A 144,179-nucleotide genomic window follows, 5' to 3' on the forward strand; every position below is an offset into this window, starting at 1 on the left:
CTCTGGGAGTATGGACCCAAGGTCCTTGTGGGATGCAGAAGGTGGAAGGTCTGGCTTCTGTAATTGCTTCCCTGCTGAACATGGGCATTGACAGGTTGATCCATACTCCCAGCCTGTCTCTCTCTTTCCCTAATGGGGAACGATCTGGGGAAGTGGAGCTCCAGGACATATTGGTGGGGTTGTCTGTCCAGGGAAATCTGGTCAGCATCCTGCTAGCATCTGGAACCTGGTGGTTGAAAAGAGAGTTAACATACAAAGCCAAACAAATTGCTGACCAACCATAGACCTAAAGGCTGGAATAATGCAGATGAAGATTTGGGGTGGGGGTCCTCCATTTCATAGATAGCTAGTAGGCATATTTTAGTTATATTCCAAAGGACCTGTGGCTATACTAGTTTTGTTGGTTTGTTTGTTTTTCCCTGAGCGTGAAATCTGATATGCCGATGGATCCTAATTATGGTCTAGGGAGATGATGTAATGGCTGGCAAAAGGACCAGAAAGCTGGATCTGGGAAGAGAGTAGCTCTGAAATATGGGAGAGGGGTATAAATTTTGTTGAATATAAACCCCATAGATTTGATATGATCTGGGGCCCATAATCAGCTTAGGAGCCTTTGTGACCTCTGCATCCCTGTAGATCTGAGCTCACTTTCTGTGGTCATGAGTAGGAACTTTCCAAGCTGCCCCAGTATCAGGATCCATCTTCCTCAGGTGTAGCATAGAGTATGTTGCCCAGCCTCCCTTCGGAGGATGGAACATTCTCTACCGTTATTGGTCCAAGTTAAAGACAAGGCCCTTTGGGGTCCACAAAGGGGTCTGTTTTGTTTTTCCTGATATAAATGACCGGTAACAATGGAGAGAGGGATTTATTCGAGGTCTAGGCCCATCATGTCTGTTCAGGAATCTCAGGACTTCCCAACTAGGGCCCCAGCTGATGGGGTGGCCTGACAGTGACTAAAGAGTCATCATTAAAGTATGCCAGTCTCTTACCCTTATTCAGCTTTTGCAGTCCTTGCTTTGATATGGTTAGCTTTGGAGCCACTAAGAGAACTGTAATAGGAAGTAGGTGATGAGGGTGTCTAAGTTTAAGTAGACACAATTTCATTATGAACCTGATACGGACTCACTACAGACTTTTGTGTGTTTTTGCTTTCAGGTATATATTTGCCCTAATTTATGGATACATGTGAACATATGCTCTATCTTATGGGACCTGGTCTATATCTAGGTTTTTGGGACTTTGTTGGGAAGTGAACCACCTGGAATGGAATTAGAGAATACTATGAAAGGAAAGGTCTCACCCGAGTAATGAGGGTGAAGGGTTGACATTCTATGCCTGATGTCTCTGGACACAGTCTGAAGTGAAGCATGCTGAGGTGGTACTCATTGCATTGATTAGGTTGGGGTCAGCAGATGCAATATCATTTGGTATGAATTGATAGAAGCATCAGGAAAGTGAGCTCCACCCTAGAGGTTCCAGGACTGGGGGAAATATAGGGTTTATATAGGAAGCAGGAGGTTCCTGTTGTCTTATGGTTTAAGAAGACAATAGATAGTTGTTGCTATAATCACATTATTTGGTAGTTGGGTTAAGTTTGAAATATCCCTTTTTTAGGATTTGCTTTATCATACACAACATCATCGTAATTTATGTCCTTTGACATTATTTGTATATAGCTGTGCCAACGGTTGCTTCTGTTATCCCTGGTCTGAGCTTTTAAGAGAGTCAACATATCGAAGACTCAGCCTATGTATTAAAAAGACTCAGTCTGTGATTTAAAAAGTTTGAGATATTCAATTTTTTCCCTCTCATATTAATTAAATAGTGATTTATATGACTACAAATTAATAGGAGTGTATATAAACACCATTCCCAGCACCAAAAGACTGTGTCCCATCCCACCACCACCCCCCCACGCCCTGTGAAGCTGACCATCCACCCTCTCCCTCAACCCAGGGTTTTTATTTGGTGCCTTACTCCAAGCTAATAGGTGTTTAAAACATATTTGCTTATTTATTTTAACAAAAGACAGTATGCTTTCTACTATGCAAGGCAGAGTTCTTAGATACTTGATTTTTTTAAATTTGTTTTATTTATTTATTTATTTATTTTACCTTTTGTTGCCCTTTTTTTGTTTTTAATTGTTGTTGTAGCTATTATTGCTGTTATTGATGTTGTCATTGCTAGGATAGAGAGAAATGGATAGAGGACGGGAAGACAAAGAGGAGGAGAGAAAGATAGACACCTGCAGACCTGCTCCACAGCTTATGAAGTGACTCCCCTGCAGGTGTGGATCCGGGGGCTTGACGGGGATCTTTAAGCTGCTCCTTGCGCTTCTCACCATGTGCACTTAACCCACTGTGCTACCGCCAGACTCCTGATACCTTATGTTTCCATCATTCTTTTCCTCTAGATTTACAGCTTCTAGGTTTGGTTTGCATGACTTTGTAAAAGGAATACAGGAGCATACAGTGCAACAGCAAATGTTAGACTTTTTTCTTGGGTTCTAGTTCCATATTTGTCTGGCAACAGTTGCAAGGCTTTGTGTCCCTTTTCATTTCTCTGCCTTTAATGTGCTTTTACATCTCTTTCCTCCTGGTAATTTAACTCAGAAAAGCTGTCTCCTGCTCAAGATTTGAGGAGGCCCCCTGGGGACCTGGCAAAGGAAGTGCCTAACTTTCTATGTGATGACTACCTGTTAGACGAGAGTGCCTGATGCTTACATAAGCAGAGTCTGGTAAGGCAACGACTTAGCATGGTTCCGTTTTGCAGGGATGTTTCGGGATCCAGCTTCATGTTTACTTGAGGGCCTAATGACTCCCTTGGGAAAAGTAATAAGGAAATACTTCGATCTGAAAGGCAAGATATGGGAACATTTGCTTTCTTTCTGACTTTTTTTTTTTATAAATAGCCCTCCTTGTTCCAAAATAGACTTACTATTTGACCTTGAAAAAAAAACTGGTTGAAATAAGAAATGAAGGACAGCTACGCAATGGTTTCTAGAGAACTGATATACATGAACTTGCCAAAAAAAAAAAAAAGAACAGAAAAAAGTAAAGTGTTTCTAAGACATGAAAACGATGGTAGTTCTCTTTGGGAGGTGGAAGAGTGGGGATACAGAATTTTGGTAGTAGATGTGGTATGGAATTATACCCTGCAAAAATAATAATAATAACAATAATCGACTTACTATTAGGGGAGATCACTAAATCTAGTAGTAGTTGATGTCTTTATTCAGCTGCCACTTCATTAAAAACAGAAAAATATTCTGTAGGGCCAGGAGGGAGATATCTCACCCAGTAGAGTGCAGGCCTTTCCATGCAGGAGCATCCAGGTTGGAGGCCTCCAGAGCTACAGGAATGTACCATGCATGACACCAAGGGAAGTTTCCTGAGTAGTGGAGTGCTGCTGTGATGTCTCTCCTCTCTCTGTCTCTCTCTCTTCGTCTGTCCCATTCTAGTTGAGATTGAAAGGGGGGAATATTGCTCTGGGAGCAATGGAGTCATGTAAGGCCAACAACACCCCAATGGCAAAAGTAAAAAAAAAAAATCAGCCTAAAAACTTGATTTGCTGAAGCAAACATTTTGTTCAAGGGGAAAAAGAAGTGTCTGAAAAATGGTTTCAGCCAGTATAATTTCCATCCTGTCTAAGTGATAATATATTTTCCTGGCAAACCCTCTTTTTTACCACTTGATCACCTGCTGTCTTTGCATTATCACAGAATTCTTTTCAGGTTTTTATCCCTTTACTCCAGGCAAGAAGGTGTAATTTATTCTCTTTGAATATCCTTCAGTGCTTAACGCATTACTTTGCAGTTAATATATATGCAACGGGCATAAGCAAAATGAATGAATGCGTTGATGAATTGAACTGCTAAAAGCTTAACAATTTTGAGGCTGTCTGCAGACCCTGTGTTTGATTTAATATAGATTACATGATTGATTTTATTGGAATGCAGTCTCTGAGCAGGCATCTTTCATCTAAAGACATTTACATCGTGAAAATATTAATTTCAAGAAAAGACAGTACAAATTTTTTGGAGCAGAGAAAGGTGCCCCCCTAGTAAAGTATATGCGACTGTGAACAGGCGTTGAAAATAAGAAGAGAAAAAAAAAATCAAGCTTTTTTTAGTGAAGTTGGTAATCCAACAGCTTTGATACTTAATGGGGGGGGCATGCTTGCTAGGATGATGCACTGTCCTACTGAGTGCCACAAATTCCAGGAGACCCCACTTGGGAGCCTGAGCACAGAAGTGTCTTTATCTGACATTAGCAGGTAGTACTGGGCATGTACAGAGCTCCTTCATAGCACCAGGGTTATAGCACTTTCCAGCCCTAAGTTTATTCACCTCGATCTTCCTTCTTACACCTTGGGATTTCACTAGAATTAATTATTGCATCTCCAGACCTCTCTGCTCATCCTAATGGAGATTAAGAGAGGGAGAGGGAGGATAGGGTAGAGGAGAGGACAGGGAAGAGGAAAAGGACAAAGAAACCTTTTTTAAAAAAATTATCTTTATTTGTTAATTGGATAAAGACAGCCATAAATCAAGAAGGAAGGAGGTGATAGAGAGGAAGAGAGAAAGAGAGACAGTACTACTTCACCACTTGCAAAGCTTTCCCCCTACAGGTGGTGAACGGGGGCTCAAACCCAGGTCCTTGTACACAACCCTTTTTTTTTCAAGGGGGTGTATTTGCATTTATTTGATAATAAGCGACTTCTAACATTTTTATGTCTCAGTAGCTGTTTGGATCTCCTTTGGTGAATACTCTGGATATATCTTTTCCTTACTTTTATGGTTTGTTTTTTTTTTACTTGGAGGATAAATGGTTTATAGTCAACAATAAAATATAATAGTTTGTACATGCATGACATTTCCCAGTTTTCCACATAATAATTCAACCCCCACTAGGCCCTCCTCTGCCATCATGTTCCTGGACCTGAACCTACCCACCCCCACCCCCAGAGTCTTTTACTTTAGTGTAATACACCAACTCCAGTCCAAATTCTGCTTAGTGTTTTCCCTACTGATCTTGTTTTTCAACTTCTGCCTGTGAGTGAGATCGGCCCATGTTCATACTTTTGATTCTTACTTATTTAACTTAACATGATTCCTTCAGGCTCCATCCAAGATGGGGTGAAGAAGGTGAAACCACCATTTTTAATAGCTGAGTAGTATTCCATTGTGTATATAGACCACAACTTGCTCAGCCACTCATCTGTTATTGGACACCTGGGTTGCTTCCAGGTTTTGGCTATTACAAATTGTGCTGCTATGAACATAGGTATACACAAATCTATTTGGATGGGTATATTTGGTTCCTTAGGATATATCCACAGGTGGGGAATTGCAGGATTATAGGGTAGGTCCACTTCTAGCCTTCTGAAAGTTTTCCAGACTGCTCTCTACAGGGGTTGGAAGTCCTTTGCTTTGGTGCAATACACCAGCCCAAGTTTCACCTTATGTTTTCCCTTACTGCCCTTGCTTCCTAAGTTCCACCTATGAGTGAGATCATTTGGTATTTGTGCTCCTCTTTTTGGCTTATCTCACTAAACAGGATGCCAGATGGCTTCATCTCAGAGGACCTTTGTTTTTTTCCCTCTTTTTCTCAGTCACAGAACAAGAAGAAGAAACAGTACTGCTTTATTGCTTATGAGCACTTCTCACCATTTTCTCATGGTGCTACGTTCACAAATCTGAGACCTCACTCATGTTGAAGTGTGCACTGTATCTTGTGTGCTATCTCCTGGCCCCTTACATGTTCTAATTACATGGTAAAGGAATAAACTGCAAAAGTAGGAAGTGTGGGCTGGGCAGTGGCGCACAAGGTTAAGTGCACATAGGACCCATGCAAGGTTCGAGCTCCCAGCTCCCCACCTGCAAGGGGGCCACTTCACAAGTGGTAAAACAGTTCTGCATATCTATCCTTCTCTTTCTCTCACCCTATCTACCCCTCCTTTCTCTCTGTCCTACCCAAAAAGTTGAAAAAAATGGCTGTAGAAGCAGCAGATTCGTAATGCAGGCACTGAGCCCCAGCAATAACCCTGGAGGGGGGAAAAGTAGAAAACAACATAGCTTTCTTGTCTAATTTTCTAGTATCATTAAAGCTTAGAGGCTGACGAGACTTCAGAGAGCAGTATAGTCAAATCGTCCAATCAACAGGGAGAAAGCTAAGGCATATTTAGGTGAGATGACTGTCTTCAAATAGCCCAGATAGCATCCAACTTCAATCTATACTAAACTAAGTGTTTCAGCACTTGGTTCAGAACCTTCTTTTCTCCAGTGGTTCTGGGATGGGAAACTAGACAACACTGGAGGACACTAGCTAAAATTCATATACCTTGCTCCAGCACTCAACTTACTGAATTTGAATTTCCAGATATGCCCTCTGGGAATCTTAATACTGAGCAGGTATCTCATTTCATTCTAATGGAAAGGTTGAATTGAGACCTATTTATAGCTTGCTAAATTCCTCCCAGCAGAATTTCAGTCCTGAGATTTCTTCTGTGTGCTTGTGAGTTTTCTCCAATCTTTTCTGGACAGTCTTCAGGGCCCAGCATTTGATGTGGAAGAGAATGAAAGCAAGCAGAGGCCTGTAAAAGCTAATGTCTCTAAGGTGTGATCCAAAGACTAGGCGACTCTTGTTGTTTGGTGAGTGGCAGCAGACTTTTATCACATCAGATACTAAAAAATATTCCATTCTGGGTTGATTATACCTATTTTATGAAGACCTGCACTCAGGCACTAGTGACTACAGTTCTTAATCATCTATTTATCTCTGAGAGAGAAAGAGAGAGAGAGAGAGAGTCAATAGTACAACTCATCCCTGATGTGTGGCAGTGCCAGGGATGGAACCTGGGCCTTCAGACATTTAAGTTCTGTGCTCTACCATGTGAAGCTATCTCCTCAACTTTGGATCATTTCATTTCATAAAATGAAATGAGACAGACCACCTTATGTATGGGATATATAAGATGATGAACAGGAATTCAGCTTCCTAATCTCCATTCTTATAAAAGTTTGAGGCCATCCCTCTGCCCCAGGGACTGTAATGTGTACATCTCCAAATTTCAGTATGAGTTGTTTGTTTTTCCTCCTATCATTTATTCTCCTTTATTACTTTCCATGTAGATTGGTACTAGCAGGTGTCAACATTGCTTTGAGGCCTGGTACTTACAGGATAATTGGAAGAATTTGCATTTTGAGAGAAAACTCTGTTACTTTAATTAAGAAATTAAACTAATGGACTTTTATCTCATTTGCCTGGTGCAGTGGAGCTTGAAGCTGGCTGATGATCAAAATACCCTGAGAAACTTTTAGTACTTTTCACTGTTGATTAATTAATTTCAATTACAAAAGTAGCCTGTGTTTTTTGATTAAAATAAATCAAGAAAGGGTAAAATGTGAAAAGTAAATCCACCCCCTTTTTTTCTACTTTTCACTTCTCAGAACAACTCCACTTCTAATATATATTATTGCACTGCCTTCCAAAAACTTCTGTACACAATACAATTATATACATTTTTTTCCTCTCACAAATGTGACTTTCCTATATCTACCCTTCTGAAACTTACTTTTCCAGGCCACTGTCAATTAGAGACATTTTAGGTAGCATATGTTGCTCCACTTCAGTCTTTCAAATGGACATGATTTTCATTCAAATAATTCTGATTCATTAGATCAGAGGAGGCCCAGGGATTTCTGCTTTTTTCTTTATTTTTAAAAAATATTTATTTATTTATTCCCTTTTGTTGCCCTTGTTGTTTTATTGTTGTTGTTATTGATGTCATTGTTGTTGAATAGGACAGAGAGAAATCGAGAGAGGAAAGGAAGATGGGGAGAGAAAGATAGACACCTGCACACCTGCTTCACCGCTGGTGAAGCGACCCCCCGGGCAGGTGGGGAGCCGGGGGCTCCAACCGACATGTTTAAGCTGGTCCAGGGGCTCAAACCGGGATTCTTACGCCCGGTGCTTGCACTTCTCGCCACGTGTGCTTAAACCACTGCGCTACCGCCCGACTCCCTGTATTTCTGCTTTTTCAAAGAAGCTCCTCCATTTTTTATGTTGTAAGACTAGCCCATGTCTCAGCTCACGTAGCAAAACATGCATTAGGCTAAACCGCTTCCAAGTTGGACTGAAATTTCCTTCTTATTGGAATTACAAACAGTTTTCCTTTTCATTGTTGTATATGAATGAGTGATGCAATACACTCTTGCCCCTCTCCCCACAGCCCCGAAAGAGGTTTTCAAAAAAAGAAAATTAAATTCACTTATACATACAAGGAAGAAAAGTTTCCTTGGCAACTAGTGGCAAGTATGAAAGATAATAGATGGAGTTTATCCTAAGACAACTGAGAAACAGAGTCAGTGCGAAGTCATCTAAACATGGTACACAGTTATCTTCACATGGAACTCAGAATAAAAACCTGATGCTCATAGGTAAAGAAATGGGCAAGGGCAAAGTAGTTACAATCAAATGCCCTCTTTAACCCCCTTTAAAGCTAGAAGGATTCATTTTAATCTATCAAAATCATCTTTACCTTGAGCAAAGGTTCTGGTGAATTGTCTTAACTTTTTTTTTCCCTGTCAAGGGATAATCACTTAGCTTTTGAAAATGCTCACCAAAGCCACGTGGGTGGAGGGTTTTCTTTTTTTTCTTCTTCTTTTTTTCCTGCTTCAAAGCTCAGAAAGCTTTCTCTCTGCAGGTGGGAGCTGAGGGCTCAAATCTGGGTCCTTACAAATTGTAACATATTTATTTTATTTTATATTTTTAAACTTCTTTATTGGGGAATTAGTGCTTTACATTTGACAATAAATACAATAGTTTGTACATCCATAACATTTCCCAGTTTTCCATATAAAAATACAACCCCCACTAGGTCCTCTGCCATCCTTTTTGGACCAGTATTCTCACCCCCACTGGGTGGAGGTTTTGAATAGTCTTCTAGGAAACAATTAAAAGTCAATCAGCCTGCCAAAGAAACTTCTCTGGGGCTCCCCCTGTACTCGCAGCTTGTCATCTACAAACTTCCAAATGTCTTTTTTTTTTTTTTTTTTTATGCCAGATGAATCTTGCCCAGTCAAATTGAGACTCACCAAGAACACTAATTAAGGCAATGGAAGTTGGAGTCCATTTTTCTCCCTTAGGAAAGATTGTGCCTGCTGTGACAGAGGGGATTTGAAAACACTGGGCCCATTATTACCTTTCATTTGAAGAAGGGACCTGTCCCTACTGCCCCCCCCCCCCCCCCCCCGCCAACGTCACCCTAGCTTGTGACAAATGATGAACTCCCAAGGCAGGAAGATCAAACCTTACTTTAACTGCAATCTATTTTCCCAAATGAAGAGAAAAATCAAACAAAAACTCAACAGATCTTTTAAGCATTTTTTCTGTACTGATATAGGAGCAACTAGAATAGAAGCTTTCCAAAGAACATTCTCAAAGAATCCAATTTGAGGGTGGCAGGCTGTAGCGCAACATATTAAGTGCACATGGTCATAAAGTGCAAGGACCAGCACAAGGAACCCGGTTGGAGGCCCCCAGCTCACCACCTGCAGGGGGTCGCTTCACAAGCTGTGAAGCAAGTCTGTGGGTGTCTCTCCCCCTGTCTTTCCCTCCTCTTTCGATTCCTCTCTGTCCTATGCAATACCAATGACAGCCATAACAACAAGGGCAACGAAATGGGAAAAATGGCCTCCAGGAGCAGTGAATACGTAGTGCAGGCACCAAGCCCCAATGATAATCCTGGAGGCAAAAAAAAAAAAAAAAAAAAGATTCCAATTTAAATTTTATCAGCCAACGGACTTACCCATTGTGGAAGTGATCACATTAAGAAGTCAAAAATGGCCATCTGGGAGATGGCACCATGGATAAAATATTGGATTCTGAAGCAGAAGGACCTGATTTTGATCCCCAGCAGCACATGTACCAGAGTGATGTCCGGTTCTTTCTGTCTCACTCTTCCTATCTTTCTCATCAATCAATAAATAAAATCTTAAAAAAAAAAGAAGTAAAATATACATGAGAATGAATATTATGGCTATGATAGCTATGGAAGAGCGGCATATTTGAGTCTGTACTTCTAGATTCTGAAGCATTATTCATTAATATTTATTATTCATTATACCAGTTATATTTCTTTGGTTATATACAGTTAGAAACCAAATCAACTTAAAAATGTGGGGTATATTGAAAGAAAAGTTATACCTTTACAGAAACCAAAGAGGAATTTGTCATATATAAACTGATAACAAATGACAAAATAGTAAAAAAATTAAATAAACTTTTTTTTTTTGGGTGATGATTTCTTTTGCTGTGCAGAAGCTTTTCAATTTGATGAAGTCCCATCATTTTTTTTTTTTTTTTGCCTCCAGGGTTATCACTGGGGCTCGGTGCCTACACTACAAATCCACTGCTCCTGGAGGCCATTTTTCCAAATTTGTTGCCCTTGTTCTTGTGCTTGTTGTAGTTGTTATTATTACTGTTGTTGTAGCTGTTGTTAGATAGGACAGAGAGAAATCGAGAGAGGAGGGGGAGACAGAGAGGAGGAGAGAAAGATAGACACCTGCAAACCTGCTTCACCTCTTGCAAAGTGACCTCCTGCAGGTGGAGAGCTGGGGGCTCGAACCCAGATCCTTACGTTGGCCCTTGCACTTTGCACCATGTGTGCTTTACCCGCTGTGCTACTGACCAGCTCCCCCCAAATTAAACTTTTTAAAAGCAAAAAGCATTCTCTTTCCATCAGAATCACATTTATCTTGAACTTGGGTCTTGCTGAATCACCTTAATTATTTGCATGAGTAGGAGTTTTCAGAGAAAAAGGAACCAAGAAAGCTGTGGGAATTCCACTTCTAGACATTACCATAAGAATGACTCAGCTTGTAGTGTATGCTTGAGCTACTCTGCTCAAGATTAAGGTTTCTGGGGAAGAGTAGGACTGGCCCAGCTTGGACCCCAGCCCATTCCTTGATCAATTCTGTTGGTGAGCTATCAAGTCTCATAGTTTCATCAGGACCACTCTCAATGGGAAATAGAGAGTTATGAAAAGAAAAAGAAGAGGAGGAAATTGCTGAGCAGACAAAAACTAGAGCATTCCACTATTCTGTATACCCTGCAATATTCATTAGGGTGGGCTTAATACCTGATGGATGGTACTGTGAACAGTAGAGATTTTTACTTCTCTCATTAACAAATTACAAGTCCTGGTGGGTGGGGGTGGTCCAGGAAGATATTCAACAAATACTCATAAGGGAATAATGGACAGGGCAGTTGGCTATAGAATAATAGGAGGTGGATATGAACTGGGAAGGTGATAGCAGCTGTGATAGGAAGGAAAGGGGAGCAGGGATAGATAGTATAATGGTTATGCAAAGAGACTCTCATGCCTGAGGCTTCAAAGTCCCAGGTTCAATTCCTCCCCATCACTATAAGTCAGAGCTGAGCAGTGCTCTGGTAAACTATATATATATATATATATATATATGTGTGTGTGTGTGTGTGTGTGTGTGTGTGTGTGTGTATGTATGTATGTATGTATATAAAGGATAGTGGGCAATAATCAGACAGTATAATTAGTTCATTACAAGTACACGTTAATAACATTAAATCATAATTAATTTTACATTCTTGAACCAGAAAAACAGGTGGAAGTTGATGCTTCTTTGGGGGAGAGGAACGTGGTAATAGCAAAATATTGATTTTTAGTGGTGGGGGGGTGGAATCTAAGGCATATGGAGATGGTAAGCCATTTATGGAAAAGGTTTACATAGGTATTCTCTGGTGGGGTACAGGGGTGTTCATACTCATCTCAACTTTGATGGACATGGCCGTATTCTGTGCTGTGATCACCCCAGTAGCCTAACGTATAGACACAAGAAATACTTGAGAAGATATTGCTGATTTTATGTTACTTTTTTTTTTTTTGCCTCCAGGGTTATTGCTGGGGCTCAGTAGGAACTGCACCATGAGTCCACTGCTCCTGGAGGCCATTTTTCTCCCCTTTTGTTGCCCTTGTTGTTGTAGCCTTGTGGTCATTATTGTTGTTGTTGATGTTGTACCTTGTTGGATAGGACAGAGAGAAATAGAGAGAGTAGGGGAAGACAGAGAGGGGAAAGATAGACACATGCAGATCTGCTTCATCGTCTGTGAAGGGACTCCCCTGCATGTGGGGAGCCAGGGTCTGGAACCTGGATCCCTATGCCTGTCCTTATGCTTTGCGCCATGTACACTCAACCTGCTGTGCCACCCCCTATTTTTTTTTTTAAATGTAGTTTGGGAAGTAAGTAAACTCAGGAAATTGTGAATAGGTGATATTGCTGAACAATCTCCTTGATCCATTTTTAAATTATTATTTATTATTTTTTTCTTTTGTTATTTTATAAAACTGTAAAATGATAGTGGTATAATTCCATACAGTTCCCACCACTTGAATTCTGTGTCCCATCCCCTCCATTGGAAACTTCTCTATTGTTTAACCACTTGGGAGTATGGACCACAATTCTTTTTGGGGTGCAGAAGGTGGGATTTCTGACTTCTGTAACTGCTTCTCTACCTAACATGGGTGTTGGCAGATCAATCCATAACCACAGCCTGTTTCTATCTATTCCTAGTAGAGTAGGGTTCTGGAGAGGTTCTAGGTAGCACTGGTGAGGTCACCTGCCCAGAGAAGGCAGGATGGAAATCATAGTAGCATCTAGAACTTGGTGGCTAAAATGCAGTAAGATAGAAAGCACGACAAAATGTTTAACAGGAATCATAAAGCAGGAATGCAGTAGATGAAAGTAGGGGCCTTAGGGTTGAAGGAAGCTACAAAGTCTATTTTAGGAATATTCCTAGGAGCCTATGTCTTAATAATCTTTTCTTGCTTGAGCTTGCATGCGAACATGGGGGTGGACTAGAAATATTGTCTGGGAAGATGGTGTCAGAATTGAGAGTAAAACTAGAAAGCAGGATTAGGGCAGAGAGTTGTTCAGAAACTTGAAGGAAATATATAAATGCAATTAACTATCACAATGATCTAATCCAGGGCCCATATCTATTCAGTATATATATTTATATTTATATCTGTATTTGGTATAGGAGCCTGTAAACCTCCTAGTCACTGTCAGACTGAGCTCACGGTTCATAGTAACTGCTGGGAACATTCTAGGTTGCACAAGTGGCTGAGTAGGATGATCCAGCCTCCCTTTGGAGAGTAGGGCAGTCCCTACTGTTGCTAGTTCACAGTGAGGGTATGGTCCTGAAGAAGCCTACAAAAGGTTATAATGATGCCCCTAATGGGTGTGACCAGTGGTGGTAGAAAGAGGGATGTACTAGAGGTTTGGGCCCATATTATCTATGGCTTCTCTGTTTAGGACCCTGGGTGATGGGGTGGTTTCCTGATCCATTTTTTAAAAAATATTTTCTTAGAGAAATAGACAGAAGGGGGGACATGTATGTATGTGTGTGTGTGTGCTGGGAGGGACAAAGAGAAGGAGAGACAACATAGCACTGCTCTGCTATCCATGGAGTTTCTGTTGGTGGTTCTACCCTTCTCCCCCTCCTTTCTCCTCCTCCTTTTCCCCCTACCTCCACTCTCTTTCCCCTACCTCCCCCCTCTTTCCCCTACCTCCCTCTCTTTTCCCTACCTTCCCCCTCCTCCTCCTATCTTTCCCCTCCTCCCCCTATCTTCCCCTCCTTAGCCCTCCTTTTACCAGAGCATTCCCTCCTCCCCCCTCTCCACCCTCGAATTTCTCTCCCCTCCCTCTCCCCCTTCCTCCTTTTACCAGAGCATTGCCCAGCTCTGGTTTTGTGGTGGTCCTGGGGATTGAACCTGGGACATAGGAGCCTCAGGCATGAAAGTTATTTGCATAACCATTGTACAAGCTCCCTGCCCCAAGGCAACCTTCTGATGCCTCACTTTTCTCTTTACAAACAATGAAACCATGAAAAAGTGACTAAGTATAACTTGCTAGTAAGTGGCAAATCAGGACTTGGACTCAGACAAGCTGGCTTTAGAGTCTGTTTTCTGTTATTAGATCGAGTCCACACCATAGATTTAAAGAGCTTAGTGAGTTTTCAGTTTATTCAGTTATAAATGTCAGAGTAGAGAACTGACCTCTTGACTGTCTGGCTTCAGAGCCCTAAGCCTTCAGCATCTAGCTCTGTTCTGACACAGAACAGGAGCTCTTCTGGGCATTCAGAAAACTGAATTTCTACAGAATTAAGCAAAGTGTTGTCGGGAGAAGTCTGACTCATGGTGGGGCTCGAAGCAGCCAGTTGTGGGGGAGGCTGGAGAAACTCAAGGTGGGTGGACTGAGAGTGGAAGAAATTAGAATTCAGAATGCAGCTTCAACCTAGGGAGTTTCAGGCCCAAGACCCTCTATCAAAAACCACATTTTAAAGATCTTCAGACTAGGAAGCAATGTAGTAGTTTCATATATATATATATGTATGTATTCTGTTAAGGCATTTAAAACAGAAAATGATGTCCTCATTATATCTCTGCAATCTGGCAGATTTTTCTCTACTGAAAAAGCCTGAGTGTGGAAGTCCTTTCTTTTAGAAATCCCTTTGAATCTAAAGCCCAAATCCTGTGTACTTTAGCTAATGATTAAATGTCTCCTCCCCACCTCCCAATGTTCACTCCCTTTTTTCCAAGCAAATTTATCTTGACCATTCACGTGTGCTATTTAGTTAGTCATGGCAACCAGGCCATTTGATAGACCAATTTACAGCTAAACTTAGACACTATATTAATAGTTTGGCTATGTTTATCATTTTTTTTTTTTTTTTAGATTCTAGCATCAAGGTTGGATTGATGTCCATAGATTGCTAGTGTGCTAGGAAATGATGGTGCTGTAACTATGGAAAAAAAATTTTCTCAGCTTCTTTGAATCTGTTGTCTTGGTTTTCAAATATGTTTGTAAAGCACTCACGAAGAGTGAGAATGCTGTTCCTCTGGTTTCATTTAAAGTTGTCTATGGGGAACCAGGTGGTGGCACACCCACTTAAGCACACATATTACCATGTACAAGGAGTCAAGTGGGTCCGAGCCCCCCCCCCCCCCACACACACACACACTTGCAAGGGAGATGCTTCGTGAGTGGTGAGGCAGGTCTGCAGATGCCTCTCTTTCTCCCTCTCTATTTTCTGTCCCCTCTTAATTTCTCTCTGTCCTATCAAGTATAATAGAAGGTGGAGGTGGGGGGAATGGCAGCTAGGCGCTGTAGAGTCACAGTGCCAATATCAAGCCCCAGCGATAACTCTAGTGTCAATTAAAAAAAAGTTTATGAAAAACTATGTTCCAAGGTCAGGGGAATTCTAGTGGAAGAAAAGAACTTTTCAGGAAAAATGTGAATTTCAGAATTTTAATGTCAAGTTTCCACTTATTTTCCTGTTTGGCAAAAACAAAAATGTAATAGTCTAAATGCTACTTAAAAAAATGAACTTATAAAATGACAGCCAGTTTTAGTGAAGTCTTCACATACATACATTTAAATGGTTAATCTCAGTTTTCCCTGAGTGGTATTGCATTTTATTCTTGAAAATATGTGACCTGAAAAATAACCCAGATGAAAGAACTAGGATCAGTTAATAGTTGTGGCTAAATGTTAAATTTGTACACAAATACTCAACAGTCTTTCTGTGTGCTTTTTTTTTTAAGCTATCAATGAGCATTTATCCACGTTTAAATTTTTTTAAATTTTTTATTACTATTATTTATTCCCTTTTGTTGCCCTGTTGTTTTATTGTTGTAGTTATTATAGTTGTTGTTACTTATGTTGTTGTTGGATAGGACAGAGAGAACTGGAGAGAGGAGGGGGAGACAGAGAGGGGGAGAGAAAGATAGACACCAGCAGACCTGCTTCACCACCTGTGAAGGGACTCCCTTGCAGGTGGGGACCCGGGTGCTCAAACCAGGATCATTAACCCCCTCCCCAGTCATTGCGCTTTGCACCACCTGTGCTTAACCCATTGCACTATCACCCGACTCCCTGTTTAAATCTTTTAAAGGTGTGTGTGTGTGTGTGTGTGTCTTTCAGATCTCAAAGGTTCAGTCTCCCATGGAAACGTTCACAGTCTCCTGAAGGAAATGAGACACTGTCTTCATGGTTTAATTTAGAGAAAAGGATGTGACATTATTGATTTTACATGTGCATGAAACTTTCATCATGGTTCTGATTAGTCTCTGGGCAACGGCTCTGTCAATTTCCCTTGCTAAATCTTCCCCTTGTTTCTCCTCATTATGGGAAAGAACAACTAATTCTGGATGAATCTTGTATTCCAGCTCTCAGTTGGGCTATTTCGTCTAGAAGTCCACTGGAGCACAAAATAATCCACAAGCTTTGATGATCTAAAAGTTTTATGGAAGAACCCCACATTTGAAATTAAGTAGCATTTGCATCCATATGAAATACTCAGAACCGGCAAATCCATAGAGACAGAAAGTGGTTGCCAGGGTCTGGGATTGAGGGTGATGCTGTGAAGTGATTGAATAACAGGTGACAGTTTTCTCCTTGGATGATAAAAAGGTCTTAGAGCCTGATAGTGGTGATGGTTGCACAATGTAAATATGAACCGCCAGTAAGTTGCAAGAGATATAAGTGCAAACGACATAGTGGCTATTTTATAACTTAATACTTTTGCAATGCTATATGATGGTTCACTTTTTGTCACTTTTGCATCTCACAAGTTAAACATGTAATACATCAGTTATCAGGGCTGATAATTATTGGTGAGGAAAACAAGTGCTTTAAGAGGGTTTGAGTCACATGCCTATTTTCCTCCCAGGTTCACGCCCTCATCTTATTTTAAAATTTTTATCATTTTTATATTTTATTGGGGAATGAACATTGGGGCCATGTGCATGCATAATACTGCTAAGCAGCATTCTTGGTCCAATTTTCTACTATTATTACTATTTATTTCATTTTACATAGAGACAGGGAGACATAAAGTGTATGAGACCACAGCACTGTAGCATCCCCCAGTTTGACTGAAGCTAGGCTCAAACTGGGGTCACCAACATAGCAAAACAGCTCACTATCCAAGTTAGCTGTTTTTCTGGACCTTTTATATTATTTTAAAAATCGTTTTATTAGGGAAATGATGATTAATAGGACAATTTCTGTCTCATGAGAACAATTTCATTTTTTAAATAATTTTATGTATTTATTATTTATTGCATAGAGACAGAGAGAAACTGAGAGGGAAGGGACTATGGACAGGTAGAGAGTCAGAGAGACACCTGCAGTGCTGCTTCACCACTTGAGAAGCTTTCCCCTGCAGGTGGGGATACAATTTCTTATCTCCCCATGACTATCTGCATACCACTCCCACCACCAATTTAAGTCCTCCTCTGTCATCTATTTTCTAATCATGATTTAAAATATACATATATATACACTTATATTTAATACAGTTTAAATCAGCATTCCTGGTTCATTTCAGCTCTTTTACTACCAAACCTGGGGGCAGGGACTGCTTCAGTTTCTCTGCCTTCTCTTTGTCTATGATGACCATTGTATAAAGGTACCTGCTGCACCGGACTTTAAACTTCTCATTATCCCTGTTTTTCTTAGTCTTGACAGACTTTGCGTCCTTGCACCTCACCTTCAGTAGGAAATCCTTGATCTTCTCTTTGTGGGGCATGGTGACCAGGTATGTAGGACTGGGGCGGCCGGCACTTACAGACAGAGAGACACTCTCAGAGAGCGATGAGGAGGAACAAGGATGGAGGAAGAGGATCTATTCATGATTTTTAAAATTTATTCTTGATTTTTACTTTTGATTATCTTCTATTTTCTATTCTTGATTTTTTTTTTTTTCCTTGAGACAGGGAGAGGTAGAGAGGAAAGGCACTATGACATTGCTCCATCAGTCATCTAAGGAATTCCCCCAGTGCCATCAGTGATGCTCCCTTGTGGTGTTGGCGTTTGGATCTATTAGCATGATAAGGGACAGACTCTCTTTTTATTTATTTATTGTTTATTGCCACCAGGAATATCACTAGGGCTTGGTGCCTGCATGATGAATCCACTGATCCCAGTGGCTATTTTTTCTATTATATTTTATTTTATAAGACAGAGAGAAATTGAGAGAGAAGAGATGGGGTTTGGGTGGGCGGTAGTGCGTCGGGTTAAGCATACATGGAACAAAGTGCAAGGACCACTGTAGGATCCCGGTTTGAGCCCCCAGCTCCCCACCTGCAAGGGGTTTGCTTCGCAAGCGGTGAAGCAGGTCTGCAGGTGTCTATCTTTCTCTCTCCCTCTGTCTCCCCCTCCTCTCCCGATTTCTCTCTATCCTATCCAACAACAACAACTGTAAGAACAATAACAACCACAACAAGGGCAACAAAAATGGGAAAAATAGCCTCCAGAAGCAGTGGATTCATAGTGCTGGCACTGAGCCTCAGTGATAAGCCTGGAGGAAAAAATAGAATAAAATAATAAAAAAAGGAGAAGAGATAGGGAAGGAGAAAGACAGAGAGAGACACTTGCGGTACTTGCTTTACCAGTTGTGAAACATCCCCCTACAAATGGGGAATGGAGCTCAAACCTTGAACATAGTGATGTGTGCACTCAACCAGGTGCACCACCATCCACCCCCCGGGGCACAGACTCTGGATGAGTTTCTCCCAGCCCCTTTTATTTTCTTGAGGACTCTCCATACTGTTTTCCCTAATGGCTGCACCAGAACACTGACATTATACTTCACTTGTATTTTTAACCTTAACTGTTGGCTGACTAATCAATGTATGTATCTGATTGGTGATTTGGGGCATCTGTTTGTCCACTTCCATCTGTTTCACTATCTAGAAGGTCAGTCCTTGCAAAAGCTGAATAAGGCAAGAGATTGGCATACTTTAATGATGACTCTTTAGTCACTATCAGGCCACCCCATCTAATCGGGGAGCCCTGAGATTCCCAAACAGACATGATGGGCCTAGACCTCGAATAAATCCCTCTCTCCATTGTTATCAGTCATCTATATCAGGAACAACAAAAGAGACCCCTTTGTGGGCCCCCAAAGGGCCTTGTCCTCAACTTGGATTAACAACGGTAGAGAATGTCCCATCCTCTGAAGGGAGGCTGGACAACATACTCTATGCTACACCTGAGGAAGATGGGTCCTGATATTGGGGCAGCTTGGAATGTTCCTACTGATGACCACAGGATGTAAGGTTGGATCTACAGCGATGCAGAGGTCACATAAGCTCCTAAGCTGATTATGGGCCCTAGATCACATCAAATCAATGGGGTTTACAGTCAACAGTATTTATACACCTTTCCCATATTTGGGAGCTACTCTCTTCCCTGATCCAGCTTTCTAAAGGTCCTTCTGCTAACCATGACATCATCTCCCCAGACAATAACTTGGATCCACCTGCATATCAGATTTCAGGCTTGGGTGGGGGTGGGGGGGGGCGAAGAAAAACTAGTATAGCCACAGGCCCCTTTGGGATATAACTAAAATATGCCTACTAGCTATCTACAGAATGGAGACCCCCCAACTCTTCATCTGCACTACTCCAGCCTTTAGGTTCATGATTAGTCAACAACTTGTTTGGCTTTATATGTTAACTCTCTTTTCAGCCACCAGTTTCCAGATGCTACCATGATGCCAACCAGAATTCCTTAGACAGACAACCCCAGCAATGTGTCCTGGAGCTCTACTTCCCCAGATCCCTTCCCCACTAGGAAAAGAAAGAGACAGGCTGGGAGTATGGATCAACCTGTCAATGCCCATGTTCAGTGGGGAAGCCAGACCTTCCACCTTCTGCATCCCACAAGGACCTTGGGTCCATACTCCCAGAGGGTTAAAGAATAGGAAAGCTATCAGGAGAGGGGATGGGATACAGAGTTCTGGTAGTGGGAATTGTGTGGTGTTGTACCCCTGTTATCCTATGGTTTTGTCAGTGATTCCTTTTTATAAATAAATAATATTAAAATAAAAGGTCAGTCCTATGGTAGCACAGATGGATGTTCACATGTAGCCCTGAGTCCCTGTTTTAGTCTTCATAAGGTGCTGAATGACACTAAACTAGGTTTGCTTTCTCCACTAGTCAGCCCACAGTCTAGTGGAGAGATATGCTAAGCTTCAGTTCACAGAGAAACCTAAAAGTGCAATGTGATAACTTTGTGGGGGACCAAGAGGCCCCACAGTAGGTCACTTAACCTCACCAGGGAGGTGAGACAAACTGAAGTGACACTTGAACAGAGTTTGAAAATTAAGCAGCAAATACCACCAAAGGGATCTTCATTGGCCTTAAACTCGAGTACACGTGAGAAGTTGCCGTAGTTGACTTGCCACCGTGATATGAAGACTGATGCTACCAGGGGCTACTAACTCTTATCTGAGATGGAGACTAAGCTGAAAGATCATGCCCTGCTATGTCCCATGACCGAGCAGCTCATCAAAGCAAAGATGAAGTACATTTCAGCTTTGGGTACATTTCAGCCACAAGAACCAGTACTCTCCTGCTTTGCTTTCGTCTCTTTTCAGCTAGAGAATGACATGGTTGGGGACAGCAGGAGAGGATGGAGGTAACCTCCATCTGGGCATGTCTATCTGGTATGTTAGGACAGGGGAGGAGAGGGCATTCCTGTTTCCACTGCTTCTGCTAAACAGAAAGGGCACCAGAGGTGAACAGGAGGGAAGTCATGTGTCTCGCCCTGCCTTATTTTGAGGGAACACTTATTTTGAGGTTGACTATCTAATCTAGTTAGGATAAACTATGCAAATTTACCCTTCTCTATGCTGAAAAAATTGCTGTGTGGGTGCTGTTGTCTCTCGGTTTCCTGGTAAAATTCTTTGGAAGCTTGCCTCCATTCTTTGCTGATTTGGAAGGAGAGGGAAGAGAACAGGTCACAATGCCCTGGGAGCAGGGAAGTGGGGGCATGTCAGGCACAGAGGTCAACTTCAGCTCCAGGGAGAAGTGCCTGTGGCCTGGCCCAGGGCAAAGACACGGTCATGTATTTCCTCCTACTTTTGATGAGTGCTTCTGCTGAGTACCGTCCAACCCCTGCCTCCCCATCAGCTATCTAAGGTCAAAGAGAATGAACTAGCCTCTCCTACAGCTGAAGAGGGGTGGTGAGTGGGCCCTGCCTACTATGATGAATCTTTTTATTGTCATTAACCCATGATTAATCTGATGCAGTACATTTACTTGCCGACTTATACTGCTGCAGACACAGGTGATGACTGTATCTGTGTGCCAACACTTCCTGCAATGATGTGACGCAGCCTTAACATCTCAATGGCTTAAACATGATTTGATGACAAGTGGGTTTTGTTGCTGTTTTTGTTGTTGTTTCTTGCTTCAACCTCAGATTCACTGTGTGGTTGGTTGGTGGGGGTCCTGCCTGACTTGAGGTTCATTGGCTGTGGGAAGCTACAGTATCTGGGCACATGCTTCTGGGTTCCCCACAACTGAAAAGTCCTGCATTTATAGCCAGGACTTACTTTCTATTGGCCAGGTTTAGAGATGCCTCACTCAACTCTCCCTTCAAATGAGAACCCGTTGTGTTCACTGACAGACATTGACAGACAGCCCTTAGCCTCTGGCCCTTTGGAATATGCTGCAGTGTTCAAGCCAAGGTCAGGATCTCTCAGGCAGCTCACAGCCCAGACCACCTTCTAGGCAACCTGCATGTGAAGTTCCCCTTGGCTTTGGCCAATGCTTTCTTCCTCCTCAATCATCCATATACAATTCTTCCTATTTCCCCCGGTGGGTGTCAGACCGGCAATGTAGCCTGAACACTTTACCTTCCTGGGGCCGCAGATGGCTCCCTCAGTAGAATGCACATGTTCTCATGGGTTAGGACCTGGGTTCAAGTCCCCAGGCTGCACCTGTAAAGAAGAAGCTTCACAAGCAGTGGAGTGTTGTATGCTTTACATTGAGTTCTAGTTCTCCCCCACCGAGAGAATTAGATCAGTCCAGTTACTTTCGTGGGCCTGCTTGGCCCCGCCCCAAAGAAACCCGCCAGAGTTTCAGAGTTCGAGAGTAAGAGAGGGTTCCTGAGTTCCAGAGGAAGAGAGAGTGCTTGTGCTGCCGCAAAGAGACAGCAGAGTTCTGTTTGGTGATTAGTTTGTCTTAGTTTATGAATCGTTGTTCCTGAATAAAGAAATACAGCTTCCCTGCCCAGCCTTGTCTCCGCATCTCTGTTACCCGCCCGTGAAGTTAGCCCGGCCAGCTAGAGACTCCGAATTTTTAACAACAAATGGCGCCCACGTGGACCTGACCTGCGCATCTCTCAGATAAGTAAAGACAATTTGGCTACCTATGCACTATGGCCTTCTCTTCTGCTTGTGAAGAGATCTCCAAAGGCCTCTGCTCTTTCTTCACGAGACTGTTTTGCTGTTTCTGGAACATTTATCTCTGGACCACTCTGGTTTCCACTCGCTTGGGCGAACTCAGAACAGCCAGCGGGAATAGCCAGTGGGCGGGAGGCAAGGCGCGGAGCTGCTGTTTCCACCTGGTTAAACAGCCAGCCAGCCAGCTGCACCCAAACAACCCCGCGCACCGTGCCCACAGCCCTGCAGCCCCGCAGCCGCAAGAGCCCGACGCCAGCACGCAAGAGCCCAATGCCTCCACGCAGGAGCCCGATGCCACCACACAAGAGCCCAATGCCAACACGCTAGAGCCCGATGCCAACACGCTGGAGCCCGATGCCAACACGCTGGAGCCCGAGGCCAACACGCTGGAGCCCGAGGCCAACACGCAAGAGCCCGAGGCCAGCCCACAGGAGCCGGCTCTCCACCGCGTGGCGCAGGGCACTGGACGCGTGATCCCTCCACGCTGCTCAGCCACTGCGAACAGGGCAGCAGATATGGCAGGGCCATGGGGCAGGGCCGCGGCGGCCTATCATGGCCGCCACCCCTGGGCACCTGGGCCCACACCTTCTACAAGCCTGGCCTGCCTGCCCTCTTGCTATGAATTCTGGAACGATCCCGGGCTTCCCGGACCCCCGGGCTCCCTGCCGAAACTGGGCACACGAAATCTCCAGCTGCTGGTCCGGTCTGAAGACAGACAAGCTGGAGTACGCAGAGATTTGTACAGAGATTACAACCTGCAATTCCTAGAAGTGAAGCTGCACGGGAAGCCACCTCCGGATGGTGAAACCCCCCCCCCCCCAACAACTAAGACAGTGCAGATTTAAATTTGTGTTTAAAATGACATGTCTTCGTAACAAAGGTTTCTCTCCTTGTGCATTAATGACCATGTTTATGTGTATGTTTAAAGTTTGGTAAACAATAACTTTAAGGCTAAATTCTTACTAGTCAAAGTTAAATAAAAAAGGTTTTCAACGTAATTCTCATAAAGATAAAATTAACTTACATTTAAAGTCTGAAGTAAAAATTAGTTAACAATCAATATATTTTAACTAAGTTGGTCTAAACAAAAGGTTAAATAGACTTGTTGATATGTAAAACTCTCCATTACCTTCTCTATTAGAAATGGTAGATCGCACAATGGCTATGCTAATTATTCTCATGCCTGAGGTTTCCTTTCCTGACTCCATCTTGAATGGGTGTAACAAAAGGTTAAAAAGACGTTGTTGCTATGTAAAAGTCTCAAATTCCTTCTCTATTAGAAATATGCTAATAACAAGTTCTGTTTCATAGTAAGTAAATTGCAGCCAGCTGCCTTTGGGACTCTAGGCCGTTCCCCGCCCCCATGCAAATGCCCGTCGAGGCAAGTAGCCCCCCAGAGGCAAGAAATGTTTTTTTTAAGCTGATAAAGTTTTGCACACTGGTTCTTGTTACTTGCTTACATGTTTCTCCATGTTTGTGCCAGTTTCTTTTTATAAAAATGCCTGTACGATATAGGTTTCTGTTCACCCCACACCCTTGATACTGTAGCCATTTAGTTAAAAAAAAAGGGGGGAATTTTTGTATGCTTTACATTGAGTTCTAGTTCTCCCCCACCGAGAGAATTAGATCAGTCCAGTTAGTTTCGCGGGTCTGCTTGGCCCCGCCCCGAAGAAACCCGCCAGAGTTTCAGAGTTCGAGAGTAAGAGAGGGTTCCTGAGTTCCAGAGGAAGAGAGAGTGCTTGCGCCACCGCAAAGAGACAGCAGAGTTCTGTTTGGTGATTAGTTTGTCTTAGTTTATGAATCGTTGTTCCTGAATAAAGAAATACAGCTTCCCTGCCCAGCCGTTGTCTCCGCGTCTCTGTTACCTGCCCGTGAAGCTAGCCCGGCCAGCTAGAGCCGCCGAAATTTTAACAACAGTGGAGCTGTGCTGCAAGTAGCTCTTCTCTCTCCATCTCGCTTTCTTCCTTTATCAAAAAACAAAACAAACACACCACAATAACTTTTCTCTCCCTATTTTTGATCCCTCTTCCCTGTGTCTTCCAGACATTACCCATAGTTTATCTCTTGCACTCCTACCTTCCCAGCCTCTAAGTCACTTTTAACTTTTGCTCACATTGCCCTGGCCAAAGTCAGTTGTATCCTGATGCCCAAGGAAGCGCAGCCAGTACAGGAGGAAGCCAGATATTGGGTGTGTGTTTGTAATATCTATCACACCTCTGGATCAAGCAACCATTCATTAGCCTGCTTTTCTGGCCTGCAGAACCTCAATTTTGTTCAAGTGTCTCCCCTGCATTCCCTGTCATGACTCAGGGATAAATTGCAACTTGCCAGCACCAATTATAGCCACCCCTGTTTACAACATTGGTCAGGAAGGGAAGTGAGATCCAGACCTGTTCCATGAAACTGGGGGGTTGGTGATAGGGAATGAATGCTCCAGGATGTCTCCTCGGTCCAGGAAGGGATAGGATGGAGGGAACTGAGGTTTTTTTTTTTTTTTCTTTCTTTGCATTGCCGACTGGTGTTGTCTGTGGAACTGAGGCAGCTGCCCTGTATTGTATCAACTGGGAAGAAGAAAACAAAACAAACAAATTAAAAAACCCTCTAAGTTACCCATTTTTTCCTGGGGACACCCCGTCTGGAAGCAAATCCATCATTATCAAGTCTCATTGAGTGGACTCTGTTAGTCTTACTCAGGCTTTCTCTCTCTCTCTCTCTCTCTAGTCAGATCAATTTCAGCTGTACACCTCCTCTCTCTCCCTCACACTATGTCAGTTCTTGCTTGAAGAGTGAAACCTACAGCTAAATGATGTGATTGAACTGGTACAGATAAAAGTGACTAAGTCAAGAAATGAGACAGGCAGTCACAATTTTATTTGGACCTTTAGTTTTTGAAAACATTTATCAGGAAAGATAGTCTAATGGTTATGCAAATAGACTTTGAAGCCTGAGGCTCTAAAGTCCCAGGTTTAGTACCCTGCAACTCTATTAAGTCAGAACTGAGTGGTGCTCTGGAAAAAAAAATGAACAAACAACAACAAAAATATTCAAATGCAAGTAATTGTTGCTTATTTGAAGGGGGAAAAAAGTCCTTTGGAGCCAGGTGGTGATGCAACCAGTTGAGAGTACACATATTATCTTACACAAGGAGCTGGGTTCAAATCCCCAGTCTGCACTTGCAGAGGGGAAGTTTCATGAGAGGTCAAGAAAGGGTGAAGGTGTCTCTTCTTCCCCCCCCTTCTCTTAATTGCCATCAGGGTTATGGATGGGGCTCAGTGCACTTAACTGGGTGTGTTACCGCCCACTTCCCCCACTCTATCTCCCCCTTCCCTCTCAATTTCTCAATGTCTCTGTCTAAAATGAATACATTTAAAAAGATTCATTGTTTAAAAAAAAGTTTTAAAAAGGAGAGCAGAGGTGTGGTATACTCCTTTACACCACATTAAAGGGAGGGCTGAAATTTATTGGGCATGTAAAACATTCTGGATGCTTTATTAGGAACTTTACTTGGCTTGTCTCATCGAGTGACTTCATACCACCCTCGGAGTAACCCCTGAACTCCTCACAAAGCCCATCATACCCACTGGGGCTTGTCTTACTTTTCTGACTTTTTGCCTCCATTCCTTGCCTTGCCTGGCCTAGCTGTCTTGGTCAACTATTATTATAGGAAACACATCCCACATTTTTTCTGCTTTGAGGTCCTTGAACTTGCCACTCCCCCAGCCAACGATTCCTTCTTTGCTTTCCACTTGTCTGATTGCTCCTCCTCAATCTGACCTTGGCTATCATCTCTCCCTGAAAGCCCTTCCTTCACCATCCAGCTTCATGGAGCATCTCTCCTTCTACCCCTAGTCTCCCAGTCAGTGCCCTCCCTGCTCTCCTTTCTCCCATTTCATAAATTCACTAAAATGAGCTCCTGTTTGCTTTTGGCCTATATCCTCACACTAGATTCTTTCCTTTGTCCTTAGTTCATTGCTGGAACTCAAGTGTTTAGAAAATGGACTGACATAGAGGGGCTACTCCATGGTGTCCCTGAAATAACACACACTGATCTTATGAGACAGAGCACTACTTCTCTATTTCTGTTGTTGTTGCTGAAGTCATATATATATATATACACACACACATATATATATGATATTTTGGAAGAGAAAAGAGTCCAGAAAACTGCTCCAGTATTTTTTATGAGTTGCTAAACACAAATGCATTTCATACAGGAGGCATGTACTCTGTCATTGAACCACCTGCCCTGCCCTTGGAGTCTGTTTATTTTTTATTTACTTTTATTTTAAATAAAAGAAAATTTGCTTACTTAATTTGGTGGTTAATGGATTACAGTACAGTTGTTGACATATGGGTATAATCTCTCTCTCTTTTAAAAATATTTTATTTATTTATCAATGAGATGATAGGAAGAGAGAGAGAGATGGAGAGAAAGAACCAGACATCACTCTGGTATATGTGCACCGGGGATCGAACTCAGGACCTCATGCTTGACAGTCCAATGCTTTATCCACTATGCCACCTTCCGGTCTACAATATGGGTATAATTTTTCATATCCCTGTGCTTGAGAAATATTCTCACCCTCAGCTTAGGTCCTTTTCCACTACCATACACCAGGACTCCAAAGCTTTCCACCCCCAATCCTCTCCCTCCCTCTCCTCTCCCAGAGTCCTTCACTTTGTTGCTATATACCACATCCAGTCCAAGTTTTACTTTTGTTTCTCCATTATTTCTTAAGTGCTTATGCTCTCATCTATACAATGTCAACACTCCAGCCAGAGGCAGAGGGAAACATGATGGAACTTGATTAAGTTGGGTTTATTGCTCAATGCAGTGAAACAGAGTGCATGTCAGGGGCTCGGTGGTGGTGCACACGGTTGAGTGCACATGCCACCATGTGCAAAGACTTGGTCTCAAGACCCCAGTCCCCACCTATAAGGGGGAAGCCTCACAAGCAGTGAAGCAGGTCTCTATCTCCTCTTACATTCTCATATTCTCTCTGTTTCTACCTAATAAATAAATAAAATAATTTTAAAATTATATTTATTTATTTATTGGATAGAGACAGTCAGAAATTGAGAGGTAAGGGGGAGAGAGAGAGGGAGAGAGACAGAGAGACACCTGCAGCCCTGCTTCACCACTCACAAAGCTTTCCCCCTGCAGATGGGGACCAGGGGCTTGAACCTGGGCCCTTGTGCACTACAACATGTGTGCTCAACCAGATGCACCATCACTTGGCCCCAAATAAAATAATTTTTGAAAACAATACACATCAGGGAGAACTATGTGCTAACTCCATAACAGAGTGTATTAGAAAAGAACTTGTGGGATTTAGGTGGTTTTAGCTGGAGTTAAGAAAGCAGAGCTGTTTTTTCTTTTCCTTTTGCGTCCAGGGTTATCACAGGGGCTCAGTGCCTGCACTACAAATCCACTGTTTCTGATGGCCTCCCCCCATTGTTTTATTGGGTAGGACAGAGAGAAATTGAGAAGGGTGGGGAAGATAGAGAGGGAGAGAGCAAGAGAAACACTTGCAGACCTGATTCACCACTTGTGAAGTATCCCCACTGCAGGTAGGGAGCCAGGGGCTCAAACTGGGATCCTGGCTAGGGTCCTTGCCCTTCATACTATGTGAGCTTAACTTAGTGTGCCACCACCTGGCCCCCAGACATTGTTTTTTCTGGATTTAATATTGTCAGGAAACAGAAACAAGTCTATAATGAGATATTAAAGTATTTATGTAACTAATTTATTTATTTAAAGAGAGAGACCAGAGCACAGGTCCAGTGTGCGCTATATCAGGGGATCAAACCTGGAGCTTTAGATATTCAATGCATGTGTTCTACCCACAGAGTCACCTCCCTGGCCACTGCTGGGATTTTCTTAACCAATCTCATCTATAAGGCAAGACTGGCATAGGACTAACATTGTTATGGGGGTGGGGTGGATACTATTCTATACTATGGATATTATTCCCATTCACAAGGATTGGGGGAAGTTTGGTGTTATTGTGGTTTGCCAGCACTCTTATATCTGTCACACTGCGACCAGATTACCAAACAGTCTCCCCTATTTTTGGTCTCCCTGCTTCACTTAGTTACAGAGTGATCTTGTCCGAAACTGCTGTTCTGCACAATTATTGAGAATATGGAGACCCAGCTGTGTCAGGCCTTTTCCTGGCTCTATTTTTTTCTCTCTCACAACTGTCCTAGGGCTGGGGTCCAGTGGCAGATGTTGCAAAAGTAAGCAAGAGTATTTCCTCTGACATTTAGACAGTCACCTCCTGGTCTCTGGATCTGAGTAAGGCTAACCACTCAACCAAAGTGGTGGAGGCCAAGGTAGAAGAGTAGTGTTTCCAGACGACAAATAACTCAAAAGTTTCCTCATTTTACTCAGTAATCAGTTACCATCAACACATGCCCAGATCCATTTAAATTTCAAATGAACGATGATATGTCTTTTGTTCCCTAAATGATAGGAATACTCAACCCTTCCCACTGTCTTTCAGGTCATGTTTAACAGTCCATAGCAGCCTTGGTTATGCATGGGTCAAGGTCTTCTCTAAATGCTACTGATTTGTTCTAGGAAAGTTATTATTATTTTTTTAACCAGTTTCTCAGCCTCCTTTAGACTCCCAGAACACCCTGGATTTTTCTATGCCTCTCCCATGCTCTATTATAATTGATTTAACAGTAACCTATTTGCCCAGTGAGACTATCTCCCACAATTTTGTGTCTGGAACCTTTTAACAAAGGACTTGGCACAGGCTAGATTATCTATAAATAGTAAACGGGGATGTAATATCTGGCTTGAGTTCACTGTACAAAACTTTTGTAGAGTCCGTACTATGAGCCAGAAAAACATTATGATACATCAGCTACTCCTTTGGGAATTAGTATTCATCTCTAATAGAAGAAGGAGGGATTGAGTGAGGGAGAGAAAGACAGGGAAAAAAAAAAGAAAAAGAGAAGGAGGAGGTAGCACTGGTGATAACTCAGGATCAGGCACTATTAGGTGCTTTATAGGTCATTACTGCCATTTTACAGGTGAAGCACTGTGCAGTCCACAATTGCACAGAGCAGAAAAGTTAGACATTGTCATTCTATAATATACCGTGTGATATTACTGAGTTCACACAATTAGTAAAAGGCAGGATGCGGATTATAACTGGTAAAATCTAACTCTAGTAACACTTGCCTCTTAGGTTGAAAGGTGCCATGTATATTCACACTTCTGTCCTTTGATCAGAGTGTAAGTTGTAGATCCAGGTTGTCAAAATTGCAGCAGACACCTGTTGCACTGTTAACTTAAACAAAAATTGGGGCTGGATGGTGGCGCACCTGGTTCAATGCACATGTTATAAAGCACAAGAACCCAGGTTTAAGCTCCCAGTTCCCACCTGCAGGGGGAAAGTTCTGCAAGTGGTGAAGCAGAGCTGCAGGTGTCTCTCTTTCTCTCTTTCTATCTCCCCCTTCCCTCTTGATTTCTGACTGCCTCTAGTCAATAGATAAAGATTTAAAAAAAATCAGGATTCTCCACCCCTCAAAGTCCTTTAAAATTAAATGATCTTTCTTATTTTAAGGTAACCTTGGTTTAAAAGACTATATATATTTTAGCAGTACAATTTCACACCCTTTCAAAGTATGTCATCACACCACTCTCACCAGAGTACTGGTATCCCTCTACCAAAGTCACTTAGATTCCCTCCACCCTTGAAAACCAAGCCTTCCTTCCAATTCCTTTTAGTAATTACAGTTATTTACTCCATAGCCTTGTCTTCATTGACTTCACTTGTTCCTTTGCTTTGCTTCTTTACGTACTCCATATGAGAGAGAAAGAGGGGGGGCATTCAGAATTTTCATTTCATATAATTTTCTTTAGCATTATAGTAGGCCTGTGTTCATGATAATAAATTCCTCTGTCGTTTGGTTGAAAAGCTCTTTGTCACTCCTTCAAATATGCATGATAAGCTAGCTGGGTAGAGTAGCCTAGGTTGGAGATCCTTTCCACTCAAAGCTCTAAATATACTCTGCCAGTCCTTTCTGGCCTTTTAAGATTCTGTTGTGAAATCAACTAATTGTCATATTGGAATTTCCTTAGAGGTGGCTCTCCCTTCTGCTGTTTTTAGGGTTTTCTATCTTTGCTCTTTAATTATAATGAGAAGACACTTATTTTAAAATGGAGTGACTAACATGACCAAGCTGGGACAAGATTTTACGGTTTCTTTATTTTGTTAGTACGATGGAGAATCTAAATATCTCCCTCTCCCTCTCCCTCTCCCTCTCCCTCTCCCTCTCCCTCTCCCTCTCCCTCTCCCTCTCCCTCTCCCTCTCCCTCTCCCTCTCCCTCTCTCTCAGTGAGACCTCACACAGGGCAATTTCACTATTCCCTGGCTGGCTGCCTTTTTTCTTTTTTCAAAAAATATTTATTTATTCCCTTTTTATTGCCCTTGTTTTATTGTTGTCGTCATTATTGTTGTCTATATTCGTTGTTGGATAGGCCAGAGAGAAATGGAGAGAGGAGGGGAAGGCAGAGAGGGGAAGATAAAGATAGACACCAGCAGACCTGCTACACCACTTGTAAAGCGACTCCTTTGCATGTGGGGTGCCGGGGGCTCGAACCAGGATTCTTATACTGGTCCTTGCGCTTTGAGGCTGCCTTTTTTCATTCAACAAGGTAGACACACAGAACACAGAGAGACACAGAGAGGGAGATACACCACAGCGCTAGGATTTCCCCGGTGTCTTGGTACTTTCAAATGATGGTGAGGCTCCAACCTGAACCACGCAGAGGCATGGCAACACACTCGCCCTACTTGGTGAGCTAGTTCGTAGACCCCACTTAATTTCTTTTAAAAGAAACAGCTTTCACCAAGCCTTTAGAACTGAACAGCACGCGAACACAGTAACGCGGGCGGGGGGGGGGGGGGGATGTGAGTAAAGCAGATGCTCCCTGCCACTTCCTCTGCTCCCCATATCCTGGAGCCGGGAGGGGCAGTGGGAGGGAGAAAGGGCTCAGAGGGTGTGAAGTCGTGGGCAGGTGGGCACCCCCTGCCCGGCACGCTCCACGCCCCCCAGCCTCGCCCTCGCCCTCAAACCCACTTTAAACTCCCGCCCCCTCCTCCCAACGACCAATGCCGGGCCGGGAAGCCTGCCGGCGACTGTGGATTGGCCGGCGTCGCGGTTGCCGAGGCGACGGGCGGGTCTGCGGGGTCCCGGGCGGGGCGGGGGCCGCAAGGTGGTTTCCGCCCAGCTCGGGTCCGCGCCCTGGGCTGTGGTGGGGTGGCCCCCGCGCGCCCCCCGCCGGCCTCCCGCTCCGGGCGCGCCGCCTCCGCCTGCGTCTCCGCCCCCTGGACCTGGCAGCCAGCTCCCGAGCGCAGCTCCGGGCCGGCTGCACGATGGGCTGCGGGAACTCCACCGCCACCAACGCGGGCGCGGGCCGAGGTGAGCGCGGGGCCGGGGCGCGGGGCGCGGGGTGCGGGGGCCGATCGCCCCGTCCTCGCGCTCTGATTCCCGGGACAGGAGCCGCCCGCCGGCTTCGGGGAGCCGGCGAGCGCCGCTCTTCCCCGCGCGGGGGCGGTCGCGGCTGGAGCGCAGCCTGCGGGGGAGCCTGCGGGGGCGCGGGGAGGACCGGCGGGGGCGCCCCTGCATCCGGCCGCCCGGAGCGCTGCCGGCGGAGAGGGTGCCCCGCCGCGGCCCGGGGTGCTCCCTTTTCTGGCACATTCCCCCTCCAACCTCCAAGGGGTGCCCCCACCCACTCCGTAGGTCCTCAGATCTCAGACGCCGCTGCACCTGGAAAAGTGCAGCAGAGCAACCCCGGACTTTGGCGGCGGTGCTGGGGTGGGTGTGTGAAGGGTTACAACGTGGCGACATGACTGTCGCCCGTGCCCCTTCTTGGTGCAGAGAACCGCCGGGTGTTGGCGGGGTTTCCCTGAGTCGCTGCAGTGTGTGGAGGATGCTTAGGACCTGTGTGGCCGAGCTGCCAATCTAGTGGCGATGGCCCGTGGCTTCCCAGTTAGCAAAAGGCAGAGAGAAACTTAGCGTTCACGCTACTCAGTGCTGCGGATTGACAGGTCTTCTGGGTTCCTTCCTCCAGCCTAGCGTGGCATCCAGTGACTCTACTTTAAAACCCAGCATCTGTCTTCTGCTTTAGGAGTCAGATTCCGTGATGTGTAGTGCCTGCTGACTTTTTTTTTTCTTAGCATACTTCTCGATAAAGAACTCTCTTTCCTCCAATGAAGATCAGTCAGTTCCCACATCCTAGCTCAACCAACAAATGCACACAGTCCTTCTGATGCGGCAACCTGTTTCCCAGCAAGGCGTGGAGGTGACCTTGGGCATGTCACTTCCCTTAACCCAGCCTTTGTTGGAAGATGCAGTATCTGATCGGAACCTTATATATTCATTTCGAGGTTCATATAATGGAATTAGATATATTGATCTGTTCAGTTCTTTGTACAACTTAATTTTTCCTCTTTGGTTGCCAGTGGCCACATATACAGAATATCGTTCTGTTTTATTTTAATAGAGGCAGAGAGAGAGTGAAAGAGAATGCCGCACCAAAACTTCTTTCAGTACCGTGGGGGTTGGGCTTGAACCTGGATTGCACACATGGCAAAGCAGAAAGCAGTACACTATATTACCAGCTTGGGATAATTCATTCTTTTTAAAAATATTTATTTACTTATTTTCCCTTTTGTTGCCCTTGTTTTTTATTGTTGTTATTGATGTCATTGTTGGATAGGACAGAGAAATGGAGAGAAGAGGGGAAGACAGAGAGTGGGAGAGAAAGATAAACACCTGAGACCTGCCTCACCACTTGTGAAGCGACTTCCCTGCAGGTGGGGAGCCGGGGGCTCAAACTGGGATCCTTGCACTGGTTCTTGTGCTTTGCGCCACGTGTGCTTAGCCTGCTGCACTACCGTCAGACTCCCAGAATAATTCATTCTTCAGATGGCACTAAACTGTGTGGGCTTGTAGTCCTGGAGTTATGAATGAGTTGGGTCACTGAAGAGTTTATTTATTTATTTATTTTGATAGAGACAGAAACAAAGAGAGACCATAGCATCAAAACTTCCTTCAGGGACCAGGTGTTAGCGCAGCGGGTTAAGCGTACATAGCGAGAAGCGCAAGGACCGGCTTAAGGAGCCTGAGGCACCCCACTTGCAAGGGGGTCGCTTCACAGGCGGTGAAGCAGGTCTGCAGGTGTCTATCTCTTCCTCCTCTGTCTTCCCCTCCTCTCATGATTTCTCTCTGTCCTATCCAACAACAGTGACAGCAATAATAATAATAATAGTAACAACAAGGGCAACAAAAAATGGGAAAAATGGCCTCCAGAAGCAGTGGATTTGTAGTGCAGGCACTGAGCCCCAAGGATAACTCTGGAGGCAAAACAAAACATAACAAAACAAATAAACAAAAAAAAAAAACCCAGCTTCCTTCAATCCAGTGGGGGTCCGGGCTTGAACCTGGGCCACACATAGGGGGAAGCTGTGCACTCACTGTTCAAATGAGAAAGAGCTGGCCTCTGCAGAAAAATGACCATCTTAAAGTCTAGCCCATGTAATGTGCAGAGAGCTACTGGGGAAAGGGAGGGATGAATCCTTTGATTCATGTAACACTGAGACAGGTGAGTTAGTTTAGTTAGTGCCTGGTGAGAATGAGGCCAAGGACAGCACACTGACCTAAGAGTGGCCAGAGGACTCTGTGTGGAAACCTGGACCAATGTCAAGGCCACATCCTGCATCAACCATTAGTGCATCTGTTGGTGTGACCTGTGCTGTGACCTTAGGCATATGGCAGTGTGAGCTTCCTACCTTGCAACAAAGGTATGGGACAGGTATCCACATTAAAGACAACTGGAGGAAGGTACTGTATCAGGCTTCCTTAAAACTTTAGTCCATTTACATTTTAAATTTGTTCATGGGGGGGGGTTTGTCAGGTTTGGCTGAATAGAGTGAAACTTGGTGAAAATCAGAATGAGGGTAGGATAGTTCGTGTAAGAAAATATAAGAAAAAAGTATGATTCTCTACATAAATATTCAGTTGACCCTTTATCCTACCCCTCACTAGAAATGCAGTCCTCCTTACACAGGTATAGTTATTTTGGAGAAAGAATAATAAAACACTCAGACTGAGTGCTTTCTTGATTAGTAACTTAACTTTTGTTTATGCAGGACTGCTCATGCGAGAACAAATTCTCTGGCTTGCTTTTTGCTTAAAATCACTTTATGTTCAGAGAAAGAACACAAGAGCAAGCACAGGTGATAAACCAGTTAGGAGCAGGCACTAAGAGTAGGAAGCCATTGCCTCATTGCTCCATGGGGTCTGTCGTCATCTCTGAGCAGTCATCCTTCAGACTTTTCACTTGCTGGTGAGGCCAGCTGACTGGCCTGGAGATTTGGTCATTGCTAGTCTGAAATCTTCTGTCAGCTGTTAATAGGACTTCCATCAGGATGAGAGATGGAAGGTTAAGAAGAAACGGGGGGTCGGGCAGTAGCACAGCGGGTTAAGCACACGTGGCACAAAGTGCAGTGACCGGCATAAGGATCCCAGTTCGAGCCCGGGCTCCCCACCTGCAGGGGGGTCGTCTCACAAGCAGTGAAGGTGTTTATCTTTCTCTCCCCCTCACTGTCTTCCCTCCTGTCTCGATTTCTCTCTGTTCTATCCAACAACAACATCAATGGCAACAATAACAGTAACAATTAGGGCAACAACAAGGGCAACAAAATGGGAAAAAATGGCCTCCAGAAGAAGTGGATTTGTAGTGCAGGCACTGAGTCCCAGCAATAACCCTGGAGACAAAAAAAAAAAAAAAAAGAAAGAAACTATAGTGCACAGGTCCTTGGATTTTTTTAGATTGTGGACTTTGACAGCAGTAGTAGCAACAGCAGATATGTCTCTAGCCACAAGCTGTACTCATATGTCACTGAGTCCAGGCAGGATGAAATTCATGTCCTTGTTCACCAGGTTGTTCTGAACTGTCCCAGGTGACAGTTTTCTCTTTTTATTTTTATTTAATTTGACAAGACAGAAATTGAGAGGGAAGAGGAGACAGACAGGGAAAAAGATAGACCTAGCAGATCTGCTTTCGCCATTCATGAAGCTTCCCCCCACCTCTTCCCCCCCCCCCCCCCACGCAAGTGCGAACCAGGGGCTTGAATCTAGGTCCTTGCACATGGTAACGTGTGCTTGACCAGTTGTGCCACCTCCTTCCTCCCAGCCACCAGTGACAATTGCATGGAAACTCCAATTTAGTGATCATACTTAGGCTTTTTATGAAGCAAAGCCCCAAAATCCAGTAACAGGAGAGTGGGTAGAAAGAGTATTATAACTGGAGACTGGAGATTGAAGTTTAAGCTTGTCTTTGACATAGCGCTGTGAGCCATACTGTGAACATTTCATTTAGCAATTTTTTTTAAGTTTCAAACTTGAAATATTCACTATAAAGCCCTCCTCTACTCCCTGAGTAATTCAGGCAAAAGCAGCTAATTGTTCCTCCTTTCCCTAAGCTATCTGGACAGCTGTCTCTCCTGGATTTAGTCTGGCGATACTGGCTAATATGACAAATTGATACATAGTATTGTACTTGAGTTAATTTGATCCTGTATGTCCAGTATGCCAAGAAACCTCTAATTCAGTACAACAGTCAAAGAGTCATCAGGAGTCAGACCCTAGGGGACTGGGCAGTGGCACTCCAGTTGAACACACACATTATTGTGTGCAAGGGCCTGAGTTCTAGCTCCTAGTTCCTAACACCTGAGGGGTGGTGGTGGTGGTGAAGTAGTGCTCTAGGTGTCTTCTCTCTTCCTCTCTACCTCCCCTTCTCAATTTCTCTCTCTCCTATCATATAAATAAATAAACAGTTTGGAAAAAAAAATCAGACCTTCTCCTCTACCCTGTTCCCCTCCTGTAGTAGGGAAACCTCAGGAGATGTGGGTCTGCAGGTCTCTTTCTCTTTCTGTCTCTCTCTCTCTCTCTCTGTTTCACTCCTATCAAAATAGGAAGGAAAAATGGCTGCTGGCAGTGGTGGATTTATTGTGTAGTCATTGAGCCTCAGCAGTAAACGAACAAACAACCTCCCCCTTTTTTCCTTTCTTTTTTTTTTTTTTTTGGACAAGTGAATTTTTATTTATGGGCCACATAAATAGCTTGAACAAGATAGTCATTTCTAGAAAAAAAAAAAGGCTCCCAAAGCACAAAAGAAAATTGACATTAGTTGTAAATCTAATCTGTTTCTCATGAGGTTAAAAATGTCACTTCTAATACCACTGTATTAAAAGATTTACCTCTGGATAAGAAGAAATACATATCTGTTCTCACAATTATGCTTTCCAAATCTTTCACCTGACTTTCTTTTAATAAAATCAGGATGTTTTCCTTTATTTAAATCAATAAATCTCTATCTTTTTAATATTTATTTATATTTATTTTTCCCTTTTTGCTGCCCTTGTTTTTTAACAATTTTTTTATTGTTGTCATAGTTATTATTGTTGTTGATGTCATTGTTAGATAGGGCAGAGAGAAATGGAGAAAGGAGGGGAAGCCAGAAACAGGGAGAGAAAGGTAGAGGAGCGACTCTACTGGGGGCTCGAACGGGGATCCTTCCGCCAGTCCTTGTGCTTTGCTCCACATGCGCTTAAACCGATGCGATACCACTGACTCCCAAATCTATCTTTTAAGTCAAAATATTAAGACACTAAAAATTCTAGATTATCGAAGTACACAAACTTTCCTCTATGATTGCTTCTTCTCTTCTTAATAGTCCATTTCTATAGTCTTGCACTTCATTCAAAGAAAGGGATGGGCTGAGGGAGACAGCATAAGGGCTATGCAAAGACTTTTATACGTGAGGCTTTCAGGTCACAGGTTCAATCCTATCATAAGCAAGAGCTGAGCTGTGTTTCTCTCCCCTTCCCCATATATATTTAAAATAAATTAAAATAGTGTTGCAGCTCTTTTAGAATTTGTCTAGCAAGTCTTCCAGGCTTTACTGGAAGGCTCCTCCCCCCAAAAATAAATAAATGAAAATATCTAAAAAGGGGGGTTGAGTGGTGACACACTTGCTTAAGCACATATGTTACTAAGCTCAAGGACCTGGGTTCAAGCCCCCGGCCCTCACCTGCAGGAGTAAAGCTTTGTGAGTGGTGAAGCAATGCTGCAAGGGTCTCTCTTTGTCTCTCTCCTTCTCTATCACCCCTTCCTCCTTGATTTCTGGCTGTCTCTATCCAACAGATAAAGTTAATTTTAAAAATTACTATTATTATTATTTTTTAAAGATTTTATTTATTTATTAATGAGAAAGATAGGAGAAGAGAGAGAAAGAACCAGACATCACTCTAGTGCATGTGCTTCTGGGGATTGAACTCAGGACCTCATCCTTGAGAGTCTGATGCTTTATCCACCAGACCACAAATACTTATTACTTTTTTAAAAAGGGAAGACTTGCTTTCTCTGTGCTCCATTCCACTTCTCTGTCTCAGTTTCTCCCCCCTCACTCCCCCCCACCAGCTGTCAGACACTTGAGCCTCTTGCTTTTCCCTTGAACACGTTCCTTAACCAATCAGAAAAATGAACAACACTGTATTTGAGCTAATTCTCTAGAACAGGTTGGTCATTCTGCCGGGCTAGCGTTGCGGGTGTTTCTTCTTGAGCATGTGCTTTCTGGGTTGGAGAGAACTCAATTGGAACCAACCTGGACTGCTACTTACTCAGCGATGCGGAAGAGAGACCAGGAACTTGTGGTGGAGCAGGAACGCAATGCAGTGCCTTTACTGATAAGAGACAACGTCTTTATATATATATCTTTAACCAGAAGTGGCAACTGGGAAAAGGAAATGGCTAGGAAAGGGGATGGAGAAAAGGAAAGAGCGGGAAGGTAGTTTTAACCGGTGGGATTAACTAATACCCTGCAGGAAGGGCTGATCTCGAGGTAGAAAGAAGATAGAACAGGCAAAATAATAATTATGTAAATAGACCATACTGTCAGCAATGCAGCATGGAGCAGGGGGAAGCTGGTTTAATGCCCGACATCTCCCCCTTTCTTTTTATCTAAAGGCCATAGTATCAGGAATGCAGGGTGCTTCGTTAGACAGAGAGTCTGATAGGACGAGGCACACCTTTGGGGTTACTACTGTCCCTCCTTGCTCAACCTCTCGGTAGAGAGAGAGACTAAGAGGATAGACACACCCCTCAGGTTCAAGCCCTGCCAAGCTCAACCACATCCTCACAATTTCCCCAACATCTCCCTCTTTCTTAATGGCCATATATAAATGGTTCAATATCTGTAAAAGATGTTTTTTAGATCCTGCTATGTCACATTATAAGTCCCGGAGGGACTTACTACTTCAAAAAGGGCCTCAAAATCCCAGTTAGGCTGGTTCTGACTATTCCTGCGGGATTGCTGCATCCAAAAATGTCTTCTCATAGAAGAAAGAATCAAATCAGGAGGGTAGAACTAACCACATGTCTCCATTCTTGGGGACTGCCAAGGTTCTGGAGAAGGCTCTGCAAGTTAGAGTCACCCTTCTCCGTGGGAGACACGTGAGAGGGAGTCCAGGAAGTCCCAGGGGAAATCTCCGTGCATCTCCAGAGCTCTACGATCATGGTTATGAGGAACCAAGGTGTGGTCCAGAGTAAAATGTCCCAGAGATAGAAAACCTGTGTCATGAAAAAAAAGAGTAGAGGGTTTGGGAACCTCTACATAAGGAGGAAGGTCACCCATGGTGGAGGGGTCTCAGAAAAATAAGAAGGAAAAAAGGAATCACAGTGCCTTTTGTAAAACATGAGGCTGCAGAGAGCCAAGGCTGTATACTTATCTGGGGTGCCTTCGTACATCTGCCACTTATGTGTGAAGCCAGGGGCTAGCTCCAGAGTGCTGGGCTAGCATTGCGGGCGGGAGAGAGGAACTCAGGAACTCATGGCAGAGCAGGAGTGCAATGCAATGCCTATATATATATCTTTAACCAGAAGTTTCAAGTGGGAAGAGGAAATGGCAAGGAGAGGGGATGGAGAAAAGAGCACAAAGGTAGAAAGTTTCCATAGCAGCTGTTGTGAAGATTCTAACCAGTGGGATTAACCAATACCCTGCAGGCAGGGCAGATTTCAGGCAAAACAGTGATTATGTAAATAGACCACAGCATCAGAGCATGGGGGCTTCCCGACAGTCATTCCATTTTATATAGTCATACATCAAAATTGTTAAGCATTCGTAAGACATAGAATTTGTAGGTGAGTTTATTGTTACTCAAGAAAAATTCCTCTGTATTTATTATTTTTGATCAGAGCCCAACCTAGTTATCGGTGGTGCCAGGAATCAACCCAGCTTGAGTGCAAGGACTGTTCGCTGCTGCTATGCTGTTTCTTCTGGCCTACGAAGCCTTTTTGAGATAAACCTGATATTCCTTTAAAAGTTTAGATGGTGGGCTGGCAAGATAACTCACTTGGATAGTGAGTTATCACTGCTTTGCCATGTGTTTGAGCCCAGCCCCCACTGTACTGAAAGGAGCTTTGGTATTGTGGTTTCTTCCATTCTCTCTCTACTTTCTTTATCTCTAGCTAAAAACAAGGAAAAAAAAAACCAAACAAACCCAAAACAAAAGTTCAGATGGTTCCAGATATCTACCATCACCGGTTCAATGCAGTGTAAAACTGTAGGAGTTATTTCTAACAATAGAGCAATTTCAGAAGTGTTCGGCTCCTGCTGGTGGATTGAATGGGTTAGTTGTAGTTTTGTTTTTGTTTTTTTCACTAGCAATTTGTAACTCACAACTAGCTGACTGTGATTTAGTGGGCAGTTATTTTTAGCACGCTTCTGTATTGGTCCTGCTAATTATCTAACAACAGTCCAAGGGTGAGGAGTGTACTAAGTATTCATTGGTTTTATCTGTGTGCCCAGGGAGTTAATGTCACAGTTCTAGCCTTCACCTCATCCCCCCTTAGCTAGGTAATTACATCCTCCCCTTTTCATGTGCTTTGCAGTTCCAGTCTTCATTTACATTGATAAACAGTTTGGTGGTATTTAAATGCTGTCACTGTGCTCAGCATTTGTCTGGGCTGTGTGTGGGGGGAAATAATATAAACTGTTGATACCATCAGTAGCCATTGATGTCTTCTGCTATTTCCCTCACCACCTCAGCAAGGCCTCCAGCTCCACCAGTCTTCTTTTTGTTCTCTGAATAGGCTGAGCTGAAGCCTGCTGTTTTCTCTCTGTTTGAATCCCTCTTTTCTGGATAACTGATATTTTGTGTATTGTCTCACTGTCTCTTTTATTCCCCTCCTTAAGTTGTGGGCTCAGACATCTTTCGCACAGTTGTACCCTGAGTCTCTAGCCCAGTGTCCTTACATCTAGTGGACTTAATGGGCTGCCAGACAAATATATTTGTGGAATGAGTGAGTTGATTTGGGAGTCTAGATATAAAAGGAAATCCCAAGTCATATGGGCAATCTGTGGCTGATTATTGGGCTGTCAGAAAAGTCTTGACGTATTTTTATGTTTCTGGCCATTCAATAGCATGGAGAGGATAAAGAAAACCTCACACAGTCAGGGAAGTCTGCTGGACAGAAGTGGGGCATGATTTGGCTTTGAAGAGAAAGTGAGAACTGGACAAGAAAACCATAGAAAGGAGGGCATGTCTAGGGGGAAGGAGGGTGGAGTAGGGAAGCCCAGGGGCAGAAATGGCCTTGGTGCATTTGAAGGAAGTGTGTATTTAGTGGGTTACACTGATTTCTAGGCTTTGGGAGGAGGAAGTAAAAAATGGTTAGGGGCCAGCAAGAGAGCTTATCTAGGAAGGTGCTTGCTTTGCCGTTGTATGTGTATGTGTATGACCAGGTTCAGGCCCTACATTTTCTGCACTGGGGAAAATTTCAGTGCTGTGGGGTCTTTTTCTCTCTTTCTGTCTCTCAAAAAAAAAAAATCAGCCCAGTGAGGAGAAGATAGGTAAATAAATAATTATAATGGTAAAGATGCACAGGAAACTATGTAGTAGAAAAGCCACAGTTTGGAGGGGCCTCTGGAACTCAAACCCTCCAGTTTTAGTCTTTTTTTTTAAGTTTTAAAATATTTATTTATTTATTTATTTATTTATTTATTTTATTGCCACTAGGATTACCACTGGGCCTTACTGCCTGCATGACAAATTCACCGCTCCTGTTTTCTTTCTTTCTTTTTTTTTTTTTAAGACAGAGATAAATTGAGAATAAAGAAGGAAATAGAGACAGACAGACACACACACACACACACACACACACATGCAGCACTGCTTCACCACTTGTGAAGCTTCCCCCAGTAGGTAGGGACTGGGGTTTTGAACCCATTTCCTAGTGGTGGTAACACGTATGCTCCACTAGCTGTACCACTCCTGGTCCCTCCACTTCTAGTCTTGCTTCTGCCATTTTTCTGCTGTGTGACTTTTTAAAAAAATATTTATTTATTTATTCCCATTTGTTGCCCTTGTTTTATTGTTGTAGTTATTGATGCCGTCGTTGGATAGGACAGAGAGAAATGGAGAGAAGAGGGGAAGACAGAGAGGGGGAAGAGACAGACAGACACCTGCAGACCTGTGAAGTGACTCCCCTGAAGGTGGGGAGCCGGGGGCTTGAACTGGGATCCTACACCGGTCCTTGAGCTTTGCACCATGTGCGCTTAACCCTCTGCGCTACTGCTACAGCCCGACTCCCCACTGTGTGACTCTTTTAAGATGATCTATACCTTGAGTTTTTCAACTGTTGAATGAAGGAGCCATGATGGAAGCTACTCCAGATCTGATGAATTGATGTACACAAAGTGCACAGAACTGTGCTTCCCATATTACACACACTCAGTTTGCCATGTCTTACAGAGAGACACCCAGGACTGTTGTAGGAGAGGACGAGCAGATAGAGAGTGGCTTGAGTTTATTCTGTTTTTATTACTGGAACACTGTTCAGCTCTGCTTTATGATGGTGCTGGAGATTGAGCCTGTGTGTGCTGCCACCCATCCCCCCAAACGACAGTGATTTACATGGACTGGAGCTGCTGTTGTTGTTCTGGCTAAATCAAGACTGACATAGTTTTAGAACTATTATGGATCAGAGTAGGCAACCAGTACTCAGAATTAAAGAGATTCTTGCTTATGTTTTTTATAGTTATGCTTTTACAGTTCTCAGAAGGACTTTCAGAAAAATCAAGACATTCATGCCTGTTGTAACTATATCCTACAGAAGCCATAATCACTTGTGTTTCTGATCATTTATGCTGAACGCAAGAAGAGTGATTTATAGACCTTTTAGGAAGTCTTCATTTACATGTTTTTCCCTTAATTTTAATCCTCTTGATTAGCATTCTATTTTATTTTAATGTATTTTATTTTATTTTTACCAAAGCATTGCTCAGCTCTGGCTTATGGTGCAGCTGGGGATTGAACCAGGGATCTTTGTTGCCTCAGGCATGAAAATCTTTTTGCATAGCCATTATGCTATCTCCTCACCCACATAGTTTTTTTTTTTTTTTGTGGTGTGTATCTAAATTATTACCACTCTATTTGAGCAAAAGGAAAATGATGTAACTATGTAATTTATAGTTGCAGTTCATTTACTTGTGACATTCCCAACATACTGCAACTATGTAAAGTACACAAAGAACTCCATCAAATACATACAGAGGAAAAAAGTATCAGTAGACTTTCTTTTTTTCAAATGTAAAAATATACCTGTCATCTGTTTTATTTAGAATTATTTTGTTTTACCAGGAGAGCATGAGGCAGACAAGGAAACACCACTCTGTTATATGTTGAGATTGACCCTTTGGCCTCATTCATGCAAACATGTTCTCTACCTAGTGAGTCTTCTCCCTGGCCCTGCCACATTTTATTTACCTATTTTTTGCAGAGCTGAGGCCTTGTACTTGCTCTGGGCTCCATTTTTTTTCCTTTCCTTTTTTTTTTTTTTTGCCTCCCGGGTTATTGCTGGGGTTCAGTGACTGCACTATGAATCCACTGCTGCTGGAGGCCATTTTCCCCATTTTGTTGCCCTTGTTGTTATCTCTGTTGTCACTATTATTACTGTTGTCATTGCTGCTGTGGGATAGGACAGAGAGAAATCGAGAGAGGAAGGGAGACAAGAGAGGGAGAGAGAAAGACACCTGCAGACCAGCTTCACCTCCTGTGAAGCGACCCCCTTCCACGTGGGGAGCTGGGGGCTTGAACCGGGATCCTTACGGCGGTCCTTGCACTTTGCGCCATGTGCGCTTAACCCGCTGCGCTACCACAAGACCTCTTGGGCCCCATTTTCTTTCTTTTTTTTTTTTTTTTTAATTTTTTTATTTAAGAAAGGATTAATTAACAAAACCATAGGGTAGGAGGGGTACAACTCCACACAATTCCCACCGCCCAATCTCCATATCCTACCCCCTCCCCCGATAGCTTTCCCATTGTCTATCCCTCTGGGAGCATGGACCCAGGGTCATTGTGGGTTGCAGAAGGTAGAAGGTCTGGCTTCTGTAATTGCTTCCCCGCTGAACATGGGCGTTGACTGGTCGGTCCATACTCCCAGTCTGCCTCTCTCTTTCCCTAGTAGGGTGTGTCTCTGGGGAAGCTGAGCTCCAGGACATATTGGCGGGGTCTTCAATCCAGGGAAGTCTGGCTGGCATCCTGATGACACCTGGAACCTGGTGACTGAAAAGAGAGTTAACATACAAAGCCAAACAAATTGTTGAGCAATCATGGACCCAAAGCTTGGAAAAGTGGAGAGGAAGTATTAGGGAGGTTCTCACTGCAAACTCTAGTATACTTCTGCTTTCTTACTTTGGTGCCATACTCCAAACTCAGTCAATTTCTGCTTTGCGTTTCTACTTCTTTTTTTTTTTTTTTTTTTTACATGCATAACATTCCCCAGATTCCCATTTGACAATACAACCCCCGCTATTTAATTCATCATTTTTCATGGACCTGTATTCTCCCCACCCACCCACCCACCCCAGAGTCTTTTACTTTGGTGTAATACTCCAATTCCATTTCAGGTTCGACTTGTGTTTTCTTTCTGGGCCCCATTTTCATCCAGATAGAGAGACAGAGAAAAGGTGGGGCATCACAACCTTAGAGCTTTCTCCATTGTCATAGTAACTCCCATGTGGTGCCAGGACTTGAATCTGGGATCCTTGTATATCCAAGGTGTGTATCCTACCTGTATCTCTTCAACCCTCCATAGCATTTCTTTTAAAAGAGACTGGAATGAAAAAATCTATAGGCTCCTGGTAGACGCCCACTTCTGAATTCCAGCATCTGAGTGGCGGGCTCTGATGGTAGCCAACCTGCTCTCACCTTTATTGTCAACACTTTGATAGACATTGGTTGCAACCAATCAGCTTGTGCCGCCCAGTTTGAAACTGATAAAAGCTGCCTGCTGTGGAGACTAGCGTTTGCAGGTCTGGTCGGAATCTGGTCTGTAACCCGTTAACATAAAATAAATGTAACTCCCTGCCCTCCATATGGCCTCAGGTCTCGTTCTTTGGTTACTTTTGAGCTATATTATGGAATTTTTTAAATTACAAGATAAATATTTTATTTATGGTAGAATTAGGAATGTGAACAAACTTGCTTCAATAAATGTGTGAATCTGAGTAATACTGAAAATAGGAGTGTGACTCTTCTTGTAAGATTGAGACTAGATTGCATAGACTAGGTGGTGGCACACCAGGTTAAGTGCACATAGTACCAAGTGCAAGGATTTGAGCAAGGATACCAGTTCCAGACCTCAGTTCAAGCCCCTGGCTCACCACCTGTGTGTGTGTGTGTGTGGGGGCACTTCAGAAGCATTGAAGCAAGTCTGCAGGTGTCTGTCTGTCTGTCTATTTCTCTATCTTCCCCTTTCCTCTCAACTTCTTTCTGTCCTGTCTTATCCAAAAATATCGGGGGAAAAAATGGACACAGCGCAGGCACTGAGCTTCAGCAATCGCCCTGGAGAGAAAAAAACAAAAAGGTCAGATTGCAAATGTGTTACATATCACATATATGATAAACATATGTATTTACTGAACAGAGTATCTTGCAGCTGACTTGCTATACCATTGACTAGAAGCAAAATTATGACTGGGATATATGATGTGCTGTATTAGGTCTAATTCCCTCAGAACTAAGGGAAGAAGCATACACACCAAAGTAGAATAAAATGATCTTTGAGCACCAGCAGTATTTAAACAGTTGAAGCTGTAGTTACCTTCAGAAGGAAATGTTCTTTCTTCCAGACCCTTACAATCCGCAATTACTTTTTGTCACTGGAACTGCATCTACTACTTTTCTGAGGGTAAACCTCCCTGTTCCCCCTTCTGTGTTTTTTAGAAGCTGTTTCATTTTGTTTTATTACAGTTTTTATAATAGCCATTAAATCTTTGACCCACAAAAATGGCTAATGGTCTGTGTACTTTGTAGTGCTTTTACTACATAATAATATCACTAACTTCCCTCCCTCTGATGCCATTGTATTAGTACACCAAGGCCATGTTTAAACAGTAAAGAGTCATTCTTGGCAGGAAATGGAGTGGTGCTAACAGGGAGGAACTCTGTATCCTGGGAGGCTCGAGAGAAGTAGGTCCAGCACTTTAAATAAATATTTATTTAATGAGTGTGCATTCTCACAAGCCATAAGCACAATTTAAGAGAAATGAGATTTTGCTTCTACCTGTGTAATATCTAGTCAGTTTTTTTCCCCTAAATCCTGAAGAGATTTCCGTTTGCTTAGTCATAGTAAATGTATAGGTGAAATGTGATTAAAATGTTACAGGAAGGGGAAGAACATCCTATCTCTTTTACTTTTTAAAAAGTATATTTCATTTATTTATTAGATAGAGACAGAGAGAAATTGAGAGGGAAGGGGAAGATAGAGAGGGAGAGAGAAAGAGAAAAACCTACAGTATTGCTTCACTGCTTGTGAAGTTTCCCCCCCTGCATGCAGGTGGGGAGCAGGGGCTTGAACCTGGGTCCCTGCACACGGTAATATGTGTGCTCAACTGGGTGTACTACCACCTTCTATTTCTAATACTTTTCTGATTTCATACTTGAGCAGAAATTTTTCATTTACATAGTGGTACTCCCCCCCCCCCCGCTTACTTTTAATTTTCTTCTTCAGTGGCACTATATTTTATTTTATTTTATTTTATTTTATTTTATTTTATTTTATTTTATTTTTACCAGAGCATTGAACAGTTCTGGCTGATGGTAGTGTTGGGGATTGAACCTTCAGCTTTTTGCCTTTGGTGCCTCAGGCACGAAAGTCTATTTTGCATAACCATTATGCTATTTCCCCAGCCCTAGACTTATTTATTCGTGGGAAACAAAGCAAAGCACTGCTCTGTTTTGCCAGTGGTGGTAACAGGGATAGAACCTGGGTCCTCAGGCTGCAAGTCCTGTGCTGTGCTGCTGAGCTACCCACCACACCCTTCCAAGGTGTGTGCCCTGAGCCCTGAGCCCTGCTCCTAGGTGGAGAAAGGTTAGCTTCGTCCACTCTGTTCTCCCTGGGGGTGGTTCTGACCTCCTCATCTCTACATGTTGGGGAGGCAGGAATCCAATTTTCTGACAGTCCTCATTCTCTCTTCCTTTGACTATTATAAGCTACTCCCTGCCCCCATATTTTCTATTTTGTTCCAAAGTGGGGGGGGGGGGGGAGGAAAGAAAAGAGAAGGAAAAAAGAAATGAGGGTGTTATTTTCTCTTTAAACATTCTTCCAGATTCTCATGCTTGTTTTGACTCTGAGATGAAATATTTGTTTTCACAGGTTTAGGGTGGCACTGATCCTGGATGTTACTTATTTATTTATTTATGTTTTAATCAGGACTTTCCACGGTTGACAGATTCTCTTATTTGAAGATTTTAGTTTTAGAAATATTTCTTATCTTTCTAATCTCAGATTGCCAAGCTGTAATTATTTATGCCTTTTTTTTAAGGGAAGGTTCTATTTAAATTTATTTTTTGTGAGTGAATTAATCATGGTTTACAAGATCATAAGAATACAGGGGTATAGTTCCACACCAAACCCACCACCACAGTTCTGTGACCTAACCGCCTGCTCTACCTCCTCCCCTAAGGAAATTATTTATGTCTAAATGAGAGTCGTGAAACAGTGATGTTATTTTTTCCCAAGAAGGGAATTTAGCTTGTTTTAAAATTCAGGTTTGGCCAAAGCCATAGAAAGCCGTGTTTGAGAAGTAATCTGGCTTGTTGCTCTGCTCTGCATGGAATCTGCAGCATCCTGGTCCTGTACTAACATCTCCAGGGCACAGCTCCTGCAGTCCTGGCAGTGACTTTGCCTGCAGAGTTCTTTGCTGACTCTGTAACACATCTTCCTTTCCCCATCTTTGTGACTTGTGCAGAAATTCTTTGAATTTCCATTTCATAGATATGGAAATTGAGATAGAGGGGTAAGTGTGACTACTAATAATAACAACTTAGGGAGCTATTTTTGTGTGCCAGACTTTGTGCTTACATACATCCTTTTATAAAAAAAAAAAATGTTCAAAACAACTTTTGGGAAAGGTTCTCTTTCCTTATTTGACCTTAGAAAGAAATGAATTGTCTTTTTTTAAAAAATATATTTTTTAAACTTGTTAACATAAGAAAGAAAGAGAGGGAGGGATACCAGAGCACCACTCTGGCACATGTGATACCAGGGATTGAACTCAGAACTTCATGCTTCTATTATTATCATTATCATTGAACTTCATGCTTGTATTATTATCATTTTATTTTTATTTTGCCACTAGGGTTATCACTGGGGCTTTGTGCCTGCAAAATGAATACTCCATTCCTGATGGCCATTTCTCCTTTAAAAAATGTTTTATTTGTTTATTTATTTATTTATTTATTTTATAGGACAAAGAGAAATTAAGAAGGGAGGAGAGAAGATAGAGAGAGAAAGAAAGAGTGAGATACCTGCAGCACTGCTTCACAGCTCATGAAGCTTTCCCCTTGCAAGTGGGGAACTCAAACTCTGGTCCTTATAAATGGCAATGTGTGCACTCTCCCAAGTGTGCCATTGCCCACGTCCAGAACTTCATGCTTCTAAGTCCAGCAGTCTAGCCACTGTGCCACTGTGGGAAGTTAGCATCTAAGGCTAATGGACAATCCCTGCTTCTTAGTAAAGTCAGAAACAGATTTTAGGTTGTTCATATGAGGAGGCTGGAAGGAGGAGAGTTGTTTGTGGTTAATTCATAGAGGCAGGGAGGTGGGGTAGTATAGTGTGCAGAGTCCATGATAAGTAATAGGAATGGAGACCAGACATGTTCAGTTGTTTTCAGCATGTGGGTGGGAAGCAGGAATGAGGGGGTTCAGTAGCAGGAGAAAAAGAAATGCATGTAACTCCTTGTGGGGCTGGCTTGGTGCTCCAGGGACCACTTAATTCATCTTGGACTTTCCCTTCAGGCCATTTTTACTTTGCGGGTAGTGCATAGTGTGACTTATACCAGTGCCCACAGACATCACCTTGGAAGGTTTGTGGCCTAGAAAATAAGATATTTTTCAAGTCTTTTAACTTTCCTTATCTGTAAAATGAGATTGGATTAGGTGATCTGGAAATATCTTTTCAGGGGTTTGGGTGATAGCGCAGTGGGTTAAGTGCACGTGGCGCGAAGCGCAAGGACTGGTGTAAGGATCCCTGTTAGAGCCCTGGCTCCCCACCTGCAGGGGAGTCGCTTCACAAGTGGTGAAGCAGGTCTGCAGGTGTCTGTCTTTCTTTCCCCCCTCTGTCTTCCCTTCCTCTCTCCATTTCTCTGTGTCCTATCCAACAACATCGATAATAATGACAAACAACAAGGGTAACAAAAGGGAAAATAAAAAAAAAATATTTTCAAAACTGACACTTTATAGGAATTGCTACAAAAAAAAAGGCAGAATAAATTCTGAGCTCATCTGTTGAATTCTCTGGTTTTCTTGTTCTCCTTTTCTATTTTTTAATTTATTTATTTTAGTTGTTATGAATAGTTTGTTACAGGATTATAAAATTCCAATGTCTAATTCCATACCACATCCACCGCCAAAGTTCTGTGTTCCACCATTCCATCTCACAAAGATAACCACCATAGTTCTTATAAGTCTTACAGTTTGCTTCTGTTTTGTTTGGATTTTTTAATATATTTTTAATATTTATTTATTTATTCTCTTTTATTGCTCTTGTCTTATTGTTGTAGTTATTATTGTTGTTACCGTTGTTGGATAGGACAGAGAGAAAATGGAGAGAGGAGAGGAAGACAGAGAAGGGAAGAGAAAGATAGACACCTGAAGACCTGTTTTACTGCTTTTGAAGCGACTGCCCTACAGGTGGGGATCTGGGGTCTCGAACCGGGATCCTTACGCCGGTCCTTGTCCTTTGCTCCAACTGTGCTTAACCTGCTGTGCTACTGCCCGACTCCTGATTTTTTTTTTTTTTTTTTGGCAAGTTCATATAACTCAGATCTCTAGAATCACATATGAGTGAAACCATCTGGTAGTTGTCTGTCATCCCTTTACTTATTTCACTTAGCATAATCACCTCCAATTCCATCAACTTTGTCTGAAAGGATACAATACCATCTTTTTGATTGTAGAGTAGTATTACATGGGCTCCTTTTCTATTTTTTTTTTTGTTTGTTTGCCTCCAGGGTTGTTGCTGGGACTTAGTACCTGCACCATGAATCCACTACTTCTGGAGGCTATCTTTTTCCCTTTTGTCGCCCTAGTTGTTTTACTGTTTTTGTGGTTATTATTACTGTTGTTGTTGTTATTGTTGTTGGATAGGACAGAGAGAAATGGAGAGAGGAGGGGAAGACAGAGAGGGAGAGAGAAAGACAGACACCTGCAGACCTGCTTCACCGCCTGTGAAGCGACCCCCTTGCAGGTGGGGAGCCGAGGCCTTGAACCGGTATCCTTATGCCTGTCCTTGTGCTTTGCACCATGTGCACTTGACCCGCTGTGCTACTTACTGCCCGACCCTCTTCTTTTCTGTTTTAAAAAGACTGGTAGGACTGGTGAAATAGCTCACTTGGATAGTGTGCTACTTTGCCGTGTATGTGTCCCATGTTTGTGCTTGGCCCCCACCACACTAAAAGAAGCTTCGATACTGTAGTCTCTTACTCTCTCTGCTGCTCTGTCTTTACCTCATAATGATAATGATCATAATAATAGTAACAAATAGAAAATCTGTAAAACTAAAAACTGTATCTTTTAAATTGTCTTCTTTAAAATACTGTTTTCATTTGCTATTTTAAGTCTTTCTTTTTTTTTTTTTGTACAATACCATCAAACTAATGTGCAAACCTGTGTCTGTTTTTTTTTTTTTTTCTAGGCCCTGCAGGAACAGCTAAAGATGTGTAAGTGCTTAATGTTATGACTTTGTAAACTCTGTCTCTGAGAAGATGCTGGTTTTCCTGATCATGATCTTTAAGCTAGATGTTAGATATGGCTCAAAAGACATGAAGATGCTTTCTCTGTTATTGCACACAACAAGACTATGAATTGGTTTGTAAGTTAAGTGATTCTTCTAGAATGTCCAGCCTTGGAAATTGACATCTTAACCTGTTAGTTGCCGTAGTGCTTTAACTCAAAACTTTAAGAAAGGAAGATATTTAACTGTGTTTCCTTGTTTATTCAAATGAGAAAGGAGTGATTTGTGCTGGGGGTGGGGCATTCAGTACATAGCACCTAAGACTATTTGTTTTAGAAATAGACAGCAGGTAGGACTGGGTGGTGGTACACCTAGTTAAGCACACATATTACCTAGCGCAAGGATCTGGGTTCAAACCCTCACTCCTCACCTGCAGGGTGGATGCTTCTAAGCAATGAAGCAAGTCTGCAGGTGTCTATCTTTATCTCTCTCTCTCTGTCTCCCCTTCCTCTCTCAATTTCTCTGTCTTATCTGATAAAAATTAGAAAAAAAAAATGGCCTCTGAGAGCAGTGGATTCGTAATGCCAGTAGCAAGCCCCAGTGATGATCCTGGTGACAATTAAACAAAAGAGAAGAAGGACGAGGAGGAGGAGGAGAAATAGACAGGGGGCTGGGTGGTAGTGCAGTGGGTTAAGTGCACATGGTGTGAAGTGCAGGGACCTGTGTAAAGATCCTGGTTCGAGCCCCCGGCTTCCCACCTGTAGGGCGTCATTTCACAAGTGGTTAAGCAGGTCTGCAGGTGTCTATCTTTCTCTACTCCTCTTTGTCTTCCCCTCCTCTCTCTATTTCTCTCTGTCCTATCCAACAATGAAAAATGGCCTCCAGGAGCAGTGGATTCATGGTGCAGGCACCAAGCCCTGGAGGTAAAAAAAAGAAAAGAAAAAAGAAATAGACAGCAAGGAGAGGTGTAGCCCAGTATTGGCCAAATGCATATTAAATTGTTTGAAAGAGGGTAATTAACGGTTAGAGTCAATGTATTTGGCCATTCAGCGTAGTCAATGCTAAGTTCATCTTTAGGCTATAGGACACTTAATAAAGGAGCTCTGTGAGACATTTCCAGAACTCAGGAGTGCTTTTAGTATATCTGTATGTCTCTTTTCCTTCCAAACTCTACTCTAGGTTTATAGTGCAGACACTACAGTAGTTGTTTAATAGTATTTGTGGTCACTCCACAGCCCACCACAAACATCCCCTTTATACGCATACCTAGAGTGGATGAAAAGCTTCACTTCTGGGGAGAGGTGGTTAGGTACCCAAACCAGTTCACTCCATTTCAAGGGAGGCCTGATTGGCTCTGGGTTTAACTGTGGTCAGGAGTGGGGCTTCAGCAAAGGCTGCTGTGCAGGGGATAGAGTTTGACCTTCTCCCCGTCATAAAGGTTGGGGTTTCTGGGCTTGTAACAGAGTGGGGATGGGGACTGGTAGACAGGAACAGGACAAAAATTAAACCTAGGTTCAGACTTTTTTTTTAATTGACAAGAATCCTGATGATATTACAATGGGAATGTCAAATTCTAGTGGGGAGCAAAATGTGCATTTGAGATGGAACTTTTGGGACCAAGGGAGCAGTTCAAGTTGCTTCCAACCCCTGGTTGTCATAGTTGAGTTTATGCCACAAACACAGTGCAGCAGTGATGGTAGCCTCCTGGCCTTACTACAGGGTCTTTATCTGTTCTTTGGTTTCTCCGTTCCATTTCTCCATGTTGTCACTAGATTCATTTCCCTCAGTCACTTCTCTGTTGTCTTATGAACTCTGTTCTCAAACTTTCAACTGGGGACTGGCAGGTGGCTCACCTGGTATAGCACACACATTACCACATGCAAGAATCTGGTTTGAGTCCCCAGCCACCACATTGAAACACCTGCAGGGGCAGGGAGGGGGTTGTCCCATAAACAATAAAATAGTACTTGCAGTCTTTCATTCTCTGTCTCTGTCTCTCTTGCTGTCTAAACAATTCTATCTAAACAATAAAACTCAATTGTTTTCTCATTGCCCACTGGATCCAGCCCAGTAGAAATTTTCTGTTTCTCCCACTAGAGTTATGGCTGGCGCTCGGTGTCCGCATGACAGATCCACTGCTCTTAGCGGCCATTTTTTCCTTCTATTTCTTTGATAGGATAGAGAGAAATTGAGAGGGGCGGGAGAGAGAGACAGAGAGATACCTGTGGTACTTGCTTTACTACTTGTGAAGTGTCCCCTGCAGGTGGGGAGCAGTGGCTGGAACCCAGGTGCTTGTACATAATAACGTGTATGCTTAACTGAGTGTGCTATCTTCCAGTACCTGTGTTTGAGCTTTGATTCAACTGAATTTGCAGTTGGTGGGAAGAAACTTTGCAGTCAGATGGTAAGCAAGAGCACAGACTGAGGGGAACTCACACCCTGCTCAGTGAGCGAACCCTCTGGTGGTGGAAGGTGCTCAGATCACCTCATTTTTTCTGTCTGTTTTCTTGCTTGCTTGGTTTATCTGCCTGCAATGGGTTTTTTCCAATGCCGTTTATAAAAGTTCTACTTTACAGCGTGCTTTCTCTTCTGGACTATTTTTTAAAATTGTTTTCTTTTTGTTTGCTTGTTTCTTTTGTTTTTCACTATTCTGAGTATCTGTTTTCTCCTTTTTTAAAAAATTAGATAGGCAGCAACAAATGCTGGAGAGGATGTGGGGACAGAGGAACCCTTTTACATTGCTGGTGGGAATGTAAATTGGTACAGCCTCTGTGGAGAGCAGTCTGGAAAACTCTCAGAAGGCTAGACATGGACCTTCCAGATGATCCAGTAATTCCTCTCCTGGGGTTATACCCCAAGGACTCCATAACACCCAACCAAAAAGAGGTGTGTACTCCTATGTTCATAACAGCACAATTCATAATAGCTAAAACCTGGAAGCAACCCAGGTGCCCAACAACAGATGAGTGGCTGAGAAAGCTGTGGTATATATACATAATGGAATACTATGCAGCTATCAAGAACAATGAACCCACCTTCTCTGACCCATCTTGGACAGAGCTAGAAGGAATTATGTTAAATGAACTAAGTCAGAAAGATAAAGATGAGTATGGGATGATCCCACTCATCAACAGAAGTTGAGTAAGAAGATCTGAAAGGGAAACTAAAAGCAGGACCTGATCAAATTGTAAGTAGGACACCAAAGTAAAAACCCAGTGGTGAGGGGTAGACATGCAGCTTCCTGGGCCAGTGGGGGGTGGGAGTGGGCGGGAGGGATGGGTCACAGTCCTTTGGTGGTGGGAATGGTGTTTATGTACACTCCTAGCAAAATGCAGACATATAAATCACTAGTTAATTAATATGAGAGGGGGAAAATCAATTGTATGTCTCAAAGTTTCTCAAAACACAAACTGAATCGTTTTAATATATAGGCTGTGTATTTGATCTGCGGACTCTCTCAAAAGCCTAGACCAAGTAGATTAGAAGCATCCAATAGCACAGCTATATACAAGATACTGGATACTGTACAGCAAACCATAACAAAAGGACTTTTCAAAGTTAACCCAATTACCAAATAATTTGATGATAACATTAACTATCGATTGTCTTTTTGAACCCTAAGACAGCAGGAACCTCACATCTCCACTATAGAGCCCCTTCTTCCCCCAGTCCTGGAACCCTTGGATAGGGCCCACTTTCCCGTATGCATCTCCCAATCCAAACCAAATAATATTGCATCCGCCGATCACAACCTAACCAACGCAACTATTGCCACCTCAACATGCTTCACCTCAGACTGTGTCCAGAGACTTCACGTGTGGAATGACAACCCTTCAGCTTCATTACTCAGGTGAGACCTTTCCTTTTATAGTACACTCTAATTTCATCTCAGGTAGTTCACTTTCTAACAAAATCCCATAACCTAGATATACACCAGTTTCTGTGAGAGAGAGCTTATGTTCACATGTATCCATAAACTACTGCAAAATATATACCTGAAAGCAGAAGTACACTAGAGTTTGCAGTGAGTACCTCCCTAACACTTCCTCTCCACTATTCCAAGCTTGGGATCCATGATTGCTCAACAAATTGTTTGGCTTCGTATGTTAACTCTCTTTTCAATCACCAGGTTCCAGATGCCACCAGGATGCTGGCCAGGCTTCCCTGGATTGAAGACCCCACCAATGTGTCCTGGAGCTCAGCTTCCCCAGAGACACACCTTACTAGGGAAAGAGAGAGGCAGACTGGGAGTATGGACCGACCAGTCAACGCCCATGTTCAGTGGGGAAGGAATTACAGAAGCCAGACCTTCTACCTTCTGCAACCCTCAACGACCCTGGGTCCATGCTCCCAGAGGGCTAGAGAATGGGAAAGCTATCATGGGAGGGGGTGGGTTATGGAGATTGGGTGGTGGGAGTTGTGTGGAGTTGTACCCTTCCTACCTTATGTTTTTGTTCACTAATCCTTTCTTAAATAAAAAATTAAAAAAAAAATTAGATAGGACAGAGAGAAATTGAGAGGGGAGGGAGAGGTAGAAAGGGGGAGAGAAAGACACCTGCAGACCTGCTTGACTGTGAAGCATCCCTCCTTCAGGTGGGGAACAGAGGCTCAAACCTGGATCCTTGTGCTTAGTAATATATGCACTTAACTGGTGGGGAATGGGGGCTTGAGCCCAGGTCCTTATGCATAGTAATGTGTGCACCTAGCTGGGTATACCACAGCCCTGTCCTGACTTGCCCCCCTTTTAAATTTTATTTTAATGTATTTAATTATAAAATAGAAACGCTGACAAGACCATAGGATAAGAGGGATACAATTCCTACCACCAGAACTCCGTATCCCATCCCCTCCCCTGATAGCTTTCCTATTCTTTCACCCTCTGGGAGCATGGACCCAAGGTCATTGTGGGGTGCAGAAGGTGGAAGGTCTGGCTTCTGTAATTGCTTCCCCGCTGAACATGGGCATTGACAGGTTGATCCATACTCCCAGCCTGTCTCTCTCTTTCCCTAGTGGGGCAGGGCTCTGAGGAAGCGGAGCTCCAGGACATATTGGTGGGGTTGTCTGTCCAGGTAAGTCTGGTTGGCATCATGGGAACATCTGGAAAGATAGTTAACATATAAGGCCAAGAAAATTGTTGACTAATCATGAACCTAAAGGCTGGAATATTGCAGATGAAGATTTGGGGTCTCCATTTTGGAAGTAGCTAGCAGGTCTATTTTAGGTATATTCCAAAAGGCCCATGACTTTATTAGTTTTTTCCTGAGCCTAACATCTGATATGCAGTTGGACCCAGGTTATATTGTCTGGGGAGATGATGTCATGGCTGGAAAAAGGGCTAGAAAGCTGGATCAGGGAAGAGAGTAGCTATCAAATATGGGAAAAGTATATAAATATTTTTGGCTATAAATTCCACTGATTTTATTTGGGGCCCATATTCAGCATAGGAGCCTATGTGACCTCTACATCCCTGTAGATCTGAACTCACATTCTGTGGTCATGAGTAGGAACATTCCGAGTTGCACCAATTTCAGGACCCATCTTCTTCAGGTGGTGTCGGGGTCCTGATGAGGACCCCGCTTCTCAATCTGATCAAGTCGGCTGACCCACTCTGTTGCACACCAGAGGAGGGGGCCAAAGAGGTCAAATCAAGGGCAGCAGGGGTGAGTACGCTGGGGGTCTTTCCCTGTGGATTGCAGCAAGAGAGGAAGCCAAGGATCACCCCTGGACATTATTTGCCTATGAATAGTGCATTTATTGTATGGCAAGCAAGGGTTTTTATAGGTTGGGGTAGGGGGAAGAACAGGGCAGCTATGGCCTAGCCCTATATGGTCAGGAAAGTTAAGGGATTCCTTATATGTTCAAGACAGCAGGGGATAGAGAAATGGTGAGGATCTTCCCAGTAACAGCTGGGTAAGTGGTTGAGCTAGTTTGGAGAATGAGGAAGTGAAACTGCCAGGTAGCACAGAGAGGGGAGGTGGGTCTTTGTGTAGGTGAGAGAGACTGATAGGGGGACTGGGACCTGTTAGGCAGGTTCCTTCCTGCTTAATCCATAGAGGCGAGAACCCCCTGGGGGAACTGATGAAAGGCCTGTGCCTCCCAGGCATCCAGGGGTCCCCCCTGGATGGTCCGCTCCACACTTGACCTTAGCTTATGCAAGGCCCCACAAGGTGGTAGATAGAGTATGTTATCCAACTCTCCTTTGGAGGATGGAACATTCTCTACCATTGTTGATCCACAGTTAAGGACAAGGTCCTGTGGGGGCCCCTAAAGGGGTCCATTATGTTGTTCCTGATAGAGATGACCAGTGATAATGGAAAGAGGGATCTGTTCGAGATCTAGGCACATCACGTCTGTGTGGGAATCTCAGGATTCCCCGAATAGGGCCCCAGTTGATGGGGTGACTCTCAGCCCTTACTTAGGATGCATTTCCATTGGGCACATAAGCACTTATCTGCTTGCTTTCCTCCATTGGGGACTGAGTGAAATGAGATGTTTTGCCCAGATCTGTGTTCCCCATGGTTCTGAGTTTCTGCCTTTGCGTGTAGTACTCAATGCTTACTTGTTAAGTGAATCCTATCACTTCTCATCCAGGAACAGCTTATTTCATGGCTCTCTTTTCCTTTTAGAGACACAACCATTTCTAATCAAATAAGTGAAGACTTTGTGGACATTATGTTGGTAAAATGAAATATTATATGATAAGAGATGCCATCAGCTACCTTTTGAAATACTGAGTTCTCCAGAGTTCAATGTTCTGAGGCTCTCCTGGTATGTTCTTAATTTGCCTAGAAAAATGACATTTTTACAAACAAATATAGTTACTTTAAACATTTATTTATTTATTCCCTTTTGTTGCCCTTGTTTTATTGTTATAGTTATTATTGTTGTTATTGATGTTGTTGTTGGATAGGACAGAGAGAAAATGGAGAGAGGAGGGGAAGACAGAGAGGGGGAGAGAAAGACAGATACCTGCAGACCTGCTTCACTGCTTGTGAAACGACTCCTCTACACGTGGGGAGCAGGGGGTATGAACTGGGATCCTTACGCCAGTCCTTGAGCTTTGTGCCACATGCATTTAACCCCCTGCACTACTGCTGGACTCCCATATAGTTAGTTTAATTGAAAAAAGTTCAGAGCTACTTTAGTGTTATGTTTTTCCTTGTACAAATAGTATAATTAAACACATTCTTTTCCTTTTTAAAAAATACTTTATCTTTCTCTAGTGGGGCGGGGCTCTGGGGAAGCGGAGCTCCAGGACATATTGGTGGGGTTGTCTGTCCAGGGAAGTCTGGTTGGCATCATGCTAGCATCTGGAACCTGGTGGCTGAAAAGAGAGTTAACATATAAAGCCAAACAAATTGTTGACTAATCATGAACCTAAAGGCTGGAATAGTGCAGATGAAAAGTTGGGGGCGGGTTGTCTCTGTTTTGTAGCTAGCTAGTAGGCATATTTTAGTTATATTCCAAAGGGCCTGTGGCTATACTAGTTTTTTTTTTTTCTTCCCTGAGTCTGCTGGGAGTATGGGTCAACCTGTCAATGCCCATGTTTAACAGGGAAGCAATTACAGAAGCCAGACCTTCCACCTTCTGCATCCTACAATGACCTTGGGTCCATACTCCCAGAGGGATAAAGAATAGGAAGCTATCAGGGGAGGAGATGGGATACGGAGTTCTGGTGGTGGGAACTGTGTAGAGTTGTACCCCTCTTATCCTATGGTTTTGTCAATGTTTCCTTTTTACAAATAAAATTTAAAAAATGCAAAATAAAAAAGACTTTACGTTTTCTTTGGCTAGAGATAGAAGTTGAGAGTGAAGGGGTAGATAGAGAGGCAGAGAGAGACACCTGCAGCACTGCTTCACTGCTTGTGAAGCTTCCCCCCTGCAGGTGGGAATCAGGGACTCGAGCCTGGAGTCCTTGATTATTGTAATATGTGCACTCAACCAGGTGTATCCCTGCTTGCCTTCTCCTTTTTCATTTTCTAGACAGAGACACAGAGGGAGAAGGAGAGGGAGAGAGAGGAGACCCCATACACCACCAGAGTTTCCTTAACCATAGTGGAGGCCAGGCTTGAACCTGAGCTGTGCACATGACCAAGCAGCACACTGTCCAAGTGAGCTATTTTGCCAGCCCTACACCCTATACATTTATTTTCTTTCCTTCTTTCTTTCTTTCTTTCTTTCTTTCTTTCTTTCTTTCTTTCTTTCTTTCTTTCTTTCTCTTTCTTTCTTCCTTCCTTCCTTCCTTCCTTCCTTCCTTCCTTCCTTCCTTCCTTCCTTCCTTTCTTTCTTTTCTAATTTGCTTTTCCCCCCTTTTTGTTGCCCTTGTTTTCGTTTTTTTATTGTTGTTGTAGTTATTATTGTTTTTACTGATGTCATCATTGTTGGATAGGAGAGAGAGAGAGAAATGGAGAGAGAAGGGGAAGACAGAGGGGGAGAAAAAGACAGACACCTGCAGACTTGTTTCACTGCCTGTGACGCGACCCCCCTGCAGGTGGGGAGCCGGGGGTTTGAACTGGGGTCCTTACTCCGGTCCTTGCTCTTCGTGCCATGTGTGCTTAACCTGCTGCACTGCCACCTGCCCCCCCCCCCACATTCTCTTTCTTAATACTCACCTTTTTTTTTTAAATTTTATTTTATTTATTCCCTTTTGTTGCCCTTGTTGTTTTATTGTTGTAGTTATTATTGTTGTTGTCGTTGTTGGATAGGACAGAGAAATGGAGAGAGGAGGGGAAGACAGAGAGGGGGAGATAAAGACAGACACCTGCAGACCTGCTTCACCGCCTGTGAAGCGACTCCCCTGCAGGTGGGGAGCCTGGGGCTCAAACCGACCTTTTTTTTTTTTTTAATGAGAGCTAGAGAGATGATGAGATCTTAGCACTGCTGAGCTATGGAATGTGACTGTCCTGGGGGTTGAATCTGTGGTCCCTGGGGCTTAGGAATACATGCAAGTCCTATGCTCTAACATTTAACTGTGTCTCCAGCCCACATTGTCTGTCTGTCTGTCTGCCTTTCTTTCTTTCTTTCTTTCTCTCTTTCTTTCTTTCTTTTTCAGAGCTAAACAGTTTTATTTATTTTTTCTATTTTTATTAGTGATTCAAATATTGATTTACAAAATTACATGTTAATAGGGGTATAATTCCACACTGTTCCCACTACCAGAATTCTGAATCCTGTGTCCCTCCATCGCAAATCACCACAGTTCTCACAAGGTTGCAGACATGGGTTGACTGTCATCTCTACAATTATCTGTCTACATTTGTACATAATTGCTCCCCTTTATCTTCCCAGTCCAATTCTCTCGTCCCCTCCAAGCCACATATAACTCTTATTACTACATTTTATTCTATCTCCCCTTATCTTGCCCTCTCTCTGGGACCTAATGGAGCTGGAGTTCAGAGTTCTCTTATCCTCATCCTCCTATCACTTCTCCCCCACTAGGAGTATGGATCACAGTTGTTTTGGGGGTGCAGAAGGTAGGTTCTGTCTTCTGTAATTGCTTTTTTGCTGGATTTGGGTGTTGGCAGTTTGATCCATACCCCCATCCCTTCTCTATCTTTCCCTAGTGGGGTAGAGCTCTGGAGAGGTAAGGTTCAAACAAATAAACCTATAGATTTAAGTCATGACTGTAAGGTAGGTCATGCCATGAATCATGAATGGACATGGAACTAAGAAGTTGGTGAAGATTATTAAAAAAAATTAAAGAGACCAATCCCAAAATAAAAGCAGTAGCCAGAATCACATAGTAGGTATAAGTGTACAGAATTTAATAGGACAGCAGCCATATACAGGTTACATAAGGGTGTGTGTGTTTGTAGGGGATTATGTTTAATTTTAGAAGTAGTTGTCCATTTAGTATATGTTAAAAATCAAGTGTCACTGGAGAGTCTGTTTTTTACTCCATTTTCCCTTTTCCTATTAATCTATTACCTATTTTTTTAAATTAATTTTTTCCTGTGTTATTTGATAGGACAGAGAAAAATTGAGAGGGGAGGGGGAGAGAGAGAGGGAGAAAGACACTTGCATACCTGCTTTATCACTTGTGAAGCATCCCTTCTGTATGTGGGGACCAGGGGCTTGAACCTGAGTCCTTGTGCATGATAATATGTGTACTCAACTGGCCCCATCTGCTCATATTTCTTTTCCCCTTTTTCTTTCTTTCTTTTTTTCTTTCTTTCTTTCTTTCTTCCTTCCTTCCTTCCTTCCTTCCTTCCTTCCTTCCTTTCTTTCTTTCTTTTTTCCTCCAGGGTTATTGCTGGAGCTTGGTGCCTGCACTATTAAACCACTGCTCCTGGAGGCTGTTTTTTTTCCTTTTGTTGCCCTTGTTGTTTATTGTTATTGTTATTATTACTGTCGTTGTTGGATAGGACAGAGAGAAATCGAGAGAGGAGGGGAGAATGGTGGGGGGAGAGAAAGATAGATACCTGCAGACCTGCTTCACTACTTGTGAAGCAACCTCCTCTAGAGGTGGGGACCTGGGGACTCAAACCAGGATCCATATATGCTGATCCTTGCACTTCGCACCATGTGCACTTAACTCACTGCGCTACCACCTGGCCCCTTCTTTTCCTTCCTTCCTTTCTTCCTTCCTTTCTTTTCTTTTAACTTTTTTTTTTTTTTTTTTTGCCACCAAGGTTATCACTGGTGCTCGGTGCCAGCACTACAAATTCTCTGCTCCTGGAAGCTATTTTTTCCCATTTTGTTGCCCTTGTTGTTGCCCTTGTGGTTATTAATAGCTGTTGTTGTTGGATAGGACAGAGAGAAATGGAGAGAGGAGGGGAAGACAGAGAGGAGAAGAGAAAGACAGACACCTGCAGACTTGCTTGGGAATGCACACAAGACCAGGCATCAGGGGTCAGGCGATAGCGCAGTGGGTTGAGCCTCAGGCATAAGAGTTTCCTTGCATAACCATTATGTTACCTATCCCTGCTCACCATCTACTCATTTTTAATAGGCAGAAAATTAGTCATCTCATAACAAACCAGATGTTATTTCTGTCCTTAAGTAGGTCTGTGTCAGTTGGGGAGCACAGTATGATGGGGCAAGTGCTGATTGCTCAAGTAGCAAAACTTAGTGCTGGCATAGGTGCTGAGCAGGAATTCCTGTAAAGTTGGGCAGAAGAGCAGTTCAAGCAGAGGAAAGAGCCTGAGGAGAGGCCCTTGAGTGCAGGAGAGCTGGAGCTTGTCCAGAATGAGCCTGCTTAGTTTCTGCTGAGGTGAGACAAGCTGCTGTGGCCGGCTTGGCTTGCGGAGGGCCCCTGGTGCCAGGCCAGTGATGATGCCTGTTTTTTTTTTTTTTTTTTGCCTTTAGGGTTATTGCTGGGACTCAGTGCCTGCACCATGAATCCACTGCTCCTGGAGGCTATTGTTTCCCCTTTTATTGCCCTTGTTGTTTTTTTAATCATTGTTATGGTCATTATTATTGTTGTCATTGATGACATCGTTATTGGGTAGGACAGAGAGAAATGGAGAGAGGAAGGGAAGACAGAGAGGAAGAGAGAAAGACAGATACCTGCAGACCTGCCTCACCGCCTGTGAAGTGACTCCCCTGCAGGTGGGGAGCTGGGGGCTTGAACCGGGATACCTACGTCGATCCCTGCACTTCGTGCCATGTTTGCTCAACCCACTGCGCTATCGCCTGACCCCTGATGCCTGGTCTTGTGTGCATTTCCAAGCCCCTGAAAGATGCTAAGGCTGTAGGAATGAATTCTAGGACAGTGTCCGAATAATGACTTGCACAGCAGGCTGCTGGATGAAATGAAGGTCAGGCAGAAGCTCAGAGAGCAATGGAGCAAGACCAGTGGAGGGTCACTGCATCGAACCGTAACACTGAGGATGGAGAAGCTGGGACAGACTCAAAACTGATAAGAGTGGTGGGTGACTGAATGAGGAAGCCAAGGAAGGAGCAATCGTGGGGTACACTGTGGCTTCACACAAAGTTGAATGAGGGGGCAGTTAGGTGGGTGAATACCAGAGAGAAACCTTTGCGTGTGTTGTGGCGGCCACTTGGGTCACTGCGGTTACAGCCTGTCCTTTCGTGCAGTGTGTGTGTGTGTGTGTGTGTGTGTGTGTGTGTGGTGACAGAGTCAAGCACGTAAGTGAGCGAGGAAGTGATTCAGTGCCTTTCAGCATCTGACAAGCAGGCTGGAGAGAAGCATATTTTCACAACAATTTCAGCTATGAAAGGACTACCAAGAAAAAAGGGAAAGTACAGAGAAGTATTTTAAAAAATTATATTTCTGCCATACAAGGAGTTCCAATAAAAAATGGGAAAGAACAAAGAAGAAAGGAGCCATCTTAAGGAGAGAAAAGATCAGCTGTTAGGCCTCCACTGGAGGTTAGCGTCTTTCACCTCTTTAACACATTGTTATTTTTTCCTTCTATTTCTTTGTGATGACTTCTGCATATTTGTATATATGAGTACTTTTGTCTATTAATGCCTTTTAAGTATTTTGCAATGTGAGGATTTTTTGCCTCTGTAATTTCCCCCACTCTAGGATGCTTTTTCTGAATGATAGGCATGAAATTAGGGGAAAGGGGGAGAGAGAGACAGAGGGATAGAGAAAGGGAGAGACTATCACATGGGAGCTTCTCCTGGTGCTGTGGTACCTCCCATGAGGTGCTAGGGTTCAAACCTGATTCATGGGCCTGGCAAGTATAGGAATAAGTGGGTTAAGACAAGCTGAGGGTGACTTGAGGAGGGAGCTATCTGTAGAGAGGGAGTGAGTAATTGATGGCAGTAGGTTCTGGAACCAGTGAGACTGGTGGACAGCATACAAGATTAACCTCAGGAAGGTGAGGTAAGGATGGTAATGATGGCTGAAGGACCCTAGGAATTGAATCACGAGACAGACTCTTATGCATACCCAGGAAGACATCCGGGGGAACCCTTATTTCCCTCCCTATTTCTGGCTTTCCATGATTCAGTCACAGACGTTGATTCCATGTTGATTTCAATATGATGGCAGCTGGCCATTGTCACAAACCTGTAAAAAGCCACCAGTCTTTTATTTGATCTCAGCGGTTATTCTCATGCTCCTAGGTACAACTTGGTTGGGTTTGGGCTGCTTTTGGTTAGACCTGGCAGAAGCCCAGCTTCAATTGGCCTTGAACAGACCACTAGACAGGCACATGACAGATCAGTGTGCTATCCAAGTGAGCTACTTCTCTGGCTTAGGATTGGGGTGGAGTTTGTTGCTCTGAAGTGTCAAGGGTGAGATGGTCTCAGGAGCTTAGCTTCAGAGTGTAACCTTGGGCTTGATTTATTAGAATAGCACTGGAAAGGCCTTGGTATAGAAGAAGTCAGCAAAATGTGAATCCAGAGGTTGACAGGGTGATCTTGTCTGAGTGACAGCACACTTGGTTGAGTGCACACATTACCATGCACAAGGACCCAAGTTTGAGTCACACTACCTGAAGGGGGGAAGCTTCTCCAGCAGTGGAGCAGGTTTGCAGGTGTCTCACTGTCTCTCTCCTTATCTCTCCCTCACCTCTCAATTTCAGTAAAAAGAAAAGAAAAAGACCAGGTGATCTTAATGGATTCTACAAATTATTCAAGATCATGAAGGTTAGCAAGAAGCCCTCTGAGTCTGGTCCAGTGGCCCCAGTGCACTGGGGGCTGAGCACTGGGCCCTGACCCCAGAGACAGGCGTGATTTGGAGATCTACCAAAATGGGAAATTTCTGTGGCTGGGAGAGAGCTGGTTGCCTCTCCTTCCTGGAGAACAGACCTCACATCCTGGAGGTTTTGATGCCTTCATGGAAGGAGGTGGAGAGAACATCCCACCTTCCTTATAGCAGACAAGACTACTTCCACTAGTCCAGAAATCACCCCTGATGGTGTGTGTTTCTTAGAAGTACTACAGAAGTTCTTCCCATTGCAGTGCTGGAGATCACACTGGGGCTCTCAACTATGCAAGCCCTGTGCTCTACCCCTGCACAGTTTCCCAGGCCACACTGCAGTTTAGTTCTTGTTGCCCTAGTTGCTGTTATTGTAGTTATTGTTGTTGTTGGAAATCAAGGGAGGAAGGACAGAGGGGGAAAGAAAGGTAGACACCTGCAGACTTGCTTCACCGCTTGTGAAGCGACTGCCTTGCAGGTAGAGAGCCGGGGGCTCAAACCGGGATCCTAATGCCAGTCCTTGCACTTAATACCATGTACACTTAACCCACTGCATTACTACCTGGCCTATTATTATTATTATTTATTTTTTAATTGGGTCCAAGGTTATTACTGGGGCTCTGTGCCAGCACTACAAATCCACTGATCCCAGTGGCCAATTTTTACCTTTCCCCCACCCCTATTTTATTTTATTTCATTTTTTCCTCTAGGGCTCGGTGCCTGCACTATGAATCCATTGCTACTGAAGGCCATTTTTTCCCATTTTGTTGCCTTTGTTGTTATTGTTTTTTGTAATTGCTATTGTTGGATATGACAAGAGAAATCGAAGGTGGAGGGGAAGACAGAGAGCGGGAGAGAAAGATAGACATCTGCAGACCTGCTTCACCCCTTGTGAAGTGACCCCCCTGCAGGTGGGGAGCCAGGGGCTTGAACTGGGGTCCTTATGCTATGTGCACTTAACCTGGTGCGCTACCACCCAGCCCCCTCTACTTTCTATTTTATTTAATAGAACAACAAAAATTGAGAGGAGAGAAGGCGAGAGAAAGATACCTGTAAACCTACTTCACTGTTCATGAAGTGTCCGCACAATAGCGGGAACTCGGACTTGGGTCCTCACTCTTGGTCATATGTGTGCTCAACAGGTTGTGCCACTGCCTGGCTTCCCAAAGAACGGCTTTTATGCACAATCTCGAGTGAGATAGTCTAGAAGAAAGAAAGGGAACAACATGAGCCAAGGAACTCATCATTAAATAGTTTTATCAACAATCATAGTTAAATACTTGGTAGAATTGTTCAGAACTCTCTGAAAAGCAGGGTCCCTGTTGGAGCCCCCGGCTCCCCACCTGCAGGGGAGTCGCTTCACAGGCGGTGAAGCAGGTCTGCAGGTGTCTATCTTTCTCTCCCCCTCTCTGTCTTCCCCTCCTCTCTCCATTTCTCTCTGTCCTACCCAACAACAACAACATCAGTAACAACAACAAAACAATAAGAGCAACAAAAGGGAATAAATAAATAAATATTAAAGAAAGCAATTCCAAAAGATGACCATGAATAGTAACATCATAATAGACAACTAGAGTTCTATGCCCAGACCCCAGAAGTTCCCCCTATTAAATTTGTACCGTTTACAAAGTTTGACTTCTTCTGTAGTGCTGTAAATATGGAAAAAGAAGAGATTCTTTTCTACTCCTTGGATCACAGCTAATAAGAATAGCTCTATATTTAGAACATTTTTTCTTGATGAATAAGTAAAAAAATAATTTCCTGTGTGGCAGAACTTTGTTGGTACTTGCAGGCTGGGGAGGTGAGAACTTTGTGAATTTCTAAGTAGGCTGTAGCCTGGTAGGAGATGCTAATGGCAGTGACTGTTGGCTAATCTTTGTTCTCTGTGTTTGTTCTCAGGAGTGGACACAATGTACCCATGCCACACTTCTATTATTTTCTCTTTGAAATCTCTCTCTCTCCCCACCCAACTCCCACCCCTCTGTTAGGTTAGCTATTTTATACAGCCCAAGAGTTGAGCAAACATAGGGTTGAAAATATTTCTGATGTAAAGGAATTGGTTTATATTGGACATAATCACTCCCAGGAAGGAGCTCCTGATTAAAGCGATAGTTACTGATAAAATAAAAGTGATGGTAGAACAAACTGAAAGAATTAAGTGTTCTCTATGGGTATTTGGTCTTAGATAGGGGTGCTCAAAATAAGGTGAAAAAAGAAGTGTGTGTGTGTGTGTGTGTGTGTGTGTGTGTGTGTGTGAAGCAGGTTGCAGAAATCCAGCCTGTCCCCAAGAGCAACCACAGACACATAGATAAACAAATATTTATTTGTATTTATATAACTAGAGCCTTTGGTACAGGTGGTGCTGGGGAGCTCAACTGTATCCAGTGTCCTGTGCTCTCCAGATGAGCTCTCTGGCTCAGTGTGTGGCTGGTTTTAAGGCAGTCCAGTCCAATGTCTGGAGTCATGACTTCGCCTCATCTGTAGTTATTTAGAGTGAAGGAGATATCCAGCCTCTATGTTTCTTGTTTGTTTTTTACCAAAGCACTCACTGTTCAGCTCTGGTTTATGGTCTGTGTAGGTAGGGCAGGATTGAACCTGGGACCTTTGTTGCCTCAGGCATGGATGTCTTTTTGCATAATCATGATGCTAGCTCCCTAGCCAAAACCCAAGCTCTCTGGTTCGTGGAGGGGAGGACTGTCAAGCTAAATTGAAGCAGAAGGGTCCTAACAAGTACACAGGCTGGAGTTGTGATGGAGGCTCTGAGGTAGAAAACACCCATTTTGAGGAGTCAGGCGGTAGCATAGCAGGTTAAGCGCAGGTGGCGCAAAGCGCAAGGACCGGCAGAAGCATCCCGGTTCGAGCCCCTGGCTCCCTACCTGCAGGGGAGTTGCTTCACAAGCGATGAAGCAGGTCTGCAGGTGTCTGTCTTTCTCTCCCCCTCTCTGTCTTCCCCTCTTCTCTCCGTTTATCTCTGTCCTATCCAACAATGATGACAACAATAATAACTACAACAATAAAACAAGGGCAACAAAAATAATACATAAATAAATATAAAAAAGGAAAAATAGAAAACAGCCATTTTGAAACCAGTTAGGTGCCCAACTATAGGCTTAGCTGTGCTGCTCGGTGTTGGCCAGTTGCTGTTTTTTTTTTTTTTTTTTTTTCTTATTTTATTTTTGTTTTTACCAGAACACTACTCAGCTCTGGCTTATGGTAGTGTGGGGACTTGAACCTGGAACTTTGCAGCCTCCAGCAAGAGAGTCTCTTTGCATAACCATTATGCTGTCTAACCTCTGCCTGCTCTGTTTTTTCATTCTTTTTCTGACTTGCCTCTGGTAGTGCTTGGGGTTGGGGCAGTTTGACTGAGATAAGGATCACCACTTGGCCTAGGGTGTGTCACCCTTAACTCTCAACTGAAGGGTTATGTTTTCACTAATCCCCAAAGTGGGGACACTGGGCACCTTCAATAACACATAACTCTACAAACCTTTTTTTTTTTTTTTTAAACTAGAGCACCTTTCAGTGCTGGCTTATGGTGGGGCTGAGAGGTTGACCCTGAAACCTTGGAGCATTAGGCTTGAAAGTCTGTTGCACTGCCAAAGGTGCTACCTTCCCAGCCCTCTGCAAGCATCATTATCTATCTATCTATCTATCTATCTATCTATCTATCTATCTATCTATTATTTTTATTGCCACTAGAGTTATTGCCAGGGCTCGGTGCCAACACTACAAGGCCATTATTCCTGATGGCTTTTTTTTCTTTCTCTTTTCTTGGATAGGATAGAGAGAAATTGAGGGGGGAGGGAGGGAGGAAGGAAGAGAGATATCTTCAGACCTGCTTTACCGCTTGTGAAACATCTCCCCAGCAGGTGGGGAGTAGGGGCTTGAACCTGAGTCCTTGTGCATGGTGATATGTGCATTTAACCAGATATGCCACTGATTATACCCCCTTATTTCTGCTTTTGACAGTGTTGGGGATGAACCCCGGGTCTGGTGCATGCATGATACTGCCAAGCTAACTGCTGGTCTGTATTTTGTGCTGTGTTCTTCTGAGGGAGGTGGAAGAGGCAGAGAATAAGAGAGACCAAAGCTTCAGTCTACCATCCATTTGGTGCTTCCATTTGGTACCTGGGATTGAGCCCAGGGCCTCCTGCATTACAGACATGCACATTACTCACTCAGTCCCTTTCTGGACCTACTTTGCAAATATTTTTGTGAATATCACTTAACAAAAGTCCAAGCCAGAGCCTATGGGCATATGTACTCTCTCACTCTAGCAGGTCAGCATGATGCCCTGCAGCTGGCTGTAACCTCGACAGGTTCTCTCTTCTCTATCACATTCCCTGTGATAAGAGAAGGCCAAATCTTTGCTAATAGGAAGGGGTCCAGTTTTAATGTCCGGTGCAGGGTTTTTTTTTTTTTTTTTTTAAGAGAGAGAGACAACAGGGGAGCGCCACCATCCTTGGCCTTCTCTTGATGCTGTCCTTGGTGCCCCATGTGGTGCCATAGAATGAGCCCAGGCTTCATGCACAGTGAGGCTGTGTTTACCTACACAGTCATCTTCTAGCTCTTCACTGTATTGTTTACTTGTTTTTGTTTTCAGGTTTTTTTGCACATGTGCAATTTCTTCACTTCTCCCAGGCCCATATTTTTTCTCTCTCTCTCTCTCTCTCTCTCTCTCTCAAGAGATGGACACCCATAGAGGGGTCACAATACATAAATAAATCACATAATTTAAAAAAAAACATTTTTTTAAATATTTATTTTATTTATTTATTCCCTTTTGTTGCCTTTGTTGTTTTATTGTTGTAGTTATTATTGTTGTTGTCGTTGTTGGATAGGACAGAGAGAAATGGAGAGAGGAGGGGAAGACAGAGAGGAGGAGAGAAAGACAGACACCTGCAGACCTGCTTCACCGCCTGTGAAGCGACTTCCCTGCAGGTGGGGAGCCAGGGTTCGAACCGGGATCCTTATGCCGGTCCTTGTGCTTTGCGCCACCTGCGCTTAACCCGCTGCGCTACAGCCCGACTCCCATAAATCACATAATTTAAAAAAATTTTAATTATCCTTATTTACTGGATAGAGATAGCCATCGAGAAATCGAGAAAGAAGAGAATGATGGAGAAGGAAAGAGACACTTGCAGCAGCCCTGCTTCACCGCTCGTAAAGCTTCCTCCCTGCAGGTGGGGACTGGGGGTTCCGAACCTGGTTCCTTGCACATTGTAACATGCACTTAAACAAGTGTGCCACCACCTGGCCCCCATAATTTTTTTTTAGATTGGGGCTCAGTGCCTGCACAACTCCACCACTCCTAGTAGCCATTTTTCCCCCTTTCTTTGGTAGAGCGTGAGAGACAGAAAGATAGGGAGGGAGGGAGAGAGAGAGAGAGAGAGAGAGAGAGAGACAGAAGCAAAGATATCTATAGTACTCTTCTACCACCTGTGAATTTTTCACCCCTGCAAGTAGGGACTGAAGATTTGAACCTGGATCTTTGTGCATGGTCATGAGATGAGCTGTTGCCATTGAAATGTTTTACTCCTGCTACTTTCTTTTTCTTCCTTTCTTCCTTCCTTCCTTCTTTTTTTAATATATAGTGGTGCAGGGACTTAAACCTGGGACTTTGGCACCTCAGGCATGAGAATTTCTTTGCATAACCATTATACTATCTGTTCCTGTTCTTACTGCTACTTTTTTTTTCCTCCTATTTATTTATTTTCTTCTTGTCTCAGGCTCCGGCACTCGGTGCTGCCACTATAAATCCACTGCTCCTGGAGGCCATTTTTTCTTTTTTTTTTTTCCCTCCACTTTTTCCATTTTAGTCCATAGGACAGAGAAATTGAGAGGGGAGGGGGAGATAGATAGATAGATAGATAGATAGATAGGAAGAAATGCTCCTGCAGACCTGCTTCACCACTTGTGAAGCATCCCTGCTACAGATGGGGTTCAGGGGCTTGAATCTGGATCCTTGATCAAGTCCTTGCTTATGGTGCTGTGTGTACTTAACCAGTGCACCACTGCCCACACCCCTTCTTTTTTCTTTTTACAAATATCACTTAGCACAAATTTTCAAATATTTTACAGTTTACCATGATGATTCCCCTGCCCCCTTTAGTACTACTAGCAGGTCGTTTAGTCCTACTTTTCTTTCTTTACTCTTTGGGCTACAAAACTGTGTTCTTCCTTCTAAGATTGGTACTGGCTTCAGGGGCCTGGTGATGTGATGTCCCACCTGGTCTTTCTGTGTCTCTGTCTGAATGAAAAAGTGGCTTGGGAGTAGTGAAATAATGCAATGAGCAAGACCTGAGAGAGAGAGAGGGAGACAGACAGATAGACATAGACACACAGACATAGACTCTGGCTTCCTTTCTCTCTCTCTCTTCAAATAGATGGCTCTTCCAGCTCCTTATTAGAGCACCTCTCCCACCTGCCTCTAAACCTCCTCTCCCCTCCCTTCCTGTACACTTAGCTGCAGGGGCCAGAAATCAGAAGGGGCCCCAACTTCCTGTCTCTTTAGCATCTGCTCATGCTTTTAGGGCAGGAAGCTGCTTTTGGCGGAAGGGCTTTCTCTGTGAGCTGTTTTAGATTCAGTTCCACCTTGCAGGGTGGATCTGGTGGCTCTTGAGATTACGCCCAGCTGCTGTAGCTTCTTCTCCTTCCCATTTCCTTTCTCAAGAGCCCTCAACTGGCCTAAATTAGAATTGAGGTGAGACTCATGGTAAAAGAGCTGGCTTTATTTCCCCATCTTTGCCAGCCCTGAACTTTCTGTTTTCCTAGCCAGTTGGGTGGGGAGGCCTGAAACTGGGCATCTTTGCCGGGGTGGGCGGTGCCTGGCCTCCTCCAAACCTATTCCAGCCTCTCTCCCTTGTTGCAGCGGCCAAGGAGACAGGACAGATTCAGACATAGTCAGATTAGTATGCTTCTAGGGGCTAACAGGCACAATGTCTGAGCTGGGAGGAAAGTTCAGGAAAATAAATGTGGGATTCTCTAGCTGGCATTTCCAGAAAACAGGGGCAGTGTATGAGAATAGGTTCTATGGGTCTGAGGTGAAGGAGCACAGAGCATATACTAAACTTGGCTGAGTTCTGGATATTTATAGAGGTTTTAGCTTTCATCACTTATGCATACCTCGAGGACTCATGGTCTAGTTAGCTTGGCTGAGATTAGGCTAGATGATGGATCTCTAGTCAGGGAGGAGCATGCTAGACTTTCCCTGGTACAACACAGAGGGAAGAATCCAGGGCCTGAGGAGAAATGGATGTTGGGGGTATATTCTCCAGTGTGAGCTGCTCCACCCCACAGAGGTGTGGAGAGACATTACGAAGCCCCTCAGTGCTGAGGGTGTGGGGTGAGGATGAGGAGGTGGGGAAGGGAGTGTCCACATGACAGGACCCCAGAGGAGCAGAGTCCCAGGGGTGGCAAACTTAACTCAAGACAGATGGCTACACTGCACAGCAATTCATTTTTTTTTTTTTTTTCCTGGCAGGACTTGTTGATGGCTAGTGGATCATTGTCTTTAAAGGAATGAGTTATGATGGCATCTCAAAATTAATTTCTTGACTGATTATGTTTGTCTTTTTTCTTCCTTTTTGTTACCACCAGGGTTATCGCTGGGGTTTAGTGCCTGCAAGACAAATCCACTACTCCAAGTGGACATTTTTCCCTTTTTTAAAAAAATAAATATTTATTTATTCATTCCCTTTTGTTGCCCTTGTTTTATTGTTGTAGTTATTATTGATGTCCTCATTGTTGGATAGGACAGAGAGAAATGCAGAGAGGGGGAGAGAAAGACACCTGCAGACCTGCTTCACCACTTGTGAAGCAACTCCCCTGCAGGTGGAGAGCTGGGGGCTCGAACCCGAATCTTTACACTGGTCCTTGCACTTTGCGCCACCTGTGTTTAACCTGCTGCTATATTGCCCGACTCCTACTTTTCCCTTTTTTTTTTTTCCCCTTTTGTTCTCTTTTCTTATTTGACAGATCAGTTAGAAATTGAGAGGAGAGGGGGAGATAGAGAAGGAGAAAGTGACATACTTGTAGACCTGTTTCACCACTCATGCAGCTTCCCCACTGTAGATGGGAAGTGGGGGCTCGCACCCAGGTCCTCGCACATGGTAATCTGTGTGCTTAACTGGGTGCACCACCAGCCAGCCTTCTCTTCTTTTTTCTTTCAAGGCTTATTTATTTTCATGAGAGAAAGGACAGTAAGAGAGACCAGAGAATCACTCAGCCCAAACATATGGCAGTACTAGGGATTGAATTGGGTGCCTCTGGGGCTACAGGCATGCAGATCCATTGCTCTAAGGATGAACTATTTTCCTGGCCATATGTCTTCCTAAGAAGAAGACTTTTGGTCTGTGAGGCAGAACCTTGACTTGAGTTGTCACAATGGAGAGGCAAAGCTTCTTAACTCAGTTTCCAGACTCAAGTTGGATTCAGAGCCCCTTGATTCAAGGGAAGGTCATGGCCAGTGGCACCTCCCACATGGTCATGTGTATATAGTGGATCTCTGCTTCCTGTCTTCCCCAGAGAAACATGTCCCTCTGCTCAGAGCAACAGCAGAGAAAATGGAAGGACCTGGACCTTTTAGAGACTCCTAGACATGAGGATCCAGAGTGCCCTGTGATTTACCTGTCCATGTATGAGCTTCTAATATTTACTGTTATTATGGGTTTACCATATATATCATATATCATATACTACTCCAAGAGTCTAAAAATCCATGTTATGGTTATTTCCTTAGTCCTTGAATTCATAAGCAGAAGGGACACCTTTGACAACTAGTAGAGTGTCTACTTTGGTCCCCTGACCTAGAAAATAGAGCGGTCATAGCCAGAAGGGCCAAATGGAAGCCTGTGGAATTCCCCCTTCCTACTGGGATAATAAACAAAAGAAAGCACTACATCCCTGGGAGAGTGTCAGATTGGTGCCCCTCCCCATCCCACAAAACTTGAGAAAATAAAGGCACGGGAAGCCTCTCATCTCGACTATTTAATAGTTTAATTTTTGTTATTAATAGTATGTTACAGGTTGTAAGATTACAGAGTATAGTTTAATACCACACCCACCACCAAAGTTCTTTGGCCCCACCCTTGCACCTCCCAAAGATAACCACCATAGTTCCCACAAGTCTTAGAAACAGTTTGCTTACTTCTTTTTTTTTTTTTAGCAAGTTTGTGCAAATCAGATCTTGAGATTCCACATATGAATGAAACTATCTGGTAGTTGTCTTTCATCTTTTTACTTACTTCACTAAGCATAATCACCTCCAGTTCCCTCTATTTTGTCCAAAAGGACATAATATTTTTTTTGATTGCTGAGTAGTATTCCATAGGATATATATGCCATGATTTCTTTATCCAGACATCTGTTGATGGACATTTTAGTCTCCTTTCAGTCTTTGGCTATTGTGAATAATGAAGATTAAATAGTTTTTTTTAAAAAAACTATTTATTCCCTTTTGTTGCCCCCCCCTTTTTATTATTGTCGTTGTTGTTGGATAGGACAGAGAGAAATGGAGAGAGGAGGGGAAGACAGAGAGGGGGAGAGAAAGACACCTGCAGACCTGCTTCACCACCTGTGAAGTGACTCCCCTGCAGGTGGGGAACCAGGGGCTCGAACTGGGATCCTCATGCCGGTCTTTGCGCTTTGCGCCACCTGTGCTTAACTGCTGCGTTACCACCCGACTCCCAGCTTTAATAGTTTAATGTTAATATTAAATGTTAAACTTGCTCAGTGTTAAACAAGCAAGTTAAATAGTTGAGATGAGAGGCACTCTGGGCCCTCTATTGACATCGATACAGAACCAGGACTCACACGCAGAAGGTTCCAGGCTCAATCGTCAGCACCACCAATAGCAGGAGATGAGTGGTGATCTGATCAGACAGACAAACCAGAGAGGGAAATGGCAACCGAGCTCCACCCGAGGGCCTGTCATGCAATGTTTTTCCTCTGAGCTGGCCTGGCCAGCAGTGTCCCCACATGTCCCTTGGGGTTCTAGAGACCCACTCCCCCACCCCTCCCACTTTTTTCTCAGCCATTATCTTGCTGTAACCTCATGTGTAGCCCACCAGGCTGGTCTAGTACATTGGTGACAGTGTAGTCATGGGAACTGATGAACAGGAAGCCACAGATAATTTAGATACTCTAGTAAGATCTATTCAATGGGGGTGGGGGGAGTGGGGGACAGTAGAGATAAACTCTGTTCTTGCTGCCAGGTAGTGTATCAGCCAGTGTTCAGTCAGCGTAAAAGAAAGTGCATTTTAGGAGGTGGGGGTGGTAGATAACTTAGTGGTATGCAAAGTGACTTTCATGCCTGAGGTTCCAAAGTCCCAGGTTCAGCCCCTGCTGCTGCACCATATGCCAGAGCTGAACAGTGCTCTGGTTTTAAAAAAAAATACATTTTAAAAAAGTGTATATATGTGTATATACACACATATGCTGTATGTGGTTGTTTTAATGTAGCACCAGAGAATGAGCCAAGGGCCCTGTACATATGTGATACCACTGAGAAGCCTCCCCATCCTTTCTTCTTTCTTTCTTTTTTTCTTTTTTTCTTTAAGAAAGGATTAATTAACAAAACCATAGGGGAGGACTGGTACAACTCCACACAATTCCCGCCACCCAATCTCCATATCCGACCCCCTCCCCTGATAGCTTTCCCATTCTCTATCCCTCTGGGAGCATGGACCCAGGGTCATTGTGGGTTGCAGAAGGTAGAAGGTCTGGCTTCTGTAATTGCTTCCCCGCTGAACATGGGCGTTGACTGGTCGGTCCATACTCCCAGTCTGCCTCTCTCTTTCCCTAGTAGGGTGTGTCTGTGGGGAAGCGGAGCTCCAGGACATATTGGTGGGGTCTTCAATCCAGGGAAGCCTGGCCAGCATCCTGATGGCATCTGGAACCTGGTGACTGAAAAGAGAGTTAACATACAAAGCCAAACAAATTGTTGAGCAATCATGGATCCCAAGCTTGGAATAGTGGAGAGGAAGTGTTAGGGGGGTACTCACTGCAAACTCTAGTGTACTTCTGCTTTCAGGTATATATTTTGCAGTAGTTTATGGATACGTGTGAACATAAGCTCTCTCTCACAGAAACTGGTGTATATCTAGGTTTTGGGACTTTGTTAGAAAGTGAACCACCAGGAGTCGGGCTGTAGCTCAGCAGGTTAAGTGCAGGTGGCGCAAGGCACAAGGTCGGCATAAGGATCCCGGTTCGAGCCCCCGGCTCCCCACCTGCGGGGGAGTCGCTTCACAAGCGGTAAAGCAGGTCTGCAGGTGTCTATCTTTCTCTGCCACTCTCTGTCTTCCCCTCCTCTCTCCATTTCTCTCTGTCCTATCTAACAACAACAACATCAATAACAATAATAACTACAACAATGAAAAACAACAAGGACAACAAGAGAAAATAAATTATATATATATATATATAAAGTGAACCACCTGAGATGAAATTAGAGTATACTAGGAAAGGAAAGGTCTCACCCTAGTAATGAAGCTGAAGGGTTGTCATTCCACACCTGAAGTCTCTGGACACAGTCTGAGGTGAAGCATGTTGAGGTGGCAATCGTTGCATTGGTTAGGTTATGATTGGCGGATGCAATATTATTTGATATGGATTGGGAGAGGCATACGGGAAAGTGGGCCTTATCCAAGGGTTCCAGGACTGGGGGAAGTAGAGGCTCTATAGTGGAGATGTGAGGTTCCTGCTGTCTTAGGGTTCAAAGACACAATCGATAGTTAATGTTATCATCACATTATTTGGTAATTGGGTTAACTTTGAAAAGTCCTTTTGTTATGGTTTGCTGTACAGTATCCAGTATCTTGTATATAGCTGTGCTATTGGATGCTTCTAATCTACTTGGTCTAGGCTTTTGAGAGAGTCTGCATATCAAATACACAGCCTATATATTAAAAAGATTCAGTTTGTGTTTTGAAAAACTTTGAGACATACAATTGATTTTCCCCCTCTCATATTAATTAACTAGTGATTTATATGTCTACATTTTGCTAGGAGTGTACATAAACACCATTCCCACCACCAAAAGACTGTGACCCATCCCTCCCACCCACTCCCACCCCACACTGGCCCAAGAAGCTGCATGTCTACCCCTCACCATAGGGTTTTTACTTTGGTGCCCTACTTACAATTTGATCAGGTCCTGCTTTTAGTTTCCCTTTCAGATCTTCTTACTCAACTTCTGTTGATGAGTGGGATCATCCCATACTCATCTTTATCTTTCTGACTTAGCTCACTCAACATAATTCCTTCTAGCTCTGTCCAAGATGGGTCAGAGAAGGTGGGTTCATTGTTCTTGATAGCTGCATAGTATTCCATTGTGTATATATACCACAGCTTTCTCAGCCACTCATCTGTTGTTGGGCACCTGGGTTGCTTCCAGGTTTTAGCTACTATGAATTGTGCTGCTATGAACATAGGAGTACACACCTCTTTTTGGTTGGGTGTTATGGAGTCCTTGGGGTATAACCCCAGGAGATGAATTACTGGATCATATGGAAGGTCCATGTCTAGCCTTCTGAGAGTTTTCCAGACTGCTCTCCACAGAGGCTGTACCAATTTATATTCCCACCAGCAATGTAAAAGGGTTCCTCTGTCCCCACAACCTCTCCAGCATTTGTTGCTGCTGTCCTTTTTGATGTATGCCATTCTTACAGGAGTGAGGTGGTATCTTAGTGTTGTCTTAATTTGCATTTCTCTGACAATCAGTGACCTAGAGCAGTTTTTCATATGTTTGTTAGTCTTTTGGATCTCCTCTGTAGTGAATGTTTTGTTCATATCCTCTGCCCATTTTTGGATGGGGTTATTTGCTTTTTTGGTGCTAAGTTTGCTGAGCTCTTTATATATTTTGGTGATTAGTTTCTTGTCTGATGTGTGGCATGTGAAGATCTTCTCCCATTCTGTGAAGGGTCTCTTTGTTTAATAGTTTCTTTGGCTGTGCAGAAGCTTTTCAATTTGATGTAGTCCCATTGGTTTGTTTCTGCTTCAGTCTTCCTTGCAATTGGGTTTGATTCATCAAAGATGTCCTAGAGGTGTAGGTGGGAAAGTGTTTCACCAATATTTTCCTCTAAGTATTTGATTGTTTCTGGTCTGACATCTAGGTCTTTGATCCATTTGGAGTTGATTTTTTTTTCTGGTGAGATAAAGTGGTTCAATTTCATTCTTCTGCATGTTACAACCCAGTTTTCCCAGCACCATTTATTGAAGAGAGCCTCCTTTTTCCATTTAATCCTTTGGGCCCTCTTATCAAAGATTAGATGTCCATAGGTGTGGGGATTTATTTCTGGGCTTTCAATTCTGTTCCACTGGTCTGTATGCCTATTTTTGTTCCAGTACCAGGCTGTTTTGATGATGATGGCTTTCTAATATAGTTTAAGGTCTGGGAGTGTGATGCCTCCATTTCTGTTTCTTTTCCTCAAGATGGTTTTGGCAATTCTAGGTGTTTTCAGGTTCCAGATAACTGATTGTAGTGTTTGTTCTATTCTCTTAAAGAAGCTTGGTGGAACTTTGCTGGCTATTGCATTAAATTTGTATATGGCTCTGGGGAGAATATTCATTTTGATGATATTTATTCTTCCAATCCATGAGCATGGGATATCTTTCCATTTCTTGGTATCAGTTTCTGTTTCCTTGAGTAGCGACTCATAGTTTCCGCATACAAGTCTTTCACTTCTTTGGTCAACTTTATTCCTAGGTATTTGATTGATTTTGCTGAATTAGTAAATGGGAGTGATTTCTGGATGTCTTCTTCTTCAGATTTAGTGTTTGCATAAAGAAATGCCACTGATTTTTGTACATTGATTTTGTAGCTTTTATTGCTTTGCTTTTATTGATGTGGTGAATGGCATTGATTGACTTACGGATGTTGAACTAGCCTTGCATTCCTGGGATGAATCCCACTTGGTCGTGATGAACAATCTTGATATGTTGCTGTATCCGGTTGGCCAAGATCTTGTTTAATATTTTGGCATCTATGTTCATCAGAGATATTGGTCTGTAGTTTTCCTTTTTTGTTCTGTCCCTATCAGCTTTTGGTATCAGGGTGATGTTGGCTTCATAGAAAGTGGAAGGGAGTATTCCTGTTTCTTCAATCTTATGGAAAAACTTAAGAAGTATGGGTACTAACTGTTTCCTGAAAGTTTTGTAGAATTCATTTGTGAAGCCATCTGGTCCAGGACTTTTGTTGTTGGGGAGGTTCTTAATAACAGTTTCAATTTATTTGTCTGTGATTGGTGCATTTAGATTTTGTAGTTCTTGGTTCAGTTTTGGAAGGGCATATGCTTCTAAGAATTGTTCCATTTCTTCCAGATTCTCTAGCTTGGTGGCGTATAGTTCTTTATAGAAGTTTCGCAGGATTCTCTGGGTTTCTGTGGTGTCAGTTGTGATATCTCCTCCATTATTTACAATTCTATTAATTTGAGTCTTCTCTCTTTTTTGTTTGGTGAGTCTGGCTAGGGGTTTGTCAATTTTGTTTAATCTTTCAAAGAACCAACATTTGGCTTCATTGATCTTTTGTATGGTTCTTTTATTTTTGATGTTGTTTATTTCTGGTCTAACTTTAGTGATTTCTGTCCTTCTGGTTGCTTTAGGGTTCCTTTGTTCCTCTTCCTCTAAGACCTTGAGGTGTGCAGTAAGTTCGTTCATTTGAGCTTCTTCTTGGTGTTTAATATGTGATTGTATGGCTATAAGTTTCCCTCTCAGTACTGCTTTAGCTGTGTCCCAAATACTTTGATAGGTTGTGTCTTCATTTTCATTTGTTTCCAGGAACATTTGAATTTCCTGCTTGAGTGAGTCTCTGACCCAATGGTTCTTAAGGAGTATGTTGTTTAGTTTCCAAATTCTGTGACTTTTAATAATTTTCTGTTTGTTGTTAAATTTTAGTTTTACTCCACTGTGGTCTGAGAAGATACTTGGGATGATTTCAATGCTCTTGAATTTATTGATGCTGTCTTTGTGGCCTAACATGTGGTCTATCCTTGAGTATGTGTTATGTGGATTTGAAAAGAAGGTGTATTCCAGTTTTTTGGGGTGAAGGACTCTGAAAATGTCCAAGAGGTCTAGTCTATCAATCTCTTCATTCAATTCTCTTGTATCTTTGTTGGTTCTCTGCTTTGTTGATCTGTCTAAGTGTGAGAGTGGGGTATTGAAGTCTCCCACTATTATTGTATTACTATTGATGTATTTTTAAAATTCTTTCAGTAGGTGCTTAATGTATTTAGATGGTCCCTCATTGGGTGCATAGATGTTAATAATTGTTAAGTCTTCTTGGCTGATTGATCCTCTAATCATTATGTAATGTCCTTGCCTATCTTTTATTACTTTATTTAATTTGAAATCTATCGTGTCTGAGATGAGAATGGCTGTTCCTGCCCTTTTTTGTGGTCCGTTAGCCTGTGTGATAGTTTTCCATCCTTTCACTTTAAGTCTGTGTTTATCTTGTTGTGACAGATGGGATTCTTGCAAGCAGCATATGGTTGGGTTATGTTTTCTGATCCATCCCCCCACCCTTTTGATGGGTGAGTTAAGCCATTGATGTTTATTGATATTATGGATTTAATGTATTGTAGTGCCATTGTGCAAAAAAAATTTGTTTGCTCTGATATATTGCAAGTATTATAGTGATGTTCTTGTTTATAAGAGGTCTTTTAGAACCTCTTTCGGGGCCGGTTTGGTGATGGTTGCCTCCTTTAACTGTTGTTTGTCTAAGAAGGTTTTGATCCCTCCATCTAGTTTGAATGAAAGTCTAGCAGGATATATTATCCTTGGTTGAAACCTTTCTTCTTCCTTCGTTCGTTCGTTCGTTCATTCCTTCCTTCCTTCCTTTCTTTTTTTTTTTTTTCCCCACCAGGGTTATCTCTGGAACTTGGTGTGCTGGCACTGTGAGTCCATAGCTCCTGGCAGCCACTTTTTTCCTTTGTCTCTTTATTTTATTTGATAGGACAAAGAGAAATTGGGAGGGGAGGGAGAAAGGACCTACAAACCTTAAGAAGTATCTACCCTGCAGGTGGGGAGAAGGGGCTCAAACCTGGGTCCTTGTACATGGTGATGTGTGTGTTCAAACAGGTATGCCATTGCCTGGCTCTCTGCCCTGTCCATTTAAAAAATTTTGAATCCTTAGGGGTGGTGTGTGTGTGTGTGTGTGTGTGTGTGTGTGTGTGTGTGTGTGTGTGCTGGCACTGCTCAACCATCCATAGAGTGCCTCCCTGGTGCTGTCCATGGTACTTTCATGTCGTGCTGGTACTTGAACATAGGGCTTCACACATGGGAAGGTCCACACACTACTGGGTGAGTTATCTCCTAGCCCTCACATTTTGCTTTTCAATGATTTGGTTTGTGGTACCTTGACCCTTGCCTTCTGTAACTGTGTTGTGGTTCTCTTGGTAGTCTTATTCTCAAGGTTTCTTTGCCTTTTATGGTTAATGAAGGAGTGCCTCAGTGCCCCTAGTTTCATCTCCCAGCGTTTCCATTCTGTGCCTCTGCTTGTAAGAGCCTATGCATTGACCCTGAGCTATGTTTCAGAACCCTTGTGTAAGGAGTGTGCTGTGAATCGCAAAGTACCCAGCAGGCGTAAACTCATTTTTTTCCTAAGGGAGCAAGCTGACAGGTCAGCTGAGCTTGTAGAGCTGTTACCACCAGTTGATGCCAAGAAGTATCATCAAGTGCAGGCTGCTCTGGCCTCCTTTCCAGTTCATCTGCTGCGAATTGGCCTCCTTTTTACTTTATCTCTCCCAGCTAGGAATAATTCAATCCTCAGGCTCATCTCTCTAAGGGGAGCTTCCAGACTGAAGCAGGCTTTTTCTCTGCCCTTGCAGACCTGCTTTAATCCTGGCAGAGAACAGGATGGTGGTGCCTATTTCAGAGAATCTTCTAGAATCTGTGGGCAGCAGTTGCTCTCACAAAGCCAAGAAAGGTGGGGCTGGGTGCTCTGCTGTCCTTCCCCACTTCCTCCACTGGTTTGGGGGAAAATTATGCAGTTTACCTGCCATCACAGCTGTGGGCCATGCAAGGGCCCTGCTCTCCAGTGGCCCAAAAAGAAAGACAACTTGCTGTGACTGGAAGATTGGACTGATCAAAATGTAAAGTTTATTTGTCTTTGGTTACTAAGTACCTGGTACCATTAGCCAGGCTGTGAGACAGGGTGATGCTCAAAGGTTCTGCAAGACTGGGGTAGAAGCCAACTTCTACTTGAGGAAGAGCCACCATGCTGGTTTGTTATTGGAAATAGTTGTTATCTATCTATCTATCTATCTATCTATCTATCTATCTATCTATCTATCTATCTATCTATCTCTTTCTTTCTTTCTCTCTTCCTTTCTTTCTTTCTCTCTTTCTTTCTTTCTTTCTTTCTTTCTCTATTTCTTCTTTTCTTTCTCTCTTTCTTCATTGTTTGCCTCCAAGATTATCACTGGGGCTCAGTGCCTGCACTATCTATGAATCCACTGCTCCTGGAGGCCATCTTCTTTTAGTTTTTTTTTAAAGATTTATTTATTAATTAATGAGAAAGATAGAAGGAGAGAGAGAAAGAACCAGACATCACGCTGGTACATGTACTGCCAGGAATTGATCTCAGGACCTCCTGCTTGAGAGTCCAATGCTTTATCTGTTGTGCCATCTCCTGGACCATGAGGCCATCTTTTCCCCAATGTTGTTGCTGCTGTTATTGTTGTTGTTGTTGGACAGGACAGAGAGAAATTGAGAGAGAAGGGGATGACGGGGGGGGGGGGGGAGAAAGATAGACACCTGCAGACCTGCTTCACTACTTGTGAAGTGACACCCCCACCCCGCAGGTGGGGATCCAGGGGCTTGAATCAGGATCCTTGGTGGGTTCTTCCAGTTCGCACTATGTATGCTTATCTTGGTGCACTACCAACCGGCCTCTGATTTTTCTTTTTTAATTTCCACCAGGGTTATTGTTGGGGCTGGATGCCTGCACTATGAAGCCACCACAGTCATTCCTTCACCCTTCCTGTCCTCACCTTTTTTTTTTTTTTTTTTTTTAAACTAGAGCACTGATCAGTTCTGGTTGGTGGTGGTGTAGGAGGTTGAATCTGAGACTTCAGAGTCTCAGACTTGAGATTCTCTTTGCATAACCATTATACTGTCTACCCTCCACCCTTTCTTTTATTTGGTAGAACTGAGAAATTGAAAGGAAGAGAGGAGATAGAGAGGAAGAGATAAAGAGAGACATGTGCAGCCCTGCCTCACTATTTGTGAAAGCTTCTTCCCCTGCAGATAAGGACTGGGGCTTGAACCTGAGTCCTCGTGCATGGCCACATACATGTATGCTCAACTGGCTTATGGTGGTGCTGGGGGGTTTAACCTTTGGCCTTTTTCAGAACTATTATGCTGCCTCCCCATCCCAGTCCTAATCATCTTGAATGAGTTTGCCACTACCAGTTTCCTATTGGCCTTTTTCAGAAATATTATGCTGCCTCCCCATCCCAGTCTTAATCATCTTGAATGAGTTTGCCACTACCAGTTTCCTATTGTCAATCCTACCAGGTTCTAAATCCATTTTAATTAAAAGTAGGAAATAGCACTTTGCTGTACCACTTCAGTAAGTGCAGCACAATTCCTAACACAGCAGGACTTTGACACCTTTGAATGAAAAACCGACCCAACTTCTATCATGGAATAAATGAAGTGATAATTATATGGCCAGTTTAGGCTATGTGCTAGATTTGGATCAATTAGACTCCCAGGTGGAGTTTGTGCTCGACTGGAGTATTTATTAGCTGTGTGCAAGGCCAATGTTCATCTGTATTTCCTTTCTTTTAGACATGTGGGACTTACTGTCTGTTGCAAAGGAGCAAAATCTTTTTTTTTAAATTTCTCTATTGGGGGATTAATGGCTTACAGAAGACAGTAAAATACAATAGTTGTATATGCGTAATATTTCCCAATTTTCCACATAACAATTCAACCCTCACTAGGTCCTCCTCTGCCATCATGTTCCAGGACCTGAACTCTTCCCCCACCCTAGTATTTTACTTTGGTGCAGTACACCAACTCCAGTCCAAGTTCTGCTTAGTGTTTTCCCTTCTGATCTTGTTTTTCAACTTCTGTCTGAGTGAGATCATCCCATATTCATACTTTTGTTTCTGACTTGTCTCACTTAACATGACTTCTTCAAAGGAACAAAATCTTACATACATATTTGTTTGACTTGTGTTCAGTATTTAAATGGATGTATCTACAATTAGACAGTCCCTAGAATTAGAAGAATCAATGGGCCTGTTTAAATGTTTTTAGTTTGCTTTCTTAACTGAAGCCCCTTGGAATTCTGTGGTAAATTCAGTCAAATCCATTTAGAACTTGCTGGGTTTTAAACTTTTTTCTTTTAGAAAACAAACAATAATAACGATAAAACAACACATGTATGCTAAATAGTCTTCAAGGAAAAAAAAAATCCTGGTCCTATGAGAAGTATACCAAGAAATTCTGGTAGAATATGGGGTTCCTTTATGCAAGGAGAAAGATTATGTGTTACTTTTTTTTTTCATTTTCTTCTTTTGATATGACTATTTCAGTATTATGTATTAATGATTTAATACTGGTTTATAAGTTATAAGATTACAGGGCGATATAGTTACACCCACATTACACTCACCACCAGAGTTCTGTGTGTGCCCCGCCCCATTATAGTTCTCACCAAGTCTGGGAGGCAGTTTGGCTCCTCTCTCTCTCTCTCTCTCTCTCTCTCTCTCTCTCTCTCTCTCTTTCTCTGGCCAGCTCTTTTGTTTCAGTGACTTATGTTCCACACATGGGCACAACCATCCAGTAGTTGCCTTTTACCTTCTTACGTGTTTCATTAAGCATTAACCTTCAGTTCCATCCATTTTGTTCAGAAGAGAGCAATACCATGTTTTTAAACTGCACAATAGTGTTCCACTGGCCATATATCCTATGACTTCTTTATCCAGTCATCTCTTGATAGGTATTTGTATTACTTCCATATTTTGACTATTATGAATAATGCAACTATGAAAATGTGGTGCATATGTCCCTTTGAATTCGTATTTTCATGTCTTTTGCATAAATGCCCATATTGCTGCATCAGAGGTATTCACACTTTTATGTGTTTATAGACTTCCCATACTGTTTTCCATAGAGGTGATGCCAGTTTGCATTCCCACTAATAGTGTAACAGAGTCCCTTTTCTTCCACATCTTTGCCGACACCTGTCTCATTTCCAGTTTATTTATTTATTTTTGTTTGTTTTGTTTTGTTGTTTTAATGAAGATCATTTTCACAGGTTCATATGAGGTGGAATCTCAATGTGGTTTTAATTTGTATTTTTCTAATGATAGGTGAGGTAGAGCATTTTTTCATAGTCTGTGGGTAACATGTATATCTTCTTAAGAAAATTGCCTATTTAAATCTTTTGTTCAGTCACTTTTTTATTATTTTGTTGGTCAGCTGTATGATTTGTTTATATGTTTGTATCAGCCTCTTGCCAGATGTGTGATATGCAAATATCTCCTCCCAGTAATTGGGTTGCCTATATATCTCCGGAATTTTCTTTCAATGTGAAGCTTTTTTTTTTTAAATATTTTATTTATTTATTTATTACCTTTTGTTGCCCTTTGTTGTTTTATTGTTGTGGTTATTGTTGTTGTCGTTGTTGTTGGATAGGACAGAGAGAAATGGAGAGAGGAGGGGAAGACAGAGAGGAGGAGAGAAAGATAGACACCTGCAGACCTGCTTCACCGCCTGTGAAGCGACTCCCCTGCAGGTGGGGAGCCGGGTTCGAACCGGGATCCTTATGCCGGTCCTTGTGTGTGAAGAAGCTTTTTAATTTGATGTAGTTTTATTTAGTCTTGTTTTAATTTCCTTTGCCCACTGTCTTGAGTCTCCATATTTATATTTGATGTTATGGTCCTGAAGTGTTTCACCTGTGTTTATTTCCTATAGATTTTATAGTTTTAGGTGCATTATTCAGATTTTGGTCCATTTTGCATTCATTTTGATGTATGGTATTAAGTGATAATCTAGTTTGAGTTTTCTACATGTGTCTGTCCAATTTTCCCAACACCATTTGTTGAAAAGGCTTACTTTTCCTCATTGAATTGGTTTGGTCCTCTTATCATATACTAGGTGTCCATATATCCATGGCTTAATTTCTGGGATCTTAATCTTCTCTGATGTTCTGAGTGTCTATTTTTGTTTCAATACCACAATATTTTAATTGCCATTTGTTTATAGTGAAAGGTGCATTTTGAAGCAGTGATTCCTTCTATAAAATTCCTTTTAAACATTTCCTTCTCTTTGCAGTGGATCATGTGTAAAATGTCTGGGTTCCATATATATATATATATATGAAATGATGGGGGCCAGGTGGTAGTGCAGTGGGTTAAGCCCACATGGCACAAAGTGCAAGGTCAGTGTAAGGATCCTGGTTTCAGCCCGTGGCACCCCACCTATAAGGGGGTCGCTTCATAAGCAATGAAGCAGGTCTGCAGGTGTCTATCTTTCTCTCCCCCTCTCTGTCATCCCCTCCTCTCTCCATTTCTCTCTGTCCTGTCCAACAACAACAGCTATAACAACAGTAATAATTAAACAACAATAAAAATGGAAAAAATGGCCTCCAGGAGCAGTGGATTCATAGCACTGAGCCCCAGCAATAACCCTGGGGGCAAAAAAAAAAAAAAAGAAATGAAATTGACATGAACTATTCTTGTACTAAATAAATCTTTTATACCTAGAGTTGTGTCCCTGAACCTTTAGGATGAGAGATGTACATACTCATGGTGTATCAAAACAGGAAGGAACCTTGGGGGCCATCTTGTTGACCTTCTATCTTATAGATGAGGTACAAGCAGGCAGGTTGCTGACAGCCTGTCTGCCACACAGGGGAGTGGGTGGCACAGCCAAGACAAGCTGCCTAAGCTGCCCTCGGCTTTTCATTTTGTTGAGCAGTTGGATGTTTTGGCATTTGCTGAATTTACATTTTGACATGTAGAGAGTAATCAGTCTTTTAGTGCATGAATGAATGATTGCACTGGAGACAGAATACTATGCTGCAGAAGTAATTGATGGAAGAACTTGCAGCATAACTAGAATTGACTTTAACTCTGTAGTCGTCTCATAACTAAAAACAAAGTCTCATCACAGATACCTTTTGACTTTTCAGAGCAGACGACTCAATAGCAGAAGATGACAAGCGGAGGTAGGTTTGGTTTTGAAACTGACTTTAATTTAAACCATTTTGTTCATTCCCCCTGGCTTTAACTTAACCTGGAATGATTTAACTCATGGATATAACTGAACACTGTAAAACACCTTCAACAATACAGATTCCATTGGGAAATCTTTTGGCACAGGGAATAATAGAGGAGGAACGTGGTCTTCAGAAGATGTTTTTCGTAACTCCTAAGTTTCTTTCCAGAAGGCTTGGTTTCCCCCTGTGGACATGGCCTGTCTGTGGTGGTTTCCAGCCTGTGACTTTGGATGTGATGCTCTCCATAACTGCAGGACTTACTTTCATTCTCAGCCTCCTCTGTGCCTCCAACTCTCCTCTGACTAGTGTCACTCTGCTGTCATTACTACTTGGCTCTCTCCCCACATACTGTATTTTTGAAGTTATTTTGTTAATATATTTATTGGATAGAGACAGACACTTAGATGGAAGTGTAAGATGGGGGGTTGGGCGGTAGTGCAGGGGGTTAAGTGCATATGGCAAAGCACAAGGACTGGTGTTAAGGATCCCGACTCCCAACCTGCAGGGGGTTGCTTCACAAGCAGTGAAGCAGGTCTGCAGGTGTCTATCTTTCTCTCCCCCTCTCTGTCTTCCCCTCCTCTCTCCATTTCTCTCTGTCCTATCCAACAACAATGACATCAATAACAACAACAGTAATAACTACAACAAGGGCAACAAAATGGGAAAGATGCCTCTAGGAGTAGTGGATTTGTGGTGCAGGCACTGAGCCCAGCAATAACCTTGGAGGGAAAAAAAAAAAGAGAGAGAGAGGGAGAGATAGACACCTGCAGAGCTGCTTCATACACTTATGCAGTTGGGAGGCCATGAGCTTGAATCTAGGTTCTTGTGCATGGTAACAAGTACACTTAACTGGGTGTGCTACCACCAGCCCCCCATATATTGTGTTTTTATCTACCTGTATAAAATGTTTTATTGTGTTCACAGCACTGACCATGAAGCTGATCACTCTAAATTCTGATCAATACAATGTGTCATTTACTCTACTAAATTATAATATCCTGACTTTTGTGGTAAAACATCTGAAAATTCTACTAACTCAAAGAAACTGCCTTATTTTTATATAACTTTTTAAAAAAGATTTTAAAAAATATTTATTTATTCCCTTTTGTTGCCCTTGTTGTTTTATTGTTATAGTTATTATTGATGTCAATGTTGTTGGATAGGACAGGGAGAAATGGAGAGAGGAGGGGAAGACAGAGAGGGGGGAGAGAAAGATAGACACCTGCAGACCTGCTTCACCACCTGTGAAGCGACTCTCCTGCCGGTGGGGAGCCGAGGTTCGAACCAGGATCCTTATGCCGGTCCTTGCGCTTTGTGCCATGTGCGGTTAACTCGGTGTGCTACTGCCTGACTCCCTATATAGCTTTTTTAAATTAGTGATTTAGTAGTGGTTTATAAGATTATAATATAATATGGGTTTTTTTCCACACTACTCACACCACCAAAGTTCTGTGCCCCCACCCTCTCCCGGATAACCATCATAGTTCTCCCAAGATCTTACAGACTGGGTTTGCTTACATTTTTCCCCCCAGATTCATGCGTTTCAATTCTCTATATTCCACATATGAGTGAAACCGTCCAGTGATTGTCTTTCACTTCCTTCCTTACTTCATTAAGTATGATCACCTACACTCCCATCCAGTTTGTCCCAAAGGACACAAGATTGTCTTTTTTAATTGACAAGTACTATTACTTCATTGGGTATATGTCCCATAAATTCTTTTTTTTAATTTCTTTATTGGGGGATTAGTAGTTTACAGTCAGCAGTAAAATACAATAGTTTGCACATGCATAACATTTCCCAGTTTTCCACATAACAATTCAACCCCCACTAGCTCCTCCTTTGCCATCATGTTCCAGGACCCGAACCTTCTGCCCCTGCCCACACACATACTCCAGAGTCTTTTACTTGGTGCAATACACCACCCATAACTACTTTGTCCAGCCAATCATTAATGGACATTTAGGTTGTTTCCATATTTTGTCATATAGCTCTTATTAACAGAAAAATAGAACTGGAGAGATAGCATAATGGTTCTGCAAAATGCTTTCATGCATGAAGCTCTGAGGTTCCAGATTCAATCCCCAGCACCACCATAAGCCAGAGCTGAGCAGTGCTCTGGTGTCTCATTCCCTGTTCCTTTTCTGCCTTTCTGTATTGCTTTCATTAAAATAAATAAGTAAGGCATTAAAACAACATAGAAAATTGTTATATGTCCAACGGCAGTACTATTCTGAATTCTCCCTTCAAAAAATCTTATTTAACAATTTTTTCATTATTTGAAGCACTCCATATTCCCTTTGTTCTCTTCTCATATACAGTGTCACTTATATTGGTCTTATCTTTCTTTTTTGTCTTTTCTCATGAAGAAACTATGGAGGGGTTTATGTTGGTTTGCCATCTGAAGCCGTCAATATGGTATCCAATCAAACAAAAACCATACGAAAAAGTAAGTAAAATCATATAGTTTTAATTTTCCAAGTAGTTATTACTTTTCATATTTGTGGAAAACATGAAGTTGATATCTAGCTTGCCTTACTCAACCTAAGTGTTAATTAGTTGCAGGGAACCATGCACATATAGGAACCACAGATCCATTCATTATACCCATTTGTTGAAACTATTACTTACATAAGAAGAATGATTCTTTGAAGCAGATTGGCTTCTGCTTGCAGCTAGACTCCAGAGATACTTTTTAATTTCTTGTTAATTGTAGTGATGATCAGTGTGAAAATGAAAGGTAAGGTTTCAGTAAGTTTATGGAGGGTTCACAGGACATAAGGTAAATTCCTGTGACATATTTAAAAGATGGCTGAGCAAAATCAGTTAACAATAGTCCTTCACCTCACTTTGTTTAGTTTTTGATAGAGACAGAGAAAAGGGAAAGATCAAGAGGGAGAAAGAAAGGGAGACACCTGCAGCACTACTTTACTGCCTATGAAGCTTTCCCATTGCAGGTGGGAAGTGGGAGCTTGAACCCAAGTCCTTATGTACTGTAATATGTGTGCTCAATCAGGTGCTCCACCGCCCAGCCCTTGTCTTTCACCTCTTACTCCTATGTAGAGTATAGGTGACTAAAACAAATGAACTGGAACATTAAATGGTGACCAGCTATCTCTTGGAGTCTGTGAGAATTGTGGTGGTTATGGGTCTGGGGGTTCACAGAAGTTTGGTGGATACTACACCCCTGACATTTTACAAGTTTAGCAAACACTTAAATAATTAATAAATGAGATTGGGGGGCATGGATGGAGAGAGGGAGAAAGGAGAGAAGCAGCCTTACAACTAACAGAAAAAGAACTGCCTGTTGTAGAACTAAATGAAGCGAAGCTTCCTTTTCTAAGTTTTAATAGTCATTAATTGTGGGGGCTAATGAAATCCTTTTGATAACAGGCACAGCTGCAACTTGGAAGATAGCTTCTTGCTTCAGTAACTTTTTAAGTGAAGTTTGTGATGAGGATTGTTAATTCACTAACCATCCCACAGTTGTGTCATTTATAGTGCTAAAAGACTACTGATAGGTTTAATTTGTGCACATGGGTATATTATTTTTAACATAACATTATTTGTCCCCTTAATTATTTGTCCCCTTATTTGTCTGCTTTATGATTTAGTATATATATATGTCATCACTATTTGTAGTTTTATAAGAAAACAGAAACTATTCTTTATAAACTGATCATTTGACTTTTCTTAACTTTCTCTTTAAGATTAGAAGAAAACAATATCGTGACTCAATAATCAAGAGGTACTATGTATTTTTTTTCTAAATAACTTTATATATTAACCTCAGTGATACCTGAACTGTTATTTCTGTGTTTTTCTAGAAGACCTTAAGCTTCAAGGTAGGAGAGTCTTATCTTGGGGTGTAATCTGTGGAATTGGGTGTTTTGTTTTATATATATATATATATCTTTATTTTTTAATTTTTTAATATTTATTCATTTATTTATCGATTCTCCCTTTTGTTGCCCTTGTTTTATTATTCTTATTTTATTGTTGTAGTTATTATTGATGTCAATGTTGTTGGATAGGACAGAGAGAAATGAAGACAGGAGGGGAAGACAGAGAGGGGGAGAGAAAGATAGACACCTGCAGACCTGCTTCACTACTTGTGAAGCAACTCCCCTGCAGGTGGGGAGCTGGGGCTTGAACCAGGATCCTTAGACAGGTCCTTGTGCTTTGTGCCACATGTGCTTAACCCACTGCACTACCGCCCAACTTCCTTATTCAGACTTTTTATTTATATATATTTTAAGGAATTATGTTTATATTTTTTTATGAGCTCGAGAGAGAAACTGAAGCATGAGTCCACTTTGTTACTTGCAGTGCAAGGAATTGAACCTGGGTCCTCAAACATCCATGATGTCAGCAGCCATACTGCCCGGAACACGCCTCATCTCATCTGATCTATGTCATATGCTAGACATAATGAGCCACCTTCCTTTTTTTTTTTTTTGCCACTAGAATTATCACTGGGACACAGTGCCAATCCACCACTCCCAGCGTCATTTTTTCCCCCTTTCCTTTGGAGAGAGTATGAGAGAGACAGTGAGGAGAGACACTGTATCACTGCTCTACCACTTGTGAAACTTCTCCCCCTGCAGGTTTTCCCATGTGGTGATCTGGGCCTTGAACCTGGCTCCTTGCACATGATAACGTGTGCACGCTACTGGGGAGTTGCCTGCCATGTTCTGGTCATTTTAACCAGAACCCAGTCTTTGGCAGGTCACAAGCAAAACCAATTGGTTATGGAACCAGTTCTCTAAGACCAGCGCTTGGTGTTTGTGATGGGGAAGCGGTCATAAAATAATTTCCCACAAAGCATAGGACCGGTGTAAGAATCCCAGTTCTAGCCCCTGGCTCCCCACCTGCAAGGGAGTCGCTTCACAGGAAGTGAAGCAGGTCTGCAGGTGTCTATCTTTCTCTCCCCCTCTCTGTCTTCCCCTCCTCTCTCTACTTCTCTCTGTCCTATCAATAACGACAATAATAAGTACAACGATGAAAAACAACTTGGGCAACAAAAGGGAAAATAAATAAATAAATAAATATAAAAAAATTTAGAAAAAGAGAATAATTTCCCACCTGGAAAGATATACTCTCTCTCTCTCTCTCCCTAGGGAAGGAGCCAGTTTCTTCCTGACAGTTGTAGGGACAGGGGGCTGGGTGGTGGTGGCTGACATAGTATGAAACACAAGGACCCACACAAGGATCTCTGTTCCCTACTTTTGGGGGGGTTACTTCACAAGTGATGAAGCAGGTCTGCAGGTGTCTTATCTTTCTCTCGCTCTCTCTATTTTCCCTTCCCTCTCAATTTCTCTGTCCTATCCAATAAAATGGAAAAAAATGGCCACCAGGAGCAGTGGATTCATAGTGTAGGCACTGAATCCAAGAGACAGAGAGAGAGAGAGAGAGAGAGAGAGGGGAAGTGGGGTGGTTACTTCAGGGAAGATTGTTTCATCAGTGCAGACACAATGTGGAGCTTTGTTACTGAGCACCCAGAAAAGGCTGGGAATTCTCTTTGGGAATTTTCTGGAGGTTTTATTTTTTAAGGATTTTATATTAGATAGAAAAGAGAGGCACCCCAGCACCAAAGCTTCCTTCAATGTTGTGGGGGCGAGGATCAAACCTGGATTGTGTACAGGACAAAGCAGCACAGTGTCCAACTGAGCTATTTTACATGCCTTCTTTCTAGGGCTTTTGAAAGGATTCTTACCTATTCCAGACTCAGCCCCTTGCACAAAACTGTCCCCCCATGCAGGCACAGTTTTGTGATTTGCAGCAGGCAGAAAAGGTAGTCTAGTCGAAAGTGAGCTCGTGCCACTGTTTACCTATGTGAAAACAGGGTAAAAAACCAAAAACAAACACAACAACAACAACAAAAAACCTAAAACAAACAAATAAAAGCAAACCACAGGAATAAAATGGGAAGAGGTGCCATGGAGACAGCTATCAGGGGACTCAGCAGCTCTGCTGTTATCACAGGCCACAGACCAGTCCTTTATCTTTCCATCCCTTCCACTTTTAGTTTCCTTCCTTTAAAAAAAAGAAGAAGAAGAGGAAGAAAATTATAGGGGCCAGGTGGTGGCACAGCTCGTAGAACATGACACATTACCATGTACAAGGACCCTGGTTCAAGCCCCTGGCCTCCACATGCAGGGGAGAAGCTTCACGATTGGTGAAGCAGTGCTGTAGGTTTCTCTCTCTCTCTCTTTCTTTCCTTACTCCCTTTCAATTTCTCTGTCTCTATCCAAAACATATATGTATTTAAAAATTATCTATTTTGGGGAGTTGGCGGAAGCACAGCGGGTTAAGCACACATGGTTCGAAATGCAAGTACCAGTGTAAGGATCCCAGTTCGAGCCCCTGGCTCCCCACCTGCAGGGGAGTCGCTTCACAGGCGGTGAAGCAGGTCTGCAGGTGTCTATCTTTCTCTCCCCCTTCTGTCTTCCATTTCTTCCTGTCCTATCTAAAAAGAAAAAAAAATCTATTGCATATGAGATAGAGACAGAGAGAGGTTTCATGAAAGAGAGAGCGTGAGTGAGCGTTCAGAGCACCATGCTAGAACATGTGGTGCTGAGGGTCTGCCTGCTGAGCTAGCTACCCGCTGCTCCACGTTATTGTCCTCATAGGAGAATTCAGCAAAATGATCCCCTGACTTTGTATATGGCTGTAAAGTTCCTTAATAACAGTTGATTGCTGCCCTTTGTAAGTGGCCATAAAGTTCCCTAATGACAATTTAAGCCATTTAGCTGTTCAGCCAGCCCACAGAAGTTTAGCTAGCTTGCCAGAATGTCCCTTCAGTCCTCACAGCTATAAAGATACACGATAGATATCACTGCCTTCCTTCTCTCTGCTCAGAATTCCTCAGTCTTCAGCTCTCCTTCTGGATGATCAATTTGCTCCTGCTCTTTCTTTGGCCTTCTTTGAATGATCTGAAGAATTTTCTAAGTTGAAAGACTGTCTGCTTGCCTTTGGGGCTAAGGTCCCTTGTCACCTGGGTCTGCACTTATAATCCCCACCCCCTTAGATTTACTGATTCGCTTTGATAGACAGAAATTGAGAGAGGATGAGGATATATAGATGGAGAGAGATAGTCACCTGCAGCACTGCTTCACTATTAGTGAAGCTTTCCTCCTACAGAAAGTCATGGGGGTTTGAACCCAGACCCATGTTTTATCTGGGTAACACACACACACACATGCATACGTACACACACATACACGGGTGAAGGTGGTGCTAGGGGGAATCACATTGCTGCTTCACCATCTATGGAGCTTCCCTTGGTGCCATGGTGCTCCCATGTGGTACAGGGCTTGAACTCAGGGCTTGAACTCACACATGCTAAGTCATATGCTTTACTGGGTCAACTACCTCCCAATTCATAATATGTTTTTAATTCTAAGTTTGAAGTCTTTCCCCAGTGGAATTTGTCTCTTTAAGTATTGTCAGGGGTTAGCAAGACCCTGGCCACATGTTGAGTCTAAGTAAATATTGGGTGACTGTTGAATCTGTGTTTTCCTTGGAAGAACATCAGTAAGCCATCTTTAGACTTAAAGCTGATAGACAGTTATCAAAGTTGCATCTTCAGAAACTAATCACTCTTTCTCCCCTTTTCTGTTTGTTGTCTTTGTAGCTTGCCGTTCAAGATCCAGAAGGAGTTTCTTTCCACAGAACATTGTGACGTGTGCAGACATCTTCAAGGGAATTCTAAGAAGTTGCCTGCTCTCCTCCTTACTTCCCTCACTCCCAATTCCTAAATCTGTGGCATAGTTAGAGCCATGGGCACATTCTAAATGTTGCAGTACTAGGAAGGGATCTGCTGACAACACACAGATAGTGCTTGGAGCTTTCTGAGGGCCACCTGTTAAAAGGGAGCTGTCACTCTTAAGGCTCTGTGTCTTCCTGTCCCCCTGGTGGTGTCTCTGCCATGTCTTTACACCAATACTCTTTTGATAGTTTTTATATAATGAAAAACACACACTCTATTTCTAATTAGCAAACAAACAAACAAAAAAGACATCTAGAGAAATCTCTTAAAGAAATATATCTGCCTGCTGGTTTTTTCTCTCTCCCGCCCCCACTGTCTCTACTTCACATATATTGTTGGCCGGGTGAATGCTTCACTGGTTCTCACAATCATCTCGCTCTCTTTTCTGCTGCTTGGTTTTCCTGACTAAGATGTTCAGAGAATTTCTTTTGTTAGGAAGCCAACCCCATCGCAGTACTGAAGAGCAGACTGCTGAAAGGTGCCTGCGCTGTACATACTGGTGAAGACCCCTGTTGTCTTGATAAATTCTTCCTGGCCATCAAGTGTGTCTCCTTTCTCCCTTCACATGCTCATGGCGTCTCATGGTCTTCACGCTGTGCAATTTTCCAAGGACCTGCGACTGATGGTTAGTGGGCTCTCTGGAAAGATCTTTATTTGATAATGACCATGTGTATCCACAGAGAGATGCAATGTCAATTACTAAGTTTACCAGTGTATTCAACAATTAAAACATTTTTATCCCTCTTTACCTGGATTTTATTTTAACATTTATCTACTGGGCTGGGGAGACAGCACAATGGTTCTGCAAAAGACTTGCGTGTCTGAGGCTCTGAGGTACCAAGTTTAATCCCTAGCACCACCATCAGCCAGAGCAGAGTGGTGTTCTGGTCTTCCTCTTTATCTTAACCTCTGCACTTCTGTATTCTTCTCCTCCTTCTCTTTCTCCTCCTCCTCCTTCTTCTTTGCCTCCAGTTATTGCTGAGGCACCTGGTGGCCATTTCTCCCCCTGTATTTTATAGGACAGGACAGAGAGAAGTTGAGAAGGGAAGGAAAGATTGAGAGGAGGAGAGAAAGAGAAACACCTGTAGACCTGCTTCACTGCATGGGAAGCTGGGGGCTTGAACCAGTATCCTTGTGCAGGTCCTTGTGCTTCTTTTACTATGTATGTTTAACCAAATGCACCACTGCCTGACCCCCACATCTCTTTCTTCTTAGAAAATAAACTATTACAAAAAAGATAGCAGTTCATTTATTATAGCTAGAGGGAGTGGGAGATGGAGAGGACACACCAGAACATCACTCTGGCACATGTCATGCCAGGGATTGAACTCAGGACCTCATATTCCAGAGTCTAAGCTTGTCCCTTGTGCCACCTCTCAGTCCACTTTTTACCTGGACTTCTTAGTTATTTTTCAAGTGAATACTGTAAAAGAAGCCAAACATGACATGATATATAGTGTGTAAATATAGTAACATACACATAGACTACCATGAGAAACTAAAATATTTCATAAGAAGAAAGCATCCTTTTCTGCATCTGGTCCATATTGCCACATAAAATAGCAAAGGGAAGAACCACTATGAAATTATTATGATAGATTTACTGCTTTCTGGTCTAGAATGACATTTAAGGGGAATACCAGCTTTTAAATCTCACCAGAGATAACAGGCAGTCATGTCCCTGTGGATTCATGAATATGCATTTTTGTCTTCTTGGTTATAAGCTCATAAAATCACTATTTGATTGTTCACATGAGCTATGCCCATGGGTAACTCCTGGTTCTTTTTAGGTGGTTGTCATGTGCCCCAAGTCTCTCCTTTCCCCTGCCCTTATGTTGACTTAATAGAAAGTAGGCCTGTAAAATAAAGATCCAACTCAAAAGTCAGTTAAGAACACATTCCTAAAACTTCTTCAAATAGTGTTTTCTATATTATGACAAGTTTTCACATTTTCTCTTTAACTCAACATTCAGTTTAGAGCTCTGTGATTCTTGCATGTTATTAATGCTTGCCTCCCAAGTTATCTGTGCCTTCAGGCTGATGACTGTAGTATTGCAGTCTTGAGTGAGAGGCTTAGAGGTGAATAACTGTTCAGATCAGCCTGTTGCTGGGGATCTCGCTCAGTGGTGGAGCTCAGGACTCACAGTTTGGTCCCTGGCACTGCCTATGCCAGAGTGATGCTCAGGCTCTCTCTTTCATTAAATAAGTAAATGAAGCTTTAAAAATGTAAGGTCGTTCAAAAGAAAAGTCCACTCACTGGTGAAGCCTTAAAAATGTCTGAAATTTAAAAATCAGTATCCTTTTAAATGAGTTCAGTTCTTTGGAAGATAATGGTTAAGAACATAGAGTGGAGAGTCCCTAAGTCTGTAAACAAGATTGATATCAGTGGTATACAAGGCTGAATCCATATAGTCAAACACTGTTAGGCCTGACTAGGTTGAAAAATCAAAACAAATTATGTAGACATATATAATTTAAAAGCCAAGTGGCTGGAGAGCTAGGCCAAATTTGGGACAGACAGGGTTAATAAAAAGCATCTGAACAGCTAGCGAATCATAGTGGGGAAAGTTTGTTCTCATTGTGACTGAAAAGGAAGAAGACACAGAGACAGATTTCACCCATAAAATAACACTACCCACCACTCCTCCTCGTGGCCATCAGAGGGATTGCATATTGCTACTGTCCATCAGGATTTGAGCTCTTGGTTACTCCAACAGTACTTCTTGCTGATATTAACAGCCGTAAATAGAGGCCTTTTCTTTTTTCTTTTCTTTTATTTTTTCCTCCAGGGTTTTTGCTGGGCTCGGTGCCTGCATCATGAATCCACCGCTTCTGGAGGCCATTTCCCCCCCTTTTTGTTGCCCTTGTTGTTGTAGCCTCGTGATTATTATTATTACCATTGTTGATGTTGTTCGTTGTTGGATAGCACAGAGAGAAATGGAGAGAGGAGGGGAAGACAGAGAGGGGGAGAGAAAGATAGACACCTGCAGACCTGCTTCACCACCTGTGAAGCGACTCCCCTGCAGGTGGGGAGCCAGGGGCTCGAACCGGGATCCTTACGCCCGTCCTTATGCTTTGCGCCACGTGCACTTAACCCACTGCGCCACCGCCCGACCCCCAATAGAGGCATTTTCTCCAAGATTCTTGAGAGTTTCTCTTCAGCCCCAGGCACTTTCAAAACTTTAGTCCTCTATACAATTGTCTAGTTAACGTCTCTCCTTGGAGGTCTTAAGAAATGTCGCTCACAATTACGTTAAAATCTTCATGCTCACTCCCACTATCAGTTTGCCTCCTTTGCAAATGTCTCCCAAATGGAATATGGTGGCTTTATTCTTAGGGACTAGGCAGTGGCACACCTGGTTAAGCACACATACACATTACAGTGATTTTATTCTTCCAGCTTCTCAGGCCAAAGAGTTGACAGTCATCCTTGACACTTCTCTCTCTTCTACAGCAACAAAACCAGTGAGTTTAAGGGACACCTTTGCAATGCATCTAGACTGGGGGCAGGGATGTGGTGTATCCAGTGGAGCCCACAGGCTATAGTACATCTAGATTTGCTATCACTTCCTGGGTCCAGCCCATTCTGAACACAGCAGAGGGTTCTCAGTAAATGCCATATTCAGCTCCTCCAGGACTCCCTTCTCTTCCATGGGAAAAGCCCAAGCCCATACCATCCTGCAAGACAGCCTCCTTCGCGCAGATACCCTCGGACTCCACCCACTCCCGTTGCCCTGTTCCTTTCTCCCAATTTCAGTCCTGTTTGCAGTCTTGCCCTTTGGGTAGTGGTGGTTTTCTTACTTGTTCAGGGGTTTATCAGCTTCTCTCCCCATAAAGCCCCACCCTGACCACTCCATCTAAAACTTGCTTTCTTTTTACCCCACGCTACTCACCATGCTGGCTGAGACAATGTGTGTTTTTCTTTCTTTTTTTCCCCTATTTTAAATGTTCTTCTTTAGTGTGTACAGTTAATATACTATACATTTTCCCTGTGTATTGATGGGAAAGGGACTGGAAGGGACGTTCGAGGGTAGGGGGCCTCCTCTACTAGGGACTTGGTGGTGGCATGTACTCAAGCCCAATGAACAGTGTACGTACACACACACACACACACACACACACACACACACGGTCTCATGGGAGTGAATAACAAGTCTATTGAATGTTGCTGGAAGAAAGTCTTTTTTCATTTGCTTAACTGTATACTGAGACACATATACATTACATCTAATCTTTGCAGCAGTATCCTACTCTTTAAGGTGATAAAAAATATGAAAGTCGTTTTAATCAATTTCTTCTTTAACAAGAGGTAGCAATCCTGCAGTCAAAGTTCAGTGTTTAATGCCAGACTGGCCTCATCTCTATATGATCTGCATGTATCTGCTGACCCCTGGTGGAATCAGTGTCTAGTAGCAGCTTAATTTCCTCCCTTTATTTGCTGATGGGAGTAATTCATGCCTTACTTTTCTTTTTGTATCCTGGATTTCAGGATTAGCAGTTTCTTCATAGAAACAGGGAGTCAGAATGGCCATGCAGTCTAAGGCACTGCATTGAGAAACAGGGAATTTATATTCTGATAAAATACTTAACATCTTTGTATCTTGGGTCAACTACTTGTCTTCTCTGTTTCCCTTTCTACTTTTTATTTTATTTTTAAAGATAGAGACAGAGAGGGAGGGAACGAGGAATACAGAGAGACAAGACACACAGACAGACACCAGGGTACCAAAGCTCTGTGTCACCCAAATAAGCAAGTGACCAGCAGCTATTACAAATGGGAGTGTCCCTGGAAATGTTACCACAAGAACGATGATGTGACTGGGACCCTCCTCCGCTTCCAGGTTTTGGCTATTACAAATTGTGCTGCTAAGAACATAGGTATATACAGATCTTTTTGGATGGGTATGATGGGTTCATTAATTCCCAGGAGAGGAATTGCAGGATCATAGGGTATGTCCATTTCTAGCCTTCTGAGAGTTCTCCAGACTGCTCTCCACAGAGGTGGACCAATTTACATTCCCACCAGCAGTGCAGGAGGGTTCCTTTGACCCAACAACCTATCGAGCATTTGCTGCTGCTACCTTTTCTGATGTATGACATTCTCACAGGATGGAAGTAGTATCTCATTGTTGTCTTTATTTGCATTTCTCAGACAAAGGCTTAGAGCATTTTTTCATGTGTTTCTTGGCCTTTTGGATCTCTTCTGTGGTGAATGTTCTGTCCATGTCCTCTCCCCATTTTTGGGTGGGGTCATTTGTTTTTGTGTTGTTGAGTTTGGCAAGCTCTTTATATATTTTGGTTATTAAACTCTTGTCTGATGTATGGCATGTAAAGATCTTCTCCCATTCTGGGAGGGGTCTCTTGGTTTGGGCAGTGGTTTCTTTTGCTGTGAAGAAGCTTTGTAATTTGATGTAGTCCCATTTGATGTAGTCTTCTTTGTAATTGAATTTGTTTCATTGAAGATGTCTTTAAAATTTATGTGGAAAAGAGTTCTGCCAATATTTTCCTCTAAGTATCTGATAGTTTGTGGCCTAACATCCAAGTTCTTGATTCACTTGGGATTTATTTTTTGTGTTTGGTGAAATATAGTAGTTCAGTTTCATTCTTCTGCATGTTTCAATCCATTTTTTCTAACACCATTTGTTGAAGAAACTCTGCTTTCCCCATTTAATAGTCTGGGCACCTTTGTGAAAGATTAGATGTCTATGGGTATGGGGGCTTACTTCTGAGCTCTTAATTCTATTCCACTGGTCTGTGTTTCTATTCATGTTTCAGTACCAAGCAGTTTTGATTACAATGACCCTATAATACAATTTGAGATCTGGATGTGTGATGCCTCCAGTTTTGTTCTTTCTTCTCAGGATTGTTTTGGCAATTTTAGATCTTTTCTGGTTCCAGATAAACATTTATAGCATTTGTTCTATTCTCCTAAAAATGTGCTTGGGATCTTGATGGGAATAGCATTAAATTTGTATATGGCTCTGGGCAGTATATTTATTTTAGTGATGTTAATTCTTCCAACCCATGAACATGGAATATCTTTCCACTTCTTTGTGTCTTTTTCTCTTTCCTTGAGTAGTGACTCATAATTTTCAGTATACAAGTCTTTCACTTCTTTGGTTAGGTTTATTCCTAGATATTGTGTTGGTTTTGTTGCTATAGTAAAAGGAATTGTTGTGGTCCAGGAGATGGCACAGTGGATATAGCACTGGACTCTCAAGCATGAGATCCTGAGTTCAATCCCCAGCAGCACATGTGCCAGAGTGATGTCTGGTTCTTTCTCTCTCTCCTCCTATCTTTCTCATGAATAAATAAATAAAATCTTTAAAAAAATAAAAGGAATTGATTTCTGGATTTCATCTTCTTCTAACTTAGTGTTCGCATAGAGGAATGCCATTGACTTTTGTATGTTAATTTTGTAGCCTGACACCTCACTGTATTGCCTGATGATTTCCAAAAGCTTCTTGCTGGATTCCTTAGGTTTTTCTATGTATACTATTATGTCATCTGCAAATAGGGAGAGTTTGACTTCTTCTCTTCCAATCTGTATCCCTTTAATTCCTTGCTCCTGCCTGATTACTATGGAAACTTCCAACACTGTGTTGAATAGTAATGGTGATAGTGGGCAGCCCTGTCTACTACCTGATCTGAGGGGAAATGCTTCCAGTTTTTCACCATTGAGTGTGATGTTGGCTGTAGGTTTGCTATATATGGACTCCACTATCTTGAGGAATTTCCATCTATTCCCATTTTTTGTAGTGTTTTGATCATAAAGGGATGTTGTATTTTGTCAAAGGCTTTCTCTGCATCTTATTGATATGACCATGTGGTTTTTGGTCTTGCTTTTATTGATGTGGTGGATCACGTTTATTGATTTACATATATTACACCAACCTTGCATCCCTGGGATAAACCCCACTTGGTCATGATGAACAATCTTTTTAATATATTGCTGTATCCAGTTGGCTAGAATTTTGTTCAATATTTTAGCATCTGTGTTCATCAGAGATATTGGTCTGTAGTTTTCTTTTTTGGTTGTGTCCCTGTCTGCTTTTGTTATTAGAGTGATGTTGGTTTCATAAAAGCTGGAAGGGAGTATTCCTGTGTCTTCAATATTCTGGAAGACTTTTAAAAGTAGAGGTATTAGTTATTCTTAGAAGATTTTGTAGAATTCATTTGTAAAACCATCTGGTCCAGGACTTTTTACTCTTGGGAAGGTTTTTATAACTGTTTCAATTTCATTAGCTGTGATGGGGCTGTTCATATTTTCTATTTTGGGAGTTCATAGGTATCTAGGAAATTGTCCATTTCTTCCAGGTTCTCTAGCTTGGTGCTTATAGTTGTTCATAGGAGCCTCGCATGATATGTTGAATTTCTGTGGTGTCTGTTGTGATATCTCCTCTTTCATTTACGATCCTATTTATTTGGGTCTTCTCCCTTTTCTGTTTTTTGAGTATGGCTAAAGGTTTGTCGATTTTGTTCACTCTTTCAAAGAACCAGTATTTACTTTCGTTGCTCTTTTGTATGGTTTTCTTATTTTCAGTGTTATTTAATTCTGCCCTAACTTTAGTCATTTCTGTCCTTCTGGTTGCTTTAGGGCTCTTTTCTTCTTCTTCTTCTTCAAGGTCTTTAAGGTGTGCAGTCAGGTTGCTTATTTATGCTTTTTCTTATTTCCTAATGTCTGCTTGTATGGCTATGAACTTCCCTCTCAGTACTGCCTTAGCTGTGTCACAAATATTTTGATAGCTTGTGTCATCATTTTCATTGAATTCTTGAAACAATTTGATTTATTCATTTATTTCCTCTTTGACACAGGAGTTATTAAGTAGTGTACTGTTGAGCTTCCACATTTTAGGACTGTTACTAATCTTTTGTTGATTGTTAAGTGTTAGTTTAATTCCACTGAGGTCTGAGAAGATGCTTGGGATTTTTTCAATGCTTTTGAATTTGCTGATGCTGTCTTTGTGGCCTAATATATGGTCTACCCTTGAGAATGACCCATGTGGACTTGAGTAGAATGTGTATTCCAGTTTCTTGAGGAGAATGATCCTGAAAATGTCCAATAGTTCTAGTTTATCTATCTCCTCATTTAGCTCCCTTGTTTCTTTATTGATTTTCTGCCTGGATGATCTGTCAAGTTGAGAGAGTGGGGTGTTGAAGTCCCCTACTATGACTGTGTTGCTGTTAATATATTACGGTAGCTCTTTCAGTAGATGTTTCGTATATTTAGATGGCTTCTCACTGAGTGCATAGATGTTAATAATTGTTAAGTCCTCTTTATTAACGGATCCTCTGAGCATTAAGTGCTGTCCATCCCTATCTTTTAAATTTTAATTATTTTAAAGTCTTTCATGTCAGATATGAGAATGGCTTTTCCTGCCCTTTTTTGTGGGCCACTGGTTTGTATGATAGTTTTCCATCCTTTCACTTTGAGTCTGTGTTTGTCTTTTTGAATTAGGTGGGTTTCCTGTAGACAGCATATTGTTGGGTTGTGTTTTCTGATCCATCTTCCTACTCTGTGCCTTTTTAGTAAGTGAATTTTCACCTATATTTCTATTTGATTTTCTCACATCTCTGAAAAGTTGCAACTGGGCTCCTCTGGACCTTTGACTTCCTTCAGGACCTAGGCTGGCAGTATCACCAGGAATGATGATGTGACTGGGACCCTCCTAGATTGGGGCCTGGGAAGTGGCACAGGGATACTCCCATTTGTAATGTGTGTGCTTAACAAGTGCACCACTGCCTGGTCCTGACACTCCCATTTGTAACACCTGTTGGTCACTTGCTTATTTGGATGATGAGACATACACTAGAGTAGATGGTAAGTTGATGTTGAGTTATACATTTGCAGGCACTTCTGTAGTATCAAAATGTAACTCTCATTCCTACAGGGGCTGATAGGATTTCAGCCTACTTCACTTTTATTGTACTAGGGAAATAGCAGGAGAGTGGGGAAAAGATGAGTGATAGGACAAAATCAGTATTTATATTAGTATTGGCTTCTAGTTGTCTGGAAGTAACTATGAACTTTTTTATAGTTTACTTTAATGATAAAGGATACAGAGAGAAAGACACAGAAGGACCAGGGCACTGCTCAGCTCTGGTTTATGGTGGTGCTGGAGATTGAACCTGGGATCCCAGAGCCTTGGGCATGAAGTCTTTTGCATAACTGTTATGCCCTCTCCCCAGTGCTAGGCTGTTTTGTTTTTGTGTTGGGAGTGGGGTTGAGGGAACCAGAACAGTGTCCACAGCTATCCACACAGCTCCTAGGCTCCAGGTGTTTTCACTCTTCCTAGCACAAGTAAGTTCAGATTCCTTCCATCACTTGCCAGTTGCTAACTACTGGCCTCTCTTGGTTCTTCTCCCTTTTGAAATTCATCATGACAACACCAACAGAAAGGAAAGCACTGGGAGCCACAGCTTAAGTTACAGCCAATGCAGGAATTGTCTCATAGACACTTCTTATAGTTGTGTTTTCTAAAAGAAAAAGAAAACATGTCATGCTAAGACATCCAATCATGTGGACATTGGAAGGCTCAACAATGAGAATTAAATTTCATTCTTGACTAAAGGGTCAATTGCACACAATTAAATATCCAACTGCCAACAAATTAAATAATGGAGCCCAGTGTTAAAGGAGACAGGTTGGGGGGGTAGATGTGGGTGGGAGGGAGCTCAGTTTGGAACTTGATTAAGGAAAATAAATCAAGCGTTAGAGGGTGACACATGGGAAGCTGAGGAAGTGTAAGTGAATGCTCTGAGAAAATGAGTAGGGTGTCCCCTGGGGGGCTGGGTGTGGTGCCAAGGTCAGCGGCATTGCTTTGTGGAACACAGGCTGCCCTCACATGCTGCCCCACCAGCACTGCCTGTACAGGGAGTCACCATGCTGCTGTTGGTGCCATCCAGCTCTGTACCTGGCACACAGGAATTCACACCCACGGGCATTCTTCCTGTGTTTGCAGTGCTAGGTTCTGGAACTTGTGCCATGTCATTCTTTCCAGGCCAGTTTCACATTATTTTTATTTCAGAGAGAGACAGAGAGACAAAGAGACTGACAGAGACACTAAAGCACTGGAGTAACAGAATTTCTATTGCTGTGGCAGCTCCAGTTGACTCTGCAACTGTTGGTACTTGCTTTGCCAGACCCTCCTCCAGTTCCTCAGTCATTGTTTTCTCTTTCTTTTTAAAAATACTTCATAATGCTTTGCTTTATTTTACTTACATTTTATAGGACAGAGAAATTGAGAGGGAAGGGGGAGGGAGAGAGAGACACTTGCAGCACTGATCTGCTGATCTTGATGCTTGCACCCACCCACATTGCAGTTGGGGACTGGGGGCTTGAATCTAGATCCTTATGCATGGTAGTGTGTATTCTCAACTGAATATGCCACCACTTGGCCCCTTGTTTTCTTTTTTTAAAGATTTATTTCATTTATTACACACACACATAGACACACACACATAAGATTATGAGATAGACAAGCCAGAGCATCACTCTGGTACATGCAGTGACAGGAATTGAACTGAGAACTTGTACTACTTCTGCAGCTGCATAAGTCATTGTGTGTTTGTGTGTATATATATGAGACAGAATTTGAGAGGGGATGAAGAGAGAGTGAGGGAGAGAGAGACACCTGCAGTCCTGTTTCACCTCTTGTGAAGATAACCCCTGTAGGTGGGGACCAGGATCTTGAACCTGGGTCCCTGTGCGCGGGGTCCCTGGGGGGGGGGGGGGCTGGGCAGTAGTGCTCTGGGTTGAGCTCACATAGTTCAAAGCACAAGGACCCTCTCAAGGATTCCAGTTTGAGTCTCTGGCTCCCCACCTGCAGGGAGGTTGTTTCACAAGCAGTGAAGCTGGTCTGCAGGTGTCTTTCTCTCCCCCTCTGTCTTCCCCTCCTCTCTCAATTTCTCTCTGTCCTATCCAGCAACAATAACAGCAGAAACAACAACAACAATGGAAAAAAGATGGCCTCCACGAGCAGTGGATTTGTAGTGTAGGCACCGAGCCCCAGTGATAACCCAGGAGACCAAAAGAAAAAAACTTGTTTTCAGGTAGAGGTAAGAAACCAGATGCAATAGAGAAGGTGGTGAGTTCACAGAGAGGAGCATTTAAGAGTGTGTGCGTGTGTGTGTGTGTGTGTGTGTGTGTGTGTACACTAAGGCCCTCACATATGTAATTTCTTTTCTTTTTTTACACATATGATTTCTTGGGCCAGCTTTTAAATTATTTTTTCTTCTTGATTGGGGTGTGGCATCACAGTATATGGCTCCACCATCCATGGAGCTCAGCTGGATGCCCACTTCCCTCTACCCCCTTAACAAATCTTATATTATCCTGCAAGACCAAATATGGCACCATGGATGGAACCTGTGGCCTGTGGCCTCTGGCATGCAAGTCCTATGTGCTACTGAAGTACTATCACTCCTCTTCTCTGAAAGAGATTTATTTACTTACTTACCTGAGGCAACGGATGAAAGAGAGAAGGGCACAGCCTTTTTTTTTTTTTTTTTCTTTTTTAATTGCCACTGGGGCTTGGTGCCTGCACCAGGAATCCACTGCTCCCAGCAGCCATCTTATTTATTTATCTATTTATGATAGGACAGAAACAAATTGAGAGTGGAAGAGGAAAGAGAGAAAGAGAGATACCTGCAGCACTGCTTTACCATTCTTGAAGTTCCCCCCTGCAGTTGGCAGGTGGGGGCCTGGGGCTTGAGCCTGAGTCCTTGAGCGTGGTACATTCATATGAATTCAATCGAGTGCACTACTGCCTGGCCCTCAGAGCACTAGTCTTGCATAGGAGGTGCTGGAGTCAGGTTCTCAGACCTTAAGCTCTAGGCACTTTGCCACTTCACAAATGGTGTTACCTGTGGTCACCTTTTCTGAGAAGGGCCATGTCTTAAGACTGTCTAGTCAGCATTTACCCTGGGTCCCCATTCCCCCCCTCACCATGAACTGTAGGGTATGGGAGGACCATGAGCTTTACCCCTAGGGCTTCTGGTGCCTCCACTGAAATGAGGCTTTCTGAGAGTTAAGCCAGCTCTTCCTGTGTGCGATCCTCAAATAGCATCAATTTAACTTAGTCATTTCTATAACCTATGCCACTGTGCATTTATTTACTTAATTAGACGAGAACATTGCTCAATTTTGGCTGTTGGCCAGGGATGGATCCTGTGACCTTGGGCATGGAAGTCCTACACTCTACCACGGTATTTTCTGCTTGGCCTTATAGGCATTTATTGAATAAGTGTGTTCTTTTTGGCATTGCCTGTTTCAGAGAAGGCTTCTGTCATGGAAAGATCCTTCTTGAATACTGGCCTATTGCTGGACTGGTTCTACAAAAACACTTTCATCCCTGTGACTCTGAGGTCCCAGGCTCAATCCCCGGCAGCATCAAAAGGCAGAGCTGAGCAGTGCTCTGGTCTCTATGTATCTCTCTCATTAAAATAAATAAATAAAACATTAAAACAAAATAGTGTCTTAAATACTACTTTTCCCATTCTTCTCCCCATATGTAATCTGGGAAATTGAATTTGTAGCCTTCACCTAAAGAGACTCAGGTGTTGGTTTTTGTTTTTCTCAGATCATCTGTGAAAGTAGCTGGAATAGAAGCAGTTTACTTTGGCCTGGAGATCAAGGTGGTTCTGTCACTAATTGGTGAAAAGAGCAGTAGGAGGCTTTGGTTGTAGAGACTGAATTCTTCTCTGCTAACCTATGGAAAGTCACTTTCCTTTCCTGGCTAGTGCCTCCTCGGATGACTTTTTAAACGGTGCTCTTTCAACTCAGGATGTATGGTTGAGGGTAAAACTGTTGGAAAAGCCATTTTGCAGACTCCAGGCCACTCTGATGAACTTGTGTCCTTCCTCTGAATTTTCAGCAGTCCCTTGTTGAGACCTGATGAAAAGCCAGAAATATTTGCCTCCTATATTATGTTCATCAGGATCAGCACTTTTGTCTATGAGTCTCAATATTTGGAATTTTTTTTAATGTGAGAAGAATGTAGGTTTTAATCTCCAAATGATCTTAAAGTCTCTGCTTTTAGTGTGCTTTAAAGTTTATGTGGGGAGCTAAGATCGGCTGGGTAGTTTTCTGTGCTAAATATGTTCATGTGCCATTATTATTATTATTACCAACAGGGTTATTGTTGAGGTTCAGTGCTTACACTACAAATCTACTGCTCCCAGTGGCCATCCTTTGTTTCTTCCTTTCTTTCTATTTTATAGGACAGAGAGAAGTTGAGAGGGAGTTGGGAGATAGAGAAGAAGAGGGGGGGAAAGGCACCTGCAGACCTGCTTCACCACTTGTGAAGCTCCCCCCCTTTAGGTGGGGAGCAGGTGGTCAAGCATGGCAATGTGTGTATTCAAACAGATACAATACCTCAAGGCTCCCATGTCTTCTAATGCAAATAAAGGCTATTCTTCCATATTTACTCTGGGTGGGGGAAGGATGCTAAGTAATGTCTGCATCATCTCATCGAACCCTCTAGAACAATGTGTGGGGAGGATCAGTACCTCTGTTTCCTGGAGGAGGCAAGAGAGTCTCTGCCCGGAAGAGGGGTCTGGCCAAGGTCATCAAGTTCAGAAAGTTCAGCAGCACATGTGAAGAGAACTGAAGTCAGACCAGTGAGAGCTCCAGGTTGGGTAGCTATAGCATCAGGAGGTCACGCTTGCTATGTCAGCTGATTTTTCTTCTGGGACAGTCCCTGAAAGACTGAAGGCAGTGGAATACAGACTGTCTGCTGATGTAAGTCCTTCCTGAGAGTTTCAGTAGCTCCTCTTTGCGTAGATCATCCATTGCCTTCCCACCTGGAACTGAATGCCAATCACTGTCACCATGACTACAGTGACAGCTTTCTCCAGAGAAGACCCAATGGAGGAGGCTTGATACACTCCACGATCTTGAGATATAGTGTGTGTGTGTGTGTGTGTGTGTGTGTGTGTGTGTGTGTGTGAGAGAGAGAGAGAGAGGGGGGGGAGTGGGAGTGGGAGTGGGAGGGGGTGAGGGAGAGAGAGAGACAGAGCGAGAGAGAAAGGGAGAGAGATTGAGAGGGAGAGGGAGAGAGAGAGAGACCAGCTAGCTTTCCTTGGCTTGTTGCTGGTATCTTAGGCACTGTCTTCTAGATGCTTGCAGCCTGGACAGGCCAGCCACTCCCTTTGGATATTGCTAATGCCTTTCACTCTCCTTCCACTGCACAAGGAGCTTCCCTTGAATATCTGTTGGGCTCCTCCATATCTATACCTAGTTTGTGCACATCTAGAAGCTGCCCAATGTCTTGATCACATGAACACTTGCCTCTTTTCCTGGAATCTGCTCTACCAGCACCAAGGGATCTGTGGCAGAGAGCTCATCCCCTCCTCTGCTAAGTGTCTGTATTCTGGAATTTTCCAAGAGTGAGAGCTGTCCCTATTTTCGCTCCATGGGGCCCATAGTTACCTACACTGCTTAAGTTCTGGATAATTTGACTTTCTGTATTTATTTCTTTTTATTTTTGATACAGACAGAAAGAAATTGAGAGGGAAGGGGAAGAGAGTGAAAGAGAATGAGAGACACCTACAGCACTGCTTTACTATTCCTGAGGCTTCCCCCTTGTAGGTGGAGACCAGGGGCTTGAACCTGGATCCTTATGCAAGGTAATGTGTGTGTTCTACCTAGTGCACCACTACCCACCCTTAGCTTTCTGTAATTGTAATAATGGCAGTAATCACAATAACTATTTGATTGTATTTATCATAAAGGGTGTTAGTAAACACAGAAGGTGTGTGCCCAATATACCTCCAGGCAAGAATCTTCATAGCAAGCAGGTTCTAATTTTGCCACCTTATTTATTCCAGAGAATAAACTGAGGCACTGAGAGATTAAGTCCCTTGCTCAGGGTCATCAGATTGTCCAGCAGTGCCCAGATATGGCCCCCCATATGTTGTGATATTGAGGTTATAGTGCTTTGAATTTGCTTTCAAGCAATAAGCCTTTATTTCTCCTGTTGCCTTATCTTGAGAAGTTTTTTTTTTTATTAAATTTGTGTTGGGGGTGGGGGGTAGCCTAATGGTTACACAAAAAGACTCCCATATTTGAGGCTCCAAAGTCCTAGGTTCAACACCCCCTTTGCCTGTGTGCCCCCCCCCAAAAAAAAACAGAGTAGAGCAGTGCTCTAGTTCAAAATTGGAGGCTGGGCGGTAGCGTAGGTTAAGCACACATGATGTGAAGCACAAGGACTGGTGTAAGGATCCCGGTTCGAGCCCTGGGCTCCCCACCTGCAAGGGGGTCACTTCACAAGTGGTGAAGCAGGTCTGCAGGTGTCTATCTTTCTCTCCCCCCCTCTGTTTTCCCTTCCTCTCTCAATTTCTCTCTGTCCTATCTAGCAACAATAACAGCAATAGCAATATAAAAATAACAACAACAAGGGCAACGAAATGGGAAAAATGGCCTCCAGGAGCAGTGGATTTGTAGTGCAGGCACCAAGCCCCAGCAATACTCCTGGAGGCAATAAATAAATAATAAAACAATAAAATTAAACAAACCCATGTTTAACATTGTAATCTTCCAGTTGCTGATTTTTGGTGTGTGTGTGTGTGTGTGTGTGTGTGTGTGTGTGTGTGTGTGTGTGTGTGTGTGTGTGGTCTCTTTGGATGAAACGAGATAGCTAAATTCTACCATTTGGCTTCAGATATTTGATGGGGTATGCTCTGCTACATTTTCTCCTTCTATTTTATAATTTTTGTTTCTGATGGAAAATTTTATAGTTTTTTTAATAGCTTAGGGGGAAAAAAGCCATAAAGTTTGGAGGTGATAGGTAGAAAAATAGGCAGGGGTGAGGGGTGGAGAGAAGACCTTTATTTTTGTCTGTTCTCATTTTCAGAGCTCTGTTTTGCTCTTTCTTTAATGTTTTGGCTTTGCTATTTTTTCTCTAGTTAGCTGTTTTGTCCTGTCTCTGTGACTCGTGTCTGAAGGATGTGCTCTTAAGAGAGAATTAACTACACTCCATCGTTTTCTGGTCACAGCTGACCATTCCTCTATCAAAGTGTGCAGAGATGTGGAGCTTATTAGTTAATGGGGTTGCCATATTGATGTCCTAGTTAGATGGGATCAGAAATAGGAGGAACTTCCATTAAAAGTACAAGCTATTTACATTATTATGCCCATTTCATGATATTTTTCCCTGACCTTGAAAACAATGAAGTAGAAGTTCAGTGCACAAGAGCCTAATGTGTGTGATGTAATCACATCAAGATGCTTGTTGTTTTAGTAAGAAGTGAGAACAGAAAACTTGATTCAGATAAGGGAATTTCTCTCAATGACTCCAACAGGTTACCTCCCTGGACAGGAGAGATGTACAGGCCTCACAGGATGCAGGATAGGACCTTAGTGTCAAAGTCATATGCTCTGACTTGTCCTTCTTCCCTTTCGTTGTTTTTTTTCTCCTTCTTCCCAGCTCCTCCTCTTCCTTCTCCTTTTTTTAAATTGCTACCAGGGTTATTGCTCAGGCTCAGCACCTGCCCCATGAGTCCACCATTCCTGGTGGTCATTGTTTTTTCCTTTAAAAAAATATTTATTTATTTATTTATAAAAAGGAAACATTGACAAAACCATAGGATAAGAGGGGTATAACTCCACACAATTACCACTACCAGAAATCTGTATGTTTTTTTTCCTTTTTTTTAAAAAAAATATTTGATAGGACTGAGAGAGATTGAGAGGAGAGAGGGAGAGAGACAGAGAGACACCTGTAGCACAGTTGCACTGCTCATGAAGCTGCCTCCACACAGGCAGAGACCAGGGCTTGAACACAGGTCCTTTTCATGAGAACATGTGTGCTTAATTAGGTGCACCACTACTGGGCCCCCTTTCCATTGTTTTTCTGCATGATCTTCTTGGAGCCGCAGTTTCTTCATCTGCACAGCGAAGTATCATAAAGTGGTTAGTGCTTACAGCAGGCTATCCAAGTTCATTTCTGACATCATTGCATCGCAGACTTCTGGCACATCTGTTTGTGCCTCAGTTTCATCACTGGTAAAGTGACAGTTGTCTGTTGTTGTGAGGCTTCAACATCAATTGAGTGCAGTGCTGGGTGCTGGATAGCACTTGCTGGGTTTCCATGTTTCTTATGGGGCTTCCTTTGCTTTAAAGTAACCAAACAAAGCCATAGCCTGGGATCGATTCATCCCACTGGTAGTACTTACTCACTAGAGCTCAGAGTTAGTGAATTCATACTTTATAAACATTCTTCAAGTGTTTTTTTTATCATTCTTGTGGAAATCATGCTGCAACCTCATTTGTCCATATTGATTAAGGAAACAAAATTCAAGGGCAATGAGTCATTTGTCCAGAGTCACACACAGAGTCAAACCCACCTACCCACTCTAGGAAACTATGGTTGTCTTTGTCCTTTTGGATTGCATTACATAACATGGTATTTGAATAACTCAATCACCATAGCCCGAGAGACCTCTTTAGAGGTGAAGTTTCCATTTCACATCTCTGGAGGATAGAAGACTGTGGTCAAGGCACCAATATGGTCGGGTTTTCGTGAGTATCATCACTTTCAGGTTTCAGATTGCCAACATGGTAGAAAGGGGTGAAGGAACTCTGTGGTCCCTTTTAAAAGGATACTAGTCCTATTCAAGAGGACAGTATCCCACCACCCACTAGCATCATCTGGGAAATGAAGTTCCAAACAGACATATCCTAGGGGGCTCATAAAAATTCAGTCTGTTTTAATGAATGACCTTCTAAGTCTAATGCTTTTCCTATCTGATAGTGTGGTTTCTCAGTTTAAAAGCAATTCAGATTCTTGAGGAGGAATGTGATAAGTGAAATTCAGTCTATGAATTTTTCCCCCCTTGGGTTAGATGTACATTCTTAGACTCAGCTATTGTCTGAAAAGTGGTTTCATGTGGTTTCAACATGATGGCCCAAACCTCCTGGAGACTAAGAACTTGTCCAAGAAGGGAAGGAAGGCACTCAGACCTTTCTTTTATGTACTCCCTACCCCACCCTCAAATGATTTCAGTGTTCTCTTCAGAGGGCTAAGTATGGTGGATATCACTGCCTACTATTCTCCAGCTGAGTTCTGCTATAGGCATAGGGGACACAGCACTGGCAAACTCAGTCCTGCCCAGTTCTGGAATCAATCTACACAGTGCTGCTGTTGGCAGTACATTTAGTGCCCTGTGTCTGCCAGTGGGTGGGGTCTGGAAATCAGCTTGGCAGCCATACGTAGCAAGTGTCTGTGTGTCTGTCTGCCATGCTTTTCTCCCCTCACCTCTAGCTAAGGCTGTCTGTTGAGATTTCTTCCTGAATACTGTGATTGTACCCCAGTCTTCTTTCATTTTAATGTCTTAAAATTTGATATTTACTTTTTAGACTTGTTTTAATGGAGGTTTACACTATGGCAAGATTGAGGAGTACATTTTCACACCTTTATATGTATGGATACAACTCACCACACCTACCACCAAAATTGTAGTGCCCTTAGAGCAAAGAGACCCCTCTACCCACTCTCACTTCCCCTACCCCATACTCACTGATAACCACCATTATGTTCACAGAGTTAAAGAGTCAATTTTGGACTCACGCCATTGTTAGACCCCTTAAATAAGCCCAGCCATTTGCTCCCCACTCTCCATGAACTCCTAGGGGCCCCAGCCCTTTGCTGTGTTCCTGCCCTACACTGTAAATGAGGCTATAAAACACAAACCCTGCTGTGACCCATTCACCCATCAAACTGGGATAGAGATTTTTTTTGCATGCTCTCCTTTTAACTTTCATTGTTGAAAATGCCAAACACTCACCAAATATACAGAACCATGTAGTAAATCTTCATATGCTGACTACCCATCAGCAGTGATCACTGAACTGGATGAGATCTCAGGTCCAATCTATGCACAACCACATCTAACCTTGATCTTACTATGAAGCAAACTCTGGATGGCGTCACTATATCTGCAAACATTTCAGTGCACATCTCTAAGCTAGGAGAACTGATTATTTTGTTATGCAGTCAAAACCCTACTACTACTCCCAGATATGTTGATGTGAGGGGAGAAATGTTAGGGGAAGGTGACCAGAGGGCCTCTGAGGGCCTTTTACCTCACAAATCCTAAAAGGAAGTGCTTTTTCTTTCATTGTGAAGAGGCAACCATTCCTGTCATGCATGAAAAAATCATTCATGATGTTATCAATTGATTCCTGTTCGTTTCCAGTGCTATTTCATTTGACCAACTTGTGGAAGGTCTTTTGGTACTAGACTCTGAGTTTTTGAAGAAGCTAAAATTAACAGTGCTAATAGGTTGTTGTGTATGTGTTTTAGAAAGATGATATATTAGAGGCTCAAAATTACTAAGAATTGAATTACTGGGATGTGTTCTGACAACTTCATTTTGAAGAGGTGTGAAAAAGCACCCCTAAAACATACAGTGATGTAAACCAGCATTGCCTCCATTCAAAAATACTACTGAAATCAAGATATTCTATATAGAACTAAGATTTTTTTCTTTATCATTAGTTTCTAGACCCTAACGTAATTTCAGAACAGGGGAGTTTGATTTAGGTCTTATGTTTTCCTTATGCTGACCCTCCTCCTGGTGATCTGGCTTCTGCTATGGCAAGTTGTCGTGTGTGGTTTTGTGAAAGGCTCTGCTCTAACCTGGTTTTGTTTGTGCATGGTTCTTGCTGCAGAGGCCCCACCAGAGCGCCAAATGTCTTTTAACTAAGAGTGTATCATTGAATGACAGTGATAGTTAATGACAGTGATAGTATATATATTATATATATAGAATATATTATTTGTGGGTATGTGTTTTGTGCTTAACTATTTAAGGAAACTGGAACTTTAAAGTTACTTTTATATGAACCAAGAAGATATAAGTTGGGCCTGCACCTCTCGTCACTATGAATGTATTTTATATACTGCCTTCATATAATAAACTTTCAAAAACATCTAAAAAAAAAAAAGAAGGGAAGGGGTGGGGACAGGCAGTAGTCCAGCAGGTTAAGTGCATATGGTGCAAAGCACAAGGACAGGCATGGCATAAGGATAAGCAACCTGCAGGGGGGTTGCTTCACAGGTGCTGAAGCAGGTCTACAGGTGTCTATCTTTCTTTCCCCCTCTCTGTCTTCCCTCCTCTCTTTAATTTCTCTCTGTCCTATCCAACAACAGCAGCAATAACTAACAATAATAGTAATAACAACAAGAACACCAAGAATGACCTCCAGGAGCAGTGGATTTGTAGTGCAGGCACCGAGCCCCAGCGATAACCCTGGAGGAAAAAAAAATTAAAGGAAGAGAAGACAGGACCAAAGAAAAGACTAACAAATATATAGATAGATCATTATAGAAATAATAGTCAACTCATATAATAACTCATATCTGTGATCTTGGTAGAACTACTGCAGTTTTCAATGGAGGGAATGGTGACACAGGACTCTGGTGGTGGGAATGGGGTGGAATTATACCCCTGCTATCTTATGGTTTTGTAAATAAATATTAAAATCCCTAATAAAAATATAGGCCAATGAGTCCTTCACATCCTCACTAATCTAGCCTGTGTTTATATTTTCAGTTATCTCATAAGTGTTTTACTTTTATTAATTTATTTTGCCACCAAGGTATTGCTGGGGCTCAGTGCTTGTACAAAAAAAAAAAAATCACCATTCCTGGTGGCTATTTTTTCCCTTCTCTTTCTTTTTCTTTTCCTTTCTTTAAAAAATTTTGATAGAAACAGAGAAGTAAAGAGGAAAGGGGGAGATAGGGAGAGCAAAATACCACTGAGACACTACCATTCATGAAGGTAACCCCTCCCCCCCACAGGTGAGGGCCAGGGGCTTGAAGCCCGGTTCCTGAGCATGGTATTATGTGTATTCTACTGGGAACACCACCAACCCTAGTTAAGAGTCTTCTGGTCACGCTCAATGTTGTTTTTCCTCACCTTGAATTTGTCACAACCTTGTAACTGGCTTTATTCAATGGGACAGTGGCATAGATAGGACAAGATGTTTCTGGGACTTTATTGCTCCAGGCTGACTTTTCCAGCTAGAAATTGACACACAGAGGGGGAGGTACCACACTCCAGCTTTACCCACTATGGTGGGGGGCTGGCTTCAAACCTGAGTATTATCCATGGCAAAGCAGGCACCTTCCCAGATGAACTATCTCACCAGCCTGGGACAAGAGCATCTTGAGAAGTGTTGTGTGGACTGCCACTTACCTTTGCTACCACTGAGAACATGCCCACCAGTATGTGAAGAAGCTCAGGCTAGTCCTTGGGAAGAGAGAAGTTCTACTCTACTCAGATGAGCCCCAGACATGGCACTGTGACTTCCGGTATCCAGGAGGTCTAGCCACTGGGCAGGCTCCTGGGATCATGGGAATCAACAAGTATGTATTGTTTTCAGCCACTAAGTTTTAGGGGTCATTTATTACAGAGCAAAAAATTGTTTATCGTAGGTCCACATAAGCTTGGTCTGATCAATGGGGACCATGTCCTGGGATTTGACAGACTTAAATGGTCCTATTCTCCCTCTCTGGGTTTCCAGATTTCTCATAAAACCCTCGCCAAACCAGTGTTTTCTCAGTTCCTTCACAAAGCAGCCTTTCAGCAGCCCTCCTCAGCTCAGAAAAGGAACTATAAGAGACCTTGGCCATCTATGTTTGCTAAAGAAAACAAATGTTTTCATAGCTGCCAGAGTGTGGAATAGAAAACACAATCCCTGCTGGAGAAAAAACCAGCCACAGTTATTTGATTGTAAATGGTCTAAAGATAGCAGTGTGATGACTATTGGTTGAGTGGAGTTTTTGGAAGAGCATTTGGGGACCCGATGTGGTAGATTAAGTGGGAATGTGCAAAAGTGGGGGGAAAAAATCAAGCACTTTCCCATTACTGACTAAAAATCATTTCCACAGTACATGACTGTTGGCATTTGCTAACGGCTGAATGGACAAATGGATGTATGAATAGCAGGATTATAAGCCGCTGGATTTGAGACGTGCTGCCCTGCTGACTGCCTTCAGGATTTTGACTTTGGCACACAGAAGGATCCAACTGACACTCTGATGGAGGAGCTGAATTCAGTCATCTTAAAGGATGAGTCTATTCATACCCCCACAGAATGCTACTTAAAATCTAGGGCTACTGTGTTGTGAACATGCCAACTCCTCCATTCCTTGCTCGATTCTTCTGAAAATGAGGATTGGAGCATCTAGAAAACCCCAGCCTGGAGGTTCATCATTTTAGGGGAGTGGGAGGTGCCTGGAGAATAAATGATGTGGGCTGACTTCCTCATTTGGCTTCTCTCCAGCTGTGTGTATGTCCTTCAGCTCATTAGTCCCATTACTCCTTGTGCCCTGGTTTCCAGATCTTAATGAGAACTACTTGCAGGATCAGTTGGGGATAATATATTTGAAGGCCCTGGAATGTAGGTGCTGAATAGCAGGGAACTGGTTTTTTTAACTTGCAATGGCTCTAGAGCAGATTGGTATCAACTAGGGAGAATGTAAACAGGTAGATTCTTTTATTTTTAATTGGTTAAAAGTTAATTGACCAATTAATTAATTTCCTGTGAAATACTTTATTATTTATTTTATTTTACTCATTTCTATTTGCCTCCAGGGTTATCGCTGGGGCTTGGTGTCTACACTATAAATCCACTGCTCCTGGAGGCCATCTTTTTTCCATTGCTGTTGTTGCTGATATTGTTTTTATTGCTGCTGTTGTTGTTGTTGGATAGGACAGAGAGAAATTAAGAGAGGAGTGGGAAGACAGAGAAGGGGAGAGAAAGACAGACCTGCTTCACTGCTTGTGAAGTCACCCCCTTGCAGGTGGGGAGCCGGGGGCTTTAACTGAGATCCTTGAGCGGGTCCTGTGCACTATGTGCACTTAACCTGATGCGCTAATGCCCGGCCCCCACTTTATTTTATTTTTACCATTATGCTATCTCCTCCACCCAATACATTATTTATAAAATATGTCTTTTTGTTTATTCTGAATAGAGATATAAATTGAGAAAGAAGGGGGGGATAGAGAGGGGGAAACAGGAAAACCTGAGGCACTGCTTTACCCTTTGTCAAGTTCCCCCCTCCTGCAAGTTTGGGGGGTTTAAACTCTGGTTCTTGTGCACTGTAATGTGTGTGCTCTATCAGGTGCAACACTGCCCAGTCCCAATTAATTAATTTTTAGAGTAGGGAGTGAGTGAAAGAGACCACTGCACCAAGCTTCCTTCAGTGCGTTGGGGACCATGCTGGAACTTGAGTTTTATACATGGCAATGCAGTGCACTACTCAAGTAAGCTATTTTGCTGGCTTGCAAATGAGTAGGCGCTAGAGGATCTTGTGAAATCCAGTATTTCTGATTCTCTTTGAATTGCTAAATGCCAGGGAGAAGCCCCTTTGTATTCATTCAGCCCTACCTTCTCATTGAGCCTTCCAGACTATTCCTTTCTGACTGTTTCTGCTTCCTCCCACCCCACTTGCACCCCCTTGGAGACAAGTCACATTCTGCAAGCTGTTTAGTCAGGTGACAGCTGACTTTTTATTCCAAAATGTTGTTTTGAGCATTCTTGGCTCCCGTGTGCCAACTCCACCCTGCTGTGCTTCACCTTACAATTTTTTTTTTTGGGTTTATGTGTGTACATTTCAGATGGCTGCTTTTGGATTTTGATTTACCCTGGGGTTTCCGGCTGGCTCTGGCTCTTAGCCTCTGCCAGGGCTGTGCCCTGTTCTCTCTGAGACCCTTGGTTCTCCCCAAGGGCTGTCCTTAATCCACTGCTTTGCAAAATAGAAAGCCCTGTTTCCTCAGGCCCCCTCCCCTCCATGTTCAAGGCAGTTATCTGCTCGGACTCCCATTTCCTACTCTTATTCTTGGCTCTGGGCCAGTCATCACACATTCACAGGCAAGGAAGACTGTTTCCCCTCACCAGGGCTTACTCCCCATGAGATGCCACACCCTCTCCTTGGGCTTGCTGTTTTCAGTTACCGGATGTGTCCAGGGCAAGACTGGGAATGGGGGTGGGGGTGCTGGTCCCCACAGTAACTCTCAACAAAGGCAAGTTGAGGCTGGAGAACAGTGTGGTCTTTGTGGCAAAGAGTTGGTGGAAGCACGGAGAGTCAGTGATAAAAACCCTGGAATTTGGTCTGTCTCTACTTAGCCTCCGTTTGTATGTCTGTGACATGAGAATAGTAATACCCATCTCACGTGTGAGCCTGAGGCTTGTGGATAGAAAGGGCTTTGCACTGGGAAAATAACATTTACTTCATACGAATTTTTTTAAATTCTTTTTAAAATTTTTTTTATATTTATTTGTTTTCCCTTTTGTTGCCCTTGTTGTTTTTCATTGTTGTTATAGTTATTATTGTTGTTGTTATTGATGTTGTTGTTACTGGATAGGACAAAGAGAAATGTAGAGGGGGGAGAGAAAGACAGATACCTGCAGACCTGCTTTACCGCTTGTGAAGCGACTCCCCTGAAGGTGGAGTAAAAATTCATAAGCATTTTTAAAAGTATTTATCAGAGAGTGAGAGAAGAGCACTGTTCAGCTCTGGCTGGGGATTAAACTGGGGACCTCCAGCAATTGCTGCATTAACTCTGCCCCATCTCTTTGACCTCCATGACTTTTATTTATTTTTAAGATTTTATTCATTAATGAGAAAGATAAAAGGAGAGAGTTGTCCAGGAGGTGTTACAGTGGACTCTAAAGCATGAAGTTCTGAGTTCAATCCCTGGCAGCTCATGTACCAGAGTAATGTCTGGTTCTTTCTCTCTCTCTCCTATCATTTCTCATGAATAAATAAATAAACTCTTTAAAAAAAAAGAAAGAAAGATAAAAGGAGAGAGACAAACAATCAGACATCACTCTGGTACATGTACTGCCAGGGATTGAACTTGGGACCTCCTGCTTGAGAGTTTAATGCTTTATCCACTACCATCTCCTGCAGCATCATACCATTTATTTTTAAAAGTTCATTAATTTTATTTCATTTGCTTAATTTTATTATTTTATTTGCTTAATTTCCTTTACATTTAAAAATATTTTAGTGAGAGAGATAAAGAAACCAGAGAACTGCTCAGATCTGGCATATGGTAGTACTGGGGATTAAATTTGAGATCTTCGATGCCTCAGGCATGAGAGTCTTTCGTATCACCATTATGCTGTTTCCCTCCAGCTGACTTAGTTTCCTGTAGTGTCTGATAGGGATGATGCCTCTGTCACAGGGCAGTTATAGCAATTCAGTGATTAATAATGTAATGATGGGCCTGTGCAAGTGCCTGGCCCATAGTCAGTAGTATCTAATAAATAGGATGTATTCATAACAAGGCGGGTAAGTACAATTTATGTGCTAAAGGTTAATGAGAACTTACAGAAGTAAATAGAAACATTTGTCCTAAATCACCCAGACAGTTTGTAAAGGGCCAAGGCTGCTCTGACTCCAGGTCCCCACTCCTCTGTTGTAGCCACCCCCTGTTAATTGACTATACATTCGAGTGCTTTCACATCATAAAGTATGAGAAGCTCCATAAATATAAAATGTTTGTGGTCCCAGATGTGCCTTCTCAGATCCAACTTAAATGGACTCATGGGTAGCTCTTCCCTGAGCGCCAGGTCCCATAAGTTTAAACATTTTTTTCCTTAGTCCCTTGGGGTCTCCCATTCTGTGCCCGAACAATTCCTAGCCCTTCATTAGTGATGCCTAGGTGTCTCCACATGTTTCAAGGGGGTGCCAGAAAGTCTCCCAACAAAATAAACTACACTGTAAAACACCCAGGGCATAAAAGCCCTAGGCATGTTGTTTCCCATGTAAGGCTTCATTTTAAAAGCAAATGTTTAGAAATGCACCCTTTACTATCCTGGTGATACGCCCATAAAAGCCAACAAGATGCAGAACTGAAATTGTCATAAAAATATACTCAGCATAGGTTTAGCCATTTTAAGCAAACAGTTTGGTGGCATTAAGCACATTTACATTCTCCTTGCAACCATCAACACCATCCACTTCCAGAACTTTTTCCATCTTCCCAAACAAAAATTCACTAAGTACCCATTAAACTATAACTCCCTACTCCCTTCTGCCCTTGGGTTTGAAAGACCACTCTTCTGCTTTCTGTCTCTATGGAATTAACTACTCTATATTTCTCCACAGAGATGGAAGAATACAGTATTCGTATTTAGGAATAATCGTATCTATTTTATGAGGTGGATAGAGGGGGGAGAGAGACAGACATAGATACACACACACACACACACACACACACACACAGAGAGAGAGAGAGAGAGAGAGAGAGAGAGCTAGAGCACTGTTTGGTTATATGAGGTGCTAGGGATTGTACTCAGAGCCTCATACATGCAAAAGGTCTGTTCTACCTGAGGAATCACCTCTCTGGCTGCATCATTTGCTCCTTTGTGTCAACTTATGTTACTTAGCATACAGACTTCAAGGTTTATCCATGTTATAGTATGTGGACAGCTAGACTAGAGTTTGACTAAAAAGCTGTGTACCTGAGCCTAACCCAGTTGATGTGCATAATCTAAGTCTACTCCACTCATCCTATAACCAAGGGGGCACCCATGGCTTGCTCTGGGTCTCACATTCCTCTCATAAACTGGCTATTAGTGCATAGTCCTTCCAAAGGCCTGAGGGGAACATTCCACAACAAAGTGGTCCTGCCAAAACAAGAAGTGGTATGGAACTCACTGGCTAACACAGCATGGAGCTTTCTGGAAGCTAAAGCTAGAGGTACCATCTGATCCAGCAATCCCCCTTTGGGGATCCATCAGAAAACTGTGAAACCACTCACATAAAAAATTCTGTTCACTTTATGTGTCATGTAGCGTTATTTACAATAGCAAAAATATGGAAGCCACCAAAATAACCACTGAAGACATGACTGAGTAAAGGAGATGTAGTATACATGAAATATTCCTCACCAATAAAAAGAAGAAATTCTGCCATTTGCAGGAAAATGAAAGGAGCACAAGGAAATTAAGTGGAGTCAAATAATGCAGAAAAAAAGATATGCATTGGATGATTTCACTCATGCATGATAAATAAGGATACAAAATGGATAAACAGACAAAAACAAAATAAAATGACAAACCAATGGACATTAGTAGAAGAACTAAGGTTATCTGAGGGGAAGAGGATAGGGGAGGGAGACAAGGTAAAGAGCCATAGTAAAAAAGATTGTAACATAAGGGGGCCAGGTGGTAGTGCAGTGGGTTGAGCATATATGGTGCAAAGTTCAAGAACCAGCGTAAGGATCCTGGTTTGAGCCCCCTGGCTCCCCATCTGCAGGGGGATCGCTTCTCTACGGGTGAAGCAGGTCTGCAGGTGTTTACCTTTCTCTTCCCCTCTCTGTCTTGCCATCCTCTTTATTTCTCCGTGTCCTGTCCAGCAATAACAACAACAACAATAAACAACAAGGGCAATAAAAGGGAATAAATAGCCTCCAGGAGCAGTGGATTTGTAGTGCTGGCACTGGGCCCCAGCAATAACACTGGAGGAAAAAAAATTGTAACATAAACCTATATATATATAATATATATATATATTAGTGATTTACAAGATTACAAACTAACAGGGGTATAAATCCACACAGTTTCGTCCCTCCACTGGAAACTGCAGTGGTTCTCCCAGGGTCACAGATATGGGTTGACTATTATTTTTATATCTATCTATATTTATATATATTTGCTCATTTTTTTCCCTATGATCCTGACTTTCTAAGTCACATCTATACCTACTCCTACTTCTGAATGTCTTTCCATTTTTAAAAAACCTCTTCTCTCTCTGAGTCCTGATGGAGTTGGGAGTTCGGAGCCCTCTGGTCATCTTCCCCCTATCATTTTCCCCCTCTGGAAATATGGACCAACATTTATTTATTTATTTATTTTTTTAAGGGTGCACAAGGTAGGAGGTTTGTCTTCTGTAACTGCTTGTCTGCTAGACACGGACACTGACAGCTACCTTTAAAAAATTTTTTTAAAAAAAGTATTCCCTTTTGTTGTCCTTGTTTTATTGTTGTAGTTATTGTTGTTGTTGGACAGGACAGAGAGAAATCCAGAGAGAAGGGGAAGACGGGGAGAGAAAGACACCTGCAGACCTGCTTCACCGCTTGTGAAGCGACGCCCCTGTAGTTGGGGACCCTGGGGCTCAAACCTGGATCCTTACTGGTCCTTAGGCTTTGCACCACCTGCACTTAACCCTTGGTGCTACAGCACGACTCCCCCGCCCCGCCTTTTTTTTTTTTTTTTTTTTTTTTTGAGTGGGAGAGGGCGGGAGTAGGATGAGCAAGGGTTTGCGCATGAGCAGTGCTCCAGCCACGCTGTTTACACGTTCCTGTGTGAGAGAGGGAGTGACATGCAGAGAAAGAGCGAGGTCAGACACCACAGCGCCTTTCCAAGTGTCCTGGGAGAGCCCCCAGAGCAGTGCAGGATGCCCCCTACTTGAGGCAAAGGTAAGGCCGCGCTCCTCAGGAAAACGCTAGTGCTCTCAACCTGGTGGCCCTGAGGAGCTTCCAATCAGAACTTGGAGCTGTGCCCTCCCCCGCCACCCTCCCATGGGAGACCCCGGCTCAGCAGCTGGACTTGCCCTCTGCGGGAAGTAGGCTTTTCAGGGCTTTCCTCAGTTACCCGTGTGCCCTGAGTGGCAGGTTGCGCAATCCAGGGTTGCAGGGGCCGCGTCCAGGAGGAGCAGAGCTTTTGTGAGGGAGGACCTGGGCGGGAGGGAGGTGTGAACAGGTAAGACTGGGGGCGGCTCCCCGTATTTCACACAGTACCCCAGCATGTGCAAGTGCCCCACCAGACTGGGGGACAGGGCCTGACCTGGAGGGGCGTCCTGGGGAACAGCAGGTGGGGGGAGGGGCAAGTCACTGGAAAGTGATTGAGGTGCAGAGGGGCTTGGTGGGCGAGGCCTATGTCCCTTCTGGCCTGGGGGGGATCCCCTCGTCTAAAGGGACTTTTCCTGACCCCCTGCCTCAGGGTGAGTGGTTTTGGAGCTGTAGTTGTTGTTTCTGGAAAACCAGGTGGCTCAGTGGTGGAGCGCAGCATTTGCAAAAAAACTGAAGCTGAGGTGTGGGTGGGGGTGGAGAAGGGACCACATATGAGGGTCTCTTCAACAAATGGTGTTGGAAAAATTGGGCTGAAACGTGCAGAAGAATGAAATTGAAGCACTACATTTCACCACACACAAAAGTGAACTAACTCCCAAATGGATCAAGGACTTGGACGCTAGAGCAGAATACTGGCCTAACAACCTATCAAATACTTAGAGGACAATATTGCTTTTCCAACAATTTCACCTTTGCAAAAGGAAAAAGCAAGTCCTTGTGAAGCTGCCCCAAGGCCTCAGCTATCAGAGCTGAGTCTCTCCTAGCATCCTCCACACATACTCCTCTTGTTGGCACACAACCCTTGCTTCCTGGTTTTGATTCTTGGGCTCCAGGGGAATGAGGGCTCCCCAGCAGCTTCCCAAGCAGGTCTGAGCTTTCTTGATTCTGCTGGTTGCCACACCTGTACCACCTTGAATCCCAGCTCTGCCTGTTCAAAGCCCTGCTCCTCCTTCCCAAGCTCAGCTACCATCTCCCTCTCCTCAGAATTCAAGACTCTTTCACCTGTTATAACACTTATGACATATTATAACACTTATTATGTATTGGAACACTTACTACATATTAGAACACTAGTACCTTGTGGAACATTGCTCATGTATGATCTCAGTTTCTAAGAGGGACATTTAATTAGTTAATTAATTAGTTAATTTACTTATTACCAGAGCACTGCTCTCGTCTGGATTTCACTGATGTAGTGGATTGAACCTGGGACTTTGGAATCTTAGGCATGAGAATCTGTTTGCATAAACATTATTCTATCTCACCTGCTCTGGGATATTTATTTAAAATTTTTATTTATTTTACCAGAGCACTGCTCAGCCCTCCTGACTGATAAGGTTGGAGATTGAATCTTGGACTTTTGGTTCCTCAGGCATGAAAGTCTTTTTGCATGACCAATTTTGTCTCCCCAGCCCAAAATTTTAATTTTTTTTTATGAACAAAAGGCACATACAGAAAACACATACAATAGAGCACCACTCAATTCTGACATATGCAGTGCTGGGGATTGAACCTGTGGCCTCATGCATGCAAGTCCTGTGCCCTGCCACTGAACTAATGCCTTGTGTCACCACTGCTGCTCCCTCCTCCCCTCCTCCTCTTTATCACAGGCATTTGGTGATTAGCTTCTGTGTGTTTCATATGAACTGTGAACAGGATTGCTACATGCAAAGCCTTCTTCATATAAGTCACAGCAAGGCTTTAGAATGCATGGCGGTGTGTCCATTAGATGTGGCAAAGCTAGGTGCAGACTACTGTACCCCTCACTCAGGTTGCTTCAGCCAGGAACCCAGTCTAGGTTGGCCTGACTTTGAAAACCCTTCTCACCCACTGCAGTGTTTGTCCTGTGGTGTGGATCTGACATTGTATTGGTTGCCATCTCAAGATGGGGAAACTGAAGCTGAGTTGACACAGGCCACCTGTCCCAGGTGGTAGGTCCAGATCTGAGACTCCTTCCTCTGCAGGGCTGCTCCTCATGGCCATTTATGCAGCTGAATAGTCACTGGCACCACTGGCTAATCTTCACTGTATGTGGGAAGGTGAGATTAGACTTTGATTCACCTACATGGATCCCAAAGTTGCCCAAACTGGTGCTTGGCTGGGAGTTGGGGTATCTGCTCAGGTCAGGTGAATGGAAGATAGAAGATGTCTTGATGAGAAGGGATGTGAGGACTTCTTGGACCATGGGTTCCTGTGCTGAGCTGGTGGTCTCATTGAAATTCCAGACTTGGTAATGTGGTTTTTTGGTTTCCAGATTTTATGTACTCAGTTAAGACCCAGGTTCAAGTCCACCTGCAGGGGGGAAGCTTCACAAGTGGTGAAGCAGGTCTGGTGTCCCTCTTTCTCTCTCCCTATTGTCCCCTCTCCTCTAAATTTCTGTCTGTCCTATCACATATAAGAAAAATAAAATTATAAAGCAAGAGAAAAAGATGTATTTAAAAAGAAAGGAAGGAAGAAAGGAAGAAAGAGAAATATGATTAGGAGTAACAAGAGTGAGGGGCTGGGCTCTTAGTGTGGAGGCTGACTGTGGAAGCAAGCCTTGCTGTCCTCATAGTTTTTTTAAAACTATTTTCAAAGTTGTTGGGGTAGTTGGAGGTGGGACTAGAATCCAGAACCTGGGACTGCTCCCTAATCTGAGCAACTGTTCTGGTAATGGGGTGCTCCAGAGGCCCCTCACTTGCTCCTGGAAGATTTCTAGTATCTGCAAGGATTCACAGTTCAGCATTTTCCAGGGCACTTGGGTGATACTATGTTCTTTCAGAGAATTCAAGGTCACCAGTAGCCACTAGCTAGTTGTAATAGTAATTGTAATAACTATTGGGTTATCAGAAAAGTCATGATGCATTTTTACATTAAAAAAACATAGAGAGCAGGGGTAGATAGCATAGTGGTTATGCAAAGAGACTCTCATGCTTGAGGCTCTGAAGTTCCAGGTTCAATTCCCCACACCACCATAAGCCAGAGCTGATAAGTGCTCTGGTAAAAAAAGAAAAAGAAAAAAGAAAAACATAGAAGGGGTCAGGTTGTGGCACACCCTGTAGTGTACATGTTACCATGTGCAAGGACATGGGTTCAAGTCCCCAGTCCCCACCTGCAAGGGGGAAGCTTCTTGAGCAGTGAAGCAGGTCTGCAGATGTCTCTCTTTCTCTCTCCCACTCTATTTCTCTTTCTCTCTCTTCTTCTCTTTGTCTCTAACAAATAAAATAATAAATATTGTGTGGGGGAGATAGCATAATGGTTATGCAAACAGACTCTTATGCCTGAGGCTCCAAGGTCCCAGGTTCAGTCTCCCTTACCACCATAAACCAGAGCTGAGGGGCTGGGTAGTGGTACACCTGGTTGAGTGTACATGTTACAGTGCTCAAGGACCCAGGTTCAAGCCCCCACCCCCACCTGCAGAGGGAAAGCTCCATGAGTGGCAAAACAGTGCTGCAGAGCTGTCTGTCTCTCTCCCTCTCTTATCTCCCCCTTTCCTCTTGACTTTTAATAGTCTCTATCCAATTAATAAAGAGAATTAAAAAATTAAAACAAACAAAAACTAGAGCTGAGCAGTGCTCTGGGAAAAAAAAAAAGAAATGAGAAACAAAAATACATCATGACCTTTCCAAGAGCCCAATAATATATAATGAGTTATCAAGGGACTAAAAACTGGGACTGATGACTTCACTGAAAGCAAAAAATGGCTCTGAGTGACTGGAGGTGATCAGGGGTGAGGCTAGGCCCTCAAAAGGACAGCGATGACTTGTGCATGGCATTTTTCTGGCAACAGTTCTGTGGAGGAGAAAGGGGAGACCCTCAGACCCTAGAGCAGGTCTGACATCTGTCTCCATTGAGGAGTCCCATGTTGGGGAAAGTGGCTGGGCTGGTCCTCCTCTCATACTGGGAGTACTTGGGATTGGGATGACCAGAAGCAGGATGCTGTCAGCTCACTGTGCCCTCCCCAGTCATCTGCTGAAGGTAAGTGCAAACTACACAAATGACAAGTGACAGAGGGACAAAGCTTGGGAGCTGGGGAGAGCAGATCTACAGGTCACATGACCAGAGTAAGTAAATAAGCTTTTCACTTTGTTGATTCACTTCTCTGTGGCCAACAGGCCAATGTACTGAGGCAGTGTGTGTTATAAGATTGTCATGGTTCAGTTGCTACAAAATGATCAGTATCTCCCTGTCCAGAGGCCGTATGAAATAGTGGCTAGTAGGGCAGACATGGAGAGAGAGAACTTGGGCTTGAATCTCATTCCGGAGCCTTGTGAGCTATATGATCAGAAGAGATCAGGTGTGTTCAGGGTGGTATGGCCCTAGATGAGTGGTGTGATCTTGTACAACTACTTCACCTCTCTGGGACTTAGATTTAACCTTAGAAATTGCAGATAATATTTTACTTTGCATAAGGTCTTATTTTTATTTTTATTAGCAAGAGAGAGGAGCTATGATAGAATGCTGCTCAGCTCTGGCATATGGTGGTATTGGGGATGGAACCTGTGGCCTTGGGCATGTGAGTCCAGTGTTCTACTGCTGAGATATCATCCCAGCTCAGTAATTCTTATTAACTTCATGGTTTCTTCTGAGAATGAAATGAGGTGATTTGTGATGAGACAGAATGTAGTGACTGTTATTTGCAAGATTCCAAGGAGCCCATGTGTGGCAATGGCCTGCAGAGGGCAGCATTCCCACAGTAATCTGGCTCCACTAGGGGAGAATGAGCCTGGGCCTCCTCTAGGGCAGGAAAACAAGTGCACCAAGTCGCCAAATGAGGCAGTACAGGAGAGATGTGATGGCATTGGGAAATGGGTTGGTTTGGGGGAATATATTTGTGGGTGATTATAGTAAAACTGAATGGAGAAATACACCATGGAATGTAAAATAGAAAGCCCATATCTTAAAATAAAAGGGCACACACCAAGGTAAGCATGCAGATTAAGGCTCCTTTTGTAAATGACACACCGGCTCTCTTTGGCCCTGGTTTGTTTGTATAGCTCAGGCCAGACATTAAGACACTCTTTGGTGACACTTGGAATGCAAATTAAAGATCAACAACTGGATAGAGTTGAGAGAGGAGTGGCTTTGGATTTACAGGGCATCTGGCATAAGATACCAGCTTAGTTCTTAATAAGGAACTAGTTAGTCTCTAGCATATCAGATAAAGGGAACATATTCCAGTACACCCAGTATGGCTATCTCTCTTTTTGGTAACTGTTACCTCTACTAACTGGCTCTTAGAAGTCTCTTGGAACCATCATTAACCATTGTTAAACATATAAATCCCTACCAGGGAGCCTTGTTCCATGGATGAAAAACAACAATTTGGTTTTATGTCATTTTCAACCTAAATGCCTACATCCTTGCCTCATTCTGTACAGAATGTTCTGCAATTTACTCTTTTTTCTTAACCTCAGACCCTAGAGAATTTCCTATGTCACATGTAAAATTTGCTTTTTTCCTTTATAATGGTCTGATGATATTCTATGGCATGGCTGTGCCAGAATTGGTTTAAGAAATCAAATATAAGTGGACATCTAGACTCTTCAGTTTTCTTCTTTCAAAAGAAGTGCTGTGAGATCTTCCTGTGTCTGTCTTGTGGCACATCTGCAAGACTTTTACTAGGATGGGAGATTCCAAAATGGAATGAACTGCCAGATTTCAAGGGCTGTCAAAATTTTATCTTCTGGACAAATACTATGGAAGTGCCCCCAAAGCTCTACCTTTTTAATGCTGCCTCCTTCTAGTGTATTCACTGTCAGAGTCCACAGATGATTGTGTGTGTGTGTGTGTGTGTGTGTGTGTGTGTGTGTGTGATTCTACTTCAGGAACAGAAGGACTTAAGGGGCTGAGTAGCTCAGTCAAGAACCTGATATAACACCCAGATTCAAACTTTGTACAGTTTATGTGAATTTGGGCAAGTCACTTAATCTTTTGTGATTTAATTTTGCCAAGGGCAAAGTGCACTAACTTGCACTTAATACAAGGTTGTTGTGATAGCAGAAGGTACAAATGTATGTAAAGCACCCAGAGCAGGTGTCTGGCAAGATCTGGACTCTAATGCACTATTTTGTGCCCTGATTCTGTCAGTTTCTCTTGAGTGCTTAGTAGTGAGCAAAGTATGTGAGAGCTTGTAAGTTGCATGTGGTGTCATCAACCAGACAGGCAATTTCACTAGTAAACTTCACTGAAAAAGGTTAAGTAATTATTTGGCAAATGCCTAGAAAATCTTTACATACAAACAAATGGATGTAATTTTGACAGAGTCTAAACTTGGCTAAGTGACTACCTGTTGAGAAGTACTTTGGATGAGATACTCCAATTCCTCCCCTTAGGAGTATGGACTCACTTCTAGTGAAATGAAGATCATTACTAGGATAATTCAGAGTAGTTTGCCTGCTAATACTGAAGATATTTGTGGGCCTGGGTTCACTTTCCATGGTTTTCTGACTGTCCTTAGCACTGAAGAGCAAAATCTCCCTATCAGTTGCCAGTATCAGTGTTTTAGCAGATCATTAAACAAATGATATGCTTGAAATGATTTCTATTTTTTTGTTTCTGAATAACTTTTATTATTTCTTTTATTTTTTAAAAAATACTAGTATTTTAATATTGATTTACAAAATTACATGTCAACATAGCTATAAATCCACTCTATTCCCACCACCAGGGTTCTGAATCTTTAGTCTCCCTACTGCAAGCCACTACAGTTCCCCTAAGGTTGTAGACATGGGCCAACTATCATCTCTACAACTACCTGTCTACATTTATACATAATTGCCCCTGTTTTCTTCAAGGTCCAGCCTTCTTTTCCTCTCCAAGCCATTCATAACAACATTACTACCTCCATATGTCCCTCTCCTTTCTCTCTGGGTGCTGCTGGAACTGGAGTTCAGAGCTCTCTTGACTTCTTCCTGTCACTTCTCCTCTGCTGGGAGTATGGATGAAAGTTGTTTTTGGGGTGCAGAAGGTAAGAGTTCTGGCTTCTGTAATTGTTTCTCCACTGGACATGGGAGTTGACAGCCTGTTTCTTTTTTTAAGATTTTATTTATTTATTTATGAGAAAGATGAGAGAGAGAGAGAGAGAGACAGAGAGAACACCAGACATCACTCTGTTACATGTGCTGCCAGGGATTGAACTCAAGACCTCATGCTTGAGAGTCCAGTGCTTTATCCATTGCACCACCTCCTGGATCACCCGAGCTTGTTTCTATCTTTCCTTAGTGGGCCAGAGCTCTGGAGAGGTGAGGTTCCAGGACACACTGGTGAGGTCATCTGCCCAGAGAAGTCAGAGTGGAGTCATGGTAGCATCAATAACTTGGTGTCTGGAAGGTGGCAGGACATTAATTGAGACAAAATGGTTAATGAACAGAAACCAAAAAGTAGGAATAGAGTAGATGAGATTAGGGATCTTAGGGTAGAAGAAAGCTAGAAAGTCCATTTTAGCCGTGTTCCTGGGAGCACACATTATGGTAGTTTTGCTTGAGTTTGATAGCTTGCCTGAAGTTGGATAAGAATATTGTCTGAGAAAATGGTGTTAGAGAAAAGGCTTAGAAAGTTGCAGTGAGTAGCTCCCATTCTTGAAAATGATTCCATGGATAAAATGAACTATTTAGCTCCATTCACCTGACACAGGGCATGAATATATATTGAGACAAGTACAGGAAATACCGTGATCTTGTGTAGAAGTTGCAATTTTTTTCTCTTTTTTAATATTTAATTTATTTTTCCTTTTGTTTCCTTTGTTGTTTTTTATTGCTGTTGTAGTTATTGTTGTTACTGATGTTGTTGTTAGGACAGAGAGAACTGGAGAGAGGAGGGGAAGACAGAGAGGGGGAGAGAAAGATAGACACCTGCAGACCTGCTTCACCATCTGTGAAGTGACTACCCTGCAGATGGGGAGCTGGGTGCCTGACTCCTGCAATTTTTTCCTCGCAATGTTTTTTTTTTTTTTTTTTTCTTACCAGAGTACTGCTCAGCTCTGGCTTGCGGTGGTGTGGGGGATTGAACATGGGACTTCAGAGCCTCAGGCATGAGAGTCTCTTTGTTTACACTATGCTATCTATCTATGTATATCTATATCTACATCTATATCTATATCTATATTTAGCACCAGAGCTTGTGTAACCTCTGAGTCCCTATTGAGAGATGACTTCTTTTTAATCAGTGTCCTGTAAATAGTTTGGGCTTGGTTTAGTCAACTGGGCAATCAGGGTTAGCCATGATCACCTTTCTTGGGGAGCTACTAGGAAAATTAGGGGTACTAGGAGACTATATCAGATTTTTTGCAATCTTCAGAAATGACCAAACTATGTGCCTCATTTATCATATCTTTCATTCTTTGTTCTCCCTTCACAGCTGCCTTTCTCTTGTGTCATCTGTATTTCTTCATGTTTGTCACTTTGCAGTCAGTTAGAACTCTAGTTTTTACTTCTCCATCAAGTCATTTTAGTCAGCAGAAATGAAGATGTGACTTCCAGTTTTGGACTGATTACCTAGTTAGTACTTGAGCTTGCACAAGTTAACAGCTCTCACAGAATCTCATTTATCATCAGTTAGAAATCAGAGATCTTTTTTGTAGCATGTAGCAATTTTTTTTGAAAATACTGAATATGCTGATCATAAAAATTAAAAGGCTGTGGGTTCCCATTTTAGGTATTTTTTAAATTCAGTACTCAAAAACTGTCTTCCGTGGTCTGGGAGGTGATGCAACAGATAAAGCATGAAGTCCTGAGTTAAATCCCTGGCAGCACATGTACCAGAGTGATGTCTTTCTCTCTCTTCTCCTACCTATCTCATTAATAAATAAGCAAAATCTTAAAAAAAAAACAAAAAACCATCTTCCTAGAACCCAGTCACTTCCTCTTCCTTTCAGTTCTTTAGTTTTGACTCCATTCTTTGACTTGGTTGGTAGAAAGAGTGCTACAAATGTCCACTGAGATTTCAGTTCCAAAGGAAAGCCTTCTGCTGTCCCAGCATAATTGTCACTGGGTCTCACTGAAGCTAATTGGGCCTTTCTATCTATCTCTATGACTCCAGAATTGGAGGTGTTGATTGGCTTAGGCCAGGTCACATGACTCACACCTGCACTGGGATGGAGCTCCCTTGTACTAAAGGGAGGAAAGGCATATTCTCAAGCCACGACTATTGGATATTGTGTGAAAAAAGGGAACTTGGGACTGGGTGGTGCCAAATTCCATTGCCACACATTATAATGTGCAAGGACCTGGGTTTAAGTCCCCAGTCCCCACCTGCAGGGGAGAAAACTTCAAGAGCGGTAAAGAAATGCTGCAGGTCTGTCTGTCTCTCTCTCTCTATACTGATTTCTATCTCTATGCAATAAATAAATAATATTAAAACATAAGAAAGAAGGAATTGACTTTGGGAGGCAAAAGGCACATGCATGTTCTCATATCATTGCTTCAAGAAGTTTCTGGTGTGACTGAGGTGAAATAATGACTGGTACAGCAGTCTGGCAAAATGACAGATGTCAGGCAAATCATGGCACTTTTTCTGCTAAGATAACACCTTGCCTATTGCTGCATTCTATTTAGAGTCTATTATTTTGAAATTTTGTTCATTTGGGGGCCAGGTGGTGGCACATCCCATAAGCACACATATTACCATGCACAAGGACCTGGGTTCTGGTACCACTCCCTACCTGCAGGAGGGACACGTCATGAATAGTAGGTCTGCAGGTGTCTGTTTTTCTCTCTTCTTCTGTATCTCCCCATCTTCTCTCAATTTCTGTCTGTCTTATCTAATAAAAATTGGAAAAAAGAGACTTTTTCAACCTTTTAAAATTATTTATTTATTTATAAAATGGAAACACTCACAAGACCATAGGATAACAGGGGTATAATTCCCACCACCAGAGCTTTGTATCCCATCCCTTCCCCTGATAGCTTTACTATTCTTTTTTAAAAAAACTATTTTCATTTATTTTATTTTAATGAGAAAGAGTAGATACAGAAGGAAAGATACTGAGAGGAGACCAGAACACTGCTCAGTTCTGGCATATGGTGGTGCTGGGGATTGAACCTGAGATCTCAGAGCCTCAGGCTTTTAATATATTTGCATAACAAAAAGAGACATTTTATTTTATTTTACAGCACTTTTCCAACTTAGATTACTGCCTCTTGTCCCAACTTCCATTCTGAGTTTTTGTTTTGTGTCTCCAGCTGATTTTTGATAACTTTTAATTAGTGAGCCTCATGCTATATACATTCCAACATGTCAGAAACCCAGCTCATCACCTGGAGCTTAGATCAGATCCCTGTTTCTGAGTCTTCTATTTCTGCCTTTGCATCTCATGACCTCCCTAAGTACTCAATTTGCTGTGACATTGTATTCACTTCAGTTCTCCCTCAATGTCTGGATCATCAGAGCGGCTCTTGTACAAGCTCACTTAGCTAGTAAGCCTTGGACCACTGAGAAGGGGCCCTGGATCCTCTCTGTCAGGGTCTTGTAGCTTCGTTTTAAGTTTTGTAGAGAACTGTGTGAACTTGGGTAGGTCACCCTTTGAAGCCTCAGTTTCTTCTTGTTTTCGTTTTTCAAATCATCTTATTGGGAAGCTAACTGTTTACAGTACAAATTTCTTATCTCCCTGTGATAGGTATCTGCAAAACACTCTCACCCCCAACTTCAGTTCTCTCTCACCATCATGCACCAAGGCTCGAAAGCCCTCTTCATCCCTTTCCTTCCCCTCCTCTTCCAAAGTCTTTTGCTTTGGTGCAGTACACTGCAACCAGTCCGGTCAGGTTCACAGTTTTCACCCACTGCTCTGTTCCAACCACATGTGCCTAGGATGAAAGCTCTAGCCTTGGGAGCATCATGTGGCAGTCATGTTTGTAGGGATGATCTGCTGGCCTCTCCAGTCTCATTTTACTCTGGTTTATGATTCACGTCACTCTCACTTTCCCCTTTTGGCAGCAGATATTTTTGATTTAGAAAGTGCCGGTCAGCCCTCTAGAGCTGCTACTTTCACACCTGCGGAATATCATGTTGCCAGACATTCTCGGCTGCAGCACCTCTAATCCGCTCTGGCGCTGGGATGTGTAATTATATACACTCCTCAGCTCTGGCTGCCTCGGTCCCACTGCTCGGCAGCCTGTCTGCTTCTGCATCACCTTCCTGTGACCCCTAAATGGGTGGTTACCTTGGGGGTGTGTGTGGATTCCTCATGGTGGAGGCAAAAGCACCAGATGGGATCACAGGCTCACTTACCTGGAGGATCAGGTGGCTGGGGCTGATCTTGATTGTCATGGCTGAGCTCCCACCAAGTGGAGTGACATAGTGACAGAGAGCAGAGTGATTGAGCCCCTGGTTGCACATGTGTCGTACCTGCACGGTCCAATCCAACAGCCACTAGTCACAGCCTCCAGTAGTGACTTGACTTAGTGGACTACAATAAGATGTCTATTCCTTAGTCAGACTAGCCCCACTCAGGTTTCTCAGTGGGCCCTTTCAGTTACTGGCTTCCATCTTAGAGCTATAAATGGAAGTTAGAACAGTGCCATCACTTCCAGAAAGTTCTATGGAACAGAGCTTCTCTGAAGTGTAGGAGTGCATATACTGGGACCTGAGCCTCCACTGCCAGGGGAGAGGGTGAAGACCTGCCCCTCTTGGCCAGTGTAGTGCACACTGGGGAAACTGATTTGGTTTCAAAAGTAGGTTCTGGACCAGCAGTGCGGGGCATCCAAGGAGAACACAAATGCCAGTGAAGCTTCCATAATGCTCTGTGGAGAGGGCGGTCTGATCTCAACCAGGCACAGTTGGGAGAGGCTCAAGGTAGATGGGAGATCCAGAAAATAAGCCCAGCACTGTGCTTTTTGCATATTGCTATTTCATTCAACCTTCATTCTGCAGGTAAGAAAATGGAACTTCAGCAAAGAGTGATTACCTATAAACAGTTCTGTACAAGTATTATTGGATGATATTGTTATTGACTTGGGTTGGTAGGCTTTCATGGACTAGAAATTGACAAGAGGCCACTGTGTTTTCAGACAAAGTTTACTGGGGCCTATACTGGAGTGCTGGGAAATTGTGCCGATGCAGTCACATCTGCCATTTTGTCCCCTCAGGCTACTGCTAGTTCCCGTGAGAGTTGGGACATTCTCGAAGTGCCTGTTCAGCCATGTTGTGCCCTCAGGGCATTGTCTATATCCCCGCGATATTTGGAGTGCTTTGGTTACTCCTCCCCCCCCCTCATTCTCACGAGAGTTATTATCCTATCCTGGAGTACTATGGTTACTCCTCCCCCTTCCCATTCTCGCGAAAGCTGCTCCTATAAAAGCCTTTCTTCTTCTGCACCTCGCTCTCTTGCCAGCACTTCACTCCAGTGTTCAGACACAGGAAAGGTTACTGCGTGAGGTGGCCATTTTTGCTACCTCCACGTGGCCCAACCTGCTTCTCTAGCACCCAACTCTGAGGTGCCAGCGCAAATAAAGATTTGTGTTTTCTCTTCGCTCTGGATCCCTCCTCTCTCTCTTCTCCGCAGCCCGTGCACAACAGAGAAGCAGATTGTTTGTGTTTCTTCCACAGGAATCCCGGAAAAAACCATCTGGACCCCTGCACACCCTGACATCACCCACTAGATGGCACGACTACAGTGGCACACCCCCTCAAAACCCTAGATGTCACCTGACGCGATCTGAAGAACTTGATTCACAGACTCCAAGGACAGAACTTTTTTACTGTCTGTCTGCCTTTCCTGCTTCTGCTTTGCCTGTCATGTTTTGGCGGTTCCAGCTCACAATCTACAGAAAAGCGGAATTCCAGAGGCTGACCTTCCTCATGCAGCATTTCATCCCCTGCCATTTCTCCCCCTAGTCGCCTACTTTGGACTGAGACTTCTATCGGACTTGCTGGTATACCCTTTGGACACTTTAAGACAATTTTACAGCAGCTTCCTTCCCATCACGTTGCTGGTTTTTCATAGACTGACCCTGAGTAGTTCATAGACTTTACACACTGTTGCCCTGGGCATTAGATAAAAAGAAAGGGGGGAGATGCTGGGAAATTATGCCGATGCAGTCACATCTGCCATGTTGTCCCCTCAGGCTACTGCTAGTTCCTGTGAGAGTTGGGGCATTCTCGGAGTGCCTGTTCCGCCATGTTGTGCCCTCAGGGCATTGTCTATTTCCCTGCGATATTTGGAGTGCTTTGGTTACTCCTCCCCCCCTCCCATTCTCACGAGAGTTATTATCCTATCCTGGAGTACTATGGTTACTCCTCCCCCTTCCCATTATCACAAAAGCTGCTCCTATAAAAGCCTTTCTTCTTCCGCACCTCGCTCTCTTGCCAGCGCTTCACTCCGGTGTTCAGACGCAGGAAAGGTTACTGTGTGAGGTGGCCATTTTCGCTACCTCCATGTGGCCCAACCTGCTTCTCTAGCACCCAACTCAGCGCAAATAAAGATTTGTGTTTCCTCTTCGCTCTGGACCCCTCCTCTCTCTTCTCCGCGGCCCGCGCACAACACCACTGGAGCACAGGGAAAACAGCGCAGGTGGCAGGCCCTCTCCAGAGTGAGTCAGAACTTTGGTTTTAGATGGGCATTTGTGTACATATGTGGCCATCAAAACAAACAATCCTGGGTGAAGCTTATTTCCTTCTCTTAAGCCATGATGTTAAAGCAGGAAGTCAGTTCCTATCCCAATTCTGTTCTAATATGAACGCTAGCAACTCTGTCTCTCTTTTTTTAAAAAAAATATTTATTTACTTATTCCCTTTCATTGCCCTTGTTGTTGTTTTATTGTTGTAGTGATCACTAGCAACTCTTTTTTTATCTTCCCACCCTCCCACTAGCAACTCTTAACCCCTAGTATCATATGGCCAACTTGTATGTAAACTCTTTTTTTTTTAAATTTTTTATTTAAGAAAGGATTAGTGAACAAAAGCATAAGGTAGGAGGGGTACATCTCCACACAATTCCCACCACCCAATCCCCAGAACCCACCCCCTCCCATGGTAGCTTTCCCATTCTCTATCCCTCTGGGAGCATGGACCCAGGGTCGTTGAGGGTTGCAGAAGGTAGAAGGTCTGGCTTCTGTAATTGCTTCCCCGCTGAACATGGGCGTTGACTGGTCGGTCCATACCCCCAGTCTGCCTCTCTCTTTCCCTAGTAGGGTGTGTCTCTGGGGAAGCTGAGCTCCAGGACACATTGGTGGGGTCTTCAGTCCAGGGAAGCCTAGCCAGCATCCTGGTGGCATTTGGAACCTGGTGATTGAAAAGAGAGTTAACATATGAAGCCAAACAATTTGTTGAGCAATCATGGACCCAAAGCTTGGAATAGTGGAGAGGAAGTGTTAGGGAGGTACTCACTGCAAACTCTAGTGTAATCCTGCTTTCAGGTATATATTTTGCAGTAGTTTATAGATACATGTGCACATAAGCTCTCTCTCACAGAAACTGGTGTATATCTAGGTTATGGGACTTTGTTAGAAAGTGAACTACCTGAGATGAAATTAGAGTGTACTATGAAAGGAAAGGTCTCACCCGAGTAATGAAGCTGAAGGGTTGTCATTCCACACGTGAAGTCTCTGGATACAGTCTGAGGTGAAGCATGTTGAGATGGCAATCGTTGCTTTGGTTAGGTTGTGATCGGCGGATGCAATATTATTTGGTTTGGATTGGGAGATGCATACGGGAAAGTGGGCCCTATCCAAGGGTGCCAGGACTGGGGGAAGTAGGGGCTCTATAGTGAAGATGTGAGGTTCCTGCTGTCTTAGGGTTCAAAAAGACAATCAATAGTTAATATTATTATCACATTATTTGTTAATTGGGTTAACTTTGAAAAGTCCCTTTGTTATGGTTTGCTGTACAGTACCCAGTATCTTGTATATAGCTGTGCTATTGGAAGCTTCTAATCTACTTGGTCTAGGCTTTTGAGAGAGTCCGCATATCAAATACGTAGCCTATATATTAAAAAGATTCAGTTTGTCTTTTGTATGTAAACTCTTAACCCAGGGGGCTGGGCGGTAGCGTAGTGGGTTAAGCACACCTGGTGCGAAGCGCAAGGACTGGTGTAAGGATCCCGGTTCAAGCTCTCGGTTCCCTACTTGCAGGGCGGTCGCTTTACAGGTGGTGAAACAGGTCTGCAGGTATCTATCTTTTTCTCCCCCTCTGTCTTCCCTTCCTCTCTTGATTTCTCTCTGTCCTATCCAATAATAATAAACAACAAGGGCAACAAAAGGGGAAAAATAGCCTCCAGCAGCAGTGGATTCATAGTGCAGGCACCAACACCAAGCCCCAGCAAGAAACCTGGAGGCAAAAAAAAAATCCTAACTCAGGTTTAAAATTTTATTTATTTCTGATAAAGATAGAGAGAAATTGAGAGGGAAGGTGGGGATGGAGAGTAAGCAATAAAGAATAGTCCTGTAGTCTTTATTTACTACTTGTGAAGATCCCTACCTGCAGTTAGAGACTAAGGACTTGAACCCAGATATTTGCACATATAATATATGTGCTCAATCAGGTATACCACCACTTGGCCTCCCTAACCCAACTAAATGTAGTTTGCTCCCAGAAATCCCATATCAGGAGGCTTATTTATTTATTTATTGTGTGTGTGTGAGAGAGAAAGAGAGAGAAACAGAGAGATAGAGAGAGGCAGGAGGCTTAATTATTTAAGCACACATTCTAATGATTAAAATCAAGGCCAGAATATAAAAATCCTGATTTTTTAGGCTGATATATATATATACACACACACATATTTTTTTCCTGACCCCAAGTTGTAGGCTTAATTGGAATAGAGAGACATTTAAGACTGTACATTGAGAACATGTTGCAGTCATTTTGGTATGAAATGACATGACTTCATGTGAATCCAAAATCGGGATGATGAGGAAGAGGAGAAGAAGAAAAATGAAAAACAGAAATAGGTTGATAGACATCCATGATGTTATAAAGGATCCCACTAGGATCTTTAGTTGGATCAGATGAATATTACTTGCATTTGTATCTTGTAGCAAAGTGAGTCATTTATTAATCTGATTTACTATTATAAAGTCTGATTCATGATTTCCAAAGTTCCTAAAGATTTCTTAGTTTGAAAACCCAAGTTCTAGCTTTCTGTCTGCCTTGAGGGATCATCTCCTTCAAGGTTTGTTTTTTTTTTTTTGTTTTTTTTTTGTTTTTTTTAAAGACTATGGGTAGGTGGGATGCTCTGGAGTTGTTGACAACATCCTTCTACTGCTGCCAACCATTTTTGTCCGCAAGCAAGAGGACACAGCATCCTTGCTGGGATGCTGATATGTTCTCCCCAATGACTGCAGAAGGGTGAGTGTGGGCAGCCTTTACATCCTGTTCCTGTCCTTTCCTGTAATTTGCAAAGCCCGACCCTCAGTGCTCTATATGTGCATCTGATTTTTGTTGGACTGAGGAATAACTTGGAAAGGGACACTTTTTAAATTGCATGCCAATTATTAACGTTCTATCTTAGGGAAGAAGCACTCGTCAGATGTGATTCTTCCTTGTGGGAATCCCCATCTGAACATCAGTCATTTGTCCCCAGTCAAAGGCTTCCTCTTTTGTGTGCAATGCAACACAACACAGAACAGCAGAGTTCTGACCAACTTTCAGAAAACTTCTCCCTAGCCACAGAATTAATGGATTGTTCCTTAAGAATCAACTGCCCTGAGTTCTGCTCTGGTTGTCATCCCACAGGTGTCCACTACTCTTGTATCTTTGGTACAGTCTGGGGAAGCATGGAATATAGCAGGACTGGCTGTGACTTGACACTTGGTCTCACCTGTGGGAACCATGGTGGTTCCTGCACACCTAGGTGAAGTGTTGATGGGCATCTCCATGCCAATGTGAGTTATGGCCTAGATTCTTCCTTATGGTTGCTCAGCTGGTAATTCATGGGATATCCCTCTGCTCCTCAAAACTCATATGTGTTCAATATAGATGTACACACAGTCTCAGGGACAAAGACAAATTCTCAACTGTAGTATCATCACTCTAGGGGAGATGGTTTAATGTTAGGAGACATGCTTTCATGAGCCTCCAGGTCCAATTCCTGGTACCACATATGCCATAGCTGAGCAGTGCTCTGGTCTCTCACTAGCTCTCATTAAAAAAAACATAAATAAAATAAAATCTAAAATAAAATTATATGATATAAAATATCATATAATGAAAATATCTAGGATTACAAATCATCTCTCTCATAGTGGTATTCTTGTGCAGTTCTTTCAAATCATGCTTCCTCCAGCCTCTTGAGAATAAGAGATGTACTTAATTTATTCCTGGACTTCACAAAAACCCAGGAAGTTGTAGAATTAGCATTATCAAGGGCCCAATTATATTATTAGGAAGCATCTCCTACCCACCATAGTTTTGGAAAAAGAATCCAGTTGTCTTCACTTTTTTTTTTTCAACTACATTGGAAAATGTTGAAAATGTAGTTTCATTTTTCTTTATTACCTCCATGCTGATTTTAAAGAATCTTGTACTAGTCTTTTAATTTTTAAAAATCTTTTATAGAGAAAGGAAGATGGGGGGATGTGTCCAGCGCCTTACTCTGGCACATCAGGTGTCAGTGATCAAACTCAGGCCTGCAAGTCCTGTACTCTTGCCCTGTCCTGCCTCTCTGGCTATGAAGTAACACTACTTTTACTGGAAGCTGAGGTGTATTGAGTTCATGGCCAACCATAATTTATTTATTTATTAATGAGAAAGATAGGAGGGGAAAGAGAAAGAACCAGACATCACACTGGCATATATACTGCTAGGGATTGAATTTGGGACCTCATGCTTGAGAGTCCAAAGCCTTATTACACTGCACTACCATTTATTTATTTATTTATTTATTTATTTATTTATTTATTTTTGGTCTTTGCTTTTCTTGTTTAATCCCAGTCGGCTATCATAGCGGTACAATATTAAGCTTAGTAGAAGAATAAACAAAAATAGCGAATGACTTTCTAATTCCCTATAAAAGACCTGTGTGCATCGTCTTCTCACCAGTAATAAGCCAGTAATATCCACTCCCTCACCCTAGTATCCTCATAAAGGTCTATCCCTGCCTCGACCTCTGGAGCATAGCCTTCTAGCAGTCAAGGAGAGTTTAAGGACCATGACACCAATGCTCAAGTTTATGTAGCTTTGGCCTTCATCAGCTATTCTTGAAACTCACACAAAGCTTCTGGTCTCCAACAGGACCTACTGAGTCAGGCATAAGGTCTGGTATCTAATCATATATATGCATGCATATACATATTTGTGCTTTGGAGCAATGTAATTACAAATATGTGTTCTTTTTTATTTTTATTTTTTATTGGTAATTTAATACTGATTTACAAAATTGTAAGATAATAAGGGCTTAATTCCATACAGTTCCCACAACCAGAGTTCTGTATTCCCATTCCCTCCATTTGGCCGACCATTATTAACTTGAAATAATCCCTCCAGATTATTAAAACACTGAATTTTTTTCAAAATATTTATTTATTTACTTATAGGATAGAGACCGAAAGAAATTGATAGGGAAGAAAAGAGACACCTGCAGACACATTGACTTGTATATACTTACATGATTTTAAAGCTACCGATGAAATGCTTTATCTGAGTCTCAGACACCACTATTAGGACCAATAATGGTTCCACACAAACTTGTCTCATTTGATCTTTATGGCAACTATAGGGAGTTTTCAGATCAGACATTTTTATTTTGTTCTCTCTCTCTCTTTTTTTTTTTTTTCTCCAGGGTTATCGCTGGGACCCAGTGCCTGCACTACGAATCCACTGCTCCTGGAGGATTCCATTTTTTCCCATTTTGTTGCCCTTGTTGTTATTATTGCCTTTGCTGTTGTTGTTGGATAGGACAGAGAGAAATCAAAAGCGAAGGGGAAGACAGAGAGGGGGAGAGAAAGATAGACACCTGTAGACCTGCTTCACCACTTGTGAAGTGACCCCCCTGCAGGTGAGGAGCCAGGGGCTCGAACTGAGATCCTTATGCCAGTCCTTGCACCTCTTGTCATGTGCACTTAACCTGCTGCGCAACCGGCCGGCCCCCTTTTATTTCATTCTTATGGATGAAGAAACTGATGTTTGGTAAGATGAACCCTCAAATTCTCTAAGCCAACTCTTCAATTCTTTAGTTGCAAGCAACTGATTAAACACATTTGCAACTATCCTATCCAGCATTCTTTGCTTAACTTGGCAGAAAAGATTTCTCCTTTTATCACTAGGCAAATAGGAATAATTTTGCAAGTAAGCTTAGGAAACATTTCTTACATGAGTAAAGAATCATATTAGAATAATTTGGTTTTTATTTTTGGTGAGGGTGGCCCCCTCCACTCCCCGTACCCTGCAACACACACACTTCAAATTGTACGAGAGTCCAGCTGACTGATCCTTGAGCTATTGAAGTTTTCACTTAAAAAGGAAACCTGATCTCTAAGTGGCACTAATGTGGGTCTGAGAGCTGCTACTGTAAATCCAGTGAGGGATTAATTAATGCCGTGAAACCTCTGGAGTGTCAGGGATGGGTGACCTCTGAAAGAAAAGCATAACCAGAGGAGATAAGGGCTTTATGCATGATCTACAAGACTCTATTTCTGGTGATCTTCAAGATAACTTAAGTCAAGAGTACTTAGGGCCAGAAAGTCAGGAGTTGTGTGGGGGAGTGGAGACCACCCAAAGATGAAATGATACTGCACAATAGAGGCTTGGCCTCTTGAAATTCTTTGGCAAAGCTCACCTCTCTCACCCCCACTATTCTCTTTGGTAGGAAGAGCTTTCTTCCTCCCCTTTTCTTTTCTCTTCTTTTTTTAAAATTTAATTTTTATTGTCTTTATTTACTTGATAGAGACAGCCAGAAATTGAGAGGGGAGGGGAAGATAGAGAGGGAGATAGACAGACACCTGCAGCCCTGCTTCACCACTCATGAAGCTTCCCCCCCACATGTGGGGACCAGGGACTTGAACCTGGGTCCTTCTGTACTGTAACATATGCGCTCAACCAGGTGCACCACCACCCAGTCCCTCCTTTCCTCCCCTCTCTTCCTCTCCCCTCTTTTTCCTTCCCTTTCCCTCCCTTCCTCTTCCTTTCCCTTCCCTTCCTTTTCTTTTTCTTTTCTTTTCCTGTTCTCTATGCTGGGAAAAATTGACTGCTGTTTTTAAAATTACCTTGTTGTAGCCTTTAAGGCTTCTGAACTGCTGCTGGGACTGATAGGGCTGGAAAATACAACTAAGAATGCTGCTGGGAACCCTGATAGGTGGGGTATGAAACAACTTTGTAAGATTCTGCTTTGAAATGGGGTTTTGGGGTGTAGAGGTGAAAAAATTCCTATAGTTCAGCCTCCTGGGAATTTTCTCTTATGATACCTAAGGTGTCCTGAATACAGTGTATAACTTTTAAAAATTGCAAATCAGGGAGTAGTCAGGTGGTAGCATAGTGGGTTAAGTGCAGGTGGTGCAAAGTGCAAGGATTGGCTTAAGGATCCCGGTTCAAGCCCCTGGCTCCCCACCTGCAGGGGAGTCACTTCACAGGCAGTGAAGCAGGTCTGCAGGTGTCTAGCTTTCTATCTCCCTCTCTGTCTTCCTCTTCTCTCTCCATTTATCTCTTTTCTAACAATGATGACATCAATAACAGTAATAACTACAACAATGAAAAACAAGGGCAACAAAAGGTAAAATAAATAAATATAATTTTTTAAATTATAAAAAATTTTTTAAAAATTACAAATCAATATTATAGGATTGGATTTTAAATCATGTTTAGGAAAGTGTGTTTATCTTCCTTAAGTCTGATTGGTCTGCCATAGTGAATAACACAGGATGGGTAGCTTAAACAACAAGGATTCATCTTCTCATGGTTCTGGAAGTCCAAGGTCAAGGTGCCAGCAGGATTGATGTCTGATGAAGCCTCTCTTCTGGGTTTGGAGAGAACTGCTACCTCATGTGTCCCCATGAAAATTAGGTCTACCTAAAATGCTCAGGTCTCCCAAGAAATATTTACAGCAGGGGGCCAAGTGGTGGTGCCACTGGAAGAGTGTACACATTACCATCATGTGCCAGAACCCAGGCTCAAGCCTGCAGGAGGGTTTCATGAGCAGTGGAACCATGCTGCAGATATCTTTCCTTCTCTCCCCACCCTTAACTTTATCAAAGAAAAAGGAATAAAAATATGTACACTGGGGGTCGGGCGGTAGCGCAGCAGGTTAAGCGCAGGTGGCACGAAGTGCAAGGACCCGCGTAAGGATCCTGGTTCGAGCCCCCCGCTTCCCACCTGCAGGGGAGTCACTTCACAGGCAGTGAAGCAGGTTTGCAGGTGTCTTATCTTTCTCTTTCCCTCTCTGTCTTCCCCTCCTCTCTCCATTTTTCTCTGTCCTATCCAACAACGACAGCAATAACAACAATATA

General features: G+C 42.9%; 2 protein-coding genes and 1 non-coding gene across 6 annotated transcripts; 2 read left to right on the forward strand and 1 right to left on the reverse strand.

Annotated features, from left to right (window-relative positions):
- Positions 1 to 17,399: 17,399 nt before the first annotated feature.
- Positions 17,400 to 17,633, reverse strand: LOC103122424 (large ribosomal subunit protein eL38-like). Its single transcript, XM_060193434.1, has one exon. The coding sequence runs from the start codon at positions 17,631 to 17,633 to the stop codon at positions 17,424 to 17,426; it is 210 nt and encodes a 69-aa protein (XP_060049417.1). The 3' UTR covers positions 17,400 to 17,423.
- Positions 17,634 to 31,415: 13,782 nt separating this feature from the next.
- C7H12orf75 (chromosome 7 C12orf75 homolog) lies at positions 31,416 to 94,984 on the forward strand. 4 transcript variants are annotated; one of them, XM_060194339.1, is made up of 6 exons: positions 31,416 to 31,739; positions 50,580 to 50,604; positions 86,378 to 86,413; positions 88,835 to 88,914; positions 90,176 to 90,213; positions 94,102 to 94,203. In XM_060194339.1, the coding sequence occupies exons 1-5, from the start codon at positions 31,430 to 31,432 to the stop codon at positions 90,178 to 90,180; spliced, it is 456 nt and encodes a 151-aa protein (XP_060050322.1). In that variant the 5' UTR covers positions 31,416 to 31,429; the 3' UTR covers positions 90,181 to 90,213; positions 94,102 to 94,203. The 4 variants fall into 4 exon arrangements, with proteins under 4 accessions (XP_060050322.1, XP_060050319.1, XP_060050321.1 ...); XM_060194336.1 differs by lacking the exon at positions 90,176 to 90,213 and having other exon boundaries at positions 94,102 to 94,984; XM_060194338.1 differs by lacking the exons at positions 86,378 to 86,413; positions 90,176 to 90,213 and having other exon boundaries at positions 94,102 to 94,984.
- LOC132539652 (U7 small nuclear RNA) lies at positions 37,239 to 37,300 on the forward strand. The gene has a single exon (XR_009550983.1). It is a non-coding gene; the product is annotated as a U7 small nuclear RNA (small nuclear RNA).
- Positions 94,985 to 144,179: the final 49,195 nt, after the last annotated feature.

This window comes from Erinaceus europaeus, chromosome 7 (genome assembly GCF_950295315.1).
Source record: "Erinaceus europaeus chromosome 7, mEriEur2.1, whole genome shotgun sequence".
NCBI classification, from domain to species: Eukaryota; Metazoa; Chordata; class Mammalia; order Eulipotyphla; family Erinaceidae; genus Erinaceus; species Erinaceus europaeus.

Excerpts from the sequence above, each read along its gene's own strand:
- LOC103122424 (XM_060193434.1), bottom strand. The coding sequence starts at position 17,633 with ATGCCCCACAAAGAGAAGATCAAGGATTTCCTACTGAAGGTGAGGTGC.
- C7H12orf75 (XM_060194336.1), top strand. The coding sequence starts at position 31,430 with ATGCCGGGCCGGGAAGCCTGCCGGCGACTGTGGATTGGCCGGCGTCGC. Across the intron at positions 31,740-50,579 it reads CAACGCGGGCGCGGGCCGAG|GCCCTGCAGGAACAGCTAAA; the intron begins GTGAGCGCGGGG and ends TTTTTTTTCTAG. Across the intron at positions 86,414-88,834 it reads GCAGAAGATGACAAGCGGAG|AAACTATGGAGGGGTTTATG; the intron begins GTAGGTTTGGTT and ends TTTCTCATGAAG.